The 144,179-nt window shown below is 36.5% G+C and overlaps 2 protein-coding genes and 1 long non-coding RNA gene across 4 annotated transcripts in view; 2 read left to right on the forward strand and 1 right to left on the reverse strand.

The window, feature by feature from the left end:
- The first annotated feature begins 12,960 nt into the window (after nucleotides 1–12,960).
- Nucleotides 12,961–110,422, forward strand: LOC129755065 (alpha-tocopherol transfer protein-like). Of its 2 annotated transcripts, XM_055751392.1 has the most exons (4): nucleotides 12,961–13,300; nucleotides 14,801–14,900; nucleotides 108,668–108,972; nucleotides 109,034–110,422. In XM_055751392.1, the coding sequence occupies exons 2-4, from the start codon at nucleotides 14,844–14,846 to the stop codon at nucleotides 109,653–109,655; spliced, it is 984 nt and encodes a 327-aa protein (XP_055607367.1). In that variant the 5' UTR covers nucleotides 12,961–13,300; nucleotides 14,801–14,843; the 3' UTR covers nucleotides 109,656–110,422. The 2 variants fall into 2 exon arrangements, with proteins under 2 accessions (XP_055607367.1, XP_055607368.1); XM_055751393.1 differs by lacking the exon at nucleotides 14,801–14,900 and having other exon boundaries at nucleotides 12,963–13,300.
- An 11,985-nt stretch (nucleotides 110,423–122,407) lies between these two features.
- LOC129755413 (odorant receptor 83a) lies at nucleotides 122,408–134,267 on the reverse strand. The gene is made up of 4 exons (XM_055751900.1): nucleotides 133,239–134,267; nucleotides 123,411–123,515; nucleotides 123,135–123,290; nucleotides 122,408–123,052 (listed from the first exon to the last, which is right to left on the reverse strand). The coding sequence occupies exons 1-4, from the start codon at nucleotides 134,265–134,267 to the stop codon at nucleotides 122,999–123,001; spliced, it is 1,344 nt and encodes a 447-aa protein (XP_055607875.1). The 3' UTR covers nucleotides 122,408–122,998.
- Nucleotides 134,268–142,829: 8,562 nt separating this feature from the next.
- Nucleotides 142,830–144,179, forward strand: part of LOC129757802 (uncharacterized) — a 3,034-nt gene continuing 1,684 nt past the window's right edge. Inside the window, exons 1-4 of the long non-coding RNA XR_008739808.1 lie at nucleotides 142,830–143,258; nucleotides 143,334–143,427; nucleotides 143,488–143,878; nucleotides 143,991–144,179. The exon at nucleotides 143,991–144,179 is cut by the window's right edge and continues 183 nt beyond it. This is a non-coding gene — a long non-coding RNA (uncharacterized LOC129757802). The remainder of the gene's footprint in view (nucleotides 143,259–143,333; nucleotides 143,428–143,487; nucleotides 143,879–143,990) is intronic.

Here is a 144,179-nt window from a genome sequence, read left to right on the forward strand (position 1 = left end):
AATATGAATGTCATCGAAGCAACGACTGACTTTCATCAGCTTGTCGAAACATTTTTCCCATGACTATTCGCGATTTCGAAGCTAATTTTTGACAGGTCGTGTGTGTGCAAGAAAATGTAAACAAACGGGTGGAGATACTAGCTTCTAATAAATCATTATTTTCTTTGATTAGGTTAGGGTTTTCAGAAAATGACGAATACAAATTTTAAGTAGAAGGTTCAGAGATTATTGTGAGCTATAGGAAAAAATGTGTATGTGCCGTGAAGCATCGCAAATCGACAACAAAAAAGGTCAATTTTTTAATACTCCAAAAACTATTCTGAGTATTTCACATGTTTTTGAATGAAAACTCGAGGGAAATGTACATTTTCAATTGAAGTTTGTTAAAAGAGTAGTCAATTAACGTTCCTTTAAAATTTGGGAAAGATCCAACAATTGGTAAGCTAGAATTCTTTATTCTAAAAAACATAAATTTTTGCTATATTCTATTAGGTTTCCTTCTGCAGCTGCATACAATCAGGCGTAATAATTTCAAAGCTGGAAGGCAGATTTGGATATTTGATGGTTGTTGAAATGAAAAAATAAAAAAAATTTACCCATGGATTACTACACAATTCAAGTTTACTTAAATGCTTTTCAATTGCCATCGTTCAATGGTTATAACATGTTTTGTATTTTTTCATTGAAAATAAAATTTAAACAACCACTAGCCGTAGAAAATTTTAAATTAAAACTTAACATTTTATACTGTCTTAGGCTGAAACTATTGAAATTTTTATATAACGTATTTATTAAATGTAACAACTAAACCAAATCCAATAATTATAGTTTAAAGTAACAACGAGAAAATCGTTCTTTTATACAGACCAACGAGATCAATATAAACATATGATAAAAAATTTAGATTATTGGAAAAAATGAAAAGTTAAGGAAATGGACGAAAAGATTGACTCACATGGGGGCCGTTCAGATACCACGTGGACAGAAAAATGAGATTTTGACCCCCTCCTCCCCCTCCGTGGCCAAGCGTGGCCATTTGGCAAACCCCTACCTCCCTACCCGGATGTCCACGTGGACAGATTTGAAATTGTTTCTTTTAATCTAATTTGTTATAATTATAATTATTATTAATTTCTAAATTATCATATTTATAGCTTGCTTTCAAGTGGCTACTAGTTGCTTAAACTTAAGCTGGAAATTACATACCCCCTCCTCCCCCCTAAGTTGTCCAGGTGGTATCTGAACAACCCCATGTTAGTTTTCTCTGACCGACTGACTATTTTAAAAATTTTCAATTTTTCAATTTTTCAAAGGAGTGTTTTTTTTCATAATCATTTGGATTTATGAAAACTTAACTCGAAGCTAAAGTCGTCTATAATTTATCGTTCACCCAGAATGTTGCTCACGCAACATCGAACTACCCCAGATGGCAGCAGCGCAGCTTCGAAACAGCGGATTTATCACAATCTCGAAGCGAGTTGTCAGGGAATTTCTTAGCGATGACATTCACAAAATCCAAAAAAGACATGACTGCAACGGTCGTTTTCGTACTGATGAATGTCGCTCTAGGCTCTAGGAAAAATGTCAAATGACATTCGGACAGTTATTATCCCTGCCGCTACCTGTGGAATAGCATCCGCGTATGGCAATTGGATCTCAAATGAGAAACTACATCGAAATCGAGATTCGGGAACGTAAGTGGAGATGGATTGGGCACACGCTACGAAAAGATGAGAACGAGATTTGCAGAGAGGCGCTTAAATGGAATTCAGAAGGACGCCGAAGAAGAGCAGACCCAGAAACTCGTGGCGGTGAAGAATAGCCGCCAAAATACAAACTGTCGATGAGAGGGACCAAGTGAAGTCAACAGTGGAGGTCTTTGACCACGGCCCTATGTGCCGGAGAATCGAAGTGCGACATTCAAGTGAGTAAGTAAGAATTAAACCTAACCCCTTAATTCATAGCGTTGGTTTTAAAAGAACGCTAATTGAAACCCAAGTTTCTCAGAAACGCGTGATTAATGTTGAGTCATGCTTCAACCAAAAAAAAAACTGAAGATCAAAGGAAATCAAACCATGGTATTTTTACTACGAAACACCAAGGTAACAATGATATACGTACCGCGTAGAAAGGCCGTACAAAAAACCGTGTTAATTCTTGAAAATCATGTATAAAAAAAGACCATTCAAATTCTGCAGTTCTCGAACATGAAATAATAAGACATGTAACTTAACAATTAAGACCTAAGATCTGAGACCTGAGACTTGAGACTGATTATCTGCGGAAATTAAGTTTTTAAAGGCCATTGAAGTTGAAGGCGAAGCCTAGCCGCTGAAATCCGAACTGTCGATGAGAATCTTGACTGGGACCAGGTAAAGACGCTGGCTCCGGATCGTCAACAGTGAGGGTCTTTTACCACGGCCCTATGCACTGGAGGATCTGCGCGGAATCATTAAGTAAGTAAGTAAGCATTGAAGTTGAAAAGTGTTGCATGATGAACCAGTTGACGGTACTTAAGATAAACAATACCACGTATCTCACAACTAACCTACTAACCACAACTAATTTTTTTTGTTGAAAACTTCCTTCAAACACTTTCACTTGATTGGTCGCTAGTCGAAATCGGAAGTAAAACTTCTTTCTACTGGTAATAGCATTACCCGATCAGATGAGCATATCAAAATAATAACTCAAACGTATCTCACCAAGCTATTTACATCTGATTCAGTTATAATTAAGTACTCTAAATTTTCGATTTTATGTCCTCTAATCTAAATTATAACTTATTCTGATTGACAGACTTGAATGGGGTTATATCATTTCTTGATATACGTGCAACTTTAAATGAAATACTGACATCGAAGTCAACGGCCCAAACCGTACTTCTATAAAAGATCCATTAAAGATCCATAAAATTGAAGCCAATTTTTGGGAAATGGAGCATGGATTTAGCATATAATTTGGTTTATTGACATTCCACTAGAAGTTTTTCTCGAAGTACTCATATCTTGATAATTTATAATTTTGATAAGTTTTGTTCTGTCCAATATCAACTATGCTTGAAAGGAGCATATCTAAAATTGATATAATTTGGCTATGATCGCATAGATTTTTTGATATAAAGTTATGTACACAGCCCATTCCCGATAGCCCATTCACGCGAATCAGCGACCGAGACACATTCTCAGATTGCGAAACATAAACATTACTGCATCTTCACAAGAACTGCATCGATGCAGTAATCGGAAACCTGAGACGCGGCAATCTGATGGGAGAACACATCGGTTCCAGCGAGTTCCCAGCCGACCGGGGTAGTTTTTTTCATCAGATTATGTTAGGTTGCTAGTTGGTCGGAAGACCAGAGTTTAGTTCGAGTCGCTTAGTTGGATCAATCAGATCGTTAATTGTTACCTATTAGTGATCCACCAATAAAAGTGAATAAATGTATTTTTTTTTAAATTCATCGAACTCAATAAAACCATAAGTATAATTTGAGATATTTTAACATCCTACGAGTACTGAATTATAACTCATTTAGATGGGAAAAAATTAGTATCAAAATATCTCATCTTGATATAATTTAGTTTTTCCCTCCTGATCGGGTAGTAGCTTGTTCTAGCGAACTCGCGACACTATTTTTCGTCACCTACAAGTCGAACCCTTTCACTAGAGCGGATTCAAATTGAAATCAGAGCTTAACTAACTTCTCGCGGTACTAACACTAGTAGCTTGTTTCAGGTCTCAGGTCTAAAGTCTGATGTCTCCCCGGTCTCAGGTCTCATGTTTCATGGCTCTTGTCTCATGCCTCAGGTCTCATGTCTTATGTCTCATATCTTATGTCTCAGGTCTCAAGTCTCATATCTCTTGTCTGAGGTCTCCGGTCTCATGTCTCGTGTCTCATGTCTCAGGTCTCAGGTCTCAGGTCTCAGGTCTCAGGTCTCAGGTCTCAGGTCTCAGGTCTCAGGTCTCAGGTTTCAGGTCTTCCCGATCAGGAGAGCATATCAAAATAATAGCTCAAACATATCTCAACGAGATATTTATATCTTTTTCAGTTACAATTGTGTACTCAAAATTTTCGAAAATAAGTTTCTTAAATCTGGATTATATCTTATTTTGATTGACATTCTTGAAACGGAATGAATGCATTTGCAACGATGAAGAATTTGTTTCAAATTGTTATAGAATATTATACTTACTAACTTAATGATCCCGCACCGATCCTCCGGTGCATGGGGCCGTGGTAAAAGACCTTCACTGTTGACGATCCGGAGCCAGCGTCTTCACTTGGTCCCAGTCAAGATTCTCGTCGACAGTTCGGATTTCAGCGGCTAGGCTTCGCCGCCACGAGTTTCTGGGTCTGCCTCTTCTTCGATGACCTTCTGGATTCCAATCTAGCGCCTCTCTGCAAATCTCGTTTTCATCTCTTCGCAGTGTGTGCCCAATCCATCTCCAGTTACGTTCCCGAATCTTAATTTCTAGCGCCTTTTGATGACACCGGTGATGCAGTTCCTCATTCGAGATCCAGTTGCCAGGCCACCAAGCGCGGATGATATTCCGCAGGCAGCGGTTTACAAATACTTGCAATTTTTTGCGTCGTTACCGCATATGTGCACCAAGTTTCGCACCCGTACAGCAATACGGATTTGACGTTTGATTTAAAGATTCACATTTTCGTTCGTAGAGAGATCTGGCTTGACCGCCAGATGTTTCGGAGACTCGCAAACGCAAATCGGGCCTTTCTGATCCGGGTTTCGATGTCTTTTCTGGTATCACCATCAGGCATTATCTGGCTACCAAGATACTAGAAGCACTCCACTGTCTCAACCTGTTGTCCAGCTACCACGAAATTAGAACGATTTTCTGTATTGATTTCTATCGACTTGGTCTTTCCGACATTGATTTTGAGACCTGCTGCCTTGGAGCTTTCGGTGAGGTCGTCGAGTTTGCACTGCATGTCCGGTTGTGTTTGGGCGAGCAAAACAATATCGTCTGCCAGGTCAAGGTCGTTCAGTTGCTCCATTGTTGAAGGATTCCACGGTAATCCTCGGTTCGGTGCACAGTCAATCGATCCAGTCAGAATCTCATCCATTACGATAAGAAAAAGTAGCGGTGATAAGATACATCCTTGTCTCACTCCAGCAGTTACCGGGATTGGTTCGGACAAGACACCGTCGTGCAAGACCTTGCACGAAAATGCCTCGTATTGTGCTTCGATGAGATGGACTAGTTTCTCTGGGACCCCTCGTCGCCTTAGAGCCGCCCAGATGTTTTCATGGTTAAGTCGGTCGAATGCTTTTTCGAAATCAACGAACACCAGCAGAAGAGAGTCCTGGAATTCGTTGATTTGTTCCAGTATGATTCGTAGCGTTGTGATGTGGTCCACACATGATCGTCCGGATCGGAATCCAGCTTGTTGCCGTCGGAGTGTAGCGTCGATTTTCTCCTGGATCCTGTTCAGGATCATACTTGTGCGATATGGGAATTCAATGGTCTGTGGACGACTGGTATAACAATGAACAGAGCTATTATAACAGTTCTCACACACACTACCACACCAGCACCGCAAGGCTGCTCCTATAGCAAAGTATCTTTGGTATTGGACATTCATCGTACGTAGGACCGTTGCGAAACACAGAAGCGTCAGGTGAGTACATACGAGACAGCCAGCAGCCGTCGGGCGATTCTTGGGATCGGAAATCGGAACCTGCACAGTGGCGATCCTTCCAGGCCCTGGTCATGAGAGCCAGGAACTCCGGAATCGCCCGATGGTCCCCTAGGATGAAAACTAAGTGGAAAAATAAGTTTGCGACGATCAGTGGGAAAATCATAAGAGTGACAAAAAAATTTCAATATGGCGTTGCCAGTGCCACCATCAAACGTATTGTGCCTCAGTCTTCCGATTTTCAACTGCCTAATCACAGAATGTGGCTCGGAACAGCTAGATGCAAGAAAATTGTTTAAAAAAAATTTCCATCGAAATTCACTAACAAGATGGCTGCCAAACAAAATTTATCATTTCTGAAGACGCTCTTCTAATAAGGGAATTATTTGGAAAATTGAAATGTGTACAGTATAAAACTCCTTGAACACTTTGAAATTAAAATAATGATTTACTTTAAAGAATTGTGAATTGTGAAGAACGCGGCTTAGCACAGCACGCAGAAACGAGAGAGAAATTTGCGGCTTAGCACAGCGTGCATGAACTGAGGTGTTTAGGATTATTGCGGCTTAGCACAGCTTGCAAAAGCGAACAAAAATTATCTTTCTTTTTGCGGCTTAGCACAGCGCGCATGTTATGAGGTGGTTAAGAATTTTGCGGCTTAGCACAGCTTGCAAGAGCGAAACAAAAATTATTATCCTTATTGCGGCTTAGCACAGCGCGCTGGTGAAGAGAGATGGCAAATGATTGCCTTGCGGCTCAGCACAGCTTGCAAAAGAGAAGGAAAACGAAGAATGAAACATTAATTGTATTGCGGCTTTGCACAGCTGGCAGTTTTGACACTAATATAGAACTATCTGATATTAGCGGCTTGGAACAGATATCCGACATTGATAGCGCCAATTAAAGGTGTATTAGAATGATCACCCGATTATTTCATGACAAAGACGCAGCTAGGAACTGTTTGCAGACAAAGATAAATTGAAAACGAAATTTGGACAGATTGTCTTGCAAAACGTTGTTTTTAATTATGTGATTTCATTAACGTTGCAAACATGACTGACAACCAAATGAAACTTGAATTGAAACGAAATAATTGTTTGTACATTGTTCAACAGGCATAAAAATGACTAGCCCCGGAAAATATGTTAGAGCGCCCCTACACATGGATTCGGACTCCGAAGAGCTTTCTGATGGAAACTTAAGTACAGTCGGATCCCATGACATCGAGCCAGAAGTGGATGAAGTTGTTAAAGTAGCTGACCCGATATCGAAGAGCCCGGAGAGAAGCGAAACAATGAAAAGAATGGATCACTTCGCTTCACTGCTTCAAACGCTGATAGAAAAAGGTCAAAAAGAAAACACACCCGACGAAGAAGAGAACGACTAGAATTGGGGAAACGGTTCAGATGATCTTTGCGCAACAGTTTCAGAAACCTCAAGCTCGCAAATACGTTGGGATATGATTCCATCTTTCCCCAAGGATGTCCCTTCCAACAAGCTTTGGGAGAGTTGGCAAAACTTCATCGAAAACTTCGAGATTTACGCTTCCCTATCTAAATCGAATGACCCCATGCAGCGAACTAAGTTGCTTTACCTCGCAATGGGAAGTAACCTCCAAGGGATCGTCAAAGCGGCGAAACTAAAACCGTCACTTAAGGACCCGCGGTGCTATTCCACTTTCGTAAAAAATGTGGACACCCATTTGCGTTCGATGACAGACACCGCGGCCGAGCATGAAGCGTTTTTGCTGATGCGCCAGGAGGCAAACGAGTCGGCCGTTATCTACCATTCAAGGCTAACTGCTAAGGTAAGACTGTGCGGTTACAGCCGTAAAGACGAAGACCGATTTGTTCGAGCTCAACTGATAAAGGGAATGCAAAACCGTGACTTAGCTAAAGAAGCAAGAACACACGATTACAATACGAACCAAATAGTCAAAATGGCTACGAAAAGTGAAGTTTATGAGGCCGAAAATGCTCGTGCTAACTCTCAGAGTGTCTCAGCAGTCGAGAGGAAACCTTGGGAAAACAGGCGATTGAACCATCGGAGAGAAAAAGCATCGGAAGCTCGTGCTGACTTCAAACGCACATTCCAGGACCGCCCTAGGAGAAACGATTCGGAAGACGAAATCAATCGCAAGCGGATAAAAGGGACTCCCCGCGGTTATCAGGAAGGTCGCCGATCGCGCTGCTGGAGATGTGACTACGTGCACAGAGGTACCAGATGTCCCGCCGAAACCCGTCACTGTATCAGATGTGGTACGCGTGGACACTTCATTGCAACTTGCAAAGAAAGCAAAGTCAACAACGTCGATGAAGTAGATAGAAATGCTACTATCGAAAAGACTGAACAGGATCAGGTACTTTGATTGGTTATTATATGAACTGCAAAATAAAATATTTTCATAGTTAGAGTTGATTTTTTTTTTCTTAGAATCACAAGCTACATAGTAGTTTTCTTACTTTCAGTACGTAAACGCAATCACAATTCAGGACGCGTTAGTCAATTGTCGCCTTGGCTCATCAAACCCAATTAATTTCCTTGTGGATTCAGGATCTGACGTAAACGTGATTGGAGGTGGAGACTGGAAGTGCCTCCAGAATGAAGTTCGATCTGGCCTCGCGAAACTCAAAAACATACCAAATCCTTTCACTCCAGAACTTCGAGCATACGCTGCACCTAATCCCATGATAGTGCAATGCGCTTTCAAGGCTGATATCGAAGTCGTTGGAGCTGTTAAGCCAATAGTAGAAGCCGAATTCTTAGTCGTTAGTCAAGGGAAAAGATCTATTATTGGTAGGTCGACGGCAAGTGAGCTTAGGCTGTTAGATGTAGGGCTTGGTGTTAACAGTTGCGACAAATCAGACAAAATTGAAATTTTCCCAACTATGCCAGGCGTCAAGATTCGTTTCAGCATCGATAAAAGTATTCCTCCCGTAAAAAACGCGTACTTTAATGTGCCAGCCGCTTACAGAGATGCTGCAAAACATCGCTTAGACGAGATGGAGGCAAAAGGAATCATCGAGAGGGTCTACGGCGCACCACAGTGGATAAGCGGAATGTCGGCAGTTCCGAAAGGAAAAAACGACTTCCGCTTAGTGGTAAACATGAGATCAGCAAATAGAGCGATAAAACGCGAGTACTACCGTTTACCACTCGTCGATGAAATTAGAATCAAACTACACGGAGCGAAATTTTTTACGAAGCTTGATCTCAGTAATGCGTTCTACCACTTGGAGTTGTCAAAAGAGTCACGAGATCTGACAACATTCTTATCGGAGAACGGCATGTTTCGCTATACCCGTTTAATGTTCGGGGTCAATTGCGCCCCCGAAATATTTCAACGGGAAATGTGCCGTGTCTTGCGAGGAATTCAAAACATTATTATCTACATCGACGACATCTTAGCTTACGCTCCTACCCTAGAGCAATTGCGTCAAACCACAAGTTTGATACTCACAGCTTTAAGGAAAAATAATCTCACTCTTAACATGGAAAAATGCCTTTTCGATCAAACACGAGTGAAATTTCTTGGCCATGAGCTAGACGGCAACGGCTTTCATGTCGATGAGGCGAAAATAAGAACCATTCGTCAGTTTCGGCCGCCTACGACAGTATCCGAACTAAAAAGCTTCTTAGGCCTGGCCTCATACATAAGCCCATGCATAGAAAACTTTGCGGACATAACAAACCCCTTATGGACTGCAACCGCAACTAAGAACTGGTTTTGGGGTCCCGACCAGCAACTTGCATTTGAAGCCGTTATAAAAAGTATAACTGATTGCGCAACCACCATTCTACTTATTGTGGAATATCGATCCAGGTATGCTAAAAAAAAGGATGAATTAATTTTTAGGAACAAAATGTCAACAATTTAATTTGTTTTCCCACAGATATTTGATCGCACGCCCAGTAAAGTCTACTAGTTTTGAACACACCAAAAACGTGCTTGAAAGTGTGTTTGCGCGAGAAGGCTTTCCGAAAAACATACGTTCTGACAATGGACCACCCTTTAATGGAGACCCATATAAAACTTATTGTGCTAGCCGAGGGATCCAGACTATTTTCACGACACCCCTATTTCCCCAGCAAAATGGACTCGTCGAAAACTACATGAAGCTGATTAATAAGGCGATGTCCACAGCTTTCCACTTGGGGAATAATTTTAACGACGAGCTTCAAGCAGCAATTAACGCCCACAACGCTGCCACCCACTCGATAACTGGATTCCCACCTGAAGAGGTGATGCTGGGAAGAAAAATACACCGAAATCTCTCACTTTTAAATTACGAACGGGTCAACTATGACGAAAAATTATTAAATAAAAATGACTTACATGCAAAGATGAAAGGCAAATGCCGGGAAGATGCCAGACGTGGAGCTCGGAAGTGTAGAGTAAAACCAGGCGATACGGTCATCATAGAGCGCCAAACTCGCAGTAAGGGAGACACTCGATTCTATCCTCAGAGGTACACCGTAATAAAGGAAGATAACGGAAGCCTCACTCTTCATAACAATCTGGGCCAGAGTCTGAATCGGCACGTCACTCAAGTGAAGAAAATCGGGCACTGGCGAGAAGCTCAACATGCAGACTCCAACTCAGGAAACACCGAAAATGCAAACAGCAACTCGGGAAATATCGGCAAATCCAAACTTCCGGATGAAATTCCACAGCGGCCAAAAAGAATGAGAAATCCTCCGGGTTTTCTGGAAGATTACGTCCAGACGATAGAAAACGACAGAATTGATCAGCAGCACTAGTTGTTTTTTTTTCCTTCTCCTTTTTGTGAACGTAAAACGTAAACAAAGAAAGACGTTCGCGTACACGCTGATACATAAATGCTCATAACAGGTTTGAAGTCACCCAAAAAAAAAATGTGTTGTGGATTCGACACGGAAAGAAATTTCTCAGAAGTAATAAAAATAAGGAAAAAGCTTATTTTATATTCATATTTATTTATTTTTCTCCGGAAAAGAAGGAAGATGTGCGATATGGGAATTCAATGGTCTGTGGACGACTGGTATAATAATGAACAGAGCTATTATAACAGTTCTCACACACACTACCACACCAGCACCGCAAGGCTGCTCCTATAGCAAAGTATCTTTGGTATTGGACATTCATCGTACGTAGGACCGTTGCGAAACACAGAAGCGTCAGGTGAGTACATACGAGACAGCCAGCAGCTGTCGGGCGATTCTTGGGATCGGAAATCGGAACCTGCACAATACTATACTAATATTATACTTATATCTTATTTTAATATGCATACAACTTTTCATGAAACACGGACATCGAAGTCAACGGCCCAAACCGTACTTGAGTGAGTTTTGCCCAACAGATTCATGAAATTGAATTCAATTTAGAGAAATCTTAAATGGAGTATGATTTTAGCAATTAATGTGGATTATTGAAATTCCCCTAGACATTTTTTAGGAGCATTCATATCTTGAAGAGTTATGAATATGTAAGGTTTTGTTCTGCTCAATATCAAACTTTGCTATCTGAATGAGATATAATCTAGATATGAACCAAAAACTGATACAATTTAGCTTTGATCCTATGGATATTTTGATATGATTTGAGATATTTTAACATCCTTCGAGTACTCAATTATAACTCATTGTGATAGAAAAAATAGAGTATAAAAATATCTCATCTTGATATAATTTTATTTTTCCTTACTGATCGGGTTAGGTATCGTGTATCACGTTCTTAGGCTCAGAGCTCAGATTTCCCAACTTTAATTTTCGTGTTCCCCGTTCAAAAGGACTGTTTTCTGTCAAATACCGTGTTAATTTGCGAAATCTGTGTAAAAAACCATGATTTCCCGAAAACCGTGTAAAAAACCTTGGTGTCTATTAAAAGATGTATTAGATATCGAAAAAAGTATGAAGAAAATTAAAAAAAAAAAATATTTATTCTTTTGAAAAAAGAAGTAGTTTTGGGTAATCGTTCTTATTACTTAAGATTTGTAGATTCTAACAATTTGTTGCAATAACTTTTATTAGATTCAAATTGAAGCGTCGATGTGGTCTAGCGGATAGGCGGGCGCGTGCGCGAATTATTGGTATGCCAGGTGTAATGGGTTGGATTCCCGGTATCGGCAAGAAAACTTTTGGGTTCGAATCCCTTAAGTGGCCGACAGGTAAGATGTGTTTCATTCTATAACTGACTGTATAATAGGAATGTTCAATAAGTTGTCAGCTGGCCAGGTATTTACACGGATGCCGGAATACTTGTAAGTAAACTAGCCCACTTGATTGACTCATTCTTCTAAAATATACCTTACATCAACACATTACATTCATCCATAACAGTTCATACGAAGCCATGGGGTCAGGGTATGGTGGCGCGCTGCATTGGAGATTTTTCGAACTGAATAATCTAAAAAATGCATGTGAGGACATACTTTGGCAGAAACTGCGGTGAATCCATGCACCCATGGTGGATTACCATCATTCGGATCATACGGGATGACTTTTATTAGATTGAAATTAACGGCATCAAACGTATGTAGTTGTGTTATTCGTTATAAAATGTCATAATTTCATTAACTCATTAATTGCTATTCTGATTTTAAAAAAGTCATGCATTGAAGGGTTGAGTAAAAAAAATAGCCGATTTATATCCATGTTATCTACCAAAGTGCAACGCTCTGTCATGTTCTGTTTTATTTTTCTGTATTTTATCTGAGGTTTGAAGTTTGCCAGCTTCATATATGCACTTTTCAGGAAATTTTCTGGTTCAATGGCTCGAGCATGATGTTAGTTGCCATTCAAGCTTAACCAGATTCGATTATCCCATTTGGTCTTATCATCAGTTCTGTCAATTGATCGTGGATCATGGGATCTTTGTTTTACCATAATTCAATGTTTTGGATACGTATTTCATATTACAAACGGCTCAAACCATTTGCATCGATCGTGTGTTTTCCATATCTTCACCCACTATGCGCAGAATGAAAGCGCGCGTGCCGCCAAAACCGCTTCAAGTTGCATGCGCCGATAAGCGAACTCAGTCAAGCGTTGGAAAAGCGCCTGGTGCGTGTGAGAAGAAATGTTTTCCCTAAAACGAGCTCGGCTTGAAGTGGAAGCGCCTCACTGACCAACAGACAGACGAACGCCGCGAAGACCCTGAAGGAAAAAGATCATCCGATCGGCGCCAAACATTTTCCGGCTCCGAGTCGATTCGGCTTTCGTGGGCATGCTGTCTCGCTCTGGCCCGAGCCCATTCGCGTATATAGTGGTGTGTTCTTTAAATATTACCGTCAGTCGCATCGTCGGCATCGTTCAGTTCAGTTTAAGTGTGGTCTACTGGTTTTCAGTGTTTCAACGATCCAACCCCAAAGCTAAAAAAAAAAAACTAGTAACACCCACCCCCACCCCTAGCACGAAAGAGTCCTCGTTGCTGTGTGAAGAAATTTCCCGCAGCTTCAGCCAAAAGCCAGTTTGGAGACTTGCTCCACCACGCGCGCATCAAGTGACGAACCCGATCCGCAGTCGTAGATCACCGGAACCGGATTCAGTGCTTCTGTGGAGTAGATCCAAAGGGATTAGACTTCCTGTGTGCAACCAACACCCACTCGTCGAATTTTTCCTTGTTCAGCTTTTACCAAAACCCAAACCCCAATCAAGGTACGGATCTTTGTGATCAAAGTGTTTTTGTGTGTGTCTTTTATTGGATTTTCAGTGTGATTCGGAACATTGGTGCATTTTCTCGGCAGTGCTCTGGTGTTGGGAAATATTCAGATTAGTGAACGGACAAAGCCGAGGAAATAGTTTGATGGAAATTTATAAACTTGAACCATACAGCGCTCAATCGGAGTGCTACCTACCCTGGGACAAACTGTTGCACAAGATGGATTTAGTTTTTTTTTTGCTGAGTGTAGAACCAAACCAACTGTTGGGGGAAACATTTTTCCTCTCCCTCTCGGAACATAATCGCTTGGAAACCGGTTTTTGGGGCCACTTGCAGCACATGGCGTAGTTAGCGGCTCCCCAATTGCTGCAGAACGGTGACTCTAGTAGACTCGAGTAGATGAATGAACGACGAAATTGCATCATTCACAACGAGTTTCTCGTTTGCTTTCGGTTCTTGCAGAAGCAGAAGCAGGGGTAGTTGTTGGGCAATATTCAGAAGTAGAAAAAAAAACCGCTTCCCACAAGCAATGCAATAGCAGGAACAGCAGCGTTGGGTGACATTTTTTGGTGTCTCATGAACATGAAAGGAGCTCCAAGGATGAAAAAAAACCCGAGTGATGCTGTGTTACCATGTTTGAAACTTTGTCGCCCGTCAGGGGAACACCATTAGTGAGAAGAAATTTTCCCAAACCTGAATATGATGAACTTTTTTTTAACTTGGTGTTATGATTTTTTTCCAAACTTGTTCGGTGTCGGTACAAAAAAAAAACCAGTGAAAATGTCATACACACGAGGGTGTCACTTTGAATAATGTGTAGTGAAACTCCGAGATTTTTTCTCTTTAGTTATTCCATCATCCGTTCCCATTTGCGTTTGCAAGAAGTGGTATTAATTTGGACTATGACACTTTTATTTCTTCGCTGCTTAAGGGACGCCGCCATGATTTGATTTAATGGTAGCGTGAGAGTGTTTTGACATCGAGGATGACATTTAACGAAGCGGTGATGATTATGTCAACTGCGTGTGGAGAGTTTTTTCCGCTGGCAATGCCTCGTTGAGCGTTTGTTTTCGAATGAATTATTTGCTTAATTTCGACTGTCTGTTTAATGGGTTACCCTTTCTATGGAGTTTCTTGTGCTTAAACTTCATCAACAACACAGAGTCGGTTTTTTGCGTGTTGAAAAAAGTGAAATCAATTTTTTTAGAATAGAGATTCAATGATGTTTGTCATCTCGTGAAATAGATTAAGAAAAGCCGAGAGTTTCTATCAATGAAAATACCTTTAACATTGGACATTTTTGATACCTTTCCCTCAATGGAAGGCTTGAAGAAATAGTATTAAACTTGCATTAAATGTTTGAACCATTTTTAATTTTACAATAATCCTCGAGTCAAATGCAAGTACTTTGCAAGTGTATTTGAAACTGTACCATAGATCAGCCCAAACAAGCCCAACATTCATCTATCATCTATCTTTTTCTCTTTTTGTCACAGTCGTCTTTCGATTTTCCTCTTCTCTGCACTTCTAAAGTAAAAAATGGCACCGACTATCCATAAGGAGGAAAACTTCTCCACTACCAATCTGAAGTGGAAGGTATGTCTCTTGAAATCAAGAAAACTTTCTTTCCCTCGCTTGAACGCCTCTCCTTCTTTTAATCCCCTAGTCAATTAACGTCAGCAAGGATGGAAACAGAACTAAAAAAAATCAATTTAACTCAAACACCCAAAGCTGCTTACATAAATGTTAAAATAGTAGACTTAACCACTTCTAACTTTAGGGGAACTTGACTATAAATATCAAATCGTGGTAATTAAGCTCAAATTAATCAATTTAATAACGACCAGAACCCATTTTCCTTAATTAATCCAAGATCAAATGAGGGATTAACAGTCATTAAACCATTGCAAAACTAATATAGAATAATTCTTCTTAAGCTGATGACTGATTTTTTCAACATGAATCAAAATGATTATCGTTACCAATAAATATCATTTCATTTTAGTTTTTAGTTTTCAATCAATATTGATGAAAACTTACATTTAAATACAGTTTCCGTACATCGTCAAATTTAACGTGAAAATGGTTTTTCAGTATAAATTATATGTAAGAAGAAACCAGGTGACCCGAAGCCGTGGGAACGGTGGAGGTGTTTGAGGTTCAAAAAATGGGGGTTCAAAACATTCAATTCTTAATCAAATCTTGATGAACGTCTAAAGTGAATCAGGAGTAACAATCTCGACTAAGAACTAAGGCCAAAACCTCGAAATCTTAATCCAAGTTTACAATTCTTCTTCAGATTTTCAAAAATGTCTCACTTGTTGACAGATATTTAAAGACTGTACTTGAAAAACATTATCGAAATTTATTCACAAAAGAAGTTGGTGCAGTTCTTAGTCTTTAATATTAAATTATTCCAATAATATCAGGCTCACTAAGGTTCACTTATTACCCGGATTTTGCTCGATTTTTTTAAATTTATTTGCAACATCGAAGAAAAATTAAAATTGCGTTATAACAATTTTGCATTCTGCGTAGAAAACAATAAATTTTTAACAAAGTTTATCCAAATAAACTGACAGATGTGTTTCGATACATTAAAAACACAACGTTTTGAGATTTTTCTATTTGATTTTGTTTGAAGAATTCCTAAATTTGTCTGAATATTTTCCAGATTATGGATTGCAAACCTTGAAGTCGAATTCTGTCATTTTATATTGTTTATTTTAATAAAATCGCCTGGATTTGCACTTCACGGATAAGTGTGGAGAATTATCTGGTGAGCTTAAGTTTGAATTATTTCCGATGTCTGGTATCAACTTTTTTTAATCCAAATGTGTTGCCTATGATAGAACTGTGGAATCGGTATCCAGTTTATTATTTTTGATTTTCGGTTCGTTTCATCGTTGGGGCAAAATCCTAATTCGAATCTTGGTTTTGCATTAAAACAAAAATTAGATTCATTTTTGATGTACGAAACTCATCATCACGGAATATTAAAAGAAAAAAATTTAAAAAAAAAACATGTTTAGGATTTCAATTTGAATTTTTCAATCTTAATTCTTATGCAGCATTGAAACTTAAAATAGTTTCATAATGATGATCAAGAATTGAAATATCAGAATTTGTTAGTCGGAATTTTCATTCAGGTTTACAAGTTGAATAACGAATGAATATGTAAAGAAAAAAATCATATAGAAAACCGAAGATTCAAAATTCAAATAAGAGATTTTTGGTTGAGGATTCTTTCTGTTTTGTTCCCAAATATTGGGATTTTTTTTTGATTTAGGTTCAGAAGAATTAAAAATTTTTATCCAGGTTTAAAATGCAGCATTCAGATTCGGAATTTAATTGAAAACATTACAAAACACAAAACAGGTTAAAACCACAATTATAAAATAAGATCTGATCTCATTTTTAAAAAATGCGTTTTTTGAAAAATCTAAATTTTTATTTTTTATTTCACAGGATATGAATACTGAAATAAGCTATTAATTGTTGATAGAGTTGAAATTAACCTTCTTGTTCAGAAAAATTTAGCTAGGGGCTATTCAAATATAACGTAACGCAATTTTCGAGCATTTTCGACCCCCCCCCCCCTACGTAACACATTCGTCTCATAATTTCTAAGTAAAATCAACAAAGCGTAACAAGTTTCTATACCCCCTTTCCCTCTAAAAGCGTTACGTAATATTTGAATGGTCCCCTAGAAATAAATTTTATTGGTTTGTTGTTTATGATTATTTAATGTAGGGGAGAATGAGGATACTTGATCCCTGGGGATACTTGATTCCATAGCTATATCTCGAAACTGGAATGTCTCACAAAGATCAAATGTTCTAGAAAAATGTGCCAAAATGAGCAAAATAACAATGCTAGTAGTTTAAAATTTTCTAACAAAATAATTGTTTGAGTAATTGAACTTTGTTTGAAAAATTTCACAAAATGTAACTTGAAGTTCTTTTTTCATCACTTTAAAATGTTCCTTACATGGGAAAATTATGAAAAAAAAAATGTTCCAATACATCAATCGTTCGAGCGTAAAATGAACTTCATAATGCCAAATTTTCAAAGCAATGAAAAACGCTCAACTTTTTTCAGAAAAAGTTTTCTAAAATGTTGATTATGGGTACAATTGATCCCCCTTCCAAACGGCATATTCTTCTTCTGAATTGATCGTAATGATTGTTGATTACAAAATTACTAATATTTATCCAAAAACTAATATTTATCAAACAATTTTCTGAAGAAAAGAGCAAAAATAATTAATTTTCTCTTAATTATAAAAAATACCGCCTTTAAGTATGCAATGTTATTAGCGTTGAGACAAAGTTATTGAATTTTCTTCTTATGTCTGCTATAAATTGTGAAATGAGAACAAACATGACCAAAATAGTCAATTAACATTATATCTTGGGGTTTTGTTTGATTTTTATTCAAGAATTAGGGCTCCCTGAATAAAAGATCAAGTCTCCTTCAATAGGGGATCAAGTCTCCCCTAACTTCAGAAAAATCGCAATTTTTTTACTCCCACGAAAATGCTTCTAGTTCATCAACGGGTTCAAGTATCGTTTCAATTTTTGGAGCATAGAAACATGAAGTTACAAGCTGTCAGAAAATGTCAAAGACGACGAGTTGCTATTTTTTTTTCCAAAAAGATATGGTGAAAATAATAAAAGGGGATCAAGTATCCCCACTCTCCCCTATAGAGTTTACAAGATAGAAAATAAATCTGATGTTCTTCAAAATGAAACTTCCATGATCCCTCATTGTAATTTTAAAGCTTAAAAACTGAAAACTTTTAGGATTTATTTTCAAAAGTAGTGGCGAATGGGGATTCTTGATCCCATTTCCTTATTTCCATCATATTTTTTTGGGAAAATTTAGCAACTCGCTGTCTTTTGCATCTTCTGACAGCGTAGGGGAGAATGAGGTTACTTGATCCCTGGGGATACTTGATTCCTTAGCTCTATCTCGAAACTGGAATGACTTACAAGGATCAAATGTTCTAGAAAATTGTGCTAAATGGAACAAAACAACTATACTAAAAGCTTTAAAAATATAACAAAATATGTTTTTGAGTTATTAAACTTTGTTTGAAAAATTTCACAAAATGCGGCTTGAAGATCTTTTTTATCATTTTAAAATGTTTCTTACATGAACAAATCAAAACAAATATATATCTTCCAAAACATAAATTGTTAGAGTGTAATATGAACTACATAATGCTTTATTTTTTTCAGATAAAGTTTTCTTAAAAGTTCATTATAGGTTCAATTGATCCCTAGAGTTCCAGAAGGTATTTTTTTCTTCTAAAGAGATCGTGATCATTGCTGATTACAAGATAAGGATAGTTTATGCAATAACTGATATTTATACAATAATTTTCTGGCAAAACGGGCTAAAAACTTTAATTTTCTCTTAAATACAGAAAATTGCGCCTTAAAGTATGCAATGACACAAGGATTGAAGCATAGTTTCGGAATTTTTTTCTTCTGACATTTATAAATTGCGAAATGAGAAAAAACATGACCAAAATAGTCAATTGACATTCTTTTTTTAAAGTTTGTTTGATTTTTTCCAAGGATTAGGGCCCCCGAAATGAAAGATCAAGTCTCATTCAATAAAGGATCAAGTCTCCCTTAACTTCAAAAATATAGCAATTTTTTTACTTCCCCAAAAATGCTTCTAGTTTAAGGTTGCCAGAATTTTTTCCACTCCCATCCGGGCCTAGCAATTCCGGACATTTTTTCAAAAAAACCTGGCAAAATCCGGGCATGGATTTCAATTTATCAAATCCAAAAACCGGGCGAAATTTAGTTGATATTATAGGGGAGAGTGGGGATACTTGATCCCCTTTTCTTGTTTTCACCATATCTTTTTGGAAAAAATTAGCAACTCGTCGTCTTTGACATTTTCTGACAGCTTGTAACTTTAAGTTTCTATACTCAAAAAATTAGAACGATACTTGAACCCGTTGATGAACTAGAAGCATTTTCGTGGGAGTAAAAAAATTGCGATTTTTCTGAAGTTAGGGGAGACTTGATCCCCTATTGAAGGAGACTTGATCTTTTATTCAGGAAGCCCTAATCCTTGTATAAAAATCAAACAAAACCCCAAGATAGAATGTTAATTGACTATTTTAGTCATGTCTGTTCTCATTTCACAATTTATAGCAGACATAAGAAGAAAATTCTAAAACTTTGTCTCAACGCTAATAATATTGCATACTTAAAGGCGCTATTTTTTATAATTAAGAGAAAATTAATTATTTTTGCTCTTTCAGACAATTGTTTGATAAATATTAGTTTTTGGATAAATATAAGTAATTTCGTAATCAGCAATCATAACGATCAATTCAGAAGAAGAATATGCCGTTTAAAGGGGGATCAATTGTACCCAACTCTAGGGGATCAATTGTACCCATAATCAACATGTTAGAAAACTTTTTCTGAAAAAAGTTGAGAGTTTTCCATTGCTTTGAAAATATGGCATTATGAAGTTCATTTTACGGTCGAATGATTGATACATTGGAACAAATATTTTTTTCATAATTTTCCCATGTAAGGAACATTTTAAAGTGATGAAAAAAGATCTTCAAGTTACATTTTGTGAAATTTTTCAAACAATGTTTAATTACTGAAACAATTATTTTGTTAAAATTTTCTAAACTACAAGCATTGTTATTTTGCTCATTTTGGCACATTTTTCTAGAACATTTGATCTTTGTAAAACATTCCAGTTTCGAGATATAGCTAAGGAATCAAGTATCCCCAGGGATCAAGTATCCTCATTCTCCCCTATATAAAAGCGAAGAAAAAAATGCAAAAAAATGAAATTAATATTTTATTAATGTAATTGCAGACATACAAAAACTTTTTGGAACACTCAAATATTTAAAGGTTTATAAAAGTTAACCAGCGAAATTATTTGAAACAACCGTTGAAAATTTCCATATCGTTAATCCATTTTGCTAAAACTTACTCAAAAACTTTGATTTTTTTTTGGTTTCTTTGTGAAAATTGTGAAAAAATCCGGGCAATATCCGGACTTTTTTCACGATATCCGGGCAACCGGGCCGGACCGGACTTTCTCGAAATTTTGCATCAAATATCCGGGCAAACCCGGATAAAACCGGGCAATCTGGCAAGCTTATTCTAGTTCATCAACGAGTTCATATATCGTTCCAACTTTTCGGGCATATAAACTTGAAATTACACGCTATCAGAAAATGCAAAAGACGGCTAGTTGCTAATTTTTTTTAAAAAGATATGATAAAAACAAGAAAAGGGGATCAAGTATCCCCATTCTCCCCTATAGTGTTAAGTTTATATGCTTCAAAAGTTAGAACGATACATCAATTCATGGATAAACTAGAAGCATTTTTGTGAGACTTAAAAAAATTGCGATATTTTTTAAGTTACAGGAGATTTGATTCTTTACTAAACGAGATTTGATCCTCAATTCAGAGTGTCCAGACCCTGGGCAAAAATCTAGTAAAACCCAGGGATAAAAGGTCCTGTGACTACGTTTTGCCAAATTATTTCTAATTTTACAGTTTGTAAGTATCAGGCAAAGAGAATTCTACCCCTAAATTCATTGCATACCTTAAGGCGCAATTTTCTAGTTTTTAGATAAATACAGTATTTTCAGTCCTTTCCAACAGATAATTACTGTATAAATATAAGTTATTGGAAGGATATTAGTAATTTAATGATAACTTATAATCACGATCCATTTAGCAGAAAATTATATCTTTTATTACTCTACGGTTCAAGTGAACCCATAAAATACATTTTGGAAAACTTCTTTTTTTTTTTTTAAATTGAGTGTTTACTATTGGTTTTAAAATATGGAATTATACATATTATACTCTAACGATTGGCATATTGGAAAATAATAGTTCTACTTTAATTTTTTCATGTGAGAAACATTTTAAAGTTATAAAAAAAGATCATCAAATCACATTTTGTTCAATTTTTCAAACAAAGTTCAATAGGTAATTTGATATTTTTTTTTTTGGAAATTTGTTGTTATAACAGTATTGTTGTTCTTTTCCAAATGCCACTATCAATATAAAAGGACTTTAACTCACATAATGAGATCCTCTTAGTATCACTTTTTTTGTACTGTTCTTCATGGATGCATTTAAAAAAATTAAAGGAAAAATTTGAGACATGGCCCTGGTTCATATACGTACCAGCCCACCATTTTAATTACCTAAAATGTTCTCCACTTGAGACGAGTTTTATTTCTCGGCCAATACTTTTGGCATAAGTTTCTTGTACACTTATTACATCGGACGATTAATGTGCTAGCTAGCTAGCTGAAATTTCTCATGGATTTTCTCATAGTTTTTCTTAATAAATTTCGTAGGACCTAATGCGTGGTTTTGATTCGAATATTTCAAATTTCTTCTAAAGTCTGCTTCATTTAATATTGGAACACAAACAATTGCGTGTAGTTCAGTCATTTATTAACGAATGCATAATTTATTTTTCATACAAATGTAGCATTTTCTTTACTCTTTCATACAAAAGAAAATTAAAAAAACTATTCATTGCTGTTTCGAAGAAATTCTCGTACTTTTCCCGTAATACGGCACATTAGGCGGCGCACACCCTTTTCGTCCACCGTTTTGGCGATTTGATTCCACCAGTTCTTCATTTGAGTCATGTTCCTAACAAGTTTTCCCTTTGCCTTAAGCCTCCGCTTCGTGATTGCCCAGTATTTCTCTATCGGCCGGAACTGGGGGCAGTTTGGGGGGTTGAGGTCCTTCGGTATTACGCTGACCCCGTTCGTTGCGTACCATTCCATAACCGTTTTGCTGTAATGGCAGCTTGCGAGGTCCGGCCAAAACATTACTGGACGGTCGTGGGCACGAATAAACGGTAGAATCCGTTTCTGTAGGCACTCTTTTTTGTAGACTTCTGATGTCATTGTCTTGTCAGTGAGAAAGACTTTGGTTTTCTGTCCACAACTGCATATCCCCTGCCAAATCATGTACTTGCGAGCGAATTTATCCGCAAACACGAACTTAAATTTTGCAGGTACATCCCCCCGAGCCGTCGCCAAATAAAATTTTTGACCTGGGATTTGCCCAAAGTCCGCCTTCACATAGGTCTCATCGTCCATCAGAATACATCCGTCGAACTTGGTCAGCACTTGGTCGTACAGCTTTCGAGCACGGATTCTGGCCACATTGTTCTGCTTCGGCGTCCGATTTGGCTGTTTGCTGGCTCGGAATGACCTTATTCCTTCCCGGAGACGAATTCGTCGCACCGTACTGTGAGCGGCCTGGAACTTATTGGCCAAATCGCGGTCTGAAAGATTGGGATTCCTCTTGACGGCCTTGATGACTTTCCCACGCAGTTTCCGGTCGACAGTTCCACTCCGACGCTTCGAATGCGGCTTCCGAGCCGTGGTCAATGTTTCCTTGTACTGCTTGATAACACGCCATACGGTATTTCTGGGCATTTTAAGCTGTTTAGCTAGCTTCGATGCCGACAACAATGGATTTTCAAGAAAACTGTGCACAATTTGATCTCTCCGTTCGGCTTCCATGGCGGTTGTTTACAAAATGCTATCGTTTGGTGTTATGACATAAATACATGGTGAAAGGTAATGAATTTCCCGACACGTGGGTGAAAAAAGTTTCCAAATCCGTCCACTAGGAGTGCCACAATGAGCAAAAGAATTTGTTCCAATATTAAATGAAGCAGACTTTATGTTCATTTTTTTCAGTTACTTCACTAGGCTAATTACCCACATAATATGAGTCACACAAATTGTAGACCTATGACCAAAATTTCAAATCAAATAGACTTTCTATTGACTACAAAATTTACAATGGTTTAATAGAAGACAAAATTCTATAATTTGAAAAATGCCAGTTTTATTCTGAAGACATGGGCTTTTACAGAAGGCATGTCTGACAGCGAGTTTCTCAAATATTCGACATTCAACTTGTAACAGAGCTTTCCCAATGCTTCAGACATAAAGGGCGAACACAAAATTATTGTGACACATTCAACAGCGTATAATTTTCTTTTACCAATGGGTAAAAATCAATCAAATTTTGCACACTTTCCCATTGATGTGTATTGATTACTTGCTGTCAAACTGTAAGTCGTGTTTTTCGATTAAACAAAAATGGAGGTGAACCAAGCGAGTCGAGAGAACAAATTCTTTCCAAACACTTGGATTTCCTGACCTGTCGCATTGGTAGTTGGGAAAAATGTTGAACACCATTCAACCGTCTTCAGAGTGTTGAAGCGGTTCCAAGAGCGGTTGACGTTAGACCACGGCAAAGGAACTGGAAGAAAACCGGGACCGGATAACGAAAAGACGAAATGGATGATTAAAGTAAATCGCAACGTCTAAAGACGTGATTTGGCTTAAAAGATCGGCATGTTGCAGAGCTACGTCCAGAATGCAAAGAAGAAAGCTGGACTACATACAAACAAGGTATAGAACTTCCCAAACTGAGATGAGCTGCTGCGGCTAAAACTCGGACACGGAAGCTCTACGATATATGGCTGCTGTGGGATGGACGACGAAACGTATATAAAAGCCAATTTTAAGCAAATTCCGGGGTTGAAGTTTTTCACCGGCAAGAGCAAGTTCGATGTGGACGACAAATTTAAGAAGAAGAAAATGTCGAAGTTAGCCTCCAAATATCTCGTTTGGCAGGCCATATGCTCTTGCGGACGGAGGAGTGAGCCTTTCGTGACAAAGGGTATAGTAAATGTAGCGCCTTTTGCCGTTCTTGCAGCACGACGAAGCTCCGCAATTTTGGCCAGATTTGGCATCATGCCACTATTCTAAAAGTTGCATGGAGTGGTATGAGGCCAATTCTGTCCATTTGTTCCAAAGAACATGAACCCGCCAAACTGCCCGGAGCTGCACCCGGTGGAGCAGTAATGGGCAATAATGTAGCGGCCACTTCAGAAGAGCAAAAGGCAGTCAAAGATTAGAAGGACGTGTTTAGAAAATAAAAAAAACTTAAAAACTAACTGGTACCTGATGACACTGTAAAGACTTTGATAAAGGGCACCATGCGAAAATGCGTTCAATTTTACACTCAAGGCTCCATCTATTAACTTTTCTTTTGATTTTTGAAGTAAATATAGATATGTATAAAACTACCCTTTTTATGAAACATTATAAGAAAATTGACATGATATTTTCGATGTCGCAATAATTTCGTGTTCGCCCTTTAATCGTGCTTTTTCCGTCATGTGAGTAGTGAGATTTCGTCAATTGATACGGAGCCGTAATGTTGAGGGAAAATAGCTATGTATGTAGTCCAGTCAAACGTGATGTGCGGATTCTCTCAACTCTGATAATCACTATTAAATTTATGTAGCAGTTCAATAACGGTACCCTGTATTTTAAATAGTGAATTTTTAAATTTCCGACTGAAATCGTTTTCAAAATTTTATGATCGAAAATGGATTCAACAAAGATAGATACTTTGAAATGTTATTAAAATTTGCAGAGTTTGATCCTCACTGTCCTAGTGATGTTGAATCAAAAACTATGTTTTGATTTACAACTGCAGAATTTTTTTTCTCCAACACCAAAATATGTTGCAGTTTTTGTTGACCAAACATGCTATGATTATTTCTCTACATTTGCATCAGCCCCGAAACAGAACCCTTCTCTCGCTGACGTTACCGAGTTTTCCGTGATTGACGTGTTTCATGCGATATTCTGCAGCTAAAATTCAATTGCATTTTGCATTGATGGGCACATAGTTTCACAGAATTGCGTAGGTTATAGCAATTCTGTTTGAGGTTGGACATCCAAATTCGTTCGAAATTTGGATGGGAAGCAAAGTGATGCACTGATTGATTTTACCAATTTTTGCCAATCTGTGTTGCCACACATGTGTAAGTATGTAGCTCACATACCACACGGAAAAATTGGGTTATTCATAAAAAGTGTAGCACTTACACCTTCAAAATTATTAATCGGTTGTTGCTCAAAAATTGTATTCCACTAATGCAATTTTGGGTAGTTTTGGGTAGCCAATATACAGATGTAAACTAAAATTCGATTATTCAGCTCTGTATAAAAGTTTGTTGTTGTTGGAAAGCTTTGGAAGGGGATGTTCAGCATTGAAATTTTCCAAAGTTATATGTTATGATGTTTTTTGTTTTCCATAATTTCTTAAGATGAATCATCAATTTCAACTCACAAAAGGTACGTACAATTCTTAATTGTTTGTTTTTATGGAGAATGTCCACACAAATGCTGCTATTCAAGAAACTTTTTTCTCTACAGCCGCCGGATAAAATCGTCCTTCTGTGATGCTAAATGAAGCAAGCGCTATTTTCGCACAACTCCGAAAAGTTTTACGATGAGCTTCGAATAATGATAAGATGAACCGGAAGGATCGAGAAGATTAATTACATGTGCACATTGATGGAACGGAACATTGTAAGTGTTTGTTGCTGGCTAAAGGGTAAGGTATTTAATACTTATTTTAACCACGGATGAATTTAAACTTGCTGCCCCAAAACACCCAGCTGCTTTCGTACGTTGAAGGAAATCAAGTTTGATTCAGACAAAAAGCATCTATTCCCTTTTCAGTGGCTCTACTGTATCCGCCCAAAGAACCTGGGCGAGCTCCGGAAGCCAAGTTCCAAAAGTTACGTTTTCATGACGTTAAGGTAATGATATCCTTTAAATTTGATACTCATCAACAAACTTCGGCTTCAATGTTGTCGGAAATTTGAAAATCCTAACTAAAACTTGTTTGTGTTTCTTTGCAGGATGCGACGAAAAGCAGCCGTTAAAGAACATTCCGTGGGTAGAAATCAGGGGCAAAAGGACCGAACTGAAAGCAGGAACGATGACTGGATGTCAAAAACTAAAAACAACAAACACGGATGATGAGCTAATTTGGTTGTTTCCAAAGAGCAGCCAAAATTTCAAAAATAGTCCTCTCTCCTCCAGCGATAATACAAAACTGGCAGATAATAATTTGACGATGGTAACGAGCTCGCCGAGCACCCTTCAGCACCTGATTTATATCAATTTTGAAGATACAGCTCAAGGCGCTGAGCCGCTACAGTATTTTTTTTTTGCAGCCGGTAAAAAATCGAGATTACTTTACCGGGTTGACCGGCTTAAGTATTTATTTGTATAATAAAGAATGATTGCTACGCAAAAAAATAAATTTTTGTGATTTTTTGCTCAAAAAATTTAAAAACTTTCATTTTTGCTAAGAAATCTCAAAAATGCATGGGCATCCCCATGTCGAATTATACAGAATTGACTAACCGAGTGAAAGCTCGCAAATGTATAAAAGCTCTTTGCACACATTCTGCGTACAACGCCCAAAGATAAAACTAAGTGGAGACACTTTTCTTGAAACTGTATAAGTTTTTATACAGAATCGAGTAACTTTGGTTACCGTGCACTGATCTAAATTTGCTTGGCTAATTCACACTTTCTCCGAGAGAAGATGGAGGCAGCAAACAAGACGGGTGGCCCACATTGAGGCTTCAGTTCAATTATCGATTGCTGTTATTATTCGAAAAACCTTCCTACAGCCTCACCATTGAACATAGGTATCCGCCTAATCTCTACCAAGCTTCATTGAAGATGGATTGGATTGGTAGGTTCAATTCCGCTTGGATTCTGCGGGTGCTTCAATCCGTGAAATTGAACAACATTTTTTTTTGCTGCTGCGGCCGATTGCATTCATTTTTTTTATCTCTCTCTCTCTCTCTGTTGCGGTTTCTGCATCAAACAACATTTTGTTACTGGAACGAGCCACTCGCCATATCATGTAAATGAAACAAACGAATGGAAAAAAATTGATAAGGCCTTCCGATTGTCGGATAATCCTGAGCTGATGTGCGATATTTCATCAAATTTCCATGTAGGTGGAGTAGCTGAAGGGGGTGGTGCTTTGTAAAGCTATTATACCGGATTTATTCACTGATCCGATGTTGCCATCTCTGATCATCGATGTTGGCTCCGTTGCAATTTTCTCATTGATTACCCGCGATGTGAGGCGAAAATTTTTGCGTGATGATGTTTTGAGGTCGGGAAAGCGTACAATCGTTTTCAAATTTTGGTGCAGATATCTTCTGGATCATTTCAGCATGGATACATATTTTGTTTCAATAGCCTACGAAAACGATTCGAAAGTTCTACGGCAAACTGGTGATCTCAGCGTTTCCAACCGTTGATGGTTTAATAATTCCACCGAAAAAATAAAACGAGCAGCACGTTTTTCATATACATATTGAAGCAATCAATTAGCGCTCCAAGCGCCGCGCTTCGCTGTCTTTGAGGGGAACATTTCAATTCACAAGACTTCATATGCTTACCCGTTTCTCCGGGAAGTGGTAAGCTCACTTTGGTGTGGTACGGAACCAATTTCACGCCATACGAGGCTAGTTAATGGCAACCCTTGCTTTGCTCATCAATATCGTCGGAGCGTGTACCATCAATACTTCGAGAAGCGCCCGCCGGTAAACCACGAAACTCATTATAATATTCGATACAAGTTGCTATATCGAAGTTCATCAATCAGGCAGGTAAGGAGCAAATATTTCGTCGGATACCAATGAGTTGTTCGAGAATACGGCATCTACCAGTGATTTTCGGCTCGTGTTGCAGTTAATAGCTGGCTGCACGGAAATCAAATTTGTGATTTTTGGTGTGATGCGAAATTTCAAAATCTTAAATAATCTGAACTCATTGAAAGGAACTCTAAGGTTGCACTTTCGAAAGTTTAAGATTTTTTAAATCACACAATAAAAAGTTTCATTTAAAATATTTAGGATCATGCGATTCTTGTTAAATAGCTTCGCCTGTGTCTCTGTACATTTTTGTGTCCGTCGTTTTCAACAGAATCATTGTTTTCTGTAACAAAACTTCAAAGATCCTTTACTGCATTGTAGGGTCTTCTTATGTATTTTGGAGATTTGTATGCGTTTGACATTTATTTCGTGTTTATGATTTTCAATCATGAGTCTTTCAATGATTCTGTAGGAATTTACTGGTGGTTTTTATTTCTTCAGATTGTAGGTATAAGTAAATTCTAGAATACATTGCCCTCATTTTTTCATATGTGGAAAAAATAAATCAAGTTTTGCTGTAAGAAAGAAACGCTTGACTTGTTTTTTTTGATAGAAATACGAGAAGACAAAGGAATTTAAATGTTAAATTTAGAAACTTCATGAAACAATACTTTATTTTTAGTTGATCCTATTTTGCGTTGTCAGATAATTCTGGGAACTATCAGTTTTTTTTAATCGAAATCGAAAGAAATTGTTTCTTTCCGTGCAATTTTCTTTTAGTTTAGCCCATCGAAATATAATTTGCATTTCTCAAACAAAACTTGTAGCAAAATTAAAATTGAATTCGAAATGTTATTAGATTTGAAAATCGGTTCATTCTTCATTCTATATGAGGCCCTTGGAGCCAAAGGGGTATAAGTTTAAGTGCATAAAAGCTTATTTCAAGAAAAAAGCACTTAAAGTTCGTTATGTTTTAAAAAATTCCATAGATATTTTTTATGAAATTTTTCAATGAGTTTGATCTTTAAAATAAAAACAAAGCATTTGACACAATTTTTGCAACAACCAAGTTTTTTTTGACGATGATTGAGGCGGCATATGATTTTTGATTTTTGCACTTATACCCTTATGCCACCAACAAATTTCCATTTTCAGGCGATTTTATCTTGTTGATATGATTCAGAAAACTTAGGGATTTAATTAGGTAAGAGTCAAATAATTTATTAACATATTCATTTTTTACTATTATGATGGAAAATGTACCCTGGTACTGTTAATCGAAAGATTTCATGTCTAAAGACAACCAGAAGTGGTATTTTATTTTACAGATTTTATCGTATAGAATGTTATGCAAACTCAATTTCGTATATCTGCACCAACAATGTGCGGCCCATGCATATTCTTTATCTTATTTAAATACATTGCATGATTTTATTACGATAATGCAATCCAAATTAAGAATATTTGTGCTAACGTACTGGTTTTGCTGCATTATATACGATATGTTAACACGTATATTTGTTTTGCAAATTCGAAATACCCACCAAATGGTTGTCTGGATTGTAAGCAAGGCTGGATTAAGGGGGGGGGGGGGGGGGGGGAGGAGCAAAAGGGGCAATTGCCCCGGCCCCCCGGCTCAGGAAGCGCGAGGAAAAAAAAAATTAAAATTACTTATATCATACAACTTCAATTTCTTCAAATCTATGAAAAGAAATCAAAACTAGAAAATCGGAATGAAAACTTTAAATATAACAACTAAAGGGCCCCCCGTGGAATTATATCTTGAATAGTTTTTCTCTTACATAAGTTAGGGAGGGCCCCTAGAGTAAGCAGTAAAGGAGTTCTGTCGCATTATGCGGGCTGAAAATATAAAAATTTTGGTATTGAATTTCATAATTTCCAGCCCAAAATCTGAAAAAAATAATGTTAACTGAATTCGAAAAAAAAAATCAACATCAATTTAGAAGAATACGAGGCAAAACATCTAAAATTTTCATATTTTTTCATCAAAACATGTCAGTCAGGATATTCTCTACAGAACAGATAAAATAAAGAAAAACATCTCCACATTTTCATTACAAACGTCTTGCACAATAATAACGTTTATTATTACGTTAACTTTCCAAGTAGGGGGAAGTGTTCCTAAATGCGCATATTGGGTAATATGCGCATACAGCCGATAAACGATATGGCTGAAGATTCATCATATCTAATCAGTGCAGTTTGAGGGTAATACGCTTTTAACACATGGCATGAAAAAAATAAATTGTTATATAAAGCCGAAAACATTTAAAAATTCAAACAAGATTTATGTCAGTTTTGTTATAATATATTAAACTTTAATTGTCGTGCGTACAGATTCTGTGAACAAAAATTTTAATGGTTTTTCTTTCTTATTCATCTGGAAATCAGAAATTTAACAAATTCAAGCTTTTGGCAAAGTTGTAAATGATAAGGTATTGAAATAAGAGATAGGTTCTGAATGCCCATATCAAGGCAGGTTAAATGCCTATATCAAGAAAAATCGATTATTCTTATAAATTTTTTACTTTTCATCATTGAAACATCAAATCTACGCTCAAATCAGGATCTTACAGCGAAAAAAGAAGAACTTCATACTGATCCAATAAAAATACGATATGAACAAAATATTACCATGAAATATGGCCATATGGCATACCTAACTATGTTTCATGCAAAAGAACTCATGATATTAAAAATTTCACCAAAATTTCAGCCTTGACGTATGCTTAACATCCGTTTCTACCATTTTCAATTAAAAAATATCAAAATATTGCAAGTGTCAATGAAATATAGCTAAAAACTTGAATATGCGCATTTAGCCGCCAGTTTCGGAAATTGGCTATTTTGACTTCTTTTATAATAAAATCATTTTCACAAAAACTGTAAGAGATTTTAAAAGAAAAATTGCTCTTACGTATATAAAACAGATGTCCGCTCATGTGTATATAGCTTTCAGACTCCTATCTATTGGAATAAGGGAGAAAATGAGTGCTTTCCTTAATATGCGCATATAGCCCGCCTCTCCCCTAATGGTTACTGCACTTAAATAGCAGCTAATTTGGCCAAAAATGGCTCACAGTGCTAAGAGAAAACAGAGAAGCTCTAAGATAAACATTTCAGAATTTTACCCTGGCAGTATCCGGATTGATAAGGGGTATTATTATTATCTATATATATAAAAATGAATTTCTGTCTGTCTGTCTGTCTGTCTGTCTGTCTGTCTGTCTGTCTTTCTGTCTGTTCCCTATAGACTCGGAAACTACTAAACCGATTTACGTGAAACTTGGCAAGTGGGGGTAATGGAGGCCGGGGAAGGTTCCTATCATGGTTTGGGACCCCTCCCCCTAACAGGAAGGGGGGGAGGGGCCTCCCAAATAAAAGACAATTTTTTGCATAACTCGAGAACCCATCAAGCAAATGGTATCAAATTTGGCATGAGGTGGTATTTGGGAACGGGGATTATTTCAATGAATATTAGGTACCCCTCCCTCCTCTCAATGGGGTGATAGGAAGGGGGGAGGGGGGCTTCCTTACAATTTTTCATATAACTCGAAAACTAATCAAGATATTGAAACCAAATTTGGCATGGGAAGGTATTTTGATATGAAAAAAATTTCAATGATAATTTGAGGCCCCTCCCTCCCTGAATGTGAAAGGGGGAGGGGCCCCTTTCATATTTTTTACATAACTTAAAAAATAATAAAGCAAATGGAACCAAATATGGCATGGGAAGGTATTTGGATACGAAAAATATTTCTATGATTATTTGAGACCCCTCTCTCTTTCCAGTAGGGAGATATAAAGGGGGAGGGGCCCTCTTTTTAATTTTTTCATAACTCAAATACAAATCAAACAAATGAAACCAAATTTGGCATGGGCGGATATTTGGGAACGTGACATGTTCTAATGATTGTTTGAGACCTCTCCCTTCTTCCAGCGAGGAAAAAGGAAAGAGAGAGAGGGAAGTTTCATACAATTTTACAGCATAACTCAAGAACTACAACAGCAAATTGAACCAAATTTGGCATGGAACGATATTTGGGTACGAGAAATGCTTCTATGAATATTTGGTATCCCTCAATCCTTCAAAAAGGTGGATGAAAAGGGGGAGAAGAGGTCTCCCTTACAATTTTCAATATCTGATCTGATCGAGCAAATTTGAACCATATTTGGCATGTGAGGGTATTTGGATACGAGAAATGTTTCTATGTATTATAAATTTAAGCCCCACCTTTTTTCAGCGGAAAGATATAAAGGGGAAAGGGAGGCTACCATATTTTTTTTGCATAACTTGAGAATTAATAGAGCAAATGAAATTAAATTTCTTATCAAAAAAATGTTGAGTACAAAAAATACTATTATGAATATTAAGTTCTCACCCCTCCATTCAATGGAGTGAATGGCAGGGGTTTGGTACTTCCTTTCAAGTTTATGCATAACTCAAAAATTTACATCGAAAATAAAACCAAATTTGGCATGGGATGGTATTTCAATACGAGAAATTTTTTTATGTCGAACAATTCTTTTCTTGCAGTGGGATGATAGAATTGAAAATAAAGGAAGAGAAGAGGAAAGCTTACATTTAACTTTTTTTTTACAAAATCCGAGAAATGGACAAAACTTAACATGGAAAATCATTTTGGTATGATTCTATGATTATCTGACACACCATCCTCCTTTCAGTGAGTAGGTACATAGGACGAAGGAGGTGAACCCAATACAATTTTGTTAGCATAAGTTCTCAATTGATGCTAACGAAGCCATCAAATGGAAACAAATATGGTATGGAAAGGTACTTGGTTACGAGGTGTAGAGAAGAGAAGAAAAGAGGGGGTTCCATATAAATTGTGTTTTGAAGCTTAAAAAATTATCAACCAATGGAACAATATTTGATACAAGAAGATGTTTGGGAACGAAAAAAATGGGTATGATTATTAAAAATTACGATCATCATTCAGCAGGGGGAAGGGAATGACAGAGGAGGGGGGGAGGGGGGGGTATTCTCTCTTATCAGTTTTTTAGCATAAATCCAGAACATATCAAGCAAAAACAACCATATTTCATCTGTTGGATTGTTTGCGTACGATTTATTTGGAACCCTCTTTTTTAGGGCGAACCTTAAAGAAACAGATCAAAATTATCAGATCTTTAACGCAAATCAAGATTCAGAATATTAGCTTAAGTTATTTTTGTGTAGCAATCCGAAACTCCAGCTGCAGCTCTCTTTTTATAGCGGTTGCTTTTGAATTATGTTATATTTGGATTTAAAATAATGCCAACAAAACAATAAAAATTTGAATAAATTCTGAAAATATCATTCGATTTTGGAAGGTGTAGCAAAGCACACAGGGTCAGCTAGTTTATAATAAAAACGATCTCATAGTTGAGTTGCTGATATCATTGAGTGATTCTCTTGTTCAGTTTCAGGGTTTTCTGAAAAAATAAAATTAAAAATATTTCACAAAAGCATTTTTCAATCAACAAAATTGTAAAACATGACGTAATAACATCGCGAACATGATGGAATTGATTAAAACTAGCTGTTTCGAAATTAACAAAACTTGATTTTTTTTCGTGCTCCTGAAAATTATTTTCACTAGAATGTCTGCTGGCCAAAGCTGACAAAAACGAAGCTAAACCATCATGAGGTTGAACTTCAAGTAAAATCGATTAGTAAGGATCGTTAATTGCGTAAAATACATACAAGAGTACGTTTTTTAGCTTTTGAAAACAGCGAAAACCAAAGTTTTAGTTTTGAAAATTGTTGTTTTTTTCACAGGAGCAGAATCTTGACAAATAATTATATCTTTAAAAAATAACCAGCAAACACAAACTTTAATCTGCCTTGTAACGATCATAAATATTATTGGATTCAACCGCTGAGATTTGATTGAAATAGGGTTTTTTACAAGTTTTGTCGTCCATCATAAATCACCTGTCTCATTGACTTTGTACAAACTATACAGCCTACGAGCTTTGAAACAAGCGAAAATTTATTGTTTGAGGTTAGGTTTTAATGACTCATAGCTCGGCAACGCTATAAGCTTTTTGGACAAAATTTGGGGGACATTTCAACGATTTACACTTATTTATTCGCTTTTCATAATTATAAATTCTGGTATATGAGTATTGACTTCCCTCATGACCCTTAACCGGAGTTGCCGATCATGTGATTCACTCAAACGCATGATTTCAACTTTGTGGATTTTTTTCATATTTTTCAAGCTCAGATTTTTTTTACAATAATCAATGGTTTTGGCAGCTACCGATAAGATTATGGTGGATTTTGAAAGAAATTGTGCATGCTTTTTTTATATTTTCTCTTGCCTCGCAAATATTTAAAAAAATGCGTTAATTTTGAAATTTGATAACAATAGGTAGGGTTGTACTGTTAACAGGCTGTTTGGTAACTCGAAAATTAGTTATCAGCAAAAAAAAGCGTTCCTTTCCTTAATGAACTAAGCTTCATCATAAATTTTAGAACTTTTATGATTTAAATATCTTGGTTTTTGAATTATCATATGTAAAACGATTCTCTCCACTGTTTAAAAAATATCAACATACTCTTTTTCGCGTTTCGGGATCTGGAAAGCCTTTTCTTAGCAAATCGTCTTGAACAGAGGTGGCCAAAATTTTGACAAAAAAAACTTTATTATGAACCGTCAAGACCATGGATGGCCAACATTTTTACCAAAATAGCCTTGTTTTAAACTAGCAGATAACAGACATTGAATTTATTTATGAAAATTTCACATCATGATTCCGCTTCTAGACTCTTTATGAACATCGAAAGAGACAACATTTGCATAAAATCGGAGATCTTAAATAGTCAAAAATAATTTGGTCCCACGCTATAAGGTTTTTGAATACCATAGACCCCAGAATAAATGCATTCATTTTTCCTTCAATGTACATAAAGACCCCATAAGCGGATCCAAGATGTGAAATTTTCATTACGAAATTCAAGCCGCAGCACGGATAGCAGAGGATAGCCTTCAGTCTTCTAAGCCAGCGGGTATGAGATCGAATACCGGTCACGGCATACATAGAACACTTTCTGTGGGTTGGGGGTTTTAGCAATTGTAAGATGCTATCCATCATATTCTCGAAAGTTGTGCGCTTAGAGTTAAGAAAAAGAAATCTCTTCGAGGAAACATCAAGTTTCATTGAGAACCTGTATGTGTTTGTGGTCGTTTTCTTTTTAATTTTTGTTGTCTGCTAGCTTCAAACAAGGCTATTCTGTTGAAAATGTTGGCCATCCATGGTCTTGAGGTAAAACTTTCAAAAGGAAAAAAAATGCGAATTGCGAATGCGCTTACTCCTCAAGAGAAATCAAATGCGTTTGTCGAAAAATAACGACATTTCATATCCATCTCACTTACACACATTAGACATATAACACAAAGAAAAAGATTTTTGAGCCATTGAGAAGGAATTTTATTCTTGTTTGGTTCTTATAAGCAACAGTGAGATACTTTTTCCACAAAAATAAAAAAAACTATGCTGCACCGTTTGGGTTTTTTCTATTTGAATTTGAAAAAGCGATTGAAATCAAGGTTGCCAAAATTTCAAACGCGCTTTGTCAAATTGCCGAATACGATCATAAATCTTTTTCAGGTGTTGGTACCGATTTAATGAAATAATTGCATTTTATTCCAAACTATTCCAATACGACGGCAGATTTGATTTCCTGTCCAGAGAAAACTTTCCATATGAGGAAAGAATTCTTTCGAGTCCTTAAACCTGCGGCTTAGATTTTTTTTTTGGATTTTGAGTTCAGAACCGGTGCTAATCGTAATTAGTTCCTTGGAGGCTGCAAGTGTTTTTAAGTCTGCCACAAAGTACCAAGCATTTTTTTTTTGCTTTTTTGAGAGTCACTCAACATTCGTCAAATTTTTATGGGATATTGAAACCATTTTTTCTAGCAACAATTTAAACAAATCTATGCTTGAGTGTCTGTCTTCTTTGCATTAAGTATACGGACGTATTAGCAAAGGCACACATAGCTCTCGTTTCAGATTCCATGCTAGATTAAATTGTCTTAGTCCTTAACCTCCCAACAATAATTTATTCATAACGAGCTTACATGTTGTCCTCAAGCAAATATGGATAGTGGAAATCCCTGCTTGACTAGATAACAAGACGTAAATTTTCAGATGCCTGAAGCAAGATAAGAATCTAATTGACGGATTGGGATTACTTAGCCGAAATCCGACAAATTTCTTGAATCATCTTCAGCCTCGTAAAGAAATTAGAACAGGCTTTCGGTCAGATACTCATAGAAATCAGAAGGTTGTACCGAACGCCTTTAAAGTGTTTCACATTTGTTGAAGGAACATTCATGCAGACTACGGGTTCATTCATCAAAAACCTCTTAGGGAAAAGGTTCTTGCACGCAATCGGAAGCCACGATAGACGTTATTCCAGACACGTCTCAGAAACGGCCCTTCCAACTACCCACATTTATCCGTTCCTGGCAGACGATGACTACGTCTGTGGATCGATGAACTCACTATACGGTGGGGAGGGCAAAAAATAGGGAATCGATGAGTAAGAGTCTACCCATAATTTACAACGAATTCGATGAATCGAGTGTTTCCTTCCCGGGCGAGCTTTCTCGATTCCACCTTCCCGCTAGAAGAAAGTATTAGGTTTGGTTATCGTTTGCATGTGAAGTAATGGCTCTTTTCCCTTGGTGATTTCGGGCGTGGAGCGCCAAAAACGAAGAATCAAATATGATTAGCTCAATTTTGATAACCGCAAGCACTTTCTCGTGTGTTTGCGTACGTCCAAATGTGCGGAACGGGTGAATGATATTTTCTTCTTGGTACCTTGCCTCAATCGTCAGGTGGATAGCCCCCCGTTGATATTCCAATCGACGGGCTGCCAGAATGTTGTTTGCTCAATCGATATGATAGCGTGTTTTTGGAAGCGGTAACTCAATTTAAAGATGGAGTCGACAAACGGTTTTATTCTATAAATTGTGATACGGTTGTCTTTACAGGTGAATGCTTGAAGGAAAGTTGTCACACTTTGATTTTGTTTCTTAGAAATTAATCAACTCTGTTAGTGCATTGGTTAAAAATCTCTTGTTAGGGTAATATAAAATATGCCTAGAAGACTTCAAGTTCAGATACTTTGAAGTAGAAAGCTGTTCTTGACGTTAGAAACAAATGCTATATTTTTATTAAGCTAGTTGAAAGTCTTATCTTCGAATCAGCTATCCAAAAATTGGTATAAAGATTTTAGTCTGTACGGTACTAAAACCAAAGACAAAAACAAATATTTATACTATCTCTATCGTTTATCGTCAGTTTACGTACGTCACGTGCCATGGCAGCTTTAAGAATGTTTAATCACTGTTGAATCACATATCGGACATTTGCTCTTATCTCTAAGTAACAGCACTAACGAAGGGACATAAGTTTACAAGACCAATGCATTCAATTAGCAGTAATCTGCAATTTGATTTGTGGTTGCATTCAGGCACACTCCCCATCCTAAGCTAGGTGGGCTCAGGGATCAGAAGGATTTAACATATGTAGTAACGGCATGACGCAAGACATCATCTCGATCCGGAAGGTTAGTTATTCTGGGTGTCTCACTCGTTTGACATTGAGAAGGAGAGTTGAGATAACTGCACAACTTCCGTCTGAATAATTTAATTCGTTCGGACGATACCTGTTATCAGCTGTAATCGTCACTTTTCGTTTGACTAATCATTCTGTTGGTTGCAATGCTGGATTCTATGAACTTCAAAAGTGAGTTTTTGAAAAAACTTTCATCGGCCGTTTAAAAAAAAATATAAAACAAAGAAAAACATCAAACCTGATATATGTGCATCTCAAAATTCCATAAACTTGAAAGGATCGAAGAACGGATTCTACTTCACTGGAAGCTGCTTGTGGTAAACAAATGCATCACAGAGGATGGGATAAAGAGTGCTATCGTTTGTTTGCACAATCTTTATTGAAATTGTTTGGAACACGTGCGTCACTTCAAACAGGATATTTTAATTAAATTTGTCGGAAACGATTCTTTCTCTGGAAGCCAAAGAAGTGAAGCAACTATATCGATTGCATTCTGGAAATTGGGTTTGAAAATATTAAATTAATATTTTCGATGCTCGAGTTTATCTGTTCATTTTCTTTTTTCCATTTATAACATTCTATTAAAAAATAATCAGTATAGATATTGTTTTGGAAAGACAGATTCAACTTTAAAAGATTATTTCAACTACACAGAATATTCTAACGCCCTTAATTCAAATATTTTTCTTTTTCTAGCTTTGCTTCATAACATTTTAACTAAATTTGATAAAACAAACCAACGTTTTCGAGCATTTGTTATAAAAGGTTTCTACTATTTAACAACTTCATTAAAGACTGCAAAACGGTTTGATATATGTTTTTTTAAATATCTATGATCCATTCTGGTATCAAACTGAATTGAAATTCAGTTATGATTAACGCCGTATTTTACAGATCAGGAAAAATATACAAAAAGAAAACTCCTTAGCCTATTTCTCAGGAATCATAATTATCCACGTTTTCGGGAAAGATGGTAAATGATTTGAAACTTTCATTGTCAAAATATTCTACAGTTTCGCCAAAAAGAGGCCCACATTTCTGGAATGAATTGATCCCATTTTTTTCCATACTCAGTAATCAAGAGCCGATAGAAAAAAAACTCATTGCATTTCGGAGAAATTTAAATTTTGTTACCTTGTGTTTTCATTATTGAAGATAATTGATCTGATTTTTTTTTAATTTTTGATTAATTTGCCAACTTGAATTAAAATTTAACGAAAAAATTGGAGATCGAAAAGAACTCGTATGCCACTACCATTTCAAAACTATTTATTTTACATAATTATGTACTTGAATATGGACCGATAATGAAATCTGGAATGATATTATCTTACTTGAAAAAAGGAAATCTGTTCTCAACTTTTACAATACAAATCGAAATTTGAATCTTTACACTTCAGAAATCTTTCACCTGCATTGGATGAAATAAGTTTAAATGAAACCGAAAAGATACATTTAGAAAAATACTTTCATGTATCAAATCTAATGTCTAGAGTTTATCTTGTTACATTTTCGTACCTCAAAATTATCACATTTTCATAGGTGACGGACAGTATAAAAGAAACATGAGATATCAAAGAAAGAGAGAACATTAGCCGCGAATTTCATAAATTTCTCGAAAAAGGTACAACAGCTCACCGAAAGGATTTAAACCCCTATTTTCCACTTCAGTATAACGGCACATTAGCCAGCTATACCACGCCATTTATAATATTTCCGGCTAATATTCTTTCTTTCTTTGATATCTCATGTTTCTCAACGCGAATGAATTTTATGGAAACAGGAAATGTCACGCGTTATTGAAATAATTGAAAATATTTAATGTTGAAAACGTTTACTTTTTCATTGACAAATTTGTTTCAATTTACATCATACATGTTCAACATCAGTTTTTCCACTCAGGTTGTTGCAATATACAATACAATTGCAATATGCAATATACAAAAAAAAAGCTTTTAAATTTATTAATATATCAAACTGGCTCAAAATAACTTCATCTCAAACTTACCTTTCAAAATATATTAATCAAATTTAACTATTTAGGAAAACTTATAACTACGCTGCCCTGCGTATGACGATGAAAAAATGACTGTTGGAATAAATAAATGTGTTGATAATTTTTTCACTCTGCCATTTCATTTATTTGTCATAAGATGTTCCTATGATCATTTACAAAAATCTAATCTACTTTAATGAAGATATTCATGAGATGCATCTTATGAATATCATAAAAGGAATTTGCCTGATCATAAAATCAGAGTGTTTTTCCCACAATTTTAAGAACATCACTTTTCGAAGTATTTTTATTCGTTTGTAAAATCTGAAGTTGAATCAATCCAAAGAAAACTTCTGTTCATTTTTTTCTCAAAATAAAATTACTCGCAGTCTTTGATGTTTATTATTGTCAAACCGTTTTTAGTTTAACACAAAACATATCAACACTTTTTACATAGGTGTCTATTAATACAGCTAACCCCTAACACATTTTCCGCTAAAAATCTCTTATTTCTCAACTGATTTATAAAGAGCATTGTTTTGGAAAGCTTGTACTTTTTTTTCGTTTCGATTATAGTCGTTTTATGGCATTCATGCCATATCATTTCATGATAAATGTGTTAAAAGCTTTGATAAAGTTTGGAAGTTTAAACGAAGATGTTATGTTTTTTATAAAGCTTAGTTCTTTTAGAAATGGGACAGTTACGAATGCCTGTATCTAAAAAACCATTCGGTTGAACGAAATACTTTCTATGAAGAAAAATAAGGTAATGTTATGATCTTTCATGAAAAAATTTGAAAAAAAATATTTACCGTTTTTTGTTAAAGAAATTTCTACTTTATTCTTGCTTTCTCCCATTGGCCGGCGCACACTTTTTTCAGTCATGGTATTGATCAGTTTCTCCAACTTACACTTCGAAAAATCTATATTTTAGGTGGCTTCACCCTCCTTCTTCAATTTCTGATACTTTTTGGTCCAATACTTCTCTGGAAACTGGAAACTGGAAGCATTTTAGTAAATACAGTTGTTTCGAAATGAACAAATTTGATTATTTTTGACCACATTTTTGAACGTTTTTTTTTCGGTACCGGTTTTACAGCTTAAGAGCTTTGGAACTATCAAAAAATGGTTGTTTGAGGCTGGATTTCAATGAGTCATCACTAGGCAACACTTTCAGCTTATCGGAGAAAATTGTTTTGGACATTTCAGCGATCTACCCTTAATTTTTCGTTTATTGAAAATTAAAAATGCTGGTATGAGACTTGACTTCCTTTATGATCCTTAACCGTTGTTGCCGATCATGTGCTTCTCTCCAATGCTTGATTTGAACTTTGTGGACATTATTGACAGTGTTTGCATACTTATCCACCACAAGAACTCAGTAATTCTTTGAATAATCAACGGTTTTGTCAGCTATCAATTTGATAATGACGTATTTTCAAGGAAACTGTGCAAAATTATTTTTTTCTTTTTTTCTTGCATCTTACATATCTCAAAAACGCGTAAATTTTAAATTTTGAAAAAAATAGGTCGGATAGTACTTTTTACAGGCAACAAAATGCTGTCAAAATTTTCAATATCAAATAACTAGTTAACGAGCTATTAGCAAATGAAAGTGTCCCATTTCTAAAAGAACTAAGCTTTAAAGTCTTTTATCAGTGATTAACTGAAACTTTTTATTCTATTTTTTAAATTTGAAATTCAATTCAAATTCGAGATTTAAAATATATTTCACTTTAAAAAAAACACACACACAAATTGTTAAAACAAAGGCGTTCTGAAACAAAAATGTTTATTTTTTGATGTTCTAGTTGTTCAAAAAAAATTTCTTTTTCAATCAACGCCACAGTGGGGATTTTCGAGCCAAAAAAGGTACCAAATTCAGGCAAGAACGCCTTGCATGAGAAAACAACCATTCTTTATGTAAAAAAACACGAGGAATCGATTGGTCTACACCGCTTTCTGATAAAATGACTCTATTTGTCTCATTTTGCCCGATTTACCCTATTTTTTTGGGTGTAAAGTTATAATTCCGATTGTAGCCATCTACCTTGCAACCAAAAAGTCTTATAAACCATACTTATTTATGTTAAAATGTCAGCTGAATCGATTGGTGTACTCCACTTTTTGTTTCTACAACGACAAGTGGCTCATTTTGCCTCTTTTCCCCTAAATTTAATATTTTTTTTCAAAGAAATGCAGTCAAACAAAGTTTAATCCAACAATTTTTCATCATGAATGATCATTTCTGGTTGATTTATTCATATTCTAGCTAATCGCGTCATTTTTTTGTACTAGAATGAATATAAATGACTAAATATCCCCAACCTGCCCTAGCTTTTTTAAATTTATGCATAAATTTCACTGTAACAATCGAGCGATTCACATACCAAATGCAAAAACCAAGTGATTTAGTGTAAAATTTGTCGCTGAATCGAGTGGTGTACACCGCTTAGTGTTCAACTTACGAGAATGGCCGCAATCACCCCGATTTCCCCTAAAATCGAGCGATATGTGGAAAAAAATCATTATAACAAATGACAATTTATCATAAAATGCACAAAAATGATTGAAACAACTGTAGAACTTATTACTGAATTGAATGATGTACACCGCTCAGCGTTTAGTTGACTTGAAGAGCCTTAATCACCCCGATTTCCCCTAAATTCATTAAATTTTTTTTTTTGAAAAATACATTGTTACAAACGAGAATTTAATTCAACAGATACAAAAAACATTGAATCGGGTATAAAATTTATTGCTGAATCAAATGATGTACACCGCTAAGCGTGAAATTGACGAGAAGAGTCACAACCACCCCAATTTTCCCTAAATTTATGCAGTTTCTTGGAAAAAAATTGTAACAAACGAAAATGCAAATGAACATATGAGAAAAACATTGAATCAGGTGGATAACTTATCGCTGAATCGAATGAAGAACATCGCTTAGCAGTGAGTTGACAAGAAAAGTCTCATTTTCCCCAATTTATCTTAAATTCATTCATAAACTCATACATTATGAACCAAAAAAGCGTAGTAACAAATGAGAAAGCATCGAAAAAGGTACAAAAACAATAAATCATATGTGAAACTAACTGTTGAATAAAATAATGGACACCGCTTAAATTTGGTTGATAAATAAAGTCCTATTTGACTCAATTTCCCCTAAATACTTGCAATTTAGGAAAAAAAAATCTAGTAATTTTCGAGAATGCATCAGAAAGTGCACAGAAATAATTGAACTATGTGAAAAACTAATTGTTGAACACAGAAAGATGTACACTGCTGAACGTTAAGATGAAGAAAAAAGCCTGGATCACCCCCTTTTCCCCTAAATTTGAAAAATATTTTGTTGAATTGATAATTGATATTGGTTTAAACATGATGAGGCTCTTCTCATCGATTCGACAGTAATGCTCAAATTCACTCGTTTGTTACAATTTTTTCTCGAAGAAATTATATGAATTTATGGGAAATTGGGGTGGTTGTGACTCTTCTCGTCAACTTCACGCTTAGCGGTGTACATCATTTGATTCAGCAATAAGTTTTATATCCGATTCAATGTTTTTTGTATCTATTGAATTAAATTCTCGTTTGTAACAATGTATTTTTCAAAGAAATTTAATGAATTTATGAGAAATCGGGGTGATTAAGGCTCTTCTCGTCAACTGAACGCTGAGCGGTGTACATCATTCGATTCAGCAATAAGTTCTACAGTTGTTTCAATAATTTTTGTGCATTTTATGATGCATTGTCATTTGTTATAATGATTTTCCACATATCGCTCGATTTTAGGGGAAATCGGGGTGATTGCGGCCATTCTCGTAAGGTGAGCACTAAGCGGTGTACACCACTCGATTCAGCGACAAATTTTACACTAAATTACTTGGTTTTAGCATTTGGTATGTTAATCGCTCGATTGTTACAGTGAAATTTATGCATAAATTTAAAAAAGCTAGGGCAGGTTGGGGATATTTAGCCATTTATATTCATTCTAGTACAAAAAAATGACGCGACTAGTTAGAATATGAATAAATCTACCAAAAACGATAATTCATGATGAAAAACTGTTGGATTACACTTTGTTTGACTGCATTTCTTTGAAAAAAATATTAAATTTAGGGGAAAAGAGGCAAAATGAGCCACTTGTCGTAGTAGAAACAGAAATGGATTACACCAATCGGTTCAGCTGACATTTTAACATAAATAAGTATGGTTTGTATGACTTTTTGGTTGCAAGGTAGATGGGTACAATCGGAATTATAACTTTACACCCAAAAAAATAGTGTAAATCGGGCAAAATGAGACGTTTAGAGTCATTTTATCAGAAAGCGTAGACCATTCGATTCCTCGTGTTTTTTTGCATAAGAAATGATAGTTTTTCAAAATTTTTTTAATTATTTCATTAATTGGATGCTTTCCTGCGCAAAAATCGATGGTTTGTTTGTTCTCGTCTATGTTATTAGGCAATGAATCAGACAATATCAATGGAAAAAATATATCGTGTATATCTGTAAGAAAATTATTCAGTAATTCAACATACATATAGGAATCATTTACGCTAAAAAATAAAATCCGCTTGCAAATTGCTTAGATTTTTTTGAAGTTCACTTGCGTTATAATGCTTGTAGTCACGATACCAGTAGCCTTATTTGCTCTTCTTTTTTTTTCAAAGTCAAAAGATGAAACATGTCGTGTATGAAACACCTGGATTAGGAATTTGGCTAAAACGATTGACTTCCTCAGGTGTATCAGTAAGAATCAGATCAAATGGCGAAATTATTGTTGAGAACTAAAACGTTGGATCTAAGTAATTGCAATGAAATGCAAGTCTTGAAATAGTATCTTTAAATGATTCTATTCTTTGCGATTTTCTCATAATGTCTGATCTAAAGTCTTCAATAAGAAAACAATTGTTGCAATTCTCTTCTGGCAGCGCTGGTTTTTGATCGACCGTCTTGTTTTATTGTCCCGCAGTTTTATTGAAATATTTACTAGAAATACGTATTTTTTAATCTGTGATGAGTTTAAGTGGCGTTATTTAGTGTTCAGTGTGCAAAACCGTACTATGATTTTCTACTTTAAATTGTCCTAAATGTGTTAAAATTGAGTTTTCCTTTGTGCCGTAACACGTAAAAAAAAAAACATACCCCAAGCATTCGTGTAGTGAGCTGTGTATTGAAAGTCACTCCTCTAGGTTGGTGAGTAAAGTGAACTTTCTTTCTTATTACTTTTCACAACTAACATTCTCAAGAGTATATTGCACAGCAACAAATCGTTGACCAAGCATATATCTCAACCGTATCTGCATGCGTCCACCGTTTGTCGGTCTATCTGAGTAAAAAAAACTGCCGCTGTTCAACTTCTTGTGGTTCTATCATTTGCTCAGCTGTTAGTAAATCTCGTCGCTGAGCGGTGTAGTATTTGGCCAACCTCGGGGCACTTGCAAGTAGTGCGAAAGTGTGTGTCTCTGTTATTAGCGCACTTCAAAGGGTTGTGTTTCTTACACTTGCTAGCTTGTTAGTCAATCTCGATCGCTAGCGGTGAAGATTAGGCAAACGCAGCCAGCGCACATGAGTAGGTACGAAAGTATTGTTGCTTCCGTCAGTAGCACACATTGTTGGAACTAGCGTGTGCTGGTTTTAATGGTGACTCGTCACTTGTATTCTTGATAGTCGTACACAGTGCAACATAAACTTGAAAATTGTTCTTTTTGGAAAGCAATGATTTTTCTTTTGTTTTAAAATTAGATTTTTATTAGATTTTTTTTTTGTGCGTTTAATATTATGTAATCAATTTTTTTTTTATTTCAAGCGCTTTAAATTACATTATCTTTAATTTCGTACACACACATTATTTAGGTTTGTCTTTGTCCTTAAAATTTAATTTGAGTTGCGATTTTGACATTGAACCCTTTTAAATAACGCTTTTAATTAAATAGTTCTCATCTCCGTACATACATATAATTTAAGATAGCTTAGGGTTTTTTTAATTAAATTTTTGTTCCTCTTTTCATAACAGTCTTTCCTTTTTAATATTTATTGTGTTGTTTTCTTAAATAATCCTAGTTTTAGTTGTGCATTTATTAAAAATAAATTTATAAGTCTCTTATTTCTTAATTTTAATAATTTCTAGCTTTAGTTGTGCGTTTCATCAAACGAGTTAGTTCCTTTTAGCTTTTAATCGTTGTATTATGGCGATGGCGAACATGGAATGTGATGACGAAGTTATCTGTATAGAGTGTAATAATACTGAAAATAATCTTGATAAAATACTTACTTGTGCATATTGTTTCAAGTGCGTTCATCTTCGGTGCAAAAATTTGATTGGCAGTGCAGCTCGCAAAATGAAAGCGCAGCAATACTTTTGCGATGCCAACTGTGCATGTATTTACGCCAAAATAATAAGTTTACGGAAAGATCATGAAACTATTATCGAAAATATCCATACTAAAATTGAAACGACCGTTTATAATGTGGTTTCACATGAATTGACCTCAATCAAAACAGATATGAGATCAGTTACTACTGCGATAGAGGCTTCGCAGGAATTTTTGTCCACGAAATTCGATGAAATTCAGACTGATTTCAAAGACATAAAACTCCGAAACGATGCTCTTGAAAAAGAAGTAACTGACCTCAAATCTAAGCATTCAAATCTTTCTAATCAGGTCCTTAAATTAGAATTAAACCTCGACCGATTTAACCGGGAAGCTGTTTCTAAAAACCTCATGATCTTCGGAATGCCATACAAAAATGGAGAAAATACACAAGAACTTGTACGCAAAACATGTGGCACTTTTGGCTACGAGCTTAAAACTGAGTCCATTTTAAACGCTGTTAGGTTAATATCCTCGAACAAACCCAATGAAAAGTGTCCACCGATCAAAGTTTTATTAAAAGATACAGTCATAAAAGAAGAAATTTTTAGTAAAAAAAAATTTTTTGGGAAACTTGCCTCTTCTTCAATATCCTTTATTAGTAGTTGATGGTAAAGCGCTTAACGTCACAATAAGGGATGAATTGACGCCCTTATCTATGGAAATTCTAACTGAATTGCGCGAATATCAAGATTTAATTGGAGCCAAATACATCTGGCCCGGAAGAAATGGTGCCATTCTGGTCAAACAAACAGAAAATTCAAAACCTGATATAATTAAAACTAAACTCGAAATGAATCGTTATATGAGCATGCATGTCACTCAGCAAGGAAATAACACATCTACGATTCCAAATGAAAGTCCTTCACCCAAACGAAAAAGGAACAATGCTGATCCACGATCAAAATAAGATCTTAAATCTACAACTGTTTGAAACTTTTATATATTTTATTCAATGGATAGTTTAATTAATAGATACCACGAAAATGTAGAAGATTTTAATTTAAGTAGTTTTAATAATGATTCAAGATCCTTTAGAATTTTGCAATGGAATGTACGTAGTATGAATAATTTAGATAAATTTGATTGCATATTACAAACTATTGATCATTTTAATGTTTGTATCGATGTTATTGTTATTTGTGAAACTTGGCTTGGTAAAGATAACTGTTGTATTTACAACATTCCGGGATATACATCTATTTTCTCTTGCCGTGATCAACCATATGGAGGCCTAGCTATGTATATAAAAACAAATTTGAATTTTAAAACTACTGAAAATATAACTTTTGATGGCTTTCACCGAATAAGTGTCGAAATCTGTACAAGTGGTCAAGTAATTTGTGTTCATGGCGTATATAGACCCCCTGCATTTTCGTTTAACAAGTTTTGTGATCAAATTGAATCTCTTCTAACGTCTGTTGCTGATAATCACTCCTGCTTTATTGTAGGTGATTTAAACGTTCCTGTGAATCTGGTTAATTTGAATACAGTAGCAAAATATAGATCTATCTTAGAATCTTTTGGATACGCTTGTACAAACACATTTCCTACTAGGCCAACAACTCGGAATATTCTAGATCACGTAATATCGAAGCAAATTGACTTAGATCGATTGAAAAATGATACAATCTTTTCTGATGTTAGTGACCATCTACAAATACTCACGTCCTTCAATTTATTAGGTGATAAAAATGTAACAATTCTAAGAAAAGAGATAGTTGACTACGCTAAACTAAACAGCTTATTTGTGAATTATTTAAACAGTATTCAACTACCAGAAAGTGTTGATGAAGGCCTACAAGAAATCACATCAACTTACAATCGCTTTGTGAAAGTTTCTACTCGTACACTTAATAAAAGGGTAAAACTTAAAGGTAATTGCTGTCCGTGGATGACATTTGACCTGTGGACACTCATCAAAATAAAAGATAATTATTTAAAACGATCAAAAAAGCATCCTAATGATAACAATTTGAAAGAGATGTTAATTCATTTAAATAAAAAAGTGAGTGCAAAAAAACAAGAATGTAAAAGGCTCTATTACGAGCGCTTATTAAATAATTCTCCGCATTCTAAGCTCTGGAAAAACATAAATACGCTCTTAGGTAAATCTAAAACGACTTCCTCAATCAACCTTTCAGATGAAAGAGGTGTTATAACCAATAGTACACAGATTTGTGAGAAATTTAACAAACATTTTTCCACAAAATGGAAAGAACCTGGCTAAAGAGATTCCAATAGACACTGAAAATGATCATTTGTCTCATATCGCACAGGTAGAAAATACAATCTTCTTACGACCCGCTAATGTAAACGAGGTTCGATTAGTTATTTTTTCACTTAAAAATAAAAAGGGTCATGGACCAGATGGCTCCATTACCAGGGGGCTCAATTGAGCCTTTTGGTGTGGGGGAGTGTGGTGGGCCGCTACAAAAAAAAAAAAAAAAAAAAAAAAAAAAAAATTCAAGGAATTCTTCTGCACATGATATTGTAAAGTTTCACAGCAATCAACATCTGGATGATCACACAAGACTCCAAAGAAAAAAATATTTGCTTCTGTGAGAAGTATAGTTAGGAAAAATTCAGTTGGATTACCAGATGAGCCGTTATAATTATTAGATTTTGCAATTATTTCAAAACTGAGAGATTTTTTAATAAAGATACATTTATTAGTGGATACGTATCACCGCCATTCCTATAACGATCATAACGAATTATGTTAAAACCATCAATAGCTATCACTGTTTCAGCCACTAAAATCATCTCGACCTTACTTTGAATAACATATGTTTGAGCTCAATGAATTCGCTTAGTTGCCGGGCGCATAAACTATGAACATTCATGCGGCATACGTAAAGTTTATCACTCAAAAGGACACTTTGTAAGACTGTTCTGGTAATCATCCCTCAATACGTCATCTAAAGCCTGCCAGATTTTTTTCTGCGCCTTTACGGGCAGCGATAAGTCTTGGCAATTTCATAAAAAAAAATCTGGCAAAATCCGGGCATTTATGTCGAAATTGTCGAAAAAAAAAATCCGGGCAATATACGGGTAAATTTGTTTAAATTCAAGGAAATACTCCACAAAAATCAAGAAAAAAAAGCTTGAAATAATTTGTTTTCATTAAATCTTATTAGTTTTTTTAATATCGTATTCAAGGCTTCCAAAAAATCTTTCAAGATTATTTTTATAAAAATTGCTCAGAAAATTTCGATTTGGCCTCATAAATTAAAAAAAAACTGTGCAACAGAATTGGTTTTTTTTATTTGACAAATAAAGTGAATAAGTCCGGGCAAAATCTGGGCTGTTTTCAATGAAACTAGGGCAACCGGGCCGGACCGGACTTTTCGCTAATTTTGTATCAAATATCCGGGCAAACCCGGATAAAACCGGGCAATCTAGCAACTTGATGTTATCTATTTAAAAAAAAATCCGAATGCAAACAAAGATTCAAGAGCAGACCCTACATTGAGAACGACTAAATCAGCAAACTACTTAATCTAATCACTGTATTATTTTGCAAATTTCATTCTGCTACTATCAATAAGCCTCCAGTTCGATTCGACTATGAACAATCAAGATGGTTCGTGTGAACCGCATGTTGAAATATGTAAGTAATCAACGCAGGTTTCAGTGGTGGAAAAGAGATAATCTTTAATCATTTGTTTTTTTTTACATTACCACACTGAAATCATATTCTCACTTATAAATGTTCCTAATTATGGTATTCTGAGATGACCACTCAAAATATTTGGCTACACTTCTGTTGGCATCACAGTGCGATGATGTGAACAATTGTACTGTCATCATCATCACCATCCTATTGCCCTCAGTAATCATCAATTGCGAATGGAACATAGCAAAAGGAACCAAAACAAACAATGTTTTGGTTCTGCTCGTGATAGCAGAAATCATCTGCTGCTGTTCCGAATGCCGGAGGAACCGATAGGAAACCGTAAGATTCAAAACCTCCAAATTGAGAATGCTGAAAACAATAGGATGATGATGATGATGATGACAGTACAAATGTTTACATCATCACACTGTGAAGCCAGCTTGTTCAAAATAGGTTCTTGGTAACTCACTAGTGTTGCCAAATATTTTGAGTGGTTAACTAAAAATACCACACATAATTGAGAGGATATAACTTCAGTGTTATTGTCCATTTAGACTCCTGTGCAAATAATTTCCACGCAGAAATATTTTCGTACTGATGCATACATAGACAATCGATGACAGTTTTTCAAATCAGCCGTTGTTTGTTTCTGATTTTCGAATCACATTTCCAAACGGCATAACCGTTGTTGTTTTGAACGAAAATTGTTTGGAAATGCAAAACAAGGAGTTTAATAATGAAAGTTGATCAACCTACATATGAAAAGAAACGAACAGAAATCAGAATACATTCTGTACGTTTTTGAATTACTGAAAAAATAGCTAAAATTAAGAAACCATAGACTTTTTTATAAGTCGCAGTTATTTTTAATTTCATTTCATTTTAAGATGTAAGCATATCGATATATGTCATTGTGTATGTATGCGTCAGTGAGCTGATCATACTGCGCGCAAATTATTTGCATGATGGTCTGAATAGGTGCAATCAGTGCAGTTTGTTGAGGATGACAACGGTGCGTATGAATTTTGATCTTTTAGTAGAAATAATTTGAAGCAACTGAACTCTAATGTTAGTTCTTTTGTCTTATACTCCCTTTTCCACTTTTGGCACATGATTATTTACATAAAGAATGTGATGGTATTAGTGAGTGCGGAATTTTCATCTGTCAAATCAGATTCTCGCAATAGTCTTTAAATTCATGCAATTGACAATATAATGTAAATAGCTATAGCTTATGTTACTAGAAGTTATTTAAGAACTTGACGAACAAAATGAATAAAGATTAACTCTATTCCACCACAGATATCTGCATTTTCAACACAGCAAAATAAGAGCTAATTTATATATGTACTTCTGAAGCACCTACTATTTTCGAAAAATTGCACTCAAAAACACAAAAAGCCACAGCAGGTCAACATAGATCGTTGTTGATAAAAGATTTACTTTTAAGGAAGTGGTATTGATGAGAATAAGTCAACCTTCATTAATAAATGTATCCATTATTGTGATGAAAAATATTGTTTTGAGTCAAAACATTTCATTAAAACAATGAAACTGATCACATTTGAAGGCATTATCTTTTGTATGTTTAGCCATTCATCGTGTCATTCGCTTTAACACACTGACTGATTTACAACTTCCACACATCGTCAGCTTCCTCAAGCATTAGATATCCATTTTTTCAATCTTCAATCTTCGGAACATCCAGGTCAGGTGCCCACTTAAGTGTTCAGTTAGCTGTTCATTCGAAATTTTTTAAAATATCTCTCGCTAGCGGTCCAAATATTAGGTATGTATTGCATATGTGGAGTATAGTGGAGTGTAGAGCAAAAATATTGAGGAATAAAATAAAATTTGCAGACTTCCCAGCAAACATGAAATCGTATCAGAGATGATAAATTAAGTCGTTTACAATGGTGTTGTGAATCGCAATTCCAACTACATAATTGGAAGATCGAAAAATATGTCGTCTGAAGTCAGTTTTAGTCAGATATGATAGAAAGTCCGCCATGTTTATAAATTTTGAAACAATTTTGCTCCTGCTAGGGCTTCAAGTGAGAAAACCATCGCCATGTTCTCTCTGCAACCAGCAGTGCATACAGATGGTTAAAAATCACATGGGAATTGAATAACCCAAGACACCCAAGTTATTTCGATAAACACATTGTTAATAAAAGAATATAAATCAAAGTTTTGCAATGAGCAAATTTCCGCATATTATCGACGAATGCCAGATACGCCTCTGGGCGCAAAAAGCTAGTCACGATCTGCTGCACATGTCAAAATGCCAATATCGGGGCTGTTGGGCATTAGAATGCAACTTCTGTTCGCTCTGAACATCGATAAATGCTGAAACTTTGCAGCTGCCGATGAAGTTGACGGCGATGGTTTGATAGCGAACACCATTCGAAAACGTGTTAGCATCTCTCCATTGGATCATCCCATATTTTGTTTGGATTCTAGTAGGTACAAGCTGCTAGTTTTAGGTTCTAGATAGTTATATACACATACATATAAACCAGGAGGAACGAAGACATTTGACTAAATTTTATGGAGTGGCTTCATCAATAATGTAGAATTTGTTCGGAATCCTACTCTTTCATTGGACTTGATTTTATGTCTAGCAAAATTATGCTGTTCAAAGTACGTTTCCCTTTCGACCAGCATTTGTTGAAAAACTGCTCCAGATTTCATGATCAAAATCAACCGGTCATGAATCAAACTGGACACAACTGAAGAGCAGCTGCTATTTTATTGGTATTCGATTACCAACTAAGGAAAATCGCATTCGGTAAATGTGCTCCAACTTTGTAAAGTGCTGTAAGCAGAATCGGCAGCAATAGTAAGTCTCTCCCTGTAATCGATTCACACAAGCACACAAGCGTAAGAAAAAGTGCAGCCTGCCGACCGGAGGAGTGAAGAATAATCTCTTGCCTTTCTTGGAACACTTTGGCTGATCGGGTAAGCTGAGAAGGAAAAAAACAACTCCATTTCGCTCGCTTTCCTGGCCCGGAAGTTGGCAAAACTTTTCTTTCTCCAGCGTCATAAATCCGGCCCCTTATAAACGGAACTGGAGAAAGCCATTCTGGGCGAAGAAAAATAAGCGCACACTCTTGGAGGAACTTTTTTTTGAATTCTCGGGCGTTCGTTTTCAGAAGGACGTGGGATTATTTTTCTTAAGCTTGATGTAAATGTAGCTTGACTGGAAAAGTGCACACTCAGGATCGAGTAACGAAAATTTACTCCCCCAAAATAGAAATAAAATGAATGTTTTTCGGAAAAATACAGACTAAGCTCGCAAACCTCCTACACCACGCTTGGGTTGATCCAGGATGACGAAAATAACTGTCACCCAATGAGTGCTCACAGGAAACAAGTCTGCAAAATTTATTGCTCCCCTCATGGCGCTCTGGCTCTGCTGGAGGGAAACTAGAATCGAGAAGCGAAAAAAAAAGAAATTCCTACCGCTATCTATTGAAGCAAACAAAAAATAATAAAGTTGTTTGCGAGTGGTAGGTGACTATTTTATCTAGTTCTGGCTATTCGGTTCTATTTTTTTTTGCTGTTTCCACTATTTTTGTGGTTGGTCGAGAATAGAATTTTTTGTCTGTTTATTGATTTAGGAATAGATGTGTGGCATGCTTTTTAGAAGGATTCGAGTAGGGGAATTGCAGCACCATCAGTATTTTTCTAAACAAACATTTTCTAACATTTCTGAAAATGGCTCTATTGACACTATTGTGCGTTCCTAAACATTTTTGGACCTTCTCAGTTTTCAAAATTACGTTAATTTAATACGAAAAACGAAAACAAATTTTTTAAGTTTTTTTTTTTGCAATTTTTCAATTTTTCTCGTAACGAATTATGGCATCTTTAAGCAAAAAACAGAAATCACTTGTCATCTGTTGTGGCTTGTGATATAGCTCAGTTGGCATGTCCTTTGTCTCCTGAGCCGATGTCCGTGAGTTCGAGCCCAAGAATAAACATCGAACACAGTTGTACCGGATGAGTTTTTCAGTAACTGTCCGCCAACTGCAACGTTGATATAAAGTCGCGAATGCCATAAAGATGGTAAAACGACTATAATCGAAACAAAAAAAAAAAAACTTGTCATCTGTTCCAATGATGAACATTGGTTTTAACATTCATCTAACAACAAAAATATCCTTACTCAATTATAATTTCTGTTGTTTGGACTATCTATAAGTAAAGTTCATAGTTGTTAAAATTTACATGCAGTTTTCATCATAGCCCTTTTGAAAAAATATTTATGTAGAGTTGGAAAACATAACTTAAATATAAACGGAAATATTTGAAATTCCTGAATTTCATATATCAAGCCCGTAGCAATATATTTTTCCATCTGTGAAGTAAATAAAAATCTTTTTACCTGGCATACACTTTCGAAGGCACTAGAATCAATAATCACGTTTTAAACGTTAACCGGCGCATTTTGGTTAACACATATGCGCAGTTTGCCCTAAACAAATGGGCATCATATTTTAGAAAGCCTTTTAAAAAGTATAGAATAAAACGTTTATAACTGATTAAAATGTTCCTGTTTATAAATTCCTGGTGAAGAACAGTCCCCATTTTAAATTTTTTTTTGGATTTTCTGGATTGTTTTTTTTTTATTTACAAGTAATTGAAGATTCTTCTTAATGTGTGCGTTGTACTTCCAGTTTCCCTACGGTTATTATGATTTTTTTCTTAGTAATTACAACAACAAAATCCTAAAAAATTTCATTCTGCGCAAAAAAACATAATTTTTTATGAAAATCATTCTAAAAATAAAACCGTGATATTTATAATGCTCAGTCGATTGAAAAATGAGCTCCACTGGCTGTTAAATTTATCTGAATAAACATTAGCAAATTTGAAATAAGTTTTAATTTTTGCAAAACTAAAAAGTTTTGTATTGAACATTTCCAGCTACACTGCTTTGTCTTCTTGTAGGAATTTGGAACAAACTTATAAGATAATGCTTATTGCGGGTTTTTTTATTGAATAATTACACTTGTTTAAAAATTTAAAAAAAACGTGAACTTTAACGAATGGTTCAAATTTTTAATGTAATGAAATTAAAAAAAAAATCTTTGTAGATGATGCTCCAAATATGAAATATTTGAAAAATAAAAAAAGTAATTGTACTAATATTATAATACCTGACATTTATGGTCTATAAAAAATCATATTTTTGAAATGTTAGTATCGAGTCTGTAACTGTCGATAAAACAATTTTTTTTTAAGTCTTTCTATTATTTTTTCTTTCACAACTTTACTAATACCAACAAACCTGTTGATCATACGCAAAAATTAAATCAAATGATCGATTGCAAATTTATTTACCTTGAGATTGCAAAGTTATGTTACGTATTATTATTTCTCTTATTATTTCTCCATAATTTCATACTTGGAGCAGAACTCAAAAACTGTTCTACCAAGATTTTCTAGCTCCATTCTCGGATTCAGTACCCGATTTTATATTTTAAGTGATCTTCAGCTTACTTAGTGAAAAAATGCTGCAAACTTTTGATATCAATTACAGCATTTGTTAAATACTTTCTGAAGAAACTTAAAAACAAAATTACTCTGATATAAAACGATTCATCAATTCGTTAGACATTTGATTATTCATGATCAATTGTTTTCCACAATATGTAAATAGTTTCACTCATTATTCAAGTCCATGATTCAATTTAAAAATTTGAGAAAAAAAAATTACAATCACAAATAAAAAATTTAAAATAATGAAAAGTTTGGTCAAAAAAATTTTTAATGTAGGATATGACATTCAAAATTTTTTTGGACCAAACTTTTCATTATTTTAAATTTTTTATCTGAGTTATAAGGTTATGTATTGGCTTTTCGGTCTTATCAGGTCAATTATAACACTTTTTATATGTGCTTCATCCAACGTTTCGAATTATATAAATTCTTTATCAAGGAACTAAAATTAAATACAGGAGCATAAAAAATATTTTCTCATAATTAATATTAACATTAATTACTCACTCGGACATTCGTGTTATTGTCCAAAGCAGATGCACTCCTACAGCGTTCATCAATCGTCGGGATTCTGGCTATAAATTTTGAATTTGAACTCTCATTTCATGTCGGAAGTGAGGAGGAAAGCTTGCGTGTGACTTACGTGTCCAATATTCTGGTATCGGCCAGGGCGTCGGCGCCTACTCCGTCGTTTTGGAACACGTCCGTGGCAAAACTTTTATCACTCGACTCACTGTTTGTTATTATTGTTTGAGTTTTCGTAGCGTTTTCTTTACCGCCAGAACCCGGCGTCCATGAGTGCTTGCGAGTGTTTGCGAGAGAGTGAAACACTCCGCCGTACGAGATTGCTCTCCCGTCTGTGTCGCTCTGGATGTTGACGGTATTCGGGGTACTTTGTATGTAGCACATTTCGAGTACCTCTAGGTGCCTACGGTGATTGTTGGAACTGTCTAGGACGGTGGCTTTATCGAAGTCAAACATGTGCTCCTGTTCGAAACAATGTTCAACAACAGCTGACTGCCGCAGTTCCCGGATGCTGGGGTTTGACGCTGTGGCCCCTGTTGCTAATATGCGTTTCAATTTGGTGACATCACATTTATGTTTCGACATTCTAGTCCGTAGTTTATAGCTGGTCTGCCCAACATAGCATTTGGAGCATTCTTCATCGGCGATATCGGATCTTTGACCACAGGCAGTAGGCTGCGTATCGTGTGCTTTTGTGTGGTGCCGATGCGTACATGCGGGTAATCCGTCTTAAGTGCGCGGATTACTTTTGCAGTTAGGCCGTCGATGTGTAATATGGATCGGTAGTGTTGTGTGGGTGTATCTTGTTTGTTTTGGGGGGTGTCGGTTTCGTTCGCTTTTCGAATTAATCTGTTGATCAGGGTCTTCGGGTAATCGTTGATTCTCAGATTCTCATGGATTAATTTGATCGCCTCCTCGGGGGGAACATTGGTTGAAAAGTTTTTGACTCGTTTTATAAAATTTAACGCTGTGTTGATTTTGAGGCGCGTGTTGTGTGCTGATCGAAAGTTGAGAAATCGTCCCGAAGCTATTGATTTCTGGTACCACTCGGTTTTGATTGATTGGTCGGGTTGTCTAATCAATACTAAATCTAAGTACGGGAGACGACAATTCGACTCGATCTCAACCGTAAATTGAATTTTGGGGTGGTACTGGTTAAACTTTTCTCTTACCTTTTCAACATGTTCGCGGGGCAGAGCTAGCAGTAGGTCGTCGACATATTTTCTTAGAACTGGTATCTGGAAATCGAGTGTCCGTGTCACGTTGTCCAAGAGCGATTCCATGACAAAATCAGCTATCGGACTAGAAACTGGATTGCCCATCGCCGTTCCGTATATTTGCTTGTAGAATTTGTTTTTGTATCTAAAATAACTGCAGGTCATGCAAAAGTTTACAATTTCAAGAAACATATCTAAATTAATGTTAGTATTCTTCTTTATGGCATCCCAATTGTTGATGATGTTGCTTAAAACGAGGTCCCTGGGGATGCATGTGAACAGGGAAACAACATCGAACGAAACAAGGATGTGATCTGGAGGCAAAACGACGTCATTGATAAATTCGCAGAACTCGAATGAATCTTTGACGTTGTATTTGCTGTTGATCGACGCTTGGAGTATCCGGCCCACATGTTTAGACAGCTGGTAAGATGGTGACGTCATACACGGTACTACTGGTCTTAGAGGTAAAGGAAGGTTTACCTCTAAGACCAGTAGTACCGTGTATGACGTCACCATCTTACCAGCTGTCTAAACATGTGGGCCGGATACTCCAAGCGTCGATCAACAGCAAATACAACGTCAAAGATTCATTCGAGTTCTGCGAATTTATCAATGACGTCGTTTTGCCTCCAGATCACATCCTTGTTTCGTTCGATGTTGTTTCCCTGTTCACATGCATCCCCAGGGACCTCGTTTTAAGCAACATCATCAACAATTGGGATGCCATAAAGAAGAATACTAACATTAATTTAGATATGTTTCTTGAAATTGTAAACTTTTGCATGACCTGCAGTTATTTTAGATACAAAAACAAATTCTACAAGCAAATATACGGAACGGCGATGGGCAATCCAGTTTCTAGTCCGATAGCTGATTTTGTCATGGAATCGCTCTTGGACAACGTGACACGGACACTCGATTTCCAGATACCAGTTCTAAGAAAATATGTCGACGACCTACTGCTAGCTCTGCCCCGCGAACATGTTGAAAAGGTAAGAGAAAAGTTTAACCAGTACCACCCCAAAATTCAATTTACGGTTGAGATCGAGTCGAATTGTCGTCTCCCGTACTTAGATTTAGTATTGATTAGACAACCCGACCAATCAATCAAAACCGAGTGGTACCAGAAATCAATAGCTTCGGGACGATTTCTCAACTTTCGATCAGCACACAACACGCGCCTCAAAATCAACACAGCGTTAAATTTTATAAAACGAGTCAAAAAACTTTTCAACCAATGTTCCCCCCGAGGAGGCGATCAAATTAATCCATGAGAATCTGAGAATCAACGATTACCCGAAGACCCTGATCAACAGATTAATTCGAAAAGCGAACGAAACCGACACCCCCCAAAACACACAAGATACACCCACACAACACTACCGATCCATATTACACATCGACGGCCTAACTGCAAAAGTAATCCGCGCACTTAAGACGGATTACCCGCATGTACGCATCGGCACCACACAAAAGCACACGATACGCAGCCTACTGCCTGTGGTCAAAGATCCGATATCGCCGATGAAGAATGCTCCAAATGCTATGTTGGGCAGACCAGCTATAAACTACGGACTAGAATGTCGAAACATAAATGTGATGTCACCAAATTGAAACGCATATTAGCAACAGGGGCCACAGCGTCAAACCCCAGCATCCGGGAACTGCGGCAGTCAGCTGTTGTTGAACATTGTTTCGAACAGGAGCACATGTTTGACTTCGATAAAGCCACCGTCCTAGACAGTTCCAACAATCACCGTAGGCACCTAGAGGTACTCGAAATGTGCTACATACAAAGTACCCCGAATACCGTCAACATCCAGAGCGACACAGACGGGAGAGCAATCTCGTACGGCGGAGTGTTTCACTCTCTCGCAAACACTCGCAAGCACTCATGGACGCCGGGTTCTGGCGGTAAAGAAAACGCTACGAAAACTCAAACAATAATAACAAACAGTGAGTCGAGTGATAAAAGTTTTGCCACGGACGTGTTCCAAAACGACGGAGTAGGCGCCGACGCCCTGGCCGATACCAGAATATTGGACACGTAAGTCACACGCAAGCTTTCCTCCTCACTTCCGACATGAAATGAGAGTTCAAATTCAAAATTTATAGCCAGAATCCCGACGATTGATGAACGCTGTAGGAGTGCATCTGCTTTGGACAATAACACGAATGTCCGAGTGAGTAATTAATGTTAATATTAATTATGAGAAAATATGTTTTATGCTCCTGTATTTAATTTTAGTTCCTTGATAAAGAATTAATATAATTCGAAACGTTGGATGAAGCACATATAAAAAGTGTTATAATTGACCTGATAAGACCGAAAAGCCAATACATAACCTCAAAATTATTCCCGGTCGAACAACAAATATATCTGAGTTATAACTTTTCAATTTTTTTTTCGAGAGTGGGAGATTTTTTGATCACATGTTCATAGTTTCAATAAATCGATTAAAAAAAAGAATTCAGTGACCTTAGCACTTTTAATGATATGTTTTAAACTTATACGTACTTTTTAAGCTTTAAATTCAAAGTAATGGAATCACAGATTTCAAATTCAAGAAACTGAAACCGAATGGAAAATAATAAAAACTGTGTTTAAATTTAAGCGAATATTATGCCGTAAAGAATTGAAATATTATTTTTCTCAGTAAGTCAAAGTGAGTATTCATCATTAAAATTGCCTATTTCTCTTGTGCAAAACAGCATATTTGAAACAAATACAAAAAATTTGAAACAAAAATAAAGATTAACCTTTATCTTTCCTTAAAGTCACAAATATCTTCATATTTTGACTACAATTATCAAAATAACAAGAATATATCATAGATTATTTAAGGTGGTGGTTTGGTTTTTGACGCTTATCTAATTATAAAACGGACAACTATACGCAGTAAAGATAACAAAAATTTAAAATATCTTTTTTTTTACTTTTACAGGTAAGCTTTAAAACTAATTCATCGCCAAAATTCCGACATCAAATGTAAGTTAGTTATGACCTATTTAAATTTGAGAACCTCCAGTCAAACGATACGGAATTATGTTAACATATTAAAAAATCGCGAAGAAATCTTAGCTGTGAAACACCAGACTGAGTCGATTTGGGGTCATTCTAGAATTTCTCGAACCCCGGGGTCTTAAAAGCCTTGTTTATTTCAAAATTCTTCAATGATTTTTTGTAACGTATACATGAGTAAATTTGAACTTTTAGGTTTGTATGGAAAAATTTTGAACTGGAAAATCAACATAATTTTTGTTTCTTCTGTGGAGCCGAGCCTGTTCATGATTTTTGTGCTAATTTACAAATTCTATAAAGAAAATTTTTCGTTGAACAGCTTTGTCCAAAACTGTAACTTCGTTTCTTTTTACACAAAAAAGTTATAAGGTGTTTAATGGGGACATGTCTTTTGGAATTGATAAACAATAAATTCAATTGACATCATTCAAAGTAGTCATGTAATACCTCTTAAGACACCAGCAGTGATGTCAATGATTGTCAATGCCGAAAGACATGCCCCATTAAACACCTAATTTTTTTTTTGTTCAATAAGATGCAAAGTTCTGAACTTCAAAAAAGTTGTTCAGCGGAAAATTGGCACAAAACCCATGAGCAGGCTCGGTTCCACAGAAGAAACAAAAATGATATTAATTTTTCCGTACGAAATATTCAATTTTCCCAAACAAACATAAAAGTTCGAAATTACTCATGTAAACGTTACTTAAAAATTCTGCAAAAATTATGGATGAGTTTTGAACTAAAACGAAGCTTTTTAGATCCCTGGGTTTGAGAAATTCGAAAATGACCCCAAATCGACTCAATCTAATGCCATATCTCAGAAACCACTAGCCCGAATTCTACTAATTTAGCATCTGTGTGTTACTGAAAGTGGTGTGTTCAATTCACTTTAATATAGATTTATTACTAAATTTATAACATATGAGTCATGTTTCTAAGAGTAGCACACTAGCGGATAGCAAAAAAATATATATTTGGCTCAAAATGTATTAAAGTACGTAGTTTTCTCAAACTTATTATTGAAGCAAATAGGAAAGAAAGGAAAGGAAATTCAGTTTCATTCTTAAATCGAAAAATGAAAAAGTTATAAAGATAGCAAGATGGGTTCAAAGTTTTTGGTAGAACAAGTTTCCTGGGAAATTTTCACATTGACTTAATTAATGTGCTTTTTTTAAAAAGAGCTTTAAAACACATTGGAATATATGAAAACCCCATTGAAACCAACAAAATATGGCTTGAGTAGGCTATTTCATCTTAAAACCTTGAATTACTCAATACAAGTCATGTACAAAAAATGAAAATATACATTTTTTAACTCATCAGTAGACTTTCAATCGTGTTAAAGGCTTCTAAAAAACCTTTCATGATTATTTTTATAAAACTGTCTTAAAACCATCGATTTGGACACACGAATAAAAAAAATTTCAACACCGTTTGATTCTATTATTTGATCCGGATAATAAAGTGAATAAATCCGGGAGAAATCCGGGTTTTTTTTATTTAACCCGGGCAAGCGGGCTGGACCGGACTTTTTCATAATTGTTTAAAAAAAAGGGCAATACCGGATAAAAACGGGCAATCAAGCAAGCTTAAAATAGATTATTTAAAACTGATAACTTCCCCAGCTAATATTTTCGTAGCTATATTCTTATGCTGTTTTGATAACGTTCCATATACATCATAAAATGATCGTGTAAAAGTTAAAAATACTGTCGTGACCGATGGATTTTATTGGTTCCAAATGCAGCCAGATACACGCAACTTAACTCAGAACATCAAAAATTGCAGACCTATTGCTTCCTTCCATTCTCTACCTCTTATCGCTATTTCGAACAAAATAATCACATTTTTCTAGAAGACGAACGCGATTACCAATCTTTCCTAACAACCCTTCTTATCATCGTTAATCAGTCAAGCAGGTTTTTCCATTTGCTCAGAAGATGATTCTCCTTTTTATAAACCATTGCTCTTCTCTTACATTTTCTGTATAACAACCTCTTACTTTTGAAGCTTGAAGCGCTCTGATCGTTGTCAAGCGTTAGCTGTTAGAAAGATTCATATTTAGTATCATGTACATTGTTTATTTCCAGACCTTTCCAAGGATCAGATTTCGGGGTTTAATTGAAAATACAATTCGTCTCGTTAACGGTAGACTTAAAAAAGAGCGTTTATTTAATCTTCATCATTCATTACAACTTTTCCCGCGTGAATGCAGAAGTTTATCTGGGAAAGGCTAGAAAACTGGCAACAATAAGCACACAACCAATACCGATGTAATGAAATCGTTTGGTACATCATTGTACCTGAAAATAATCACATTTTCGTAGATGATGGAAAGAATTAAAGAAACATGAGCTATCAAAGAACGAAAGAACATAAGCCGTAAATATCATGAATTTTTCGAAAAAGATACAACGGCTCACCGGCAGGACTCGAACCTGCGGAGATTGCAGGTTATTGAATTTTTGCAAGTCAAACCATGTAACATAGGTAGAAAGCTTCGTAAACTCTTAGTCTAGAGAAAAAAAACCTTGATTTTCAGTATCTGGATTGCACGTATGAATGATTTTTTTTTTGTTTTCATATAAGAGATTTTAAACCTTGAAAATCGATATTTCATCAGTTACCGCTTACACGTTTTGTCATGTGAAACTTACAAAAATTAAGGGCGATTTCTTGGTAGTAGCTTACAGGCACTTATATTTATTTGGCTGTTCGAGTCTCGTATAATGTTTCTAAGGTTAATGATTAGTTACTAAGCACTAGAATTTCAAAACTTCAAAAAGAGGTGGACAATGAAGATTTTCAATACTTTGAACTACATTTTATTCGTTCAAACACGATTTATCCTAATGGTATGACTATATAACGAATTATCAGCAAAAACGAAAATTGAGCAGTCAACCGTAGGCTTGGTTAAGCTGTTTAGCCTATTTACCAGCTAGACGATGTTGCAAAATGTAACACCTGCAAATGTTGGTTCCTAGATTTTGAATCTGCGAGCTTGAAATTACGGCCGCCCTGGCACAGGTGAGGCTTACAACGCTACCGCCAGCGGCCAGAGGTACCGACATAGTTATGGGTAGCTATCCTAGTTCATGGTCGGTTCTTCGACATACATACATGAGTGGGGGTCGTTTGCCATCGTAGAGTGTAGTACGTACATTTTCACCATACTTTGGACCATCTCTCGAAAAACGACTGCCGGTCTCCCACTCGACAAGCAAATGAACCGGGCAGTGCTGAGCGTAGATACAAAAAAAAAATCTAACATAAACACCATCATGCAACTACTCCACTGGCAAGCTTCAATCGAGAAAGAAGATATCGTGTATGGAGAGATACGTACCTACCTACCAAAAAGCAAACTTACAGGGGCATAGTTATATGCTGATGCTGTTGTTTGCTGGCCATACCTAAAAGTTTAAAAGCAAAAAAATGAAGGTGGCCATTATGCAATTTTTGTGTGCCGAACTAGCGACCTCTATGATAGGTTTTCTGTTAGTTAGAGATTCGAGGTAGGTTTGTTTCACTGAACAATGAATCCATTCACAATTTAGGAATAGGTTTTATTGTTTAAATTTGAAATAAATAACAAATGTTTTTTAAGAAAATAAAATAAAAAAAAACTCATTAGATATGAACAAAGAATTTGAATCAGGAATATTTAAATCCAGTATTTTTTTTTACATGTTCACAAAGGTTTTTTGCCAATCGTTGTCCTCTGCTCTATCATTGTTGCACGGGATGACTATGCATGACAATATTTCAACAGTAAAAAAATTCAAAAACAATCCTGAATCATGTTGATTTTATTAGTTACTAATGAAATAAGGCTTTTCACGAAATTTTATGCTATGATATATACAAGTATACAATTGTTTTATTTTTTCAAAGCCTTCGTCCTGACTTTGTTTCAAAATTTTAAGAGTGAATTAAGAATTATATTTGCCTGCGAAAAGTACAATCGGACCTATTTTTTTTGTTTAAATTTTAAAAATAACACGTATTTGAAATATTTACGATGCAAGAGAAAAAGAAAAAAAATCCACACAGTTTCCTTAAAAATCTATTATTATCAAATCGATAGCTTGAAAACCGTTGATTATTGAAAAAAAATTATGGGCATGAGTCGTGGAAAAGTATGCTGACTTTCAAAAATGTCCTGAAAGTTCGAAATATACGTGAGAGTGAAGCACATCATCGGCAACTACGGTTAAGGGTCATCAAGGAAGTCAAGGCTACCAGAATTTTTAGTTTTTAATAAGCGAAAAGTTAAATTTAGATCACTGAAACGTCCCTAAAATTTTTCTACGATAGGCTAAAAGTATTGCCTAGCTATGAGTCATTTAAATCTAACCTCAAACAACAAATTTTTGATAGTTCCAGAGCTCGTTAGCTGTATAGCTGGTACCGAGGCAATGAGACAGGTGATTCCTGATGGTCGACAATTGAAAAAACCAAATTCTAACAAATTCCAGCGGTTGAACCCTATAACATTTCTGATCGCGGTAAGGTCCCTGGAGATTGAAATATGTATTTGCTGGTTGGTTTGTAAAAAATATTATGATTTGCCTAGACGCTGCTCCTGAGGAAAAAACAACTATTTTCAAAACAAAAACTTTTGTTTCACTGTTTTTAAAAGCTTATAACGATCTTTACTAACCGACTACACTTGATGTTCAATCTCATGATGGATTTGCTTCGTTTTTGGCAGATTTTGCCAGCTGACATTCCACTTAAACGTTTTTAGCGGTACAAAAATAATCAAGTTTCGTTAATTTCGAAGCAGCTTAATTGTTCTCAATTTCTTTTAAATGAAGAGTTTTGGGCCAAAAAGTAGCGAGAATTGAAGGAGAAGATTGCAGCCACATAAAATACAGATTTGACGAAGTATAAGTGGGAAAGACTAATCAATATAAAGACTGAAAAAAGTGTGCCCCTGGTAAAAGGAAATTCCAAGAATAAAGTTATGCTTCTTACAAAATCCAAAAATAAATTATTTCAATTTTTTTTTATGAATAATCATAAGATTGCCTTCATCTTTTTCATAGAAAGCATTTTGATTAACCGAATGGTTTTTAAAATGCACGCTTTCGTTACTGTCCCATTTCTAAATTTACTAGTGCATGGACACAACGAATACAGTATATTCAGAACAAAAATTTAACTACAAAAAAATGAAGCTCCCCTATTCCCCTTTAATTTTTTCCTTCAAAATTTACCATTGGATAGGATTTTTAGCTTTTTGTCCTAGACTGGCTTATTCTAGGAAAATGTTCCTATTTTTCAAATATCAAAAGTTTGCCTTAAAATACAACTAAACTATACAATTACTAAGTTAAAAAGTTGAACTTGTACATAAATCAACCTGCTGCTTCAAAACGGTTTGTTTCCTTTAGAAAAGGTGTTTGTTTGCGAGCCTTCGAAAAGATTGATGTTGGAATTGCATTTTAACTTACATTTAAAATTTTCAAAACCAAACCAAGTTTTTCCCAATTTAAAACTCAACTTATAGGTTTTTAAAAGTAAAAAAAGTTTCAAGATATTTTAACTTGAGACTTAGTTATTGATGACTATATGAAAAAATTTCATGTTGATCAAAGCTACCTCGGTGATCAATGCTACCCCGTTTTACGGTAAATGAAATTCAACTCAACTCGACTACCTTGATTTTGATCAAAATATTATCGACAAAGTGGGTGGCGTATACGGACACCCCTTCACATTGCAAAACTTTTTTGTAACATTTTTCAAAATATGTTTTTATTTCTTAAATTTCTTTCAAGATTCAACCTTTTCCAAAAGACTTATTTATTCTATAATAGCAAATTCACTGCAGTGGCAAAGCCTGCCAAAAAAAAAATGAAATTTGAGATAATTATTCATTTTAAATGTGATACAAAGTCATTCAAACTGAAGTTGTTAAAGAAATGATTATTTATGATTTTCTGTTTTTTTTTTCATTTTATTAAGTTGATCTTTATTTTGATTTTAGCTTTTTGTTATAAATTTCTTGAGCTCTGTATGCAAATTTCTTCACGTCTCCCCTTCGAAATTGGAAGGGAAGAGGTCTCAAATCATCATAGAAAATTTTCGCATTCTTAAAAACACTCACAGGCCAGTAAGATAAGATACTTTCAAGGCAACGTCAAGAACTTTTTCAATCATAGAACATGTCATCTTATTTTGGAACAACACACGTTTTCGCACCACAGCTGTTAAAATCTCAAAAAAAAAAATTGAAATTCTTCGGATGTGTCAGTGAACAGAATCAAAAATTTTACAAAAAAAAATAAAGTATCTATGTAGGATGATTTGCCAATCGTTGTCCTCTGCCTTATCGTTGCACAGGATAACTAAAACTGCCAATATTTCAGCAGCCTGTCTTTTTTTCTACAAAAATAATGCTGAATCAAGTATTTAATGCAGTGAAATAAGCATCTAATGACAGTTTTACTTTTTTTTGTTTTATTCGCGCGATTTTCAACAATATCGGTTGAAAATTTAAGAACTTTCTGATCCGGGTTTCGATGTCTTTTCTGGTACCACCATCATTCGTTATCTGGCTACCAAGATACTGGAAGCACTCCACTTTCTCAACTTGTTGCCCAGCTACCATGAAACTGGAGGGATTTCCTGTGTTGATCTCCATCGACTTGGTCTTTCCGACATTGACTTTGAGACCTGCTGCCTTGGAACTTTCGGTGAGGTCGTCGAGTTTGCTCTGCATATCTGGTTGTGTTTGGGCGAGCAAAACAATATCGTCAGCCAGGTCAAGGTCGTTCAGTTGCTCCATTGTTGAAGGATTCCACGGCAATCCTCGGTTCGGTGCACAGTCAATCGATCCAATCAGAATCTCATCCATTACGATTAGAAAAAGTAGCGGTGATAGAATACATCCTTGTCTCACTCCAGCAGTTACCGGGATTGGTTCGGACAAGACACCGTCGTGCAAGACCTTGCACGAAAATGCCTCATACTGTGCTTCGATGAGATGGACTAGTTTCTCTGGGACCCCTCGTCGCCTTAGAGCCGCCCAGATGTTTTCATGGTTAAGTCGGTCGAATGCTTTTTCGAAATCAACGAACACCAGCAGAAGAGAGTCCTGGAATTCGTTGATTTGTTCCAGTATGATTCGTAGCGTTGTGATGTGGTCCACACATGATCGTCGAGATCGGAATCCAGCTTGTTGCCGTCGGAGTGTAGCGTCTATTTTCTCCTGGATCCTGTTCAGAATCACTTTGCAGAGTACTTTGAGGGTTGTACAGATCAATACCCTGCATCCAGTCGGTCGGGAATGTTGCAGTATCCCAGATGTCAGCGAAAAGACGGTGCAACATTTGTGCTGATAGGGCAGGGTCGGCTTTCAGCATTTCAGCAGGAATGCAATCGATCCCAGGTGCTTTGTTGGATTTCATGTTTTTGATTGCCGCTTCTATTTCAGCCAGCGAAGGTGCTTCCGAGTTGACGCCATTTATGCGACTTACTGTTGGCGCTTCGAGCTGCAGATTCTGTTGGCCATCGCTATTCGTGACTCGGAAGAGTTGTTCGAAGTGCTCAGTCCAACGTTTGAGCTGATCTGTTCGATCGGTCAATAACTGACCTGCTCGGTCTTTTAGCGGCATTCTTGCATTAGTTCTTGCACCACTGAGGTGGCGAGAAATGTCCTAAAGTAATCGGATATCTCCATTGGCGGCGGCTCTTTCTCCCTCTTTGGCTAGGGAGTTTGTCCAGGCTCTCTTGTCTCGTCTACAAGCTCGTTTAACTGCCTTTTCCAGCTCCGCATATCGTAAGTGGGCGGCTGCTTTGGCTGACCCGGTACATGCCTGCTCAATTCCGACTTTCGCCTTTCTCCGATCATCGACCATCCTCCAGGTTTCATCCGTCATCCATTCACTTCTTCTTCTTCAAACTTTACCGAGAGTACCATGGCTTGTCGTGATAAAGGCATTCTTGATTCCACACTACTGTTCTTCGACTGTTCCGTATGTCGGGGATTCTAGCTGTTCAACGTAGGCCCTTTTCACCTCTGGATTCTCCAACCGGCGGTACTGATGCTCTAATAGGCGCTTTACGAGCAGCACCCAACGAGTATGGGTGATGCTTGGAAAATGTTTTTTTCGTTGAGCCAGAGTGAACCGAGCCATACAAATTTCGCACTTTTGAAGTCCGGAATATCTTTGATTGTTACTTACCGGTTGCGTTCTGAACGACAATAAGCAATAAAATAAAGTATCTTTCATCGTTAAATGTTAAAAATTCTAACATCCTCTTGAGTAAATTGAAATACAATACTCAAGGAATTCGGTTCAGTCTGGCGGAGTGAAATTTTAACAAATGCTTACAATCCGAAATATAAAGTTTTTAGCCACGGGAACGTTTTTTATCATTTAATTTATCAGAAATTAGTTCGAGGCGAGCCGACGAACTGTTTTGAATCGGAAAAACCAACACACATAAGATTATTTCGCACAAAATTAGTTTTCATGACCAAAACAGACTTTTTGTCTTTACCTCTAAGGTGGCTCTCAGTTCATTTTGGCGCAACGGATTTTTGCCATTTCCACTGTCTACAACATTGAAATTTTCTAATAAAATCAGAAAAAATAGGAAAAATGTTCTGATTTTCATTGGACAGGTAGTTTATCATGTTTCGCATCCGCTGCCATAGATAACTCATTTTTTCAAATTGGCGTTCAGTTCGGTCTGGTCGAATCCCGGCCAAATATCTGATTGCTTTTAATGAACATTTTCTCAAAGCCTTGATTGAGTCAAATATTTCACCCGGAGACTGCGTCACGATTGGAATTAAAACAAAAAAGTATTGCAGTCCAAAGATTGTATTTTGGCCGCAAATTGTCGTCTAACTCGTAATAAGTAAATTTTACGCACTGCTGTTTAGACGACAATTCCCGGCCAAAATATATTTTAAAAAAAAGTGCAGTCTCGAAATTGGATAGCACTTGAACTAGAAGTTCTCATAAAAATCTTCGGTTCCGAATATCAGCAAATTAGACTACATAGTGGCTAAGCCTTTGGAAGGCTTTTAAGATGCACGCTCCTTTTTTCAATCTCAATATTAAGTTGTTTTGGTTCAAAACAGCACGTCAGCGGCAACCCTCAACATTGAGTTCGAAGGGGCAATCGCAAAACTAAGTTCTAAATGGCATACACAAAGCTAAGCTTGACAGACGCACTCCAAGTTTAACTTTTTTCATGCCTTTATTTAGCTACTCAAAATGCAGTTCGGCAGCCGAACTCGCTAAGTGCTTTCAGTTAAACATACACAAAGAGGGTTCAATTTTTAGTTCATTAGATCGATCTCAGTTTTGCTCCTTTGTCGGAGGAAAAATGGGATTAGTTTTAGTTCACAGTTCGAATTCCGAATCCGTTTTGAACTATCGCAAGAGGAAAAATGATACTCAACTTTAGTTCATACAATCGAACTGTGTTTTGACCATGGTCAAAACAGCACTTCAGTGGAATCTCTCAACTTTGAGTATGACTGGGAAACCGAATTTAAATTTTAACTTTTTTTTATGCCTTTATTCGATGCTACCCAAAAAGGAGTTTGGCAAAAATGGCACAAATGCTAGTTTTGAGTTCGCAGTTCAAACTCCATTTTTAACCATCGCAAAGAGGGAAAAAGAACTCAAGTTAAAGTTCAAAAATCGAATTACCATGTTTTGAATCACGGTCAAACTTAATTTTGGGTATCAAAATATGGAGCGAGTATGCAACCATTGGAAAAAATCGGACAACATAAAGTACGACATCAAATTTTCCTGTGCAACAATTGGACGCAGACAAGCTGTTTTCAACGGTTTTTTAGCACTTTAAATTTTGGAACTTGTTGACTAAGCCTGTAAGAGTATATACGACAAAAATTTTAACGAATTGGGTTGAAATGGTCAAAATACTGCATAAAAGCACAAAATCGTGAGCTTCACTGTTTAAAGATGGGCAAATCTCCCTATACAATCTTTTTGGTTAAGATGAACGATGGAATCTTTTGTTTTGCAATAAACATTCGAAGACCAAGAAAATGATGTTAAACTTGGATTTGATTTTTCATTGTGCGAACGTATACACGTTGCTACAGTTTATTTTTGTTTTTTTTTTTTTATTTGTTATAGCATACTTCATGCAATTTTAAATTTGACACATATAACCATGTAGGTATCTTCCAGATGAACTACGACATATGATATAAGAATGAGATATTTTTTGTATATTGAATACAATCAAGAAGGAACATTTAAATCAAATGTTCATCGCCCGAAATTATCCAATCTCCAACTGGCATTGAATGAAGGCTTGAGCAAAATAAAAATTTCAACCTAGGAAATTCATCTGTTTCTTGAACGTTTACTAATCTACAAAAAAAATCGACAAGTTTCTTGAACAATAAATTGTTAAATGGATTCAAAAACGATTCTTTAATGAAAACATTTCAGAAACATGTCCAGTAAACCGCAGCTAAAAATGACTTTTTGCTCCCATATGTTTTTTTCGATGGCTTCTGTGTCAACAAGCATCAGTGTAAAATTTGAGATGATTTGGTTGATTCTTGAGTAAGCGCAACGCGTTTAAATTTTTCATGGAAATTTGTATGGAAGAAGAAATTTTTGCACATTAAATCATCCAGACATTTCAAATAAGCTTATTAACTTCATTAAAAAAAGTTATAACCATTTCGAAATAAAAAAAAATCTGAATCCATTGAAAAGTATTTGAAAATGGCAGACTTTGCTTGCTTGAGCTGTAAATAATTGCGTGAAAGGTTGTATTAATAAAAAAATCTCTGCCAATGCAAAACAGTTTTTTGAGATTTTTTAATTTCATGCTGCGTCAAGTAAGCAGACAAAAACGTAAATCTTAACCCTTTAACGCATGACTTTTTTTAATGAGAATTGCAGTTATTGATTCAGTGAAATAATAACGTTTTAATTCAAATAATAAAACTCAACAGATTTGAAGTCGTTATTTTGAGTATTATAAAAGTTATGGCCCGTAAAAGTTGAAAAATAAATTTTGAAATTCTTAGTTTATGTCAATACGGTTTAGCTAATTTCTTCAAAACCTTGTTAATTGGGTGCAGAAAAGTGTTTGTGATTGATTAAGATTAAAAAATTTGTTAGAAATTGCAAATCTGAAGAATAAGCAGCAATTTTCCTAGAACGACTTTTTTCAAAAAAATAAATAAACTTGATTTTTGAAATTTTTCCGCATACTTTGTTCGATATCCACCACATACATGGAAATATCGTAATAGAAACACCATGGGCTAATTTCTTTTAATTTCTTAAATATTTTGTGTGAAAACATTACTGAAAAATATCCACGCGTTTTCGAGATATTTGGGTTTTAATTAATGTTGTTTTAAAACAACACTATGCATTAAAGGGTTAAATAATAATTTTGGAAAAAAATGTATCTCATCGAATAACTTTTCTGAGGTACAAGATAGGTTAATGCTTTGCTTACATGAATTGTACTGCAAGAATCAATATTTTTCATCCAAAGCTATATTTTTTGGAATTTTCAGTACATCTCTGGCGATTTTTGTATGAAAAATTTTGTTTTCCCATACAAATTTCCATACAAAATTGAAATTCGTTGCTCTAATTCAGGACTGAATTGATCGCTTCGAATTTTTTAATTGCTATTTCTGGCAGCAAAAAACAACCAATAAAAGTTATGCGGGGTGTAAAAATTTAAGAACTTGTAATTTCCATACAAAGCTTGCTGCGGTCTGATGTCCAGCATTATGTTGTTAGAATATTTTCAAATAAATAAGGATAATGTTAAAAAAAAAGCTTTGATTTTGTTGGAAATGCTACAAATTATAGTAACATAAAAAAAATTGAATTTGGAATCAAGTTTTCAATTTATGAAAGTGATTCATCAATCTCAATTTACGATTGAAATTGCAAGATAATCAAATTTTATGCGGTACACATAAATATACATGAAATGACAGCCCCTAACTCGGCCCAAAACGTGTTGTTCATAGATATGGATACGTATGCAGATATAAACGTACGGTCGGCCAAAAATTCAACTTTCTGGCGATAACATAAATATGATTACGATGCTTTTGTGTCCGGGGCAGTGAGGGATGCTATGCTTTCATGCTATACCCAAATATGTATGTTTGTGGATATGCCAGTCGGTCTATCTTTCTACAGTGGGCGAGGCACTTGTGAGATGAACCATGTAATAATGATGCCCTTGGCTTGGGGTATGGGACTTCGAGTGAGTGGGTATACGTTGAGTCGAGTGGACGGAATGGAAAAACGAGAGTTTTTGGCAATTTCGAATGTTGTTTTGCTTGCAGATTTGCCTTCGGGTAGGGAGCCTAGATTTTTCGAGCGCCTTTGCCCCGCGGGCTAAGGGGGTGTAAAATGTCTCCAAGGGTACTTTGAAGTAGTTTTAATTGAAATACTATGAGAATTTCAATAAAACGGAAAGGTTTCTATGGAGAAAATTAAATATTAAAAATATTCAATGTTTATGTCCCAAAGTACCCAAGGAGTAATTCAACCATCGAAATGAGAAACGTGCGGCTAATGGATATTGCATTGCAGCATCAATCTTTTGGCAACTATAATTGGCGGGTCGAAAGTTAAGGTTGTGGCTAAGTTGCAAGGTCAAAACCTCCTTTTTAGAGCTAGTAGCTATACAAATAACCAAATTGTTGTGCTGTGTTAATAATATTGAAAACCTATTGAGGTCATTTTTAGAAACACGTTGTTGTTGTCAAAATTTTTCACGGGACATCAAAACACATTCACTTTTTTAATGCCACAGGTCGTTTTCAACTTAAAAGTTTTCTTTAAAAAATCTCATCAATCCGCATTTTTCATTTCACGAAACGAGCCAATATGTTGGGAATAATGCAAATTCCTTCACCATGGTCTTAACCAAAATGCTTAACAAATACTCATGAGGACTAAAAGAACACTTCGACATACGTCGTCACAGGACTAGCAAGTATGTAGCCGGTAAACTTTTAATCCCCGTTCCTTTCAGAGGACACATACACACTTACATATAAGACTTGAAACCCAGGAAGTTTTTCGTAAAGCCAAACATCGTGTTGTAGAAGATAAAATACCATGCAATGCAAATACGGAAGAGCCACTTCCCAACCTCATTCCAGCTAAGCATTCACCCTTCTGTGAAAATCGTAAGAACTTCTCGAAGACGGCACCCCGTCAGGGCAACACTTTCCTGGTGTTTTTGTTACATTTTCTCGAAGAGGTTTAGAGCTTCTTAGATGGAAGAGCCAAGTTAGATGGAAATATGCCAACACAAAATAAAACCATTACGCCATTTCGTTTTGTTGGACTTTTTTGTTGTTGAATTGTTGAAACATTGAAGTTTCTATAGTTGGAAATCAGTATGAAACATTTTATTCTTCCATATAACGATAAAAAATAAAAGTTTAAACTGCGTTGAAACATTTCTCCTAGAAAAAAAAAAGCGAATTAAAATCATCTTGTTACTCGGTCTGACATTTCCGGAGATTGAATCCAGCTCTATCTCTATAAGAAGCAGCTGTTTAGTTTGCTCTGTCCATCTGTTTGTCTTTCTTGAGTTTTCAATCCTCTAAAAGCACTTCTTTATATTGCCAACAAACGCCAACAATGACACTGCTCCTAATTGAATTAACAATTTGTCTAGATTGCATCGTGATTAAAGCTTGGACTGGATTGTCTCAAGAAATTTTGTTTTAACTTCTATTGCCGGCTCCATTTGGAATCTACTTTAAAACTTTCAAATCAATCATATATCCACGAGCCATTAGTAAAATTCCCCTCTAAAATGAAACTTATAAAACATTCATGGAAATCGTTTCGGTCCAAATTAGTTCGTGGGATTTTCAAAATTAACCACCATCGCACCCGAAAGGATTTAAAGTCGGGAGAAACAACAACAAAATGTTAAGCTTTTCCGGTTTTCGGTCTACCAGCCAGAGTAATGGCGACCCGAGGAAAAGCGATTACGAGCAACAAAGCGTACACTCACATTAGAAAATAAAAACAAAAAAAAAGTTCCGATAAAAAAATGTTTTTCAACCAAACATTTGAGTCGTTTGCGGTTAAAAATTAAGCTTTTTGGTTTTGGACAAACATATTTATTCAAATTTATATTTAACAAAGCTCGATTTTCAAGCTGACATTTTTTGCATTAGAATACGATACTTGGGTGTATCAACATTAACCGGATCTTTTTGAAGTGTCTTGTAAATTGTTAAGTGTTTCCGACGCAGTAGGTTTGTGTAACGATGTGCTTTCCGGGTCGGGGCTTTGTTCTTGTCCTTCCGGTGAGTGTGTTTTTTTCTTCTATCATATGAACTCAGGTCCAGAGGTGTTTTGTTCATCGTTTTAACTAATTAATATCTTCTTGAGCACAAGTTTTCGGTTAGCAGTGGACATGAATGAATTCGTGCAAGGACATGATAATTGAAGGTTGAAGATTTGTGTAATTTTGCCAATATTTGTTACTCACTTACGAGCTGATTTCTCTCAAGATTGGAACATTGTTAAACTTTAATCCAGTTTAAATAATCACATCATGTTTTTATTGTGTGTTTTTATGTATAAAAAAAATTAATCACTATTAATTCTATTTTTTTTTTTTTAATTTAGCAAAAAAAGCTTCGTTTTGGTTCAAAACTCATCCATGATTTTCTGCAGAAGTAACGATAACATGAGTCTGTCTGAACTTTCAGATTTGTGTGGGAAAATTGAATATTTTGTACTGAAATATCATAATCATTTTATCTTCTTTGTGGAATCGAGCATGCTAATGGTTTTTTATGTTATTTTATAAATTCTCTTAAGGAGTTTTTTCGCTGAACAACTTTGTCGAAGAGTAAAACCTCGCATCTTCTTAGACAAATTATACAAACGATAAAATAATAAATTGAATTTACATCACTGCCGGGTTCCTAGCGAGGTATTGCATGACTACCTTTCATGTAAAACTTCGCGAGGCCAGCAGTGTTGTCAACTGAATTTGTTGTTTTTCAATGCCAAAAGACATATCCTTGTTAAACAGTTAATAACTTTTTAGGAAAACATTTCCTTCAGGAAGTTTATAATTTGGCACAAAAACCATAAGCAAATTCGGTTCCACAGAGGAAACAAAAATATTCTTAAAGTTTCAGTACAAAATTATCAATTTTCCCATATAAACCTATAAGTTCAAATTTACTCATGTAAACGTCACTTGAAAATTCTGCCCAATATCATGGATGAGTTTTGAACCAAAGCAAAGCTCTCGAGATCCCAGGGTTTGAGTAATTCAAAAGTGACCCCAAATCAACTCAGTCTGATGTATACTATGAACATCAAAACTTGTTCTGTGTCTTGCATACTTAAAAAAAAACTTTTCAATCAATCTTTTTATTTTCCTCAGTATATTTTTCGGAAAACTTTCTACTACTACCCTCTTTAATCACTTGGAGTTGAAACAAATTGGACAACAGCTTGTATGCAACAAACTTTCTTACAGACTTTACTGAACAAAATAGAAAAAATCCAGACATTTTTGATCGAAAAATTTGGAAACTTCTCGAATTTAAACGGTGATACAATTTCCACATTTACAGTTAAATTTTGGATCTTTAAACTGCTTGAATTATCTAAGAGTTTATCGAATTTCTAATTGAAATATTTCAAAATTAGACACTTTTTGGGATTATCGGGAAAAATCGACAAAAGAAGAATATGAAATTATGAAATGAGAACTTTTTGGTTTTCCTATTCGTTCATTCGTTAACCACTATCGATTGTTGTTGACCGGAACAAATTTAAAAACCATCTTTTATCACTTGAAGTTGAAACAAACTTTCTTACAGTCTATAATAAAGAAATCCAGCTGTTTTTGATCAAAAATTTGAAAAACTCTCGAATATAAAAGGTAGTTAAATTCCCACATACTACAGTTGAATTTTCGATCTTCAAACGGCTTGAATTATCGAAGAGTTTTTTTTTAAATACCTTGAAATATATTGATTTTATCCTTCGGGATTCTCGAAAAATTCGACAAAACAAGAATTTGAAATTCGCTCCGGCCTAATGAGCATCGTAGTTTTGATCTATAAAACTACACCTCCTTAATAGCTCCATAATCCTCGAGAAAACTTCATGAATGAAAAACTTTTGATCATTTATCAACCTATTACCTAAAGTGTTTTACCCGGGATTACCCGACCGAGAATTCCCAGGAATTAAAAAATCGGGAATTCTCGAATTTCAAAGCCAATAAAAAGAGCTAAATTACTAAAAATGGAAATGGAAAAATGGATCAGATTGGGCAAGGAAAATTAAAGCGTTACCTTGGAATATGCATAGAACATAAATTTTTTTTTAACTGATTAAATTTTGATAAAAAATATTTTTCGTTCGAAAACTAAGTGTAACAGTGAAAAACGACAATGAATTTATAAGACCAAACAATTCCAATACAGGAACGCGACGAGAAGAATCTGATATTCTATTTTACAACAATTATAGTTTAGAACTTCCGTTTCGCAAACTGTTGACAGTAGCAAAATTGTTAGCAAAAATATGACACATTTTTAAAACAAAAGCATTGTTATCTGCAAATTTGCAATATGTGATGAATAATCCGAAGTTGAGTTAACCAACTTTCATCAAAATTGAAAAATCTTTCTCAATTATTTCAAATTTTTGTACCAAGAATCAGAACATTTTGTTGGTTAATATGCTTAGTTTTTGATTTTTTGGTTTAATAATTGCTAATTGAATTTTTGTTTAGCATTAAAAAAGTTTGAAATGGTTTGCAACTACTTTTAACTAATTTAAAAATACCATATAGATAAGGTTTCATATGTAGTAAAGTGATAAAATCTTGATTTTCTCTATTCTCTTCTATAAGCGAACCCTACAAAATGACAATCAATTTGAATATAATCTGACACAGAGAACTTTGAACAGTAGAAAGTGTTCAAAAAGTTTAAAAAAAATTTATCCTAAGCTTGGTTGTTACTCCGATCTAACAACAAGATAACTTTTAAACATTAATCATAATCCCTCCTAGATTTTTGTTCCCCGATAGAGTTCTTGAAGTATCAGTTTGACATTTCTGATTTAAAAACGAAATATCTCTCCTCTTTCTTTTTCGATTTGTACATAATTACATAATAGTTTTGGAAATCTCATAATGTTACTCAAATTTGAAATCAGAAAAAAACATGCTTGGGAAAATTTTTAGAGACACAGCTAAATACCTTGGAAAATTCGTCAAAAATTTCATAATTCGAATTACGTCAACTTTCAAATCCACTTTACATTTTTTCTTCTTTGACTGAAACTATTTTGACGGTTCACAGATTGAAAAGATCTATCGTATATATTTAACCTTTTTTTCTGAAGCTTGTCTTATAATTGAAAAGTTGTAGCTAAATATTGTTGGGAAAACAAATTTGTATTACATTACAAGATATTGAAAACTATAAATTATGTACTAATCTATTGAGAATAATGAGAGATTTTGCGATGTTTAAGCTAGAGGCACTAACCATACTGACTGGACCATCTATTTCGTTTTCTGGATAATTTTTCCAACAGTACGCAATATCGATTCCAGAGTGCGCATCGATCGATTTGAAGAAATGCTATCCCAGCTAGGAAATGCCATCCAACTTCAAAAAAACAGGCAATTTCTACGATAAAATCGGGCTAAACAGGTACATTTTTCCTACAGGGCATTTTTTGCCAAATTTTTCAGGTTCGCCTCGGTATTGCTAACCTACAAAATCTGACGAAAAAAAGTAGACAAAAAATGGTTGAATTTTTGTTTTAAGTGTCTTGTCAGTGTGATCAGTGGTTTAAGGTTGTCAGATTGCCAGGTTTTGAATATGTAATATACAATTTGGGACCAGTCAGGCCCGGTTGCCTAGATTTCATTGAAAAAAGCCCAGATTATTCACTTTATTTGATAAATCAAACAAAAAAACACAAATTGTTTGTAAAAATTTTCAATTTATGTGTCCGAAACAAATTTTTTTTGAGTAAGTTTTACAAAAATAATCACTAAAGGTTTTTAGAGGTCTAAAATACAAATAAGAATTTGTCGATAAATTTTGATGAAAAAATTTATTTTGAAATTTTTATTCTTGATTTTTGATGAGCAATTTTTTTTTGACAATTTTCGTCAACTTTGAAAACAAATGCCCGGATTTTGCCAGGTATTTATATAAAATTTCCAGAATTTGGCCGGGCCGGCTATATGCTGAGAAAATTCTGGCAACCTTATAGTAGGATGCCACTTTGAACCAAATCTTGAAAATATCAGCCTTTGCCTAAACCTTGGTATCACCGCTTTATTGCTGCAATGTAGCGAAAAATAGTGTTAATCGCATCTAAATTTGATAGATTGATTGCTGATTTTTCAGCAATGCAATTCAAGTGTAAAAGTTGGATTGCTGAAAGTTTCCAGCAATTTTCTTTTAATTGAGATCGAATGAAATTTTAAACTGTAGTCTATAGACTTTTTAACGAAGCATATTTTTTTTCGTATTTTTTCTGAAACTGTCTATATCTTCAAAATTAAAGTTGTAGCCGAATATTGTCTGAAAAACATATTTGAGTTACATTCAGAAGTTTTTTTTAAATATAAATTTCGTAAAAATCGATTAAGAATGAAGAGAAATTTTCCTAGTTTTAAGCTAGAAGTGTCAAATTGACACTTAAGATCTGATTCTGGAGTTTTTTGTCTGGCCTTTCAGGCAGTTTCCATAGCAACAACTTTTTTTCGTATATTCTTTATTTGAAACGGCTCATACTACAACAACAACTTTTTAATACAGTTATGTATTGTCATTTACCCAGGTATCCGTTGTCTTTTTTTTTCAAATTCCAGGGGTTTTTAATTAAAACGATCCGAATGGAAATATATTGAAAGACATTTTGTAGCATTACAAACGTTGTTGAAGATACTGTAAAATACCGAGGAACAGTGTAAAAATTGAATAAGCTAAGCTCAAAATAATGGTTAGAGATATTGTCAATAAACACATCCTATTGAATGTTCTCATCTGAATGTGTAAAAAGCTTTTGTAGAAACGGTTAGGAGAAAGAGAGTGTTGAAAAAGTCAGCCGATTATTGAATTTTGACGTGAACAGAGGCGAGTGCATCAAACCAATTTGTAGATTCAATCGATGAATCCGATAGATACCTATCTTATTGAATTTTTTTAAATCATTATCTACTTATTTTTGTAACTTTAGAACAATAATTTAGGTTTTTTGACTGAATTTGTGATTGAAACATTATCACTAAATACCTTATTCAGGAGAATCAAAAACCAGATGAGGTATGAAAACGCAGCTTTACTGTTTTTCGGTATTCCCTGAAGAGTTCCTAAATTCGGAATCCAAACCTTTTCAAGGTTGCCAGTTTTCAATCTTCTTATAATAGTTCGAGCTACAATGTACCAAAAAATGAAACATTGTAAACATTTCTATGTTTTGATGTAAAGGTTTACTTCAACTTGAAAAGTAGTATTTAATAACTGGCAGCACTGTAGCACTGGGTTTTTTAATTGTAAAATAAATACTTGTATTATATGAAAAAGATAAATCATCGAAGATGCCGCTCAATTGAGAAAAGTGGTTGATTAGCTCCGGGGATTCTGATTTTCGTGTTACCTTTTTATTGGTTTTATACAAAAATTTATGAGAAGGTTTATTTCTTTATTTACATAGTATTCCGTCTCACGACATAACTTGACGAACATAATTCCTAAAATTCACTCGGTCCATGGCAACCGTTCTCGAATTTCTCGGGTACCCCATGTTCGCCAGATCACGCTCCACTTGGTCTAACCACCTCGCTCGCTGCGCCCCCGCTCGTCTTGAAAAGGTAAAAGCAAAATTAAAATTCCTGGTACTTTCTTCATGTGCCATTAAACGCTTCAAAATATTAAAAAACGAGTTTTCAGAACCAATAACGATTTTTTAAACTTTCACATTTTCACAGCAAGTTTCAAACAAATTTGAAGGTATTTGCGGGCCGCTTTAGAGTTATCGGAATGAGCTAAATCTTTGCCAGTATTTTTAATCATATAATGGCTTAAATTGGAGGTGGGAGTAAGTTTTCAACGAAGTTGAGAATTGAGGGCCACTTTAATGTATATCAATGACTTATTATTATTAAATCTCATTTTTTTTAAACGACTCGTATCGTTTAGGGGGCCACAATCACAGTAAGCTTTTAATTTACAATTCATTGCTTAATTTTAGTGCATTAGGAAAATTAAGGATAAAAAATGATTGAAAAAAGAAACAAAAAGAGTCAAAAATTTAAAAATCGAAGATCAATAGTTTTGAGAAAAAGATAAATTTCCAACATATAGTCTAAGACTGAACAGCCAACACAATTAATGCATTAGTTGTCTTTCCTTTATAGCTGAAATCATGTGAAAGTTTTTTTTAAATGTATTTAGCTATACAAAATTTACAGACAAGACACATCACTATTTGCAGTGTTTCCAAACAACAGCAGCAACATGATTTTAATATTTTTGCTTCGATCCACTCTCCTGTTCCTTATCAAGGTATTTTACGGTAATGCAAATCATCTTATTGGTGTACCTTGTTCAAGATCGCCATTATAATCCTCGTATTGTGCGCACCTCTAATCATTCAAGCGGATAAAACATTTATCCACTCAACTTCATCTATCGTTAAATAGATTTAAAAGGTGTCTTTTTCCAAGCCTCAACTTCTCAACTTTTGTTTAGCACCTGAAAATGATACCCCCTATCGTGGGCTTCAGCCACATATGTGTCGGTATGAATAGGGAAAAGTTAGGGCTATATGTTACGCCACACCTGACAGACAGCACGCGTTATCTGAAGTATGAAATTGAGCCCAACAAGGTGCCAGAAATAAAAATTATTGGGTGAGGAAAAACGGAGGGGTATTTGTCAATATGATGTACGTTAGATAACCACATGAATGATTGAAGGCATTTTTTATTCGTTGAACATTGCCTGAGATTCTAGTTTAAATTACAAGTGTTCTGATTTTGATCACAGTTTTGTAATTTTAACCTCAATAAATGGTGAAAATTATGCAATATGTTATGACAAACCCCAAAAGAACACTTTAAGGATGATGACCACTGTTCCAAGCTCTGACTCATCCAAAACAAATCGTAAAACAACCGAGATAATAATCGCCACCCAGACAGCCATTTAAAGGTTAACCATACTTACTCTAAAGTCGCACAAGTCGAGTAATTAAACATTGAGAGCATAATTCAGTTGGAGCGTGTCGGTAGACAAGTGGTTTAGAAGGGGCACAAAAAAAGAAAATAAGATAAAACAAAACACCGTACCCGGGCGAAAAAGGTGGAACCCCTCCCAACATTACAGCTCACGGAAAGATTATGCTTCTGCTGTTGCTGCTTATGACGTCAAGATAGCTCTCTGGAAAAGTTTTAGGAGTTTCAACGACTCTGCTTCGGTGGCATATGAACTGCACTAATTGTAACGGTTATGGGCTGATGGTTGAAGAGATGACTGTTCCACACCGAGGCACCGTAATATTTTAAAAATGGGAAGGAGAAAAAGAACTTTCGCAAGTGAGTTTGTTTCAACATTTTGAGTTTTTTTTTTCTCGGTTGATTCAGAGTTAAGTGGCCAAGACCCGCGTGTCGCTACCGTTCCGAATTTCATTGGATTCGTTCAAGAGTGGTTGAAGGTCGACCTTGTAGCTCGAAGCCTGACTGGTGGCGCTTGCCTTCATACCAACAATCTGCAAACCATCTCCAATTGTAATGACTGTGAAGATAATCGCACCTTTGAGCCCCCCAGAGCTCAGCGGTTGTTTTAGTCTTGAACAATCATGATAATTAAGACATGCTTAATCCCCATTGGATACGAAATGAATTACATCACGGCTCAACGTTGATCGCGACCATTTTAAAAGGAACTGAAAGTTGCGCTTAGTAGAAATTATTAAAAATTGTTACATTGATTTTTTTCAGACATTTAAAACATTTACAAATTGGGTTTCAGTGGATTTCCAAGTTTTTTGCCTAATATTTCTGTCTAAATGGTCTGAAAAAACTTTACAACAACGTAAAAAATCAAAATTATTCATTTTCCGAATGGCTTATAGAATAAGCTTGCGGGTTTGTTCGGATATTTAATTCATAATTTTGGTAAAGTTTGGTCTGGCCCGGCTGACCGAATTAATTCATCTTACATGCCATTTCTTGAAAAAAAAAAACAAATTGTGTTATAAGCGTCTAAACGAAATAACATCAAATACGTCCAAATTTTTTGAACAAGTTGTAAGAATGCAATAATACATGGTTTTATAGAGGCCCTAAATACGATTTGAAACCTTCGCGGATATTGCCCGGAGTATTTATCGACAATTTTGAAATAAATAAAGAAGTTTTTCCAGGTTTTTAGATAGAATAGCTGGATGCACAGTATCACGCTTAGCAATTTCTTCTGTTTTGCAGCATTTTAAAAGTAGGTGCATAATTTCGTACAAGAGATTCGTAATACCAGATCCGATCGGCTTCCCTGAAAATTCGAAGACATCACACTAGCGCCAAATAATAGTTAACGGGTTGAGGTTCAACCTCTAGTTTGAACATTTTTCACGCACACTCGTGGACCAGTGCAATTTATATCACCGTAAACTATATAAAAGCAATCATGGTGTGAGTGTACTGACGATGGATGTTCAATGTTTTAGTGCGATGATGTGCTTTTACTCAAATCTTGAATGCAAAGCTGCAACGCTTGAGATCGAAATTTCAAAGCTTGGATCCCATCTTGCAGAGCGGCAGCACCAAACAATCTTTTAGCGTCGCCAACGATTTGTTCGAGAGAACAACAGTCCGACTATCTTGAAACTTGGAAATCTTTGACTTCAGTGGAAGTTGATTGTGGTTGATGATCATTATCCCAGCTGAAGTAATCAAAAGGCTTTAAAAAATGAACTCGTGCCTCCAAAGTAAGAATTTTGCTGAACAAAGGTTCCAAAGGGAATGGGTACCAAATTTTCTTGAAAGTGAGCATGAAAGTTACAAAAAGATCCTCCAATAGCCTTTTTGTGACATGTCATTCGTATCCAATCAGTTTAAAAGTGGCAAATTGAGTCTCAAATAGCCTTCTATGGACTAAAGTTATAAAAAATTCCATAAATAGCCGTTTTATGACATGTCATTTACGTTCATGCAGTATAAAAGTTACAAACAGGGCCTCAAATAACCTTCTATGGACTTGAAGCTACAAAAAGTTCCTCAAGTAGCCTTTTTTTGGCATGCCAATCGCCTCCATTCAGTATATAAGTTGCAAATTGGGTCTCAACTAGCCTCCTAAGAACTTGAAGTTCCAAAAAGTTCCATAAATAGCCTTTTTTATGACACATCAAATGCATCCATTCAGTATAAAAGGAGTAAATTGGGTTTCAAATAGCCTTCTTTGGACTTGAAGCTCCAAAAAGTTCAATAAATAGCCTTTTTTGTGGCGTCTATCGCATCCATTCAGTATAAGAGTTACAAATTGGGTCTCAAATAGCCATGTTTGGACTTGAAGTTCCAAAATTCGCATCCATTCAGTATACAAGTTACAAATTAGATCTCATATAGCCATCTATGGGCTCGAAGTTCCAAAAAGTTTCTCTAATAGCCGACAGACATGTCCGCCATTTCATGAATAGGAAATGTGAACGATCATCACAAAAGGGCATATGTGAAATAAATATTTGTTTGTAGCTTGGAAATTGTTCAAATGTATAATTTATATGAAAATTTCAACTCAAAACAGCTTAAAGCAAACTCGTAAAGGAATGTTTTTAAAAAAAGTTAAATCTTTGACTTTAAAAAATTTCGTTCAAATGTATTTATTTACCACGAATTTATCACACATTGAAAGTCATTTGAAGCAATTTTTGAATTGAATATCATGATAAACTCAAGAATTTGCATAATTTTATGCTTAACAATGATTAACATGGAACATGGCAGCCGGTAGGATAACATCTAGACATGGCGTCGTGGCAGCATGTTTTGCTATCGATATATCATCTTGAAGGGTCGCGGTTCAAATCTGGTATCATGACTAATTTTTTTTCGTTAGGTTGTTTGATTGCTTGTTTAAGCGAATCAAACAAATGTGTAGCAGAACTGGCATGCATGCAGGCAAAACAAACGAACAAAGTTAAAAACAAAGCAATTAAGTAAGATGAATTGAGGTGATGGGAGGAATAAAGATGGAAACCGAGAAACTGTCAGCGTTACATGGGCTGGATGTGACCAATATAAGAGAGAACAGGAGATTTTTTTTTTGTTTTTGCTGATTAAACGATTACTTGTGGGCTGAACAAAAGACCGTTCAAATAGGTAATGGAACTTCACAGTTTCAATGAGAACTTAAACTTTGGGCTGAATAAAACGAATTTCAGTACATTGACTATGTTGATTATGCTGTGTTTTAACTTTTTAACGAGACTTTTGGTTTCTTGGGTTATAAGCTTATCAAGTCGTTCTCTGAGACTCAACAAAAATGTTCTTATGTACTTCTTAAAACTACATACTTACTTTCTTTGAGAATTGATCCGTAACTCTTACGCTCAAAGTTGAATATGCTACCATTTAGCCACAATCAATTCAATATCAGCTTTCCATATTTCCAAGTAATTATTGCCTTGATTTCCTTATATATTTGGTGACAGACTACGGAAATCCTTGTATAAATTTCTTGGATAAATTTAATTGTTCTGTATGAAGAATATCAACCTCATACAGAACAATAAAATTTATCTACGGTTTATTCGAAAAATTATCAAATTGCTCTAAGACAAAGACATTTTAGTACTACCAACTGTCTCCAACTTTGATTGTTTGTTCAAAGGCCAAACTAGGTTCAAGTAAAAAAATATAAGTGCAACAGTCATTTCAAAAAGTGACTTTTGGTTTGTTGGGAGTTTCTTCCATTTGACCTTGTTCAATATGGAGGAAGGCGTCATCCATATATTACGTTTCTCTTAAAAAATCATTATTTCAAACTCTCTACCTTCGTATGTCACAAATCGTAACGCTGCAAAATTCCCCCAAAAAATTACTTCCAAAATCATATTGAAAATATTTTGCAAATCCAATTTGCAAAATGTCGTAGAAATGCAGAATAGATCTTTAGGAAGTCCTTTCCAGAACTAATTCTGAATTCCAAGGAAAGAAGAAAGTTTGCAGTTCCAGCTCGTACTCTTCCCCCATATAGGAGCGTTACGTAATAAATGGATGCCCTTTTAGAGAAATTGATCACTTTATTCATTATATCCCGATTCTTTTCAAAAAGTTCAGTTTTAAAGTATACATGAGCTCTAAACAAAAGAAAATATTATCAATTTCGTTAAACTACAATTCTCCACTCTTGGTTCCGATTTGCCTTTTATTTCTGTAGAATAAAAAACCATTAAAATCAAGAAACAAACATAATAATCCTTGTAAGTAAGAAACTATCTTTCCTGCCCAAAAATGTCTATCAGTTATGAAAGTATACTGACCATCTTACCTAGTAAACTTTTCCTAAATGCATTTCATCTTTTAAAAACAAATAACGGCGCTATTCACGTCCTAGTAGTCAATGAGAGATGAAGAAGGATTGTTATTTCGATACGATTCACTCCAATTTTCTTAAAAAAAATAATTGAAAAACTTTGAAACTATGGTAGGTCTGAATCAAGGTCTTTTGATACTCTAGGTTCTCCGACTTTCACAGTAAGTAGGCGAGGAGTGAGCGGGGCTCTCAATGAGTTTGTTTATTTTTTGCTCAGCTTTCCGGTGGTTTGTTGGTAAACAAACTTCATGAGTTCCGCATAGTCGCATAGCCTACATAGCCAAAATGGCTGAATCGGGAATTCGATATTCGGTAACACCTCCTGAATATATACACACCTTGGTCTGAATCTCCATGTATAAAAACCGTCTTTTCGTCCTCGAAACTATATTGAAGTATCTAAGGAAGAACGTTTTTTTAGTAAGGAAATGGTAAAGATCAGGACCCACTTTGGGAATGGCGCAGTCTTATTGGATTTCCCACACATCCTGCGCTTCTGTATATATTTCTTAAGAAATTTCAATTTGAATCTCAGCCCTTTTTGGTGGCATTTTGTTTGCAGTTTATCCAATACTCATTATTTAACTAGCTAATTTCCCTAACAGTGATCCCATCCCAACAGTATATTGCATCGACGAACTGGCAAGACGAGCTTTTCAGATTTTTGGATGGCCCCTTTTGAAGCGGGGCGTCCATACAAGACAAATATTTATTTGGCAATATTGGAGTTATCGTACACCGGAATGCGATGAAAATTTACAAATAAGTGTTTTCAGAAACAAGCCATTAGTTCAAGGTATCAAAGGTCAGGATTATAGGTCTGGCAAATGGGTCGTCCATATTAACTATTCACTGAATTTGCAATATAAACGCTAAAATACATTGAATTGAGATAGAAAACTGCACATGAGAGTTTAAAGGGATGGGTAGTTGATTTCAGGAGTCATACTTCGGGTTGTCTTGTTTTTGCATTTGTTTTTAAGAAAAATTAGAACATGGGAGTTTTACAGCACAGATAATTGAGTCCATTTGTCAAATGAACTCCAAACACGATCCTTAATTTTAAACTTTAAATAACAAGATAGAAAAAGGGGTCGTTCATATTAACTGTTAGTTGTTTTTGCAATAATTGCTCTTTTGTCCATAGGATCCAGACAAAAATTCTTTCACGGGAGTTTTACAAAATGAACAATTGATTCCTGGATTCAAATTTTGAATCAGACGACAGAAAAAGTGATCGGTCAGATTAACTTTGATAATGCATACACGGGTGCTTTACATGACGAAAGATCGATTCCTGATTTCAAATTTTGTATTAGACGACAGAAAACAGAGTTGTTCAATTTAACTTTTGTATGCTTTAGAAATAATTTCGTTATCATCAAGACGAAAATTCGTACACGGATGATCTTTTGGGCCGTTAATTAGTTTCCTATTTTAAATTTCAGTTTTGTATTCAAGCAAATAAGTTGCTTGTGAATATTGTAGAATATTTAAAAAAAATTGTCGTGAAAATGCGTTGCAATTACCATTCAAACACAAACTCCTACGCTTGAAAATGAAAAGCAACAAAAAGTTTGTACGGGATCAGCGAGTGTTTAACAAGTTTAAATTTTTTTTAACATGGTAATTTTACGTTTTCACATTTTCACACTCCAATTTTTGCATTTATAATTTTTTGTCTTGAATTCGAATCGTTTTATCGCAGTTTTTCCAATTTTTCTAAATTTTGTATCTCTTTTTTCTTTCAGGTAAGCGTTCAATCAAACAAAAATCGTAAGACGTAAGTATACAAGATGTGGTCTCTGATTTGTTGATTTTTCATAAATAAACATTCCTTTGAATAAATTTAAAATGGATATGAGAGTCAATCGACAAATTGATTAAGTTCAGCTTATTTGACCAATTGAGCTAAACTTTCCAAAGCTTATCGAGTCAATATTTTCCGAAGCGAACATTCGAATAATGATAATCACCATTTTATTATTCTTAAATCAGGGATATTTTAGAAACAGAATACTTTCTGTTAAAATAACAATAAATCCAGTGGAAAAATACTGAAATTTGAGTTTAAAAAATTTATTGATTGCAAAATGAAACTCAGCTAAGCAAAGCCTAAATTGGATGACTTGTTGGAAATCAGAGTTTTTTAACCAAAAACTCTGGGATCTCTTGGTTTTAAAAATTATAAAATCAGGACAATCCATTGAAAGTTTACAGAAATAATTGACATTTTGTTTAAAATAAAATGCCAGCATCAAGCCTATCACTCCTCTGATCAAGAATAAAATTCCTTCACAAAAAATTAAATGTCATTCAAAAACGCCAACAAACTAACAAGCAACACATCAAATATCCCCGATATAAATTTGAAGGATATTCGGCGAACAGCTTTATAAAAGATTGAATATTAGGCTGGAACAAATATCAATTTCATCTTTTGTCGGCCTTCTCCCAAATTTTGTATTAAATATCTGGGCAAACACGGATAGCCCCGGGTAATTTGGCAAGCTTAGAATAATAGCTTTGGTTTATGATGATTGATCTTGATTTAATGGTTTATTTGAATTGCTAAGTCTGAAGTTGGAACCAGATGATAGATTTGCTGTAGAAAATGCATAAAAAGAAATTTCAAATTTCAGTTCTATGTTTTTAAAATCATAGAACGAATCGAATAAACACTCAACATACAATTACAATGGGTGTAAACCTTTTTTCTACGCCCTGCAGGCAAGGTTTCCGAAAAAAAATTCTGTGTTTTTTACAAAAAAAAAAAATCTCAAATTCTGTGATTCGAACGGCGGACCTAAAACTCTGTGACGGTTTTCTGTTATGCTTTTTCTATAAAGTTCATAGTGAAATCACATCAAGCATCAACAAAATTGAAAATTTCTTACAGTTTTAATTGAAAACAAATCAATTTCCAATACCTTGTTTTCATATTTTCATGAACTATAGTCAGAAATAAAAAGTCGAAAATGACAAAAAAACTTTAATTTTGGTAATCTGTACCAAGTTTTGAAAATCTGTGTTTTCTGTGAAAATTTTAAAAATTCTTTGATCTGTGGAAAAATTTTGCTCTAAATTCAGTGAAAATACAGATTTTTTTATGATTTCGGCAACCTTGCCTGCAGATACGTATAAAACATCACTGAACACAAAAGGTGCCTGCACATTCCGAAAATTTGCTCAAAATACTGAAGTTTGAAATATGACAAAAAAACTAAGACGTTAAAATTTTCAATAGTGTAGAGTTTGAAGAAATTTGTTCCTTGATACGTTTCAAACATTTTTTTGAACCTGGGTCTTAGTGTAACTAAAAAGGACGTCAGATTTTTGAATGTTAAGGCTCTCAGAGTAAGGTTGCCATAATTTTTCCAGAACGTGTCCGGGAACAAAATCTAGACATTTGATTTACAAGTTTTCGACCCAAAAGCCGGGTAATATCCAAGCAAATTTCGTAAAAACTCAGGAACTTTCAACAAAAATCAGAGTTTAAATCACTTGAATCATTTTATATCCATCGAAACACATCATCAGATTTTTGATCGTGTTTTAGACTTCCATTTTGTAAAAAAATGCAAATGCCAAAATATAATGACCTAATCTGGGTACTTTTGTTTGATTTTGCAAATAAACAAAACCTTGGCATTTTTTATAAAAATCCCCCGGAGCAACCAGGCTGGACCGGAAATTCTCATTTTTTTTTTCAAAAATCCGGGTAATCTTGCAAACATATCTGTGAGTCACTACTGAGAGAATAAATTTCAATATCAACTTCAAGAATTGAAAAAAAGCGTTGAATATTTGGTACGAAAGCTTCTGACAGGTCAAAGGATTTCGGAATCAATTCCTATATTTAACAACCCATATCCCACAGAAAAATGAGCGCAGTTTTCAGATCCGATATCATGAGATCTGGAATTGCTATTTTTAGCATAAAAAAGAACACATTTTTCGGTTCATCACCTTTAATTTATACATCGTAAGCTCTAAAACCAAAGAACTCTCATTTTTCCCCCTCAATACTCCCACAACACATTCCCAAACATAACCAATATCCAGCAATGGGCTAGTTTAATTCACTTCCAACAGTCTTGGCTGGACTGGGGCAACCAATCATAGTTGATGGCTGCGAAGTTTATCCATTCGAATCGAATCGAATCGAATTACCGCTTTAACGATTCGATGGCTGCTACTACTAGTGATCCAGTCAGCCCCTTGGAAGCCAGCCAATCACTCTCGCGAAGCGTTTTGATTGAATTGGTCGGTCGGACGGTCGTAAAACATCGGAATCATTCGAAACCATAACGACTTGCTGTTATGCTGCTAGTTGCTGGACCTCTGGAAGCTGTGCAACACCACCAACGATGTTCGGAAAAGTCTCAATGGAAATGAGCTTCTTTCGCCTTCCTTTCGTCTCACAATGGAAACTTTAAGTGGTTGCAGCGCTCTAATACGGAGATTTTTGCTTCCCCACCACCCCATTACCTAAACACAACGCAAGTCCTATTACGAAGCGCGTTGTTTTATGATTTACGCTTCTCCACTTACATTGATTCACTTTTTTTTGTTGCTGCTCCCCGCAATGAAAGAATTACGACAGCTCACAGCGCCGACCGAGCTGGGCCATGGCAAAACATAATTACTTGCTGAAGCATAATAAAAACAGATTTTATGAAATCCAAATCCCCATCCAAACGACCCGACCGACGACATGGTTCATATAAATTTGTGAAACGGATAAAGTTGGATGTGTTTAATTGGCCAGTGTTCGCACTTTTCCGCGGAATCTGGAGTGGGAGCAGAGGAGGTTAACCAAATTAATTACTCCCTCGGTGGGATGGTGATTTCTTTTCTTTTTTTTTTTTTTGGAGGTGCCGAGATTTTTTACAATTTTATTTTTGGGCTATAACTCATTCGACACCATTAAAGGACACGTGCTAGAAAAGTAGTGGCCATAAAAGGTGTTTCCAATTCTAGGATCAGCGAATGTTGTAACACATTCAACAGTTAACTATAAGATGTTGAAAAGAATGAACGGCTAGTTTAAAGATATTTAGGAAGAAATTCAAAATTATCGTTTCAAAGAAAACTCAAGTAGCTCTGAGATTATACATACCCAGCAAACATTTTCGTAAGTATATTTCTCAACAACTTTGTTATACGTTTCATATATTATAAAGAATGATCGTATAAGAGAGAATAAGAAAGATAAGATACGGGAATGATTACACAAATTGTGTTAAATTGTAAGGGAAAATGAGTGAATATGAAATTTACGAAGGTGAAGGAAAGTATCAAATGAGGTATAAAAAAAAAAGAACATAAGCCGTAAATATCATGACATTTTCGAAAAAGACACAACACGGCTCACCGACGGGACTTGCTTGAATCCGCGATCTCCGCTCCATTACAACGGCACGTTAGCCTATTCCACCACAGTGAACGTGATAGAATCGACCGACACGAGCGTACACATCGAGCTCCATCGATCAACTGCTGGACCCAGAGATGCCAATGTGCCTGATTTTTCAGGTATTGCCTGATTTTTAGAGGCTCTGCCTGATAACCTGATAAGCCATTGAATTTGCCAGATTTTTGAAAGTATGCCTGATTTTTGCGAATGTGATGAAAAATGGGTAGTTAGGAACTGGATTAGGTACTATTGCTGAAGTAAAGAAAATGGAAATGTGACTAAATCAAATAAATCGAAAGATTTCCTTGATTTCTTATTTAAAAAAGGGAATTAAAGGGAATCTTTCGATTGCTTTGATGCTTTGATTCAGTAGAGTTATTCAACCAAGTAGGCTCACCACACATATTAGACAGAAAATGAGGAGCGATGACCAAAAAAAGGTTATCACTTTTTGCGAAATTTCCGTTACTTTAGCGTAGCATGATTTTGCCTGATTTTTATTTCACCAGTTCCCTAATTTTTGAAGAAAAAAATGTTGGCAACCTTGGCTGGGCCTTCTATCGAAACAGCATGCAGGGTTGCCAACATTTTTTTTTCAAAAATCAGAGAACTGGTGGAATAAAAATCAGGCAAAATTAGGCTACGATAAAGTAACGGAAATTTCGCTCAAAGGGATGACCTTTTTATTTTTTCATCATCGCTCCACCACATTTTCACTGTAATTTGTGTTGTGAGCCTACTTGCTTGAATAATTATACATAATCAAAGCAATCGAAAGATTCTCTTTAATTCCCTTTTTTTTAAGTATTAAAGGGCTTCTTTCGATTGCTTTGATTCAGCCACATTTTCATTTTTTGACTTCAGCAATGGAACCTAATCCAGTTCCTTACTACCCATTTTTCATCACATTCGCAGCGACTTCAGGCATATTTTTAAAAAATCAGGGAAATTCAATGGCTAATCAGGTTATCAGGTTGGGTTGAGCCTCAAAAAATCAGGCAAATCCTGAAAAATCAGGCACATTGGCATCTCTGCCCGCATGTGATCTTTCCCACTATTGATCTCTCTTGTTTCTCTAACACCACCACCCATCGACTCGGGATTTAAGCCGAACGAGCACATGGTCGATTGCTTCGGGTTTGCCGTAACTTACGGTCAGTTGAAGCTCGCTTGGCTTAAATCCCAAGTCGATGGTTGGTGGGGTAATAGAGAAACGTGAGAGATCAATATTGTGAATTTAAATAGAATTTTTAGAAACGTCGCTGGTGAACTGGCAACAAAACACAGACTTCCGACAATCTAGTGCTTCACTTTTTTTTTTTTTTTGGAAGTCTTTCGGAAGTCAAAAGTACGGACTTTCGAAGTAAAATTCAGAGCTGGCGCGTTAATAGTGGAAAATATTAAATGCGGGATATACATGCTGTTTCGATAGGAGGTCCAGCAGTTGATTGGCGGATCTCAATGTGTACGCTCGTGTTGCGAATTGTTGCAAATTGTTGCAGATTGTGAAGCACACGCAGCGAAAAGGTTTTTTATTTCAAAGGAAAGTGCCGCAAAAACAAAGGATTTTTTCCTTTGGTTTTGGGACAAATAAAAATTCTTTTGGTTCAAAAGCATTTTCCTTTGTTTCAAAGAATTTTTCTTTTGAAAAATCTTTGAATCAAAATCTTAATACTTTGAAACAAAAAACAGTTTCATTTGATACAAAGTTGTTTTCGTTCGCCACAATGTTATTTAGATTTAGATTTAAAAATATTGGTTCATTGAACCATTTTCCATTTATTCCTATTGGAGGACATATTTCCTGTTGTTTTGAAATTCCTTTTAGGAATTTCAAAAAATAAAAAGAAAGAAATTTATATGTCAAATTTATTTTTATTTACAACAGATGAAACTCTTGGCCACAAACTAGTTCACTAAAATCGATCCGGTCCAAATTTTTGTCGATCCGACCGCTGGATTTGGAGCGGTGTCATCGTGCGCAGCTTTCATCTCGGTTGAGACATCCACGGAAACCATCCTTCGGCTCTGGTTCTGTAAAAACGCAATCACTTATAGAAAATCTTTGATATTCACTCTTTAATTTACATACTTACCATACTTCATCCTGAATCCTTCTAATATAGTGAACTCTGACCTACATCTTCACACGACCGGCCAAACTTGATTCGATTTTTCGGTTTTGTATTCTTCTTGCAAGGCAAATCAAAATATCTTTTGAATCAAAGGCTGAAGTTTTTATTTAAAGGAATAATTTCTTCAAGTTAAAAACATTTTCCTTTGGTTCAAAAAAAGTTAACTTTGTTTTAAAAGAAATAAGCTCAATTAACATTTATTTAGAATCAAAGTATTTGCTTAAATTCAAAATCCAAAAATATTTAGTTCAAAGAATTAATTCTTTGTTTCAAAAAATATTTTTTTGAATCAAAAACAAAAGTTTTTGGTTCAAATAAAACAGGAGTTTGATTCAAAAAAAATGAATGTTTTGAAACAAAATCATTTTTGTTTTGGTTCAAAAGCCTAGTTTTCTCTGCGTGCAGTTGTGGAATTTTGATCATTACCATTTCAAATGCAAATAATTCTCTCTCTCTCTCTCTCTCTCTCTCTCTCTCTCTCTCTCTCTCTCTCTCTCTCTCTCTCTCTCTCTCTCTCTCTCTCTCTCTCTCTCTCTCTCTCTATTGTAATTCCCCGGCAGCGTTGCCATATCTAAGGATTTCTCCGTAGATTTACGAATGTTAAGCATTTCTACGGAGCTACGGATCGATGCTCGAAATCTTTTTACGTATTTTCAGCATTTTCTACTGATTTTCTACGAATTATTGAAAAAAGTATAGGAATTCTGTGGATAAACGATAATTTTACCACCTACCATACCAAAGGTCTTCTAGTTTCATTTTGCCAAAATCAGTTCTTCTTTCGATTTTTGTCGAACATACGGACTTGAACGGTTTGCAATCTGGCAACGCTGCCCCCTGAAAAGAATGCAAGAGAGCACAATTGTTTGCTCTTTACGCATGCGAACAGTTGCCAACGGCAATATTTGCTGCTTCTCTCAATTCTTTTAACAATTCCATCTGATTTTAATGATCTGGTTGCACTGCTAGTTACAGAGAATAACACATGGCTGTTCTCTCACTTGAAGCCCACATAGGAGAACAAATTAAGCGAAATCGTTTTTAGAATCTTCGAACATGGCGGATTATTTATCATATTCGATCTAATCCGACTTCAAGTAACCATTGTAACGACCTTTTACTGATTTTGTTGACTGATGTTTTAAACAATTTGAGCTATCATTTATAATACGGTTATGTGTGCTTGGTATTATGAACATTAATTTCTAAATAAAGCCAATTACAGAATAGCATTGGATTTAGGCCATAGGCTCCATGGGTGCAAAGGTTCTGTGAAATCTGTGAGTATTTCTAGAATTCTGTATTCTGTGACACAGATACTGTGACGAAAATTGGCACAAAATTCTGTGAAATTATAGATTTTTCTGTGATTCCGGCAACCTCGTTTGCAAAAACCATCCTTCTCTTGACGAAAGAAGATGGATACGAAACCCCCAAATTGTAGTCAGCCTTCAAAGGACCCCACAGTTTTATAAGTCTTTGCCAGTGATGGTAAATTTCGCTCGTCACGCTTGACCCGACTAGTTTTGTTTCATCAAACGACTGGCACTGTTCTCAATTGACGGAGCCTCACTACTCGCATGACGGATAAAGCACGACAACAATCAACATTTCTCCATCATCGACTGGCGAAGCTCCTACACATGGTCAAAATTTCTCCGAGAGTGACTGGCAAATCTCTTCACACTTCGATCGGCTGCTGACGGCAGGTACAACCATGGTTGCCACAAGTACAGATTTATCTAGACTGGTACAGATTTTTGCACTCATTTTTGGTACAGAATCTGTACGTACAGATGACAGATTTTCAAAATTTGGTACAGATTTATACAGATTTTTGACTTTTAAAAACTGTAAAAAGTTTCTACATCTGCTTTCATCCAGTTTATTGACAACTTTATAGAAAATAAGTCAAAAGTTAGCTTTAATTATTCTGACGATTGGAGTTCCTTACTGGGAAGTACACGATGGAAAAATTAGATTTCCAAATTTGCCAATAAAACCAAAGTTCGTAATCGTCCGAGTGTTGACACATTGGACGCTATCCTTAGAACGAAAAGTTATTTAAGATTAAACGGCGGATCGAAATATGTCGGATAAAATATGACGCTAAAAATCATTTTAATAAAACAATACCATCATGAATATTAGGAAGTGTTTATTTATGAAAATATTTTTCGATGGCAGTTTTTCAAAGAGAGAAAATAAAAATGTTTAAATGAGTTTCACAAGTAAACTAAAAAAACTGTACTATTTATGTGCAATAAGTATCTATCTTTTTTAAGATAAAAATTAAGGAAACAAAATCTTCACATATCAACACATTGAATGCAGAACTTCGTTTTCTTCGGTACAGATTTTGGTACAGATTTTTGAGTTTTTGGTACAGATGAAAAAGATTTTTTCGATGAGCGGTACAGATTTCGATGTGGCAACGGTGGGTACAACTTATTGAACGACTTGCTGGCAGAGAGCAACAATAGCAATAAAAAACTGAAAACGAGCTTGCTGGCAGGAGCAACAATAATAATAAATGCTTTTCTTGTTCCTCTTTGGTCGTCTTCGGCTTGCTGGCAGGAGCAACAATAATAATAAATGCTTTTCTTGTTCCTCTTTGGTCGTCTTCGGCTTGCTGGCAGGAGCAACAATAATAATAAATGCGTTTCTTTTTCGTCATCGGTCGTTTGAATGCGATTGCTTGACTAGGTTATTATTTTAGCTTCAAATGAATGGGGAATGAATGACTGGCAAACGAAGTGACTGGTCGTTAAGGAACAGTCAATTGAATTTGACGGACCAAGAGGCTTCACAGTCACAGCTTCACGCCTCATGACGATGACTTTTGCCAAGCATGGTCTTTGCACACTGTCTGTGTGCCGAATCGAGAGCAGCTTATCTCGGATACCTCGAGTCGTTAGAGGAGAGATCTAGTCTCTAATCACAGTGGAAATAGAACTTATGTATCTCTGTCACTTCCATACGTCCAGAAATACCCTTTCTACTAACCGGATCCGGGTCTTACTTCAATTGAAGAGACCTGGTGGTTTCGCGTATCAGTTTTTTTGGTGTCAGCTCCTTCTTATTCGAATCCCTGAGGTATGGGAATGCGGTGAGAGTTCATAACGCTGTGTCATCTTATTGATTCTGAGTATTGTTTCTCATATCTTCTGGATCAGCAGCTTACGTTCGCTTTGAGTTGTTGGAATTCGTTATCTGCGTATAAGAACGTCTGGTGTAAAGCTTGTTCCAGCACTCTCGATTCCCGAAGAAATTGGCACGGAATGCAACGCTTTGATTTAAGATCTTATCATCGATTATTGCTTTCGGCTGTTCTTTTGGCCCGCTATTCACAGATGCAATTGCCTGGTAATGGCTCTAAAGCCTAGTAAAGGGATGGCCTGAATCCTTACGATGCGCGAGCTTATATTCCTCCACATAAATTGAAAAATTATGTTTTCGATACATCAATTAAGAGGAAAAAGTACAAAGAAAACGGCAGTGCTTATTAAACTACATTAATTCATAGATTGATACCTACATATGTGCTATGTCTATTTTAAGTGTAAAGCAAAACAACCAAATTCTTATTTTGGAATTTATTTCTCAAAAAAAAAACAAATAAACCCCAATCAAAGTTCATGCTACAAGTCCAATGATTGCTGCAACAAATCACTTAGGGCTAGGTACCGAATCAAAATAGAAATCTCAACACAAAATCGCAATTTTTCATGATCTACAGCAGCTCCCAACCGGGTAAACGAAGCAAGGGGGAGAGGCTTCAAAACCGCCAATTGGCACGGCGCTGCTGCCGCTGCTTGATTCATAGATTTCGCAATGCTTTGCTCCATCAGCCAACAACGTCACACTCACACCGCATGGAAGCTGGTGAATGTGGTCATAAAGTGATGAAACATTGCCCCCTCGCGGGCAGCCTTTAGCTACATCTAGCTTTTCCGCTTCACCCCACTGAGAGCGCACGTTGATTCGCAAAGCGCCGAACGAGTGGTGATGCTGTTACCTACCTACCCCATCATAGCTCAATAACGGTCGCTTACTCGTCGTCGGTGAGCTTCGAGTAAGTTGTTTACCGTATGGAAGAAACGCATAAGAAGGTATCCGGAGACAGACACAGGTGGGAAAGGCATGGTGTGGTAGTCTCACGCGAAACCAAAACCAAATCGACTTCAATTGCAGCAGATTCATGCCCGATGCTGTGCCCTAGGTATAGGGTGTCCTCGGTAAAAGTGAACACTAGATAAGTTATAAATATAATTTTCTCTCGGTTTATTTGATTTTGGAAACATTAACAGAATCAAAAAGGAGAACAAGTAAATGTAGAGAATTCGTTTTAATTTTGTTTCCTTTAACAATACACAATGCCGTAACGCTGAGAGATTAATGCCGGCGATCTCAAATCGAATCATCGCCGCTGGCGTTCACATCTAATTATAATGGTCATGAGAACTCAGGAGTAAAGGCTGAATTTTGGGTGCAAGATTGGGTTGGACAGGGACATTCTCTTGTTGCTACTTCATACCAATATTTACACGCAAGCTTATTCCATATCTGTTTATTTTAAGTGTTGCCGTAGGTTTGCATTTGTGCATCACTAAGTGCTGTCATCCTTTTTTGTTTATTCACACAGTATTGCACCGGTTTTGACTTGGTGTGGTACTGCCAACGGGCGGTAGTGCTACGAAAATTTTGTCAGTATTGCTAGAAAGTTCGAGGGGAGAGTACAAATACGGTATTATTAAGCTTAAAGCATTTATTAGACAAAAACACTGAAGAGCAATCACGAGAAATGTTGTTTTACATTACAATTCACAAATCTCACAATGAAATTCTGTACAAAATAAAAAAAAGTCATACACACCATTTCAGAAAACTTGATAATATATCAAATTTTATAAGTTTAATCTAGAAGTTTTGTACTTCGGATTTTTTTTCCTGTTGATATCCTTAATAGTTCCTAATCCAGGAATAATAGCCATCTGAAGCCCAGTGGGAAGAATTGCAGCCTGTATTTCGTGTTCAACATACCCTAAACAACCATCTGCCATATCAGCTGATTTGCTGTATGTTACTGGTTAAGTTTCAGGATTTTTTGTAAGATGGAATTGATATCTGATCTCATTGGAACTTACAGTGGTTCATGAATGTTGCAGTTACCTCATCTGTAGTTACTGTGGGTACTTCAGCCCAGATTTCCACCGATTTGCATAGGATCTCGTGGCATGACATTCCGAACTGTTTTAGGCTGAGTTTAAGAATCATCGCGCTGGAAGCAGTTCGACGAATTTTTATCACGTCGTCAATGAAGTTTACCAATTTCTAGTTTGTCTTTATCAGAGGACGTCAGCCTAAGTTGCTTCTAGAAACTTGACCACAATTCTTTCCCTCGTCACTTTTTTGGCTAGACCGTGGCTTAAGGTTGAGTTTGGTATTTTCTTTTTGGCCCTATTGGCTTCCATCCGGTGGACGATTAGTCTGCGCAGCGTTTGCTCTCATCGTGGTCCTGCTTGACCTACTTTAATCTCAACCATCCATCCTTTGGTTTATCCAACGTTACCTTTCAGGTGTCGAAAAGGCATTTGTTTACGAGTAACTCTCCCAGCAATCATCAGAATAAATGATGACCTCTGGTAAATCCTTAGCAATAAATGAGGAACGGCAGTGCACCCAACGTGGCTACCGTATACACATACAAACATACATCGTTTGGTTTGTGAACCGTCTTTTTTATGTATTAAATAGTTCAAGCACGGCTAGCAACTGCATCGTACCAGTTTGCTACTCTGGGTTCTAGAGTACAATGGGGCTACACACGGTGCACACACGTAAAATTGCTTCTTCAAATTCACCACCTGGGTAACAAAAAATAAATTAAAAAACACGTATACACTGAACTTCTAAAACTCCACCTTGATTCTCTGACCTTTTATCACAGACTAATACAGACAAGACACTCTTTTTCAGTTTTTCGCAAATGTTATGGGCAATGTCGGCACCAGAGGCGCGTAGATCACAAAAAATGAACTTACATCATCGAAGCTGGCGATTTTATTTTGGTCAAATTTTCACAGTTGGAATGCAAGTTGCCAAGGAATGATTGTTTTTATTGTTTAGGTTGGTTGGTTGGTTACCGACTATCAGTCGTGTCACTAGGTTCACCTTAAAAAAAATTTTGCGGTGTGAATTGAACACAATTTTGGATTACCGTCCTGTATCTTTTTGCTGCGTTTTTCCGGAAGATGTTCCGATGTTCCGCTGTTATAGAATGAGATAACTTGGAACAAAGCCACGATGGAGACGATTTTCACTCTTTTCACCAAATTTGTGCTTGTTTATTTTTTGACTGATCAATATTCTCCATGGCTACTTTGACAATTTTTGAGGTTTTCAATGGTTAGGGACAATTTCGATACCAGATGGCAGTGCAATCACTTAAGAGTTTTTTTTTGCAAAAAATTTGAAAGAATTTTCTATGGAGAGTCATGTCTGTATTAGTCTGTGCTTTTATCCCATCTAGAACCCCGATGAATCTGTTGTTGAGTAAGGAAGGTTATACTTGCGATAAATAGTACACACCACTGGAATACTCAAGGCACCTCCAAGACCAGATGAGAAGTATCGAGTCTTCTGGGAGAAGAGTCGTTAGAACGGAGTTAGAGCTTCAAATTGCAAATGGGGGTCTGTACAAGAACCACGCGTCATTACGAGAAAATGTCGTTTCTCGAGTTGTTAGAAGAGAGTTCAGGCTTCGATTCATAATGAGAAGAGGGATCGCTGAGAATGGTCGCGGTTTTGAGAATGTTGTGGAGTGCACTAGATCGAGGACCTACCACGATTACAGGGCAGCGTTGAAAAGTTCGAGGTGGGAACAAAGGTGTGCGGCCCCAGATGTAGTGAAGGGGGTAGGAGGTATTGGTCCCATGGACCCAGAGTAGCAAACTAGGGAAACGCGGTGGTTCGCTGTGCCTTGGAATGCAATCCGTAAACGAGGATTTATAACCTGGGTTTAACCAGCAAAAAATAGTAAAAAAAATACCCACAGCATATACATAGGTACTCATATCTCTCCTCTAACGACTCAAGCTCCGACCTCTCCTGGCAAACTGGTAATGATAACTGATTTATGACTTGTTTAATTCTTAGCTATAAACATGGTTGGTCGGCACCTCTCAAATCCTACAGCGCGCTATGTAAATCGCACTGTTATCTGCTACGATTTGTAGTGTGCCAGCGCCTTCCGAATTGCTCTACACTCTACAATAGCAGTACTACTGTGAGTAAATAAGAAATCCCAAAACACACAACTTAAGTGCAATTTTTTTCCTTCTCTTCCTACCGCAGTAGGCAAACAAACAACATGAAACGATATTGTGATGGAAGATGAAGATCTTCATTTTCTTGTTGGGAATGACAAAACCAACTCAGTTGCCTTAAGCAACTCCGCTGCTCCTCTACACTTATAGCGTGTTTTTATTCCGGATTTGCTTCTGGATCCGTCCGAATCTAAAAACGACCTTTGATTTTCGAGTTAATCCATACGTAGGTGTGCGTGAGAACGAGCGCAATGTTTAAATGGGGCTGTCATTTTGTTTTCCCTTCTGGATTTTCGTCACTTAGTTCTTCACATCCGGATTGTCTTTTTTCGTGTCCGGATTGCACTGGACAGCAGAAAGTACGATTTTGCTTGGCTAAGAGGTTCAAAATCGCGGCAATAATACTTTTCCGTTCATGATTACACTGTTTTGTTTTCAGCCACAAACAGCTGTTCGTTGTTTTGACAACATTGGTAACAGTATTGGTGAACTTTTAACAAAACTGACAATCTTCTCAGGGCGATTTCGTCCGTTTTTTCGAGCGAAACTATTTTGCCTCTAGAACAATAAATGAGCACGATGACAGCAGTTAGAGAAAACCTAGGTTGCAACTGGTTTGCCACTAATTGAAAAAAAAACACGCTTTTAGAGAGATTTTTTTTCTGTGAGCGAGTAGTTATCCTTACCGTTAAAAGAAAAGACAATTTTGAATCGAAATGCACAGCTTATCGAAAGCGAAATTGAAATGGATAAGAACTAGTATACTGTGCTTGCGGTTAAAAATCTCTCTCACGGGCAGGGTTGCCAACATTTTTTTCAAAAATCAGGGAACTGGTGAAATAAAAATCAGGCCAAATCAAGCTACATTAAAGTAACGGAAATTTTGCTCAAAGTGATGATCTTTTTTTCTTTCTGTTCATCGCTCCACATTTTTACTCTAATATTTGTTGTGAGCCTACTTGGTTGAATAATTCTACCGAATCAATGGGAGTTATTAAGCATACCCTAGCGACACCATGACCTCCATAGAATAGTTTTTTTTAGTTAGGAAACTTTTGGAGAGCTTTTGAAAACGGCCATAAAATATTCCCTTGAATTGCTTTTTTTTAAATAAGAGTTAAAGGGAATCTTTTGATTGCTTTGATTCAGCCACATTTCCACTTTTTCACTTCACCAATGGTACCTTATTCAGTTCTACCCACCCATTTTTCATTACATTCGCAAAAATCAGGCAAAATCAGGCATCTTTTAAAAAATAAGGGGAATTCGATGGCTTATCAGATAACAATTTGATTAGCCATTGAACCTCAAGAAATCAGGCAAATCCTGAAAAACAGGCGCATTGGCATCGCTGCTCACGTTTGTTTTGGTCGGCATATTCCAGAGGAATCACAGCAAGAAAAATTCGTGTAATTTTAGATTGAAAACGATGCACGAAAACGGAACATCGTTTATAATCTAAAATTACATCATCATTACACTGAGGCGTGTAAATTTAGACCAAAAACGATGCACGGAAAGGGAACAGCTTATTGTCGTGTAAAAATACACAGCGATGTAAAATTTTAGATTTGTTTTCGGGATACTTGCATTTTTATGGAATATTATGAGCCTTTTGAAAAGGAAATTTACACTAGTTTACTACTATTAAATATTTATTTTAAAAAAACATCAATAGTGAAGAAAAACAAAGTACACCCACCATCACGAGCACCACCAGACTGGGGCATTCTGCTGATATTCCAACCGGTCAGCGTCACTGGGGGACCAAGGGGAATTCCGTTCCGGACTGTCATGGTCCGGATCCATATGTCACTGTCGGGTCAGGATAGCTTTTGCTTACAAATGCCTCGGATCGTTCACGCAAATTATTCTCCTGGCAATCAAATTCCGGATCCCTGCCACTTCAAATCCTGCCGTCGCTGTAATCGAGAAACAACTAATTAATTTCAATAACATCATTCGTTTGTTTGCTAATTTAAAAACTTACCACTTTTATCATAGAAATGATGGAGCTTCCTCTTGGAACGAAAACACTCGCGGTTTCCGAAAAATGACTCGACAGGCAAATGGCACAAACAAACAGTTTCAGTCAATTTTAAATCAAATAGATATAATTTTACACTGCTTGTGATATAAATTTCATTGGCCGCTTTATTTTTACATCACGGAATGTAAAATTGTACCAAAACAATTTATTTTTATTCGCTTTTTGAAAAAAGACTAAAATTACATCAAGAGTAGTGGAAAATTACATCTTTTTTTAATTACACTTGTGAAAAAATAGATCACTCGTGTTTTAGATTCCGTATACTTTTAGAAATTTTTTGCTGTGATGAACCAGCTGTCAAATCGCATACAAACGCACCGTACACTCTAATTCTCCTTGACTCAGATTTGAAAGAAAACAATTCAAAATTCGCCAAAACTAGGAAAACTCAAATTTTGATTAGAGCGGCATAACTCAAAACTGAGTTGTAGGGGTTTTTGTTCAGGGTGGTTTAGGCTTGTTCATGGATCGACTGAATGAAAAGCAATCAAAAATTTATGAAATTTTGAAGCGGTTTTGAATGCAATTTCTGATTTCAAAAAGAAAAGGACGATTGTGCGGTGTATTTAGAAGATGGATTCGTGCATTTTAATCCGGTCGGCTTTATTTTTACCACAAAAAAATTAGTGCCACCGGGCCATTTGACCGCATCCAGCCGGTGAATCTACGTGCTGTTTCACTTGATACGCTAACCCGCCAGCACACTCTGCCTAATTTGAACTGATCTGAAAAGACAAGGAAAAAGAAAACACCATTGGTGAAAATCATTTACATTTCAAAATTATGAGAAAATTATACTTACAGTTGTGAATGATGGCTTCCGTAGAGATTTCTGGAAGAAAAGATAAATTTATTAAATTTTGTATTTATCCTTTCGATACCACATAATTTCTAACTCAAAAGTAAATGTAATTAAAAGTTGCACTCACCTTGATTATTGTTATTATTTCGTCAACTTATCTCCGACCATTGCATCCAAACAATCAACACTGGTTTTGGAACTCTCTGAGTTGTTTTCATCTATTTTTAAACATATGCGTCTTCGCTAAGTTCCAGACTTTGAAAGTCAATAGATGAAAACAACTCAGAATTTTGATGGATTCCAAATCAGTTGTTTTCATCTTCATACATAATGCGACAGCTGAACCGAAATTATTCAGTCTCTGAATAATCTAAATTTACCGTGTACCATATTTTTGGTACCAGAACGTCAGTGCGGTTCCCGAAATTAAACACTTTACCCCATAACAGACTCGAAATAGGGTAACATGGTGGTTGCCAAACGCATCTGTTGTTGTCATACTGCAGATTTGAAATCAATTTTAACAAGGATTATGCTGAAAACTCTGCATTTTGTGCCCAACCATAATTTACTAATGTTACCAAAGATCCCTTTGATTGACACTCCTGAGCCGCAGATATCATTTTAAGGATTATTAAAAAATTGGCTCGGTTGAAATTTTTGCAATGAGGACGCCATGTTGCCCCTATACGAGTTTCATTCGTTTCATTTTTCTTCTTCCTGCGGGTTTCTTGACTGGAAACTTGGTACGGGAATTTTTGTTTTCTTCAGCCCCTTGGCATATTCTATAGGAGGATAACGATTATTAGGTTCCCTGCTCCCTGGTAATGGCTCCAGGTTTTTTTTTTTCGTCGTAAGGCGATCGAGGGTCGCTTTTCCTGAGCTCGCGCATGTCACAACATACGCTTACAATTTCCACTACGGAGATGATTCTTTCCAAAGCTTTAATAAAATTAGCACTACTCAGATATCCTTCGAAGAGGGAGTTATCCTACAAAGGCACTAGACGTCATCACGCCATTCACTACGTTGTAATTTGAACCGTAGGAATATACGCTCTCTACTCTGATCCGATGGGATTTTTTAGATTACGCGAGATAGTCTTCCTTTTTGTCTTTGGGTAGCCATATTTTTTCGTATGCTGATTGAGTGTCATTTACCCTGGACTTTGACTATTTGCGCCTTCTTCCTCATTCACTTCCACGGATCTCGGTTCTAAGGAATGTTTGTCCTTTACCTCCCTACCCATTTCATCGAACTCCTAGTTTTATCTTGGATATGAACCCCACCAATTTCTTTGGAGCTGAAAGTCCTTTTTGCAAGATCCGCTGTTTATGGTGTCTTATTAAATATGTCTGAGCGCGATTTAAAATAAATTTTCGGTAAAAGTTGATGTCTCCGTTTTTAAAATACTTTGACCATGCCGAACAGTGTAATACTGGTCACCCGGAAGCGTTTTGTAATCATACTTGCAATAGGTTTCTGAGTCGATAATAAGCACACCATTTTTCCACACAGCATTTGATCATATCTTTTACGAGCTCTTGGTTTGACGGAAGCAGTTTTTGACTCAGCTTTGGCTTCTTATAATTCTTATTTGTTCTAAGAACCAATATTACCTTGACACGACAGACAGTACTACGAAGGGATCCACGATTTAGGCCATATCCCAAACTTAGGCAGTTTCCTACTGGCGTAAGCATGCCTGAGTTCCCGGTCCAAAATTTTGTCCACCGGACCTGGTTTTTACCACTTCCCGGCAATGTTAAACAAACCGTGTGGAGCACATCTCTCAGATTTCCCCTCAGATTTCCCCTTTTTTGACAGATTTAAGCTTTTTTCTTCAGATTTGAGCTTTCATATCCTATGCTGTCGAGGCGAAAAAGGTTAAATCTGAGGAAAAAAGCCTAAAAACGAGATTCACGACCACTTATTTAAAAGATATTGGTCACACGATACATAGACAAATCGTGTAACGTTGCCGGCTCCTGGTTTCTACCCTTTTTTTTTTTCTTTCCACAAAGTTGCTTTCCTCTCCATACTTACGAATTAAATTTCGGACCGCTTAAATGCTCACTTCTTCCATTTTCGCCAACTGAATGAGCGAAATGTTGGGGATAGTACACCATTTGTGCACGATATTTTTGCGCTTTTCCGGGGAATTCTTCTCATTTTCACGAAAATGATGAAAAGCGGAGCTCATGATACACAGAGTTTTAAGTTAAACTACAAACAAAACCCAGCAGAAATCAGCGGTTTAAACGTGATCCGGGATGAAAAGGGTTGTATCAAAATCGTGCTTACATATAATGGGTATCCTATAGGTTTATGTTTCAAGTTTCAAATCAAGGTAAAAACCTGTATCCCACATATGCTGTCGACTCTAACGGTTGTTGGACTCTTTTTTTCATGGTAATTACTTAGGGTTCACCTGGACCTTCACGAGGGTCAAGCTTGAGCTAGCCGACGCAAATCGAGAAATGCGATTCCCTTATCATATTTAGTATAACAATCGATTCGAGTGAAAAAAATAGTCTTTGTATAGACCAATAGTGGCAGGATCGCACGAACGACAGACCCTAATTTTGACTTACATTGACTGAAGAAATCAGATGGGTTAGTGATCATCAAGTAGGATGATTGCATGCGTTTTTAGGATGCCTTACGCTTCTATAAACTCGAACAATAAAAAAGACATACGAAAACCGCAAAAATATCCAGTACGATGGTTTTTTTTCGGTACACCCTGTCATAACCTGACTTCTTAAAGGCTAAAACAAGCAGAAGAGCCAAGGTGAATCTCTTCTCGGTGCAGATATACGGAGACCACGCCATAAATAGAAGACCGATGGAAAAAAACGACCGAAACCAAAAGATTTTCAACCGGTTCTAATCCAAGGCTGAACCAGCTCGAGTGAAGTGTTTTGAAGCAATTGCAGAACATTTTACCAACTGGGATGGGAATCGGAAGAAGAGATTTTCTTGATACCGTGCCAGCTGATGTCGTGTTTGTTCGGAAGAAAGCTATGGGACAATCACTTTTGCTTTTGCCCGGCTGAGTTCTATTTCCCACAGCGGGTTCCCCTCCCATTTGTTGACGTTCAACTGTCAAAACTTTTTTTTGTTCATGGCTTTCCGGACAGGTTGAAACATTTCGTTCGTTTTCCAATAAATTTGCTCGTTTTTTGTTTTCGAAGAACGCAAGCAAAGAAATCCTGACTAAGAGTTGCATCTTTCGGACTGGAAATAGACTAAGTGGAGTTTTTCTACACCAGTGAAACGATGACATGAAATGAAGAATGGAAGCTTTGAAATTTATTAGATCGGTAAACGGCAGTTTTTAAATTTATTTGAAGTTTGAAGAAGAAGTCTAATATTGTTAAAAAAAAACCCAGTTCAATGCGTCATTTGAAAAAAGGAACTCAAATACTCTGAGATATGTATTTCAATTTTATTATTTTCAAACGTATAAGGTAGCCATTTCAACATGTTAACAATAACCAAACTTGAAAAGCCCACCCCCAGAAGTAATTAAACGCCTCCACCGAATCCATTCCGATCAACAAGAGCCTTTTGTTTTACCCCAATTAAGAGGCCGGTTCAGTACAATTAACAGGAGCCAATTTAATGAATCGTTGCCCATTGGAAATGGTTCTTTCACGTCGTCGGCGTCCGTCGCCTTCATCATTGTCGTCATCATCATTACGACTGTCGTCGGCGTCGGCGTCATCATTAATGCAATAGTTGTGCGCCTTTCTGTGGGCATAGCACAGCAAAACCCGCAAATGTTGTAGGACGACGCCAATTCAATGGGCAGACGGAAATGATTGGGAAAAGTCTCTAAGGAAATGTTGTTTTTGTCAATGGGAAAAGAGTCTCATTGGACCAATTAGTGAATTGTTTTTGCGAGCATTGATCTTATGACTGGGTGAAAATTGTAGGTTTAGTAAAGATAGGAATATTTAAATTACTTTTAAAATCATGTTAGAAAAATGAAAATTCTGAATGGAACAATTCAAATTCAGTGCATCTAACTAAAAGTCATATCCGAGCATTGAAAATGCAAAAATTGCTATTTGGGAACCATGAATCGAAGGTACATTGGTATGCGTGCGAACAGCATTTGAATAGCAGTCTGCCGAGCACAAGCCACGTGGTCTCCTACAGAACACAGTGGTTCGAAGTTTTTAAAAAAAAATTAATTAAATTAATCTCACAAGACTTAAGATGTTTTTCTTATCTAAAAATTGTTAGATCGATGGCAATTTATGACATTAGTATATAAAATACATAATTAATTGAGTTTTGGAATCGTTTTCTATTGCTTGGGAACCATATACCTACTAAGATTTTTTTTTGTATTTTTGTTAGAATTTTTTTCATGGAAACAGAAGTTGGAAGTTTAGGAAAATATCGTTTGCTTTCCAATTATTCCTTAAAATATTTGATGTGAGTCGAATTAAAAAAATGTTTTAGCAAGGTTTACATTTTAACATCTATTTGGCGTGTCGAACCACTGCACAACGCCCCGGGCATTCGAGATGGCTTTTGCTAGAAGCTCATAATCTCAGCCAACAAATTCAAAAGGGCACAATTTCAAAATACCATTCAAGAAATTTTTCAATTTCTTACTTTATGAAGCCAAATTCCACAATATGAAGACAGTTGTTTGGTAGTGAAGTGCGGAATTTTTGGTCTTCGACTTTTTGGAATGAAACCTTATTTTGTGCTTCCCTTTCAACACAATCTCATCAATGTTTTCAAAAGCCTTTTTGTTGTATGAGTGAAGCCCGGTGTTCCATCGTCGCATAGAACTTTACGCTCAGCTGACGTCATTCTGTCAGTGGCCTTATATTCAGAATAGCCAACGATTCTGTTAACTGTCAATTGAGCATTGTTGGTAAAGATCTATTGCACATTGCTGGTGGCCAAGAATCGGATCATCAAAACGGCAAACATTAGTTACGACGGCCAAGTAATTGGAGCACCGCAGTGAGCACTTTGCATGCATTTTACTCACATTAATGAAAGTTCCATAGAGAAAACATATTTTTGTTGAACTCTAAGCAAGTTAGCAAAGGATGTTCTATGGTGCACTCAACAGGAAGGTAGGAATGTCGAAAAAAAGGGTAAACCATGCCTTAGGTGCCAAGGTCGGGTACATTTACCCTAAACTAAAAGGATGTAAACAATCACTAGCACAACACATAGTTCTTCCCTTTTACTGAGGAATGATGTGCTTTCAAGATCGCCAATGTGAAGTTTAAGTAGTGGACACCATTGAAAGCTAGAGTAAAACTCTAACGTGTTCACTACTGGAACTTCACATTGGAGATCTTGCCAGTACATAACTCCTTAGTTATAGGAAAAAACTACAGATGTTAGTTGTGCTAGCGATTGCTAACATCGTTGAAGTTTAGCTTAACTACTTGATACATTCTTCAACAAAGTTGTACGTTAGGGTATCATAATACACTTTTACTTATTTCACGCTGACCACAATCGTATTTTTATGCACCAATCCATATGTTCATTTATTTTAATTAATTTTTTTTATTTCTCTCGTTATCTTCCAGATGACTCTCGTTCAACCATCCGGAGACCTGAGCGCCAAGATCAAGGAGGAGCTGCGGGAGCCAGCAAACCCAGCCGACATCGACCGCGATATCGGAATCATCCGCGAATGGCTCAAGACCCAGCCCCATCTGCCCAAGGATATGGACGATGCCCGGCTCCGTACCTTCCTGCGAGGCTGCAAGTTCAGCATGGAGCGCGTCAAGGCCAAGCTGGACATGTACTACACCATGCGTAATGCCGTGCCGGAGTTCTTCACCGACCGCGATGTCAACCGCCCTGAGATGGGCGAAGTCCTGAATGTGGTGTAAGTTGATGAAGTGATAAAGTTCTAAGGTTGTAGCTAATGAATTCCCTATCTTCAACAGTCACATGCCACCACTACCAGGTCTGACTCCTTCCGGTTGCCGTGTTGTGATGCTGCGTGGTATCGATAAGGAAATCGGTACCCCCAACGTCATTGAATCCATGAAGCTGACTCTCATGATTGGAGACGTCCGTCTGGCCGAGGAAGCCGTCGGTGTGGCCGGTGATGTCTACATCATGGATGCCAGTGTGGCCAGCCCTACGCACTTTGCCAAATTCACCCCCACCCTGGTCAAGAAGTTCCTCATCTGTGTCCAGGAGGCCTACCCAGTTAAACTGAAGGAAGTCCACGTGATCAACGTTTCGCCGATCGTCGACACCATCGTCAACTTCGTCAAGCCCTTCCTGAAGGAGAAGATCCGCGAACGTATCCACATCCACAGCAGCATGGAGGATCTGTACAAGTACGTGCCAAAAGAGATGCTGCCCTCCGAATATGGTGGCAATGCTGGATCGATCAAGGACCTGAACGAGCAATGGCGCTGCAAGCTGGGCGAGTACACTGCCTGGTTCAAGGAACAGGAAGCTAGCAAGGCTAACGAAACTCTACGCCCAGGCGCTCCCAAGACTGTCGATGAGCTGTTCGGCATGGATGGCACTTTCAGACAGCTGACCATCGATTAAAGAACAAACAGTCCAACAACATCCAAACATATCCGACGGCGCCCATCCTCAGTCCATCTACCGACCGCCGATAAGAGAGAAAAAAAACATCATTTCGAATATCAAATTTAGCGAAAAATTTAATTAACCAATCTCATCTCGCACCGAATCCTTCCATTCCGTCACCGTTTCATCCCTCCGCCCCCTAATAAGTAATTAGCTAAATTACTCCAAATCGATTACAAAAAGACGCTCCCAAATATTCGATCCAAATTTAAAAAAAAAATCACTTACATAAAGTAAGCAAAAACACCTAAATAAATCGTTTCGATTTTCGAAAGTAAACTAACACCAACAGCAACTTGTGAAGAGATTTCAGGACCACATTCCGGTCCGTTTGGTTTAAATTTTGTTTTTTGTTTTAACTCTATGTTCAACAATGAATACTCACCAGCCAGTAAGCATAGTGCGCGTAAGAAGTTTTGGCCTCGGTTACTCCTACCTTATTATAAGTGTGCGCACCTTGTCTGTGTTCTTCTCAATAATCAGGTTGAAAAGCCGGGTTCCAAACAAAAAAAAACTGTTACTAAGTTTAGAGAAAAGTTAAAAACAAAAACAATCGAAAATCGAAAAATTCCAATTAGATTTATGCTACCAGAAATTCTAAAAAAAAACAATCTTCAGAGAGCCGTCTGTTTTTGTAGTTATGGTTTGTTTTGTTTAATGATTTGTATTTTTGTACTTATATTTTGCTATTAAAGACTTTCTTGTTTAAAAGGAACCGAAAATTGAACCGTGTTGATCAATTGAAATGAAAGAAAATTCTATGTTTATCCTTGTCAACCGCATTGCAAAGAGAACTGCACATTGGGGTGGTCCAAAATAAACTGATATGTCTCCGAATTATCCCCTTTAGGGTCAATATTGTTCCCCGGCCTAACACATTTGAACTGATGATTACCTTTGTCCGTATGAGACCATATAAATATGGATTTCTCTCTGTCGGATTCCTATAGACTAGAAAAGTACTGGAGGCCGGGAAATATTTCTAATATAGTTTGAGACCCCCCCCCCCCCCTCTCTGGAAATAGGGAAGTGGTCCCACAAACAAAATAAACATGTTTGAATATCTCGGGAACTTATCAAGTAAACGTAGCCAAATTAGGCATGCGAGGGTATATGGGTAGGAAGAATATTTTAAGAAAGGTTTACGATCCTTCCCTTTTTTTCATTTTTGAGATAAAAAGTAGGGAGCTTCCATAGATTTTTTTGTACAATTCAAGGACTAATTATGCAAATGTTACCAAATTTTACATGGGTTGTTATTTGGGTACGAGAAATGTTTCTATGAATATCTGGGACTCCTCCCCCTTCCATTGGTGAGATACAAAGGGTGAAAGGGGTTTCCTTTACAATTTAATGCATTATTCGATGACTTATCATCAGGGCCAGAATAAGCTATACCTTGATAGCTCTGGACAATTTTTCACGAGGGGACCCTATAAATCATTTTTTTTTTTCATATGCCCAATTCAGAACCAAAATAGGATTTTATTCAGACGCGCAATTTTAAGTCTCAAATTAAAATCGTAATATAAAATTACAATAAAATTCAAAAACAAAATTTAGATTCAAAGTATCAATAAGAGTACTGCTGGAACTGAAAAATTTTTCATTCAATCCCAAATGTTTATTTCACTTTCATATCTTTAAAACACCCAAAAATCGTGTTCATGCAATGTGTTGAAAATTTTCAAATGTATTGCGGATCGAAACTTAAGGTTAAAAATTATTTATCTACTTAAAAAAATTGTTTAAAAAATTAATAAGCATTTGACAAAAGTTCTTCTTAATGTGACAAAAGTTACCTTTGAAAACAGTAATTTAGAATGGAATCTAAATTATCAAGACACGAATAATAGATCTGGAATAAGATGAGATTGAAAATATAAAAATATTAATGTTAATAGAATCGCTCAATGTAATACACAAACCAACTATGAGCGCGTTTTTTTTTTCAATAATAATTCGAGATCGGTCATTTAGGGAATGGTATGCTGAATTCAGGATATTTCCATTAGAAGAGGATAGTTTATCTTCCTCTTCAAAGTCAAAAGAATGAAATTTTACTTAATCAGTTGAAAAAGTTTCAATTAGAATTTGAAATATTAAATTCAAATCGTAATAAAAATTTTATTGCGGAGCTCAGTTTTGCCAATTGATCAACTTTAGTCAACCTTTCCTAAAGATATTCGAATTGAATTCTGCTTAGATTTGTCAAGATTTTATGTTGAAAAATTCGAGATCAAATGCCTATGTATGGCCAGGTACAGTAAATATTTGTGCAAATTTTGTCTGCCAAAAAATGCGAAAAATTTTACAGTGCTTACTCTAGAGGGCCCTCATATAAGAGTGAACCATGGCAGTAGGAAAAGTGGGTTATTCACATAAGAAGTTGGTGAATGAAATTTGAGTACAGTCCTTAGTCCCGAATATCGAATTTTCGAAGAAGTAAGACTGAGGTTTTGAAGGGTTCCCAAATTTAGCTAAATATTGGCCAGATTTTGAGTTGTTAAGTTTGAAATCAAATGCTCGGATTTCGCAAGGTTTTGAGATAAAAAGAACTTATTTGCCCTGCCCGAATAAGTGCGGAAAAATATCTGATAAGCTTAGGTTTGAATTATTTCCGATGTTCTGGTTCCAATTTTTTTTATAAAAATCAAAACTTGTTGCCAACGATTGGATGGTGGAATCTGTATCCTGATTCGAATCTTGGTGTAGCATTTGAAACTAAAATAAGATTTTTTTTTCCATGTTCGAAACTGATCATTTTGGATTATCAAAAGAAAAATTACAAACCATTTTTAATAATTGGATTTGAATTTCTTACCCTCAATTCTTGTGCAGAATTGAAACTTAAAAAATTTTCAAAATGGTGATCCCGCATTGAAATATCAGAGTTTCATCATTCGGAATGTTCGTTCAGATTCAGTTGAATTACGAATAAATAATTGAGGAATGAATTCATACAGAATATCAAAGATTCATAATGCAAATAAGAGATTTCTGGCGAAGGGTTCTGATATAAAATGCCCATTTTGGTTCTGCATTAAGAAATAAGATCTGACTTCATTTTCAAGATTTCGTTCTTTGTAAAATTTAAATTTAAATCTTTTTCCACCGCGTTATTATAATGAAATAAATTATTTAAGATAATGTTTTGTTGATAAAATAACTTGTATTCAATATTCAGGACTGAAATTATATTTTATTGGTTTGTTTTATTAAAAACGAACACACACATATAGGATCTCAGTGAAACTTCATGTTTCTTTGCAGAGATCTAAATTCTACTTAAGATTAAAGCGTACATCTTTCAAGGATATAATGGCTAGCATCTTACTAATGCTAACACCACCAGCCCACAGAAAGAGAACTATGTATGCCGTGACCGAGACTCGATCTCATGACCTCTGGCTTAGAAGATATTAACGCTATCCTCTAGGCCACGGTCGGTGGCTTTTAGCATTGTTTATATTGTAGGCATTCTAAAACACAATATCAAAACTAAGATCTGAATTTATCGAGTTTAAAAGAATTGAAAATTAATGTGATTTGAACCTCAAACTTATTCTTTTTTCATTTATATTTGAAACATTAGCACCAAAGTATTTCTTTTAAATGAAGCCTTCGAGAACCCTCATTTATTTTTAAAGCTTAAAAAGGATGAAAACTTTAAGGACTTATTTTAATTTTATAATTATCGAAAAACAGTAACTTTAACCCGAATAATGAGATACAGTAATTATCACTACGAATGAGGTAAGAGGGTCTCCCATACGATATTTTCAAAACTCGAGAACTAGGATTAACGAAACTATATTTAGCATAGGAGTATATTTGATATATTTTGTTAATGTTTTGGAAACCATCCCTCTCTTCAATTTGAAGATAGGATGGTGGAGATAAGCTTTCATACAATATTTTTGTGCATAGCTCTAGAACTAATCAAGCAGATGGCAACAAATTTAGCATAATAGAGTATTTAGGTGCAAGAAATAGTTCTTCTCACTGAATAGGAACTTATCAAAAAAAAATGGAACCAAATTTGTCAGAAAAAAAAGTATTTGAATACCGTAATCCGGGGTGATATTGATCACTTTTTTCAATATATTTCGTTTATTTTTTCTGTTTAGAGGAATGTGGCATGTTTTATATTTTTAAAACCAGTACTGTACTTCTATGAACGTAAAACATGGATGCAGAAATTTATTGGATCTCTTTAAACTTGATTTAAAAATCGTTTTCGTCTCTGTTCAGAATTTGATACTTTGGGGTGACATTGATCAGTCTCTATTCTGACGGTTTTAACGAGTTTTCTTGATAATAAATGATACAAAGCACCTTCATAATATTAACAAATGCTAGTTTATCAATTTAACCTTGATTTTTAACGTTTTATTTTTAAAATATTTATAATCAAAAAAAGAACTATGATGCTGCCTACATTTAGGAGCCAAAATTATAACAATTGCTAAACAGTTGAGCTTCAAAATAAAAATAAAATTTTACCTTCATACGTTCCCCTAGGCCCTCCCACAATTTCCATTTTCATTTTTTCTTCAAAGTCAACGATTTGATAGGGTTCCTGTCCATTTGTCCAATACGGGCTTACTTTTGGAAAAGATTCTTATTTTTTTTAAATATCAAAAATTTATCTTTAATTTTTTTTGTTGTTTCGATTATAGTCGTTTTACCATCTTTATGGCATGCGCGACTTTATCAACGTTGCAGTTGGCGGATCGTTATTGAAAAACTTATCCGGTACAACTGTGTTCGATATTTTTTCTTGGGCTCGAACTCGCGGACATCGCGGACAAATGATTATAAAAATAGCACTGTAACTATTCATATACATAGAAAAAAAGTTGTTCTTTCACATTAATCAATCCGTTTGCTTCTAAATGCATTTTGGTATCATCAGGAGAGCTGTTTGTTTGCGGGCCTTCTAAAAATAAATATTTTAAGATTTTGAAATTTGATTTTTTATTAACAGGAAAAAATCAAATACAAACCAAGTTTTGCTTATTTGATACTCAATTAATAGGCTTTCAAACGTAGAATTTTTTTATTTTTAAGTAACGCTTACATGAGTAAATTTGAACTTTTTGGTTTGTATGGGAAAATTTAATATTTTGTACTGAAAAATCAACATCATTTTTGTTTCATCTGTGAAACTGAGCCTGCTAATGGTTTTTGTGCCAATTTATAAATTTCCTAAAGGAAATTTTCCGCGAAACAACTTTGTCGAATGTCATTCCTTCGTATCTTTTTAAACAAAAAAGTTATTAGCTTTTTAACAGGTGTATGTTTTTTTGCATTGATAAACAATAAATTCAATTGACACCACTGCTGGGCGCTACGCGAGGTATTGCAAGACCACTTTTCATGCAATACTTAGTGGGGCCCTTTTAAAACATTTTTTCATATATTTTTTATCTTGATTTTTGTTGAGTAATTCCGGAATGTTGACCAAATTTTCACGTATGTTTGCCGGGTTTTTGGTTGATAAAATTGCCCTGATTTGTCCGGCCCGGAAATGTGCTGAAAGAATTCTGGCAACCTCAATCTAACATCAAAATCCAAGATCAAGGTTCAAGATACGCAGAAGGTCTTATCAGGATCCAGGATCAGAATTAGGGGAAAGAATCATGGATTAATATTCATGGTCAGAATCCAGATCCAGCGGATAAGCTGGTGGAAGTCTGGATTTAGTATGCATGGCGTACTGGGTTCGATTCTCGATATCGGAAAAAAAACTTTTGGGTTAGAATCTCATCAGTTGCTGAGAGGTAAGATGTGTTTCTTCTTATATCTGACTATATAACAAGCATGTTGGATCAGTTGCCTGTTGCCAGGTAAACACAAGGATGCCTGAATACCTGTGAGTAAATAAGCCCACCTGATTGGCTCGTTCTTCCAAAATACACCAACATCAACATTCGCAATACATTCACTCCGGTACAGTTCATACAAAGCTATGGGGTTCGGGTATGGTGTTCGCTACATAGCAGATTTGTCGAACTATTTAACCCAAATAATGCATGTCAGCACACACTTAAGCAGAAACTGCGGTGATTCTGTGCACCCATGATGGGTTATCAACAAACATACAGAATCCAGATCAAAATGCCAGATCAGAATTTCAACCATGATCAGGATTCTAAATCTAGCTTTACGATGAAAACTCAGGATCAAAGTGGGAAAGATGGACGGATATGCTGGGAAGTATATGTTGCGAGAACACAGGTGTGAATTGGAGGAATATTGTTCATCAGGTTAGGTCGTGGAACGGACCATGTACACCATGTACATAAACAAATAAAAACCCAGGCTCTGCAGTTACAATTCGGATTATGGTCTAGAATCCAAGATACAGATTAGTTCAAAGATCAGCATAAAGAATCTCAAATTTCGTTGTCAGGACTTACTTTTATTCACATGGGTTTCCGTCTCACGACATAACCTGTGAACAATATTCCTCCAATTCACTCGGTCCATGGCAACCGTTCTCCAACGTCTCAGACATCTCAAATACGCCATATCACGATCAACTTGATCTAACCACCTCGCTCGTTGCACTCCTCCTCATCTAGGTTTTACCGGATGCGTAGCGAAAACCTGTTTGGTAGGACAGTCGTCCGGAATTCTCGCAACATGTCCTGCCCAACATATCCGGCTAGCCTTCACCAGCTTCTAGATATTGGGTTCGCCATGAAGTCACGCGAGCTCGTGGTTCATCATTCGCCTTCACAATCCGTTCTCCTGCACGCCACCAACGATGGCTCCGAGCGTGCACAGGTCCTCCTCGAGCAACATCCACATAATCATCAACCCAATACTTCCTGCTTCGCGTTTCATTTTGCGGTAGATCTTCTCCACCGCCACAGATCATCTGCCGACTATATCAATGTCATCGGTAGAGCAGACAGGTTGACTGAATCTGTTGAAATTCGTGCCCCACCGCTCGTCGAATAACACCTTTAAACGCCACGTCCAACATCATGAAGGATAAACCATCGCCTTGTCGAAGCCCCCCCGCGCGATTCGAATGAACTGACAATTTACCCGAGATCCGCACACAGTACTACGTTCCATCCATCGTCGCCTTAATCAGTCTGGTCGGCTTCCCGGAAAAGCCGTTCTCGTCCATGTATTCCAAAGTCTTTTAAGGGGGGGGTTAGGGTCTAACACTTTCAAAAAATCGAATTTTTTATTTTCTTATTGTAAAACATTTCAAGAATGTTGTGTCAAATTTTCAAGTCAATTGAAGCAAAACTGTAGAAGTTATAGGCCTTTATCTCCTCCTATCTAATTCTGCAAGAAAGCAAGAGCAGAAACTTCAAACGCGTTTTTCTCGAAAGCACATTTTTAAAGTCCGTGGACATCGTCATTTGAAAACTACTTATCCGATTCTTTTCAAATTTGGAACATATTTTCTACATATAAAATACCAGACCCCAACGTTTTTCTTTTTCGATTTTTTTACTTTGGGGAGATTTTACAGGTGAAAAATGGTGGATTTTTAAGTGAAAAATCGTAGTTTTTACTTCAAACAGCCACAAAAATTTCATAAAAATATTTTAAAGTTAAATAAAAACGTTGGGGCCCAGAAAAACATCTATTAAAAATATTTTGCTCTGATTTTTTGACTTCAGATGATTCTGTGCTGAGATACAGTGTCCACCGCGAATCCTGTTTTCTAAAAGGCATCCTCGAAAGTGCTCCGTCACCGGCTTATTTTTCAATATTTTTCTACGAAAAAATTACTAAATGTTCTTTTAACAATGCTTTGTATAATGCAAAAAATTTGAATACATTTATTTGAACGATAGCTCTAGAAAAAAATCGTGAAAATTGTGTTTTTTTATACCCGTTAGACCCCCCCCCCCCCCCCCCTTAAGTCGATGAACAGATGGTGCGTAGGGACTTGGTGTTCACGGCATTTTTGGAGGATTTGCCGTAATGTGAAGATCTGGTCCGTCGTTGACCATCTCTCCATAAAGCCGGCTTGATGACTTCCCACGAATCTGTTTGCTTTTGGTGTTAGGCGGCGGAGTAGGATTCGGGACAGCGCTTTGTAGGCGGCATTTAGGACAGTGATCGCTTGGTAGTTCTCACAGTCCAATTTGTCACCCTTCTTGTAGATGGGGCATATTACCCCCTCCTTACACTGCTCCGGTAGCTGTTCTATGTTCCAGATCCGGATCATCATCCGGTGTAGGCAATCGGCCAACTTGTCCGGTCTCATTTTGATGAGAGCTGTGGTGCCATCCTTCCTAACCGATTTGTTGCTATTCGGCTGGCGAATGGCTTCCTTAAATTCACTCATTGTTGGTAGTGGCTACGCCGGCGATGTACCTCACCACCTTGGTCTCCTGCATGTGCGCCGTTCAGGTTTTCATCGAAGTGCTGCTTACACGTTTCGATCACGGTACATCTCGGCTTGCGGCAAGAATTCTCTACGAGATGCTTTGAGTGTCTGGTAGTACATTCCCGCAAAACATGATGTGGTGAAGAAGGACGCAGACTATCAGCAACGAACGTCTCAATGGTGATTGCCTTTCTTGATGACTATCAACCTTTTAGGATCATTGTTGATATGTATCATCTTTGAGCGATCTATGTAGGCTATCAGATGATTTGTTATGTTTCGCTTTGCGTAGAAGGACAAAATCATGACTAGGTAACCGCAATGAACTGCCCAGCATGTGTTACGGCTTTTTTAAACATGTGGTCCTGGTATTTTTTCAGATTTTTCCTTCTGAAACATTCATGATCGTCTATCAATAACGAACATTATCAACAATGATGCGAGGATAGACGTTCGGAAATGATTGAGGGAGTGACGTTCAAAATGTATCACCAAGTATGTCGATCACCGTCGATAAGCCACGTGACGAATAGCAACGGTAGCCTCAGATGGGGCATGGTATATTTTCTTGTATCAAGTTAGTGTTGATTTTCGACATATATTCAATGGGTACATTTACCACGTGCGTATTACAGCACTCGGAGGTATATGTATTCTAGCTTGAAACGAATCCTGATTGCTTTTCTTGAGCGATTTTCCGAACATTGCTGCCGCCCGCTCGTTTTCTTCGTCCATCTCTCTGCTACACTTCTCGTCAAACCAGCCGTTTAGTCGTGTTAGTTACACATGCCCAAATACCTTCTTCGCAACGCTGTTGATGGCTTGGCTTGGTGGTATCCCTATAGTCCTCAAGATGGGCTTCGTCAAGCTCGCCCTCTACCAGCAGCGCTTCTTCGAGCTATTGCGCGTAGTCTGCCGCGACCTCAGGTTGCTTTAGTCGTGCGATATTAAACCGAGGCGGGCGTCGGTTTCGTATGTTGTTAACTACGGAGAGTTTTGGGCGCATCTTCACCATCACCAGATTGTGGTCTGACTGGCGCTTCGACAAGATCTGTCGTCGATGATGTCCGAGAAGTGCCGGCTGTTCATCAAAACGGGGTCGACCTGTGATTGCGTTTGGTACGGGGATCTTCAGGTGTATTTGTGTGGGACTCGATCTAGAAGAAGGTACTACGTACGGCCATTCGTTTGGAGTCTGCGAAATCTATTAGTCTGATGCTGTTTTCGTTGGTCAGCTGGGGCGCGATGAACTTCCAATTTTCGGTTAGAATTCCTCATCCTGGAAGATAAGAGCGTTAAAATCCCTGATGACGATCTTGATATCATGTTTTGGGCAGCGATCGAATTCGTTCGTAATTCGTCTTTGTTGTCACCGGTGCTTCCGAGGTGAGGTCTGTGCGCGTTGATGATGCCGATGTTGTAGAACCGGCCCTTGATTCTCAGCCTGCAAATGCGTTGGTCGATCGGCCACCACTCGATCACACGCTTCTTCATCTTCCATATCGCTATAAAAGCTGTTCCAAGCTCGTGTGTGTTGCTGCATCTCTGGTAGATTGTATGCTCCTCTTGGAATGTTCGTACCGTGGAGCTTATCCAGCATACCTCCTGCAGGGCTACGATGTCGCATTTGCGGCTGTTCAATTCGCTGGAGAGCACGGGGGTACTGCCCATGAAATTTAGAGATCGTCAATTTCATATTCCAAGTTTCCAAGCTGGTTTCTTTTTGTCGCATTGATAATTGCGATTTTCATCCAAAATTTGTTGTTCATTGTTCGTTGCTAATTTTTTTTGGCATTCACGGGATCGCAAGGCCCGCAGCTAACCCCACTATCTCGCAGGACGTCCGTCGTGATGTTGCTGTTTTGGGCCCCGTACACCACCAGGACGTTGTTACACTCAGCACGTCGCCCCTGACATGGAGAACAGACGCGTAAGGAGCCTCCTATCCACTAAGGTTGCTTGCACCCTAACCATCCCTACGGAAAGTTTGAAAATCGGAGTTGTAAGAAAAGGGGTCATATGACTACTACCCGAAGGTTGGGTGTATGGGGTCTCGAGTTGCACCCTAACTACAATTCGCTAGCTATCGTTAACTCGCCTGAATACAAAATTTTTATTGTTTTTTATAAAATAAATAAGGTTTTCAACGATTTTTTTTTAATCCTAACAGAGAATTAAAATGTAGTCTACTTCCAAATCAAATTATCATCTCCACGGCAAAGCTCCGCCAGCAATCCAATCAATCAGGCAGGATTCAGTGTGGCCCAGCCAGGAGACATTTTTGATTCAATTTATATTAAACTTCTCCATTCGCTGGGGTATAATGTCATTTCTCTCAGCTTCTGCTGACGCTTGGCTGTCATCAGTTGTTGCTTGGTAGTTAGCTACTAGTAAGAAGTTGTTTGATGAAAGAGGTAATAATGAAACCTCTGCTTGCTGATGCTTTCTCCACTTCCCCTTCCGTTTCTTGTTTGTGTATCAGAAAGAGTTGAAGCACGAGTAGGTAGAGATTCATCAGCAGAGTCCGTTCGCTCACCAGCCGTGCTATAAGTAAAGGCAATTAATATTTTCATTGCCTAGTTAAAAGTGTCCGTAATGAAAAAGTTTCTCCTGTCTGGCTTTATAGACTTTCGACAACGGGTAATAGGATTGGAAGTGTAGTTACAGAAAGGACTTCATCATTGGCCAGGATTTTGCTTGGGAGTGATAAATTTGCGGTAATGAACGGATGAAAAGTGATGATGATTGTGTTGATTAAAATTGTACGAAAAGTTCTTCATTGCGTTTGGCAAGCATTAAGTAGACTGGTAGATGTCTGCATCAAGGGACACATGTATTATTTGCGCTGAAGTCCTGAAAATTGAAATTTTCTAATGACTATTTTTGTTTATTCCCATAAAAATTTTGATTTCCAATATGGCTATTAAAAGTTCCACCCAAAAGCAAGATGCCATATTTCAATGCCAATCATTACTTTGTCTTTGCCAAAAAGTGTAATGAGATGGATATAACTGCGTCGTGTGTTGATGTATACAATGCCAATTTCTAAAAATTCCCTGTAGGCCAATTGATGCATATTGCATAAATATTGGATTCCTCATCGCTTATCCTAAGATTTGACCTGTAGATTTAGAATAAAAAAAAATATTTTTTTTGCTGTTTTGCATTCATCACCAAGTTTTTCACCAACGTGTTTGATATTTACCTACTACGCATTGGGGTCTTATAGTGTTTTCGTTTATTAGCAGTGGCAACCTAGTTATCCACGAGTTTTGCCCTAACTGCTGTTTTTGTGTTCGTTTATTAATTCAGAAGTCCACTAGAATTGCCCGAGGTTTGAACCTCAAGCAGGCGGTTGCAACCCGTAGAAGTTGTCAGTGTTGGGGGTAAGCATAAGGTTCACTATAGCAACCATATATTTGCATCGTCCCGGGTGACGATTCTATTTGTTTATTCAGGGAAAGTTTTGCCCTGCGCCAGTGGAGAAAAACGAAAACGGCATTAGTTTGTGGTGCCAACAACTGAACAATTTATTGCACTTCGTAGAAAATGTGAAATGTAATTTTGCAAGGCAAAATTCTCCAATTTATTCACCCTACTTTTTAAGTTGATACATTTATGATAGATACATTTTATAATTTGTGTGGATTAGAGATGTACCGAATAGTGGTATTCGGCGAACGGCCGAATACCGAATATTGACCTTTTCAACTATTCGGCCAAACGAATATTCGGCCGAATATTCGGTCGAATATTCTTTTTAGTTTAAAAAAAAAAATAACTAAGCGATTATTTCAATGCTTTCTATTTCTTCCATATAAATACCCCTCATGTTTTTTAGTTGATAATTTTTAACCAGATGATATTATCGGATGATGTATTACAAGATATTTTTCAAGTAGGGGTCTTTCAGATTTTTAAAATGTCACCAATAACTGAAAAGACATCAGATGACTCCTCGCTTCTAGGGCGTTTATCAGCAAAGAGATTGCGTTCCTGTGAAATCTGGGATTAAACATGTCGAAACAGATGCCAAGCTTTTTACAATTGCATCTCTGATATTGAATTAGATGAAGGTAGAATTTGAGTGAGATATTTTCAAAAGAGTTATTGAAAAAATAAATAATCTTTAACTTTAAGCATACCATTCTTTCAACCACACGTATCCACACGGTCAGGCATTCAGGACGATTTTTGAAAAAAAATATATAGAAAAGGGCAAAATTAATGTATATTTCGAAATTTTTGAAAAGTCGTTATTGAACACAAAATTTGAAAATTTTTAAAGAGGAATTTGAGTTTTTTATTTGATTTAGCAAATAATCTGAATAAACCCGAGAAAAACTTGGGAAGTTTTAAACAATATCTGGACATCCCGGCCAGATTAGACTTATCTGGATGCTTTACTGGATTTATGGGCATGCCGGAATATATCCAAAAAATCTGGAATAAACTATAATCAAAGTTTAAAACGAAACCGTCAAGCATTCTCCTGCACGATCTTCAGTGAAAGATACGCGGATACACCTAAGATGTTTTACTGAAACCATATTTTTCCTTTTTTATAGTAATTTAACCCATTAAGGTCATTCTTCCTAGTAAATAACTGCTGAAATCATAAGTTTTCAATGATTGTGTGGCTTTTACAACTTTACTTTTGGATATTTTATCAATTATCCAAAAAATTTTGAAAAATTTAGAAGTCGGTAGTAGATATTCGGCCTATTCGGCCTATTCGGCCGAATACTTAGCCTGACTATTCGGTGAGCCGAATATTCGGCTTAACGGTTTTTCGGCGGTATTCGGCGCCGAATATTCGGTACATCTCTAGTGTGGATTATCTCAGTGCTTAGCTTATAACTGTGCCACATTAACTTCATTGTGCTAAAAACTGTGCTCGAAAACTTGCTTCAATACCCCCTGGGATGCTTTAATGCTGTAATTTTTTCAACAAAGTATAGTACGAAAACGAAGCCGTCATCACCTGCAAGGATAATTAGGGACCGGAGTTTAACTTTTCGTCCTCAACCAGGAAGATACAGGGATGGAAAACCGTGAAACCTTACCGAATAGTACGTTTCGAAGTCTAGCTCGTAGAGTTTGAAGGCGGTCAGCTTCAGGGGCTTCAGCGAGTTCATCATGATAAAGACCGCCCGCTTCCGGAAGGCAGCTCCGCACTCGTACCAGGGGGTGGTCATCAGCGCGTCCCCCACCCGGATGCTCTGAATTTTTCGGAAGAAAAGAAGCAGATATGGTAAAACGGAATAATTACTGGGTGCTGCATGCTGTGTGCAAAGCAAAGATATTTCGGTAACTGGAACATCCAATTTCGAAGCACCTACCTGATTCTTCAAAGTTTGTCCCAAATAGCACATGCAGAAGAGTTCCGTCATTGTCAGCAGAAAGTACTCGATGATGTTCATCAGCTTCATCGGACTCAGTGCGTCCTTTAGAAAAAAAAAACCATGGGTGTTAGATTTGTTTCATCAACCTGAACATAATATGGATTTTTAAAATTGTGGGGGAATTTTTTTCCTAGCTTTAGAATGATCTGCTGCTCGATGAAGCAAGAAATTTAATTGAAATCGGAAATGCACATAAAAATGATTTTGAAAAGAAATAACAGATTATTGATTGGAATCCTGATTCATTAAATATTCATTTCAGGTTTACTTATCAGACTTTTTTTTTACTGAAGAGTAATCTCCGAGTTATTTTTTCAACCTTCCTTCATATGCTTGTAGTCTATATTCGAAGTTAGGAATACAACTAACCCAATTTTTGGTCCATGATGACAGTTCTAAGTAAAATAGTAAAATTATAAAAGTCAAAAGCTGTGCTTCTGATAGAGCTCAGCGGGCAAGCCAGTTGCCTCCTAAGCCGATGTCCGCGAGTTCGGGCACAATAATGACTTTCATCGAAACTTAAAAAAAAAACACACTATGTACAATTATGAGTACATAATTGTTTACGACTGGTGAAATTGTATAACGGGAAGATTTTCGGCTTTTTCAGTCAGTTTACGGATCCAAAACACCTTCTTTTCTTATTCCGACGTTTCGTTCTTTATTTGAACTTTTTCACAGGAATCTACCACAAACATATAGTGAAACTAATTGACAACAAAAAGGTAGTTAATTATAAACTTACAGAGAATTGTGTTTCTTTGTCTGGAGGATCATTAGAAATTAAATTTGCATACACTAATTGGACACTTTTTATCATCGAAACGCTAGAAATATTGAAAAGAAACACTTAGATAAGGAATCTTTTTTTTTTTAAAAAAGTATAAAAAATATTAAAAGAGGGAAATTTACTGTCTAGAGAGAACTCCAAACACGAAAATCAAAACTCCGAAAAATCAAAAACACTCCGATCACTAGTTTGTAGAACTACCAAATGATGTTGTTGATGTGGCGATTTCGCTCTCCTTCGGTGTGTTGATCTTCGGTCTACTTCCTTTTTTAATAGTGTTGAGGATACCGGAATATGTGGAACTGAGATGGTCAACATCGGATCTCTTGTTCACTGTTTCATCTGTGTTAATAATGTGACAAACTTACAATATGGGTAGCGCTGACTCTCGACGGCTTTCATCAGTAATAACAGTACCGTAATCCGGGGTAATATTGATCACTTTTTTCAATATTTTTTTATTATTTTTTCTGTTAAGGGGAATGTGGCATGTTTCATATTTTAAAAACCAATACTGGACTCCTATGAACCTAAAACAAGGTTGCAGAAATTTATTAGACTGCTTTAAATTTGATTTAAAAATCGATTTCGTCTCTGTTTTGAATCTGATGCTTTGGGGTAACATTGGTCAGTGACTATTTTCGACGATTTTTACGAGTTTTCTTGATCATAAAGAATACAAAACACCTTCATAATATTAACAAATGCTAGTTTATCAATTTTACCTTGCTTTTCAACGTTTTCTTTCAAAAACATATAAATCAAAGAACAGTTATGCTGCATACATTAAGGGGCAAAAATTATAACAATTGCTAAATAATTTTAGCTTCAAAATACAAATGAAATTTTACCATCACACATTCCCCTTGGCCCTCCCATTATTTCGATTTACATTTTTTCTTCAAATTTGACCATTTGATAGGGTTCCTATCCATTTGTGCAATACGGGCTTACTCTATGAAAATGTCTTTATTTTTTAAATATGACAAATTTATCGTTAAATGACTATAAAAGTAGCACTCTAACTGTACATATACAAAGAAAAAAAGTTGTTCTATCACATTCAACCACCAGTTTGCTTCTAAATGATTTTTGGTATCATCAGAAGAACTGTTTGTTTGCGAACCCTGGAAAAAATAGATATTTTAAGATTTTGTAATTACATTTTTTAAAACAGAGAAAAATTTCAAATACAAACCAAATTTTTCATATTTGATACTCAATTTATAAGCTTTCAAACGTTGAAAACAGTTTTCGAAAATTCAAACTATACACTGAGTTATTGATGATAATGTGGAAAAATTTATTGTTGGTCAAATTTACCCCGGTGATCAATGTTACCCCGTTTTACGGTACCTTTCAAATTGAAGCGATGTTCCGTTTCTATGCAATGTTGAAATAGAGCTGTTTTTCCTTTGAGATCCGAGATTTCTTGTTGTTTCCTTGGGCTATTATTGATGGCATATTCATTCAAAAGTTGGTTCAATTTGTTTACATTACTGGCGTGTCCTCCTATGCACTGAACCTCGGAAATACCCAAACTTGAGAACTTTCCCCGCCAACCCGAATGAAACTCCCTCCCTACAGGTTTGGCTATTTGTGGCATAGCACAAAGTTAAGCTATTAAAGGAGAACTCATCCCCCAAACTCTACTACCGCAATAAAAAGGAAATCAAAACAAAAATATTTACTGCCGGTACGAGAATCACACCCATACCTGCAATGGCACTGCGATTACCATCTCAGGATGCTAACCGCTCGACCACCGGAGAGTTGTTGAGAGAGGCAGTTACATCATCGTATATGCGAGACTTTCTGCGAATGAAGCGGGAATGAAAGTTATCCCCCAAAAAAATAGTTCTTCGCTTTGAACCCCCAAACCAAAATCTGCCAAGATGGAGGTAACAGAATCAGATTCGCTTACAACAAAACCCCCCAAAAAAACAGTTCTCCGCTTGAAGGACAAGTTTGGCTTATTTTCAAGCTGTGATTTTTTCACAAATTTTAGTTGTCAATATCGAACTCAGGTTTGGCGGGTGGCAGTTCTCAAGTTTGGGTATTTTCGATTTTCAGTGTGCGCGTTTTCAGGGTGTTGGTGCTGTATCTTCATATCTGGTTTCCGTAAAACCAAAGACCCAATTCCACCAGATAACTACCTTTTTGTTGTCAATTAGTTTAACTATATGTTTGTTGTAGATTCCTGTGAAAAAGTTCAAATAAAGAACGTAACGTCGGAATAAGGAAAGAAGGTGTTTTGGATCCGTAAATTGACTGAAAAAGCCGAAAATCTTCCCGTTGTACAATTATGTATTGTATTTATTTCACGATTTTCCCAAGACTTGTAAAGTAAGCTGTTTCTACCCACTGGTGGCTTAAATCGCAAACTTCCTTTTAGGTTGATGCGCTTTAAGTCACTTCCCGGTAGCAAATTGAATTGTTATTCAGCAATTTGTTGGAGTGGCGAGCGCGTTTCTATCGATTCTGTCATGACGACGTTCAACCTGACCAAGTTCCCGGACGTTTGCCGGACCATGCCTGAAGCCGTAATAGAAGGTGTTCATGATTCCGATGGAGTCATAGCTTACGAATTCCGCCAACCCTCACCATGGCACTATGGGGTTTGAGGCGGCAAAAAGTCAAAAAACTGAACTTTATCGGATCGCTTTTTTATTATTACTAGTTAATAACTTTATATTTAACTAAGATATTCCCAGTTTTTCAACTCATTATCTTGATAACTGAACGCACCACAGACATCAGACTTTGAAAAATTGAAAAATTTATATGATGAAGAAAAAAATTTAAATCACATATATTTCTATGGAAAACATTTTTTTTCTTAAATTTAAAGTACACCATATGAAAGCTTGTATTAAAAGCTTTCATTTGAACCATTAAAAATTTTTACACACTAAATTGATCTATGATAAAAATGAGTAAATAATTATTTTTTTCAAAAGTCAAAAACTTTAAAGACTTGCCAAAAAAAATTCCCACATTTCCCCATATTCTTTTCACTATCAAGATCTAGAATAAAATCCTAAAAATACAATGAAAGAGATTCCAGGCACCTTAAAGCACCGTTTTTTGAGTTATAGTCAAATAAAGCTGAAAATATCATGCCATTGGGTAATTTTTACCCATTAATGAGTATAAATTCAACATAGTTGATGTTGATTTGTCAAAAAAAATGTTTCTCATGATTGATCAATAATTTCACATATTTTTCTCTTGAGTTTCATGAAATGTCTTGATGTTATTTATCATTTAATGATCAATTAGTCCAAAATTTTTTTTCAAAAATAACAAAATAGTCTAAAACACCTAATCATACTTTTTGCCGGCTCATTGTATGGAACTGCCTCATAGTGCATGGGCCAGTTTCTGTATGAATTTGCCTTTCCGATGCCGGAGGTGAGTTGTTGAACCAAATTTGTTTTGAGAATTAGTTTGATTGTGATCATCTTATTGCAATAGAAAACATTCAGCTCCCGAAATCCGGTTGTACCGGTTGTCCGGAAGAGCTGGAACGGATTTCTGCATTCCGGTGAGTTATGTAGTGCTTGGGTGGCAAGCTTTTCCGCAGGACAAGTCGTTTCCAGATCGGCTAGGTTTAACGAATCCGGCATTCTCATTAGAAAAACCTCCACAGAACTCGCTCCAAGATGCAAAAATTAACCATATTCATAAATCAGTCACCCTATTTGAGACTTCCCAAGTAATACCGATTGTTTTGTAAAACTCAATCTAGTAGCCTACTATAAAACTTTGCGTGAAATCGCTTCGGAAAGAATCATTCGGTTGATTTCTTCCGAGTTTAACTTGTGTGCAGATAGATTTTATCTTCGTTCCAATCATTAAGTGATTGCACACAAAACGAAGATAACAGTTCTGCATTGATGTTTTCCATGCCTCGCAGGAATAAAATCACACCAACGAAACAACAGAACGAAGCTTACCGTACACGAACGCACACTAGCGATCAGTGATGCCACATTTTCATCGGTATTTTGGAACCCAAAAAAATCTTTTATCGGTATGGAAATCCCAAAAATCGGTATGAAAATCGGTATTTGAGGTGGATATTCTAAAATATTTACATTTTCAACTTCCTAGCGTATTTTTAATATAAATGGAAGCTTGCAATAAAAAGCAAGTCTAAGAACTCTCATGGATGTTAATTTTTAGTATAAAACTAGCTGACTAAGTGTGTTTTAGCATATATTATTCCATTTTTTCCGTAACTTGGTTCTAAGTAACGCAAGTTTACATAAAAAGACAGTTTTTAAATTTTAACAGAACTTTATGATTGCTACGACTTATACATTTTTTTCATTTTTAAACTATCTGCTTTTGCAGACGAAAAGTAAAAATCATAAATGAAAACATTTCTTTCCAGTACTCATAATTGAATGGAAATCTAATTCAAAAGCTACCGTTTGATTAGTGAACCTTCATATAAGAGAAGCGACATCTGATCCCTCTTAAAATGAAATATGTGGCAACATCGCCGAAATCTTGGACAAAAAAATTCCCAGCACTGTTTTCTGGCTCAATGTTCAAGCTCTAAAGTGAACGCTCCTCCAATCCAACAAAACAACATTGAACTCGATGCCCGAAGGATCGCGATAAACGGTATGAATGACTTGAATTTCGTTAATAATCAGTTAGCTTTCTAACTAGAAACATGATTCACCAAAGCATTAAAAAAAAATTGCACCTAATCATAAATTCATATGACCAGCTAAAAAATTATCTGTTTGAACTATAACAACAAACGCAATACCTTCCTTGGTTGAGTTTTCAATAAGAAAAGTAAAAGCTCTGCGACAAAATGCTCCGATCGATTGGAATCGATTTTGACAGTTCTTTTGCTCGATTGGAATTTTGTGTTTCAGATGTCACTTCTCTTATATACAGGTTCACTACGTTTGATAAGAAAAATAAGGGCATGGCGATCACCTTCAGGTTACACGTGGTTTAGGCATATTATTGAAGTAAAAACTTGGTACTTTAATTGATGTTTAGCTAAAGTGGGATGTAAATTTGATAAATTAGATAAGGCAATAGAACCAGGTCAACCTAAAGTAAATTTTAATTTAGTAAGCACTTACAAATCTAATGGCTTTTTGATGTTCGAGGTAAACATGGACCCAAGTTGATGTTCTTCGTTTGGTTGATGTTTTTTTTTGCCAAACTGGCCATTTCAGCTTTCAAAGCCTTAAGTATTAGATAAGAGTTCTAGCGATTAAAAAAAGAAATGATTGCAGAAAGTTGAGAGAGTTGTTGCTTCAATTTTTTTTTCAGGCAATGGAAAATTAATTTTATTTTTTGAAAAATCACGCATTAGTCATATGAAAACCCAAGAATTTTATGCGGAAATAAATGAGAAACGTGTTCTAAAACAAGGTGTTCCCAAGAAAAATATTTTAAAACACATAGTTTTTCTAAAATTGAAAATACCCATTTTGCCATGTGATATCATTTACTTGGCTAACAAGATGGAGAAGGATTGAAGATTATACAGATGATATGACAAACCGTGTATCTGATTGCACTTCAAATCTTGACATACCACATCTGGTGACAAGTTGAACAAGGATTTTATTCCAACGGTATATATTTTCCCTTGAAAAGTTAGCATCTCAGGAGACAAGAGCATTGTCAATGGTCAATGTCTTTAGAAACTTCTACCTTTGCTGGCAGTCGCAGAAGGTCAAATATCAGCCTTGAGCTGAGTCCATTGGCTTTGAGGTTGAGCACTATAATAGTGCATCATTTGACAGAACATAGGAACAAAACAGCGCGAAAAACTGAACGAATTATGAGAGTGAACCCGCCAGCTACCGCACTTTGTTTCCTTTCTACGGGACCTTTACGAGGATAGGTTGAATTAAGTGGGAATGTGGAAGTGGAATGGAGTTTCAGTTAAAATCTTAAAAATCGGTATGAAATCGGTATGTTTTGCCAAAAATCTGTAATCGGTATATACCGATTCTTGGTAAAAATTTTGCTCAAAAATCGGTATAAATACCGGAAAATCGGTATGTGTGGCATCGCTGCTAGCGATCGTTGCCCGACGGACCGAGTGAACATTGCCTCGCACCCTTCTCTCGCTCGTTTCCCGTTCCCTTGTATCTATCAATTTTAGCCACGCCCCCATGCGTTGTCCGATTGATTTGTTCTGCTGCCGAACGAAAACGATTTGGATTTTGCATTCGCAGAACTGTAGGGGAACATGCCCTATTATGCGCCACCTAAGCGAATCGCTGATTTTCTATGTATTCCACGTACAAATTGTGTTAAAAATGGGTGTAATCGTTGAAGAAAAGTGTTTCCTACAAATTCCTATGATTTTTCATCACTCAAATTACCATAGTTTCTTCAAAAACACGATTTTTAAAAACCATGTTCAAAGCCACAAAACAAAACTGTGTTGCGAATACGCGCCGCTGTGTATTCAATACGCGCCTAGCAGCCGAACACACCCGAGAGCAGCCGAAGACCGAAAACACACCAATACTTACAGACACTTTGACTGAAAAGAAAATCAAAATGGACTAATAGAAATTTAACAAAAAATGAAAAATAGGTTTTTTGGGCTGAATTAACGCTCAAAATATGGTTTTAGACTTTTTGTTCATTTCCAATGAAAATTGGCCTTTTTGAAAAATCAATGCTATTTTCAGCCTACTACGATTGGCGCGTTATAAAGAGCGCATGGGCCGTGATAGAACATACCCATGAAAAGCATACCTTAGCGAGTTCAGTATGATTTTTTAGCATAAAACCATAATTTAGATTCTCCTCTATCGATGTGTCAGAAAATATTGTCTTATTCGTGTTTCTCTGCTTGGTGACACCTTATTAAAAGTGTTTTAAAATTTAGATCGAAATGAAGAAAAACCTAAATTGTGAAATTATCACGACACAGGGGCATTTTAAGGAAAAATTCATACTTGCCATGACCAATCACAGCATTTAAAACAAATTGGTAATATTTTGCAGGCTTAAAATGTTTCAGATTCTTCAGAACAAGAGTGGCGCGTATTAGCCACATGGGGCGTTATATGAACTTTTCCCCTACGTTCGCTTCGCTGATGTTTCCCCCGATTGCTGTTCACTTCTGCCGAGTTTACCCGAAGCTTAGTTCCTGATGCTTTCCGATGGAACTATCGATAGCATCATTGCATTCTAAAGCGGGCCATAGACTACACAAATTGGCCTGTACAAATTCGATGATTCCGCGTCGATTGTTTGATCTATGCTCGCCCACACACTATACAAACATATTTCTCGCGAACACAAATGATTGCTGGCGAAAACAGCAACAGCAACAAAAAAAACCATCTCCACCCCGGCTGGGAGAATGTTTTGTACAAAATATTTCGATCCCGACCGATTTTACTCCAACCGTTTGGGCGCTCATTCAAGCAGTGCCATACACTATGCAAATCGTGCTCACAGCGACAAAATTTCATCGAATTTCATCGCATTTGTACAAATGTTGTGTAGTCTGTGGCCCGCTTAAGTTTAAAGCGGGCCATAGACTACACAAATTGGCCTGTACAAATGCGATGATTCCGCGTCGATTGTTTGATCTATGCTCGCCCACACACTATACAAACATATTTCACGCGAACACAAATGATTGCTGGCGAAAACAGCAACAGCAACAAAAAAACCATCTCCACCCTGGCTGGGAGAATGTTTTGTGCAAAATATTTCGATCCCGACCGATTTTACACCAACCGTTTGGGCGCTCATTCAAGCAGTGCCATACACTATGCAAATCGTGCTCACAGCGACAAAATTTCATCGAATTTCATCGCATTTGTACAAATGTTGTGTAGTCTATGGCCCGCTTAACGAAATAAAATCGTTCTGCAAAGATGAGCAAAGTGCGAGTATGTAGACTCGCGATTTTAACTAACATCTCTGCTATTTAGTAGGATTGAGTTTGATGGTAGGAAGAAAAATCAATTGATACACTTATTAATACTGATATTATATATGGCTACGTAGGTTTATTTTACTAGATCACGTGATTAATAAACCTATTTAGTTGGGTGGTTAATACTAAATAGATAGTTTGATACCCCTATTAAAAAGCCGAACGTCGAATATCTTTTCTACCTTATCGCTCTACTAATCATGCTTCTCATCACCCTATTTGATAGGCCTACGAAATCAGCTTATTAATCGGCTGATGTCCTGCAAAAACTCCCATATTTAAGTGGCAATTCAACAAAAGCCCGATTAATATGAACAAAAAACGGCCGACGCACCCTACGCGAGCTGACCAAGTATGGTGAATAATAGGGTGTATTTTCTATCGGGTTTTCTGCTCTGGAGTTGCGTTTTACATCAAATTTATTCAAAATGGGGTAGATTTTGGAATACGTGAAGGCTCGGCTTCTTTTCTCATCGAACCACCAGCGGACACGGTAACAAGTCAGCAGCCCGTGGGGCCATAACCGAAGTTCCGAATGCCAAAGTTAGAGGCCTAAGTGACCATTGTTGCGTTGCAAAAGATTTTTAATATTTGTAATCTATTTTACTGGCAATCTCGAGGAAAAAATCTTTAGGTAGCAAATGATGAACCGGCCCTGTTGATACGGATTGAACTTCACGATCCGACATCAAAAGGGCTATCAAATGTAAAGATGGCTAGTCGACGTAACGTCCATTTCAAAAAAAAAATTCCATACTAAATTCAACTATTTGCGGAAAACAGCTTAAAGTAAAATGTCTACATCAGCAGCGGTCTACCAATCGATACATTAGTTTATTCAAAATATTACTACGAAAACTTTGACCATGATAAGAGGAGAGTTGGTTTAAATCCTCTATAAATAAAAAAAAATAGAATAGAAAAGATAAGAGGAGCTTTATATGTCTACAAAAATAATTCTAAATGATAGTAATCTCAAAAAGTACATGAGTTTTGGTGATAACAGTAAAATGATACTCACCGTAGTAGCATTGTAAGCGGTGAGACACAGTAAAATCAGCATCTGACCCAATTTAATCATGACAAAAGGATGATAGCACTCTTCCACTCGGTAGCAGAAATTGATCAACATTGCGTGATGCTCAATACATTCATCCAAAGCAGTTGCTAATTCATCGGACAGCTCCGACAAGTATCGATGCTTCTCCGGAAGTGGCTTTTGGATCTTGGTGGGAACTTTGGGTGCATTTGACAAATCCTCATAGAACACTTCATCGATGTAGTACCGATTGGGCTCGCGCAGAGTCATCTTTTGCATCATCTGCAGCGTCGATAGCTTAAACCGGTAGCTGCCCTTGTTGATCATAGCCGTATTGCAGACATTGCTCAAGCTGCAACACAAAATGTCGAACTGCCCACAGACGGTAAAGATGCAAGACATAACAAGCGATCCTGCCATGCCAAAAACTAATCCCACCTGCAGCTGCCCTAAAACTTGACCCAAATAAGCTAGCTCGTACATCGGAGATTGGCGAACGTCAACCGGATACCAACACTGGAACGGAAGCGTTTTCTCGTGCTGCAGAATCGGAAACAACGCCCAGTGAAGAGTTCCCAGCACACAGACCACAATCCAAACTTTGAAGAACTTCTGCACGAATCGCTGAGACGAATCATACTTGATGTAAGTAACTCCAGCTGCCGATCGACGTTTGAACTTGTCCCGCATATCGGTCATCAAAGCCAAACTCTGCTTCTGGTTTACCAAGAAAAACACATGAATCATATTCATAACGCAGTAAATCAACGTCGTCACCAAAACCATAAACAAATCGTTCAAATTGTCCAAACTATCCAGCACCGTCTTGATATGAAGCACCGCAATGTGCAAACAAATCAGCTGCCAAAACATAACGTAAAGCACATTCAGCATCTTGGAGATATTATAACGGCCTCTCAATCTTTCAGGCAGATGCCTATTGAAATCGTAGGGCCACAAAGCGACCGCCTGCATTAGTCGCGTGTAGATGATGATGTCCCGTTGATCCATTCCCGGTCAATTATTGCGTGAACGTTGAAGGATGATGTCCTGCCAACTGATTCGAGGGCACGATTTGGGAGCGCCATTTAAACGGGGCGTTCACAGTAAAGTCCCGATAGGGTGGTAGACCACATTTTCAAACTAAAAACCAAATCGAATACCAGTTAAAAAAAAATTATAAAGAGAAGCACTATGTTTAGAAAAACAAGTCTTCTTAAACTGAAGTCGCCAGATTTTTTTTCACATTCATTCGGACCGGTCAAATCCAGACAATTTTATCTAAAACCCTGGCAAAATCAAGGCAATTGATTTTATAATCTTCTGCTCAAAATCCGGCCAATATCTGGACAAATTTGGTCAAACTTCAGCAATTTGAACAAAAACCAATTAAAAATAACACTTGAAACATTTTGTTTTTCATCGAAACGCATCAGCGGAGGTTTAGTTATACTTAACCTTCCAAATCCTTTCGCTAAATATCCGTTTCGGGGAAATATGAGTTGAGGTTTGATTTCGTTCTCCTGGCAGTAACCTGGCTTGTTATCAAAAACTGGTTCAGAAAGTAAAAAGTCCGAAAAATCAATTTTATTTTTCAAACAGCCATAATTTTTGACAGCTTTTCTGTATTTAAGTGTTTCATTGATGTTTGAAATTGTCAAGAATTCATCTATCCGACAATGTATAGATATGCAGGGGACCAATGAAGGTTTTGACCGCTATCTCAAATCTTCCGGTAGAAAATAATCTGAGTTTAAAAAACGGCATCCAATTTCGGCTTTGCTTAACTGTATTTCATTTCCCAATGAACCGGTTACAAAACTCAAATATTAATTTTTGTCGTTAGTTTGATTATTATTTTCATAGAACATACTTGGTATGTCAAAATTTCCAGTTCCTCAGAATATCGGAATGATGATAAAGATGTTCGGGTCATATTGACCCGAACTGCTTTGGAGGATTAAGGCTTCTTAAAAACTGTTATAAATTATTTTGATAAAATTTGTTAAAAAAATCGTTTTTGGACGAAAATTCCAAAAATTATAACAACCCAATTTAAGATTTTCGGACTTTATCTTCAGGCCACCTCCTTTCGAAGCAGCAGGATGTGAGAGTTCAACTTTTTACCTAAGTAAATGTATAATTTTGGTGTAGTTTTTATTGTCCTCAAAACTGTACAGTGAGATTGTGTTGCTTGTTCTCAGCACCTTTCATTTGGTTCATTGTGCAATGTTGATCATCTCGAACCAATCACGGAGTGCAACCATTATGTCATAGTCCAGGAAGGGCCGCAGGTGTACCGTAGTTGGTAGCAAGCTCAAGCTCAAGTTTTGGTGTAGGTTTTGTTGTTGGTAAACTTTTGATATTTAATCAATAGGGATATTTTCCAAGAGTAAGCCACTCTAGAATAATAGGCTAGAAACCCTCTCAAATGGTAAAGTTTGAAGAAAAAATTAAAAGGTAAGGCAAAATTTCATTTTTTTTGTACCGTAATCCAGGGTAATACCGGGGTAGTCTGTATTTCTTATCGAAATATCTGTTAATATTACCGAAATACTGTAAAAAAATTACCGAAAAGCTGAAAATGAACGGTAATATCTACCGAATAAGTGGTATATACCTGTTATTATAACTGAAATGCGTGTGATATTCTTCTAAAACTTTGAGAAAATTCGATATTATTTACCGAAAAATCGGTAATTACAATCGAACAACTGGTGCACAGTGGTCCAGAAATTTGTTCTCATAAAATTAGGGTGGTCCTCCACAAAACAATATTTTTGTTATTGCTTTTCAGGGTGATATTTTAACAAAATATTTGATCGGTTAAATTTTAGGTACCTAATTATAATGTGCATTTTTGTGCAATTTGTGTTGAAAAAATGCTCATTTTAGAACTACGATAACTTGTTACAAATGTTCGATTGGCTTTCGGTGCCGCAAATAAAGAAATTGCAAACTATTGAATTCTTCAAAATTTAGTCCCATTTTATTAATTTCCACCCCCCAGATTCATAGAACATCAAACGACTTACATCTGATCTGCATGTTGCCTCTTCTGGCAATTCGGCCCGATCTCCTTGGGTGGAATTTTGTCGATTTCCAGCGTTGTTGGACCTGTTTCGGGCCACTTCCTTCCATGAGTCGGATTAGGCATTCTGCCCAGGTCAATGCTCGGAGCGATGCTTGTTGTTGTTGGTCCCGCCATCGCTAGAATCCCGTTCAATGGTCCCGGAGATTGATGCATGACTTGCACCTCCTTTGAGCACGCCTGAGCCCCACGCATTCCGATTCTTGCTGCGACCTACCGGACGATTCCGCACCGAGCAAACCGTGATCACGAGTCACGAAGATGAGCCAGTCACGACAAATTAAATCCCGTTGTCATCTTTTCGTGCCTTTCATTTGTTACTGACGTTTGTTCAAATCGTCCTGACAAATGTTCTATGTCTGGTTGAATTTAGTGAAATATTGCTCTTTGTTTTGGTTCGGTGTTTGCGTTTGTTTGTTTTCGCTGAATTACCTACCTACCTACCTAAGGGTCCGGCGCCGATTGACCGACGCATAGGGCTGAGATAAAAGATCCCCACTGCTGGCGATCCGGAGCCAGCGTCTTCACTTGCTGCCAGCCAAGGTTCTCGTCAACTGTGCGGATTTCAGCGGCTAGACTTCGCCGTCACGAGCTTTTGGGCCTGCCTCTTCTTCGATGCCCATCTGGATTCCAGTCAAGCGCCTCTCTGCAAATCTCGTTTTCATCTCTTCGCAGCGTGTGCCCAATCTCGATTTCTAGCGCCTTTTGATGACACCGGCGATGAAGTTCAACGTTTGAGATCCAGTTGCCAGGCCACCAAGCGCGGATGATGTTCCGCAGGCAGCGATTCACAAAAACTTGCAGTTTTCGCGTCGTCACCGCATATGTGCACCAAGTTTCACACCCATACAGCAATACGGATTTGACGTTTGAGTTGAAGATTCGGATCTTAGTTCGTAGAGAGATCTGGCGTGAGCGCCAGATGTTTCGGAGACTCGCAAACGCAAATCGGGCTTTTCTGATCCGGGTTTCGATGTCCTTCTTGGTACCACCATCAGGCGTAATCTGGCTACCAAAATACTGGAAGTACTCCACTGTCTCAACCTGTTGTCCAGCTACCATGAAACTGGAACGATTTTCTGTGTTGATTTCCATCGACTTGGTCTTTCCGACATTGATTTTGAGAGCTTTCGGTGAGGTCGTCGAGTTTGCTCTGCATGTCTTGTTGTGTTTGGGTGAGCAAAACAATATCGTCTGCCAGGTCAGGGTCGTTCAGTTGCTCAATCGCTGAAGGATTCCACGGCAATCCTCGGTTTGGTCTACAGTCAATCGATCCAGTCAAGATCTCATCCATTACGATGAGAAAAAGCAGCGGTGACAAAATACATCCCTGTCTCACTCCAGCAGCTACCGGGATTGGTTCGGACAAGACACCGTCGTGCAAGACCTTGCACGAAAATGCCTCGTACTGTGCTTAATGAGATGGACTAGTTTCTCTGGGACCCCTCGTCGTCTAAGAGCAGCCCAGATGTTTTCGTGGTTCAGTCGGTCAAATGCTTTTTCGAAATCAACGAACACTAGCAGAAGAGAGTCCTGGAATTCGTTGATTTGTTCCAGTATGATTCGTAGCGTTGTAATGTGGTCCACACATGATCGTCCGAATCGGAATCCAGCTTGTTGCTGTCGGAGTGTAGCGTCGATTTTCTCCTGGATCCTGTTCAGGATCACTTTGCAGAGTACTTTGAGGGTTGTACAGATCAAAGTTATGCCACGCCAGTTACCACACTCTGTTAGATCTCCTTTCTTCGGGACCTTTACGAGGATACCCTGCATCCAGTCGGCTGGGAATGTTGCAGTATCCCAAATGTCAGCGAAAAGACGGTGCAACATTTGTGCTGACAAGGCAGGGTCGGCTCTGAGCATTTCAGCAGGAATGCAATCGATTCCAGGCGCTTTGTTGGATTTCATGTTTTTGATTGCCGCTTCTATTTCAGCCAGCGAGGGCGCTTCCGAGTTTAAGCTGAATTACACGCATGTATTTTCTAAAGGGGAAATGGGTAATTTGAATAAAGTTTGCAAAATGCTCAATACCGTATTCAAAATTTATCTCAAATTATAAAACGCAACAAACTCCAAGTCGAAAGTTCATATTGCAGTCTTTACAATTTAAAAAAAAATGGGGATATGGTTTTTTTAAAGCGTTTGATCGTTGTTTGAAATTCAGATTAAATCGCTAAAATCTCTAGAAAGAGAAGAATATGTATCTGTGTTCTTCAAGAACTCAGAAACTACTGGACCGATTGATGTGCAATTTGGCATGAGATAGTTTTTCGAGTAAACAGTTGTTCCTGTGAAGTTTCGAGTACCTCTTATCTAAAGGAGGGAGGACTCCCATGCAAAATAATCGGAAAATATGACAAAATACTATAAAATCAAGTCTTGTGAAATGTACACATTTCCCAAGAAGGGGGTTTCCAGCAAATTAAATTGCTGGAAACGTTCAGCAATCCAAATGTTTGCTGGAAACCATTGATCGGTTTTCGAATTGCTGGATTTTTCAGCAATCGGTTGTGTTCTTGTCATTTTTGCTGAAAAATCAGCTATCGGTTTTCAAATTGCAGGACTTTCCAGCAATTGATCTTGTTTGCTGAGAAATCAGCAATCGAGTTGTCACATTGGAGTTTGCTTGTTTTCGTACGCTGAAGCAAGGTGAGACTCTATTTTACGAATTTTGGTTAGATTAATATAATTATTTTTATTTTTCTCTATATTCTAGCAACCAAACATAAGTCAAGGGTGAGTTTTTATTGGACAGATTTCATAAGATACTAATCAGAACTCTTTTCTCAGGTGGCGAATAATCAACACTTTGGCACAAAGTTGCCACTCCAGGGCCGGTGTTGGAAAATTAAAAAAAAAGTTTTTGAAAATAAATGCAAACATAATTTAAAAATGAAAGAAAAAAATCATTTTCATTGCCTATTATGTGCACAGTCAGTAATCAGTATTAAATTTAGAATTGAAATATAAATTTGGTACTAAATACAGCCGGTTGTTTTGAAAGAAATTGCTGGCTTCCAGCAATCTGGATTGCTGATTTTCCAGCAATTTGAATTGCTGGAAACCAGCAATAACGTTTGCTGTTTGCTGGAAAGTCAGCGGGACAAAAACCAGCAAAATTTTGCTGGTGTCCAGCAAAATATAATTTGCTGTGCATGGTAATTAAAATAGGGGGCTGGGGTGCTTCCCACAACATTCATAAACTAATTCAGCATATTTCTTAAAAAAAACGTAAGTAACTTGCATTTCCAAGCAATCAATAAACAGACCGTTTTCGGCAACATTCGATATTGGCAACATCCGATTTTGGCACATGTTTCATAATCTAACGCTATTACAGGACCAATATAATTTGGACAAACACCATAAATACGTTTTTGCGTTCATCTTCTTCTATTTTCTCGCCAATGCTATTTTTAGCACGACTCGGAACTGTCTAATCGACTAGCTTCTATTATGGTCCAGTTACTGAGACTTTATGACCAGCGTATTCGTTTATACTTCGTAGAGTTACAATCTTTTTTTTTTATACTCCGTAGAGATATTTTGCATTCTTTAATACTTAGTTTTCGTTACATTGTTACATTTAGTGGTACAAGTGTTCATTTTCACGTCCGAAGACTTACAAAATTTCCTTAACCTAGATTTTAGGGTGGCGGGATTCGATCACTGGAACACTGGCTTATAAGCCAAAGAAACAATAAAATAGAAATGATAAAAAATATCTGAAAAAGATGAAAACATTCTAAACATAACAAAACTAGTTTTAAATCTATCAAAAACATGATAAAAAATAACAAAAAATTACTAAAATTTATTATGAAGTGATGGAAAATTGAGTTACAAATAATAACATGGTTTCCTTTATCAATAGGTGAGAAAAAAGTTGATGAAAAAACCCGTTCGATTTTGACGCGGCTCGATTTGGCAACACAAAATTCTCGATCGTATTGCCAAAAACGAAAGGGGCCTGTAAGTATTTATCAGGTTATGATTTTATAGAGTGAAGCACCCCCTGCCACTAAATGCATCGCATGTACCTGAGGGTGACCATTTTAACGTTTGTTTTGACAACAAATCATTTTATAGTTTGCTCGTCGTTTTTTACCCAACAGTAGATGACAATGCACACCAATCAGCAGCTTTTTCGATCAAATCTGCCATCTCCGCGTGATCCGGCTCAATATATTCGGCATGAACGGGATAGTCATCTAACCGAACTTCACTCCACACGGAAGCGAGCGTTTGTCCTGCATGACCAAAATTCTTCCTTTCAAGTTCAGGATCAATAGTCCTCATCTGGCTGTCCAAATGTGAACCGTAAAACTGATTTTTTTTTTCAATATTTAATTAAAGCTACGTAGCTTTACTTGAACCCCTACCCCCTCTCTCGTCACACATCGTCACACAAAGTCAAACTCCCCCCCCCTCCCCCCAAATGCTACGTCATTTATGGATGTTCCCTTATGATGAAAAAATATGTGAAGATATATTGTAACTTTGTTTTGAATTATTTTGTGAACGATAGAGATGGTTGTTTCCAATCCACAAAAGAAAACTATTGAAACAAGCATTAATAATAATTCATTATTCATAAATACATATGTTTACCAACATCAATTCTCAAATCTCAGTTCTAAATTTTCATTTCTCAGCGCTTAATTCTCAATTCTCAGGTCTAAAAAATATAATTTTCTGCAAAATTTTTCAACTACCAATTCTTCGTTGTCAATAACCAAATATCAATTATTAGAATCGCAATTTTTATTGCTAATTCTCTAATATCTATTCTCAATCCTAAATTGCAAATTTTTCTTTTCATTTCTACAGGGTCCGGCAATTGAACCGCTACATTACTTCAACAGTAATTATTTCGTAGCACCCGAAACAGTATTGAACGACCCCTCGTCGCTTTGTTTACAATAAGTCCTAGATATCATTGGATGTAAGTGTTACTTTTGTAATCAGGTGTTATCCGGAAAAATGAATCTAGAGCAGAAACGTAGCGCTGTGGTTGCCTTGTTCCCGGCAAATGGCAGAAGGACATAGTTTGTAAGCTGTCCGATATAAGTGTGTGAGGAAGTTTTGTAAACCGTACAGTTAAAAGATATCTGGAGACCGGAAGTGCCGAAAAACGGTATCGTGGGGGACGCCGACCTGCTGTGGTGACACCTGCCATGGCGAAGATCGTCAAGAAGTGCCTTAAGAGAAATCCTCGTCGTAGTGCCACTAAATTGGCTGAGATCCATATCGGATCGAAGCAAGGCTGGTAAATTTCAGTCAATATCTTTTCTCCTGACCAACGTCTAGTAGTCTGTTATCGAAAGAATATAAAAGTCGTCTACCAGTTGAATGACCTAGTTACAATGTCAGTCAGGCAGCATGGTCAATATTGAATGACATTTTTGCACTCTACTCGCATCACACATACGATCGTCTTTCTATTTTCCATTTCAAAATGTAGTTGTTGGCTGTAAGAAGAAAAAAGTCATAGCCTGGGGGAGGAAGACTGAATAAAAAAAGAAAAAAATCTTTCAAACGTCAAATTTCTCTCATCAATCTACCGACCAGTGCGAAGGTTCGCGATTTTACTTTCTTATTTAGAGATTTTCAATAAAACATTTTTGAGGCTGAAAAGCACTTGTTTTGCATTAAACAATCATTTAATTAGGTTTTGTTTCACTCTGGCAAATTCTTGCATATTCAGGCATATTAAGTCGCTCGAATTATGTTGAAGTTTTTGAAAGTGATAGATAAAAATTGTTTGAACAATAGTTGTTCTTGAAAATAGCTTAAATAACAGATTTAGATTTTGAGTAGTTCCCTTGGACCGAACAACATTTTTATATAGTTCAAAGTTGATATTTACAACAGAGTTGACAGACTGGTATCGAATAATCTAGCTGTTGGATTCGATTTCGATGTTTACTTTTGAATCTGCAACAATTAACTCAGAAGACTTAAATGTAGCACCTAAACAATTGAGTTACATGACTCGCTATACAAAATTGATCATCTAAAGTTAAAATTTGAACGATTACAAATCTTTTCTAAAATTGCTGGTTTTTGTCGAACAGTAAAAAAACGATACAGAAAACGATACAGCGAATTTCAGTCTTCCTCCCCTAGGTCATAGCAAGTATGATGTCGTTCATTCAACTTGGTACATGACCAAGGTTTTTTGAAACACGAGGTTCGCCGACTTTAACAGTAAGTAGGCGAGGAGTGAGCGGGGCTCTCAATGAGTTTGTTTACAAACATAAGATTATTTGCACAGCTTTTCTGTGGTTGGTTGGTAAACAAACTCCATGAGTTCCGCAGCTGCATAGCATAAATAGCCAAAATGGCTAAATCGGGAATTTGATATTCGGTAACACCTCCTATCTATACACACCTTGGTCATGACATTGTAAGCTTACACAGTAAACTGAAATTACCGAGTTCGGTAATTTAATTTACCGAACCAGTTCTGTAATTTGGAAAAAATCGGTAATTGATGATTTTGACGTCTATTTTCTAACGAACTTCGTTAATCGATTCTTGAACTACCGAAGTTCGTTTAGAAACGTGTAAACAAATCGGTTTGTCATCATTTTTTCGGTAAAAAACGCCGAGTAAACTGTAAAACAATCCTGCTGTCATATGCCGCTGTCAAAACTTACGTCAAACCCCGTCTCACTCTCACAGCCGTGATTAGTTAATCGCATCTCGCTTTCGCTCAAGAAAAGCTAGTCGTCTCGAGTTTTCCCTTGTACGCGAGCGGGATGTCTTGCATCAAGCAGCCGTTGATCAGTTGCGAGCAAAAAAAGCGCAATGCACGCAAGCGGAATAGTTTTTTTTTTGTTTTCACGTAGCAGCATCGGGAGCTTCATCTTCATCATCACCCATCCCACCAGCAGCAGTAATCGTAGGTAAATTAATCATATTCATTTGTAAAATTAGTTTAAAAATTGATAGTTTGATTAAGCTCCAACTGCATTATTCAGATTGGAGCCGTTCAATGTACAGCTGCTGGTCGGTGAAATGATTAATCCTCAAAAGCAACAACTAGCGTTTCCGGACCAGTACTTAAATAAGTAGGTAAGTATCGAACAAGTAGAAACTTTTTGCAAATTTTGCTAATTAGTATTTTTTCTACAGTCATGGTACCAACAGTTTCATCAGCATCATTTGACGGGTCGCAGAAACACTATTTTATTCAACCGGGTTGCATAAATGGAGGAACAATCCATCCGACGGACGAAAGCAACCAAGTCTTTGGTCACCCATCCATAACAAAAAAAAAACCCTTTAATTCTATTCTGAAACCGATATTTATCCATATTTTTTTACTCTTGTCGTGTTCCAGACAATGACTGTTAACAGGCAGTTCAGCGCCGACTTCGGCTCCGATAAATATTGCCAGCTCTACTGACCAGACGAATCACACTAACAGCAGCAGCCTCTACATTAAAATGTACAGCTCCTGTGGCAGTTCACAGTATGTACAATTCATTCTACAATGGCAGCTACATCCCTATTTCCCACGACGGTAAGTTTTTATGTTTTTAATTTAAAAATTATCTCGACGCTCATTGATTTCCGTTTCGCCTAGAAGTGCAAAAGGAAAAATTGGAGTCACCACACTAACCACTTTTTTGCAGTGGCCCTGTTACTGATCAAATTTATCAATTGTTTTCGTGCGGTGGACACTTTGCACGATGTTCTTACGATTGAGATTTTGAACAAGGAGAAAATCAAGGAATCTGTTCATTACGAAATTATTTCAACCTCAAACAAAATGAAAATTAACGAGCCTATTGAAAGAACCGTATCGCGGATGAGATATAAGA

This window comes from Uranotaenia lowii, chromosome 3 (assembly GCF_029784155.1).
Source record: "Uranotaenia lowii strain MFRU-FL chromosome 3, ASM2978415v1, whole genome shotgun sequence".
NCBI lineage: Eukaryota > Metazoa > Arthropoda > Insecta > Diptera > Culicidae > Uranotaenia > Uranotaenia lowii.

What these genes read in the sequence shown, in the direction of transcription:
- LOC129755065 (XM_055751392.1), top strand. Translation starts at nt 14,844, where the DNA reads ATGGCACCGACTATCCATAAGGAGGAAAACTTCTCCACTACCAATCTG. An exon ending in CTACCAATCTGAAGTGGAAG is followed by an intron (nt 14,901 to 108,667) that starts GTATGTCTCTTG and finishes GTTATCTTCCAG; the next exon opens with ATGACTCTCGTTCAACCATC. An exon ending in GGCGAAGTCCTGAATGTGGT is followed by an intron (nt 108,973 to 109,033) that starts GTAAGTTGATGA and finishes TATCTTCAACAG; the next exon opens with TCACATGCCACCACTACCAG.
- LOC129755413 (XM_055751900.1), bottom strand. Translation starts at nt 134,267, where the DNA reads ATGGATCAACGGGACATCATCATCTACACGCGACTAATGCAGGCGGTC. An exon ending in CCGCTTACAATGCTACTACG is followed by an intron (nt 123,516 to 133,238) that starts GTGAGTATCATT and finishes TTTTTTCTAAAG; the next exon opens with GACGCACTGAGTCCGATGAA. An exon ending in ACTTCGAAACGTACTATTCG is followed by an intron (nt 123,053 to 123,134) that starts GTAAGGTTTCAC and finishes TTATCCTTGCAG; the next exon opens with GTGATGACGGCTTCGTTTTC.